The 114,413-nt window shown below is 42.5% G+C and overlaps 3 protein-coding genes across 3 annotated transcripts; 2 read left to right on the plus strand and 1 right to left on the minus strand.

Annotated features, from left to right (window-relative positions):
- The first annotated feature begins 22,754 nt into the window (after positions 1–22,754).
- npas1 (neuronal PAS domain protein 1) lies at positions 22,755–59,355 on the plus strand. The gene is made up of 12 exons (XM_034096754.2): positions 22,755–22,844; positions 31,658–31,825; positions 33,582–33,820; positions 43,037–43,104; positions 45,153–45,242; positions 52,324–52,498; positions 53,043–53,155; positions 53,503–53,699; positions 53,793–53,899; positions 54,128–54,275; positions 55,857–55,969; positions 56,074–59,355. The coding sequence occupies exons 2-12, from the start codon at positions 31,731–31,733 to the stop codon at positions 57,144–57,146; spliced, it is 2,418 nt and encodes an 805-aa protein (XP_033952645.1). The 5' UTR covers positions 22,755–22,844; positions 31,658–31,730; the 3' UTR covers positions 57,147–59,355.
- Positions 59,356–64,948: 5,593 nt separating this feature from the next.
- tmem160 (transmembrane protein 160) lies at positions 64,949–70,866 on the minus strand. Its single transcript, XM_034097259.2, has 4 exons — positions 70,436–70,866; positions 69,689–69,713; positions 67,077–67,169; positions 64,949–66,238 (listed from the first exon to the last, which is right to left on the minus strand). Exons 1-4 carry the CDS (start codon positions 70,655–70,657, stop codon positions 65,904–65,906), a joined length of 675 nt encoding a protein of 224 aa, XP_033953150.1. The 5' UTR covers positions 70,658–70,866; the 3' UTR covers positions 64,949–65,903.
- Positions 70,867–78,154: 7,288 nt separating this feature from the next.
- On the plus strand, positions 78,155–91,957 carry egln2 (egl-9 family hypoxia-inducible factor 2). The gene is made up of 6 exons (XM_034097152.2): positions 78,155–78,432; positions 78,939–80,420; positions 88,861–88,980; positions 89,298–89,434; positions 90,239–90,306; positions 90,417–91,957. Exons 2-6 carry the CDS (start codon positions 79,167–79,169, stop codon positions 90,467–90,469), a joined length of 1,632 nt encoding a protein of 543 aa, XP_033953043.1. The 5' UTR covers positions 78,155–78,432; positions 78,939–79,166; the 3' UTR covers positions 90,470–91,957.
- Positions 91,958–114,413: the final 22,456 nt, after the last annotated feature.

The raw sequence follows: 114,413 nt of genomic DNA on the forward strand, positions 1-114,413 counted from the left end.
AACTTTGCAATATAGGAAAGAGACCTTGAAAATATAGCAGAAATTACCTCAAGAGCAGGCCAAAAAATGCAAATCATCACATAAAAAAAAAGGGATTTTTAGTAACCAATTCATTATTTAAAACTCCTACACTTATAAGGTTTTACTAGATTAGATATCCATCACCTGCTACAATAGAAAACTATGACGAAGTCAATCTGGTACATTGATTTTCAAAGCTACATAAGCCCACTAACGTAGTTTCACAAGAAGTCCAATTATCTGTGCAGTTTGCAGGTGCATTTCTTTGCTAAATTATTTTCGTGGGGACAAATCATCTCAACTATCTACTAGATGCAGTATGATGGACATACTGTAGTGTACCAGGGTTGAATTATTTCTGCTAATTGGCATGCAACCTAATGTGACATTTCTAGCTGTGTATGCAATGGAGATTTACTAATTTTAAAGTTGTTTTGTGTGGTGATTTCATGGTTTTGTCAGCCTCTTACTGCTATGTGATCATATTTCTGTAATATTTCCACGCTGTATTATAAAAGTGGCTAGTTTTTTCTTCATAGGGTCAAGTGCAAACACTGCATAATGCAGAACAACTCCACGGAGATCCCAGAGTTGTGAACCCAATTTTGCAGACACCCTAATTTAAAGGACAGGCAGACAACAACATGATTCTGTGAGACTTGTTCTGCTTGTTGTGGAGATTACTTTGGAGGCAGAGGGCATTGTGCGGAGAAGATAGTCAGTTTGAACAAAATAAAGCCTTGAGCAGAACTGATCCCACTTTACGCTTTTAGGGTCAGTGGTCAAAATGGGTGTTCGGCCTCCAGGTCCCAGTGACATCGAGGCCGAACACCCGATGTGTATCTGCTGATTACATCTCCTGAAGTGGAAAAAATGCAAATAATAAATGTATGAGCAACGTGCTTGTTTTTTTGCTTGATTAATTATGCCGTTTAATTCCAGATCCACCACGCCGCTCCACCGTATAATTTCCCAGTGGTCTTGGCTGTTTCTTCTCTCACATGCGCTCTCCTTTTTTTCCTCATTGCAAAATGAATCATGGATCCAACCGTCTGTGCCCGGGGGAGAGCGGCGAGCTGGCGAACAGGCTGACCAATCATGAGCATCAGAGGCAGACACACAGACGGAGGGAGCCTTTTGTTGTGCACTGCACTCATCAAGTTAGAACACAACTACCCATTTGGCCTGAAGACAATTCAAAGATGGAGAGGAAGGAGGCAAAATAACCAACTTCATCTGTGTTTATCACTCTGTTTTCTGTCCCTTGTTACATTACATCTCCTCTTTGCTCTGCAGCTTATCCAATCAGACTGGCCAGTGTGTGTTTATCTGAGTGGGTGGCAGAGTCTCAGCACCATTCAAAATGTCGACTGGGACCATGACCGCTCCTCTATTCCCAGCCTGGCCAACCCTCTCTCAGCCTCCTGACAGTTCCAGGTTAGCCTCTCTCTCTCTCCTCTCTCCCATTGGCCCTCCTCTCCTCACTCCTCTGGCTTTGCCTCTCCAGCTCTCCCAGGGGCCCCACTGAGAATACTGCTCAGATCCAGGCCTCTGAGCCCAAAAGCCGGCCCTAATCCTCCGCATCGATCGCCCTGAGAATTTTCCTCCCTAGCACAGCAGGCCCTGCTCCCTGGCGCTCGCACTCCTCGCCTCGACCCTGAACAGCCAGCACTCAGCAACTCAGTTAGAGAGGCAGGGAAAACAGGGTCAGGAACATTTTGATGTGATGTGCGTTATTGGGTGCTTATAGCAGGTTGCACGTTGCTCCTGAGAGCACCAGCGTTGTTGCCTCTCTAAATTAATTTAGACTTGTCTGTCGATGAACATCTCTCAAACTGATCTATCTATACGATGTTTTATAGAAGTCATAAAAACGGTCTAAATACCATTGTATTCCTTCCTCTATGAGTTTGAAAGATACAGTATGTTGAAAAATCTGAAGACGCACATATCTTAAAGGATAGGCCACATTTTCATCCATCATGCTGATGAAGATGGAGTAATAGAAGTTGGTGTATGCTACACAACTCTGCTGGAAGATGAGAAAGCATCATTACTAGTACGAGTCCTCCTGGGAAAGCTCCCAACCAACAGTCTATCCTGCGTAACATACTCGTTCATAATTTATTTACATGGCAAGCTTCCCTTGGACTTTGCTGTGTGTGTTTTACTAAGTGTGGAGGTATTCGAGAGGTATTTCCCCCTCTCTCTGTCTGCTTGTGAACAAGACCAGCAATGTTTACTAACCGATTCAATATAAATGATTAAACCTCATACTTTATCAACACAATTGCTATGTGGTCAGCCCAATCATAAACAGAAACAAGGGGGGAGGGTCTGGAACATTTGGCCCCGACCACATGCCGCTCTGTGGAACATTTAGAGCATTTCTGTCAATACTGGCAGTTAAGAGCCAGTACAGATGGTAGTGTATCAATACTCTGTTTAAACAGGGCTCCGAGCCACATTTCTAAATCAGCCCCAGAGATAGTTTTGAAAAAATCTGTTTTCAGTCCTTCTTGGGTACATTTACAAATTTGGTTGACTTGTGCTTCATTGGTGTCACAAAACACTGCAGACGCATCATTTATTGACATTTGGATTTCATTCCTAGAGTTAAATTCAATACTTATACCTTTTACTCTCTCTGACCGTCTTACTCGTCCTCTCTGTACCTATCATTCATTAGCTCTTTTTCTACCTGAGCTAACCGCACACCCTTAGCGTTCACACACCCTTAGTGTTCACACACACACACACACACACACACACACACACACACACACACACACACACACACACACACACACACACACACACACACACACACACACACACACACACACACACACACACACACACACACACACGTACGTATACACGTACGCACACACACTATTTTTGCAGCTTTTCCCTCCATATCCTCTCTCCAAGCCCTCTATACTTCAGTGCGTCGCTCTTTCCTCTCATACCTCTCCTTCCCTGCCCTTTCCTCATGCCTGCTTCCTTCCTTCCCTCCCTTCCTTCCCTCCCTCTCTCTTCCCGTTTTACCCTTGCTTGCTCTCCTCTTGTCCGCTCCCTCCCTCTTTCTCTGCTCTCTCCCCTCTTTCTCTTTATTAATTTATTGGGTTGTTATTCTCCTTGCCTGGCTCTGCTAATGAAGGCAGGATGCAGATGAGGGCGAAGGTCGTCTCCGTAGCGATCGACCTCACCGCCCCGCAGTATGGCACTCTGACTGGCACAGGTCAGTGGCAGCTGTCAATCAAAACACACACACATGCACATTCACACGCACATGCACTCTTGCACCCACACACACTATCACTAGTACGTCTTAATATATGAATATATGAGCTATTACAATTAACAGTTCTTCATTAGCCATACAATTTCAGATGCTTTGAAGCACACACTTCGACTCTTATATGAGGGTTTATTTTATAACCCCCTAAAATTAAGCAGGACGTAACATGCAACCCATTATCATTATTTGTACAGATCTGTTAAATTGTGTGCAGCTTAACCAGAAAATTGTACGCTCTTCGACGTTTTCATTTTCAACAATTTTAGAGGCCTGAGGATTGATTCCTCCAGATTTCAACAACAGAAAAGAGATTAAAAAGTAAAGTTCGGAAATCATGAAGTGAATTTAGAGTGGTGTATTATGTAAACCTATTCACCCTCGGAAATAAATAGGATGGACAGAGACAGCACGCATGGTAAAAACAATATGTACTCAATATAAGTTATACAATACTACAACAACACCCCAAACTTAAGCTTCTGAAATGATAATAAAGTTGACAATCCTAAAATCTCTAAAACATTTCAACCCTTATGAAGTACAATATCTGTGTTTATTAGACTGCATTTGTTTTAACTAATCATTTGGTGACTAAAAGTATAATGTATTGATCTGTCATTTTCTCATCTTTGATCCAAAAGTGAAATATGTTTTCAACTTTTAGATGGATTTCTTTGGAGCTAATTTGCCGATCTTAGAATGCGTACATGCTCAATAAGTTTAGTAACATGGTTAACATTACAGCGGCTAAACTTGACATTGTTAGCATGCTGATTAGTTAGTTAGTATTTAGCTTTAAGCATTTCTGTGCCCAAGTACTGCTTCACTGAGGCACTAAGTATGGCTTATTTCTTCTTCATGTCTTGTTAATCATATTGTCCCGACCCCCATAATTGGAACAGCTGCACTATAGAACACCAAACATATCCAAAAGGCATCACCTTAACACACACATACACTTGCGTGCCCACAGGTTGAATGGTTATAGCAAAGTGTCTGGCCCCCTGCCCTGTTGTTCATTGGCCTTGACACGGTGGAGACCTCTGAATTACTCCTGCCTACGTCCGTATCCCAGTACTTGTGGCATTAACAACCTCTGCTCTTCATCACAGCATGTCAAGATATTGCGTATTTGTAGATGCACTCTGCATTCAGACATTCTGTATGCAAGTCAATTTTGACCATGGTTATTGTTATGAGTCTATTTGTGTGCTCAGCCATGTTCTTGAGTGTGTTCACCTGTATCTGGGCGTGACGTCTGAGAACACACACACACACACACACACACACACACACACACACACACACACACACACACACACACACACACACACACACACACACACACACACACACACACACACACACACACACACACACACACACACACACACACACACACACACACACACACACACACACACACACACACACACACACACACACACACACACACACACACACACACACACACATCTCTATTAGCGGCATAGTAGTGTTAACAGTGTTATGCCATGCGTGAACCTCCCCACCTTTCCCTCATATCTATGCAAAGCTGGGGTCCTGTCAATCAGTCACCTTGGTGACATAGAGCCCCACCTCCCCAATTAGAGCTGACAGGGCAGGATTAGGAGGGGGGCGGGCCCCCGCCGACCTGCCTACGTGTCAATCACGCGCCGGGCATCCACACGCCTGTTTACTGTCAGATCCCATCTCCGTCTGTCAGACTGCAAGGCAACCGTCGCCCTGGGAGGAAGGGAGGAGGGAGGGGGAAGGCGAAGAGGGGGGAGGAGGAGATCTGATCAGAATTAACTATGCTTCTCCCCACAGACCAGCCGTGCTTTTAATTCATGAAAGGGATGAGAGCAAAGTGGGAAGAGAGAGGGAGTGATAGAGGGAGGAGAGCATTTAAAACCCAGAGCAGGGCCTTCTTTAGAAGTTTTCAGAGTGATGTTTCTTCTCTCCCTGACAATCACTTTTCTTCTCTCGCTGACTCTCCCTCCTGTCTCTCTCTCACGGACTTCTTCCGAAGGTGTGATTCATGCCGCCTTAAAGCAGCTACAATTTATCAACAGCCTAACTCTCCCTTTTTCGCTCTGAAGTTGTTATTTGACCCTGGGTTTTTAAAGTCGCCCAAATGTATTAGTGTTTTTTGAGTTGGAGAGTTAAGGTCAATTTATTTAGTTCTGCACATGCTCATGCAAATGTGTGTCTCTGTTCTGGTACGTGTCTGGGGATGAGGGTCCTGGCTACACACCTACAGTATTGAATACATAATGTTGTTATGCTCCTTTGACTGTGTGTGCTTTAAATCCGTGTGATGTGTAGTGTGTACACAATGTTAATTTAATGTGTGTGTGTGTGTGTGTGTGTGTGTGTGTGTGTGTGTGTGTGTGTGTGTGTGTGTGTGTGTGTGTGTGTGTGTGTGTGTGTGTGTGTGTGTGTGTGTGTGTGTGTGTGTGTGTGTGTGTGTGTGTGTGTGTGTGTGTGTGTGTGTGTGTGTGTGTGTGTGTGTGTGTGTGTGTGTGTGTGTGTGTGTGTGTGTGTGTGTATTTGCGGCCCTGCGATCCCTGGTGTGTGCGGTTTTTTCTTTTTAAGGTCTCTGGTGGTGGGCTCACTTTGACCCCGATGCCCTCACTCTAATCCTTTAGCAAATGAGGGCTGTGTGGGGCTAAAGGGGGTGTTTGGGGGCCTGAGCCAAGCCATAGTTTTAGTATTCGAGGACCAGAATGAAGGTCCTGGGGTTATGAGGGATGAAGAAGAGGATAACTATTGTACTGAAAGAGAGGAGAGGGGGGGGGTATGGTCATTAGATGATGTTGTTTTTCCCTAACATGTTTGTTGTTTAGTTAGCATCATCAAACTCTACTTTACAGATTTAATGGACAATGCATCCCAAAAAGAGTTGTATATAATATTTTTTTGGTGTAGATAGCTCTTGTATGTAGCCACTTTAAACTGCTTTAACTTTTCTTTGAATGGCCAAGCCAATTACCCAAACTTTAATACCAAATACACAATGTATCTGCAAGACGCTAATAAAGTAATTCATTTTTTAACGTCATGATTACTCTAGTGCCTAAAAGTATTTTGGACATGGTTTATCTTATATAGGTTTTGATTGTTTTGTGCAATTGCAACCACATTTAATCTAAAAATTATTTAATTAAATAAATAAATCTCACGTTTATTCTATCTATAGGCAATCCTGCAGGAAATTATACTTTTAATTGGCCGTTCATGAGTTGAACTTGCCGTGATTCATCTTTGTAAAAAGCCTTAGAATTGCTGAATCAAAAAAATATATAAATGTGATATTGAAATATTATTGATTAAGTTGATGTTAACAGTCAGCTGCTCATGTAAACATCCAGCCGTTAGCATTCACTTTGAGTCGTGTTTCTGGTCCAATATTAGCTCTCATAAATCTCGATGTTAGGACTCTACAAACTCTATGTGGCTTAGTATTCGATAATACTCGAGAGAGTGGTGAGAGTTCACCAAAACAGTAGGGTTACAGGCATGCTAGAAAGAAAGTGCTGACATTTAGCATAAAGGCCAGGAGCTCTGCAGACTGTAGGGTTATCACTACACTATCAATATAACTGCTACTATTGTCATTTGATAATAGCTGATTTGAATAGACATGTTTTCAGATTTGCATTAAAAAACGCCTATAATTTTATTACTATATATTTTGCGCTGCCTTGGCGTAGGTATGAGCTCTCTGCGCCTGTAGTTATCTCTATTTCTTGCTTCGACGTCTCTTGAATATATAGATTTGCATTTTGTTAGCATGATGTGAATGTGAATCAACAAACGTACGTTTATTTTGTGTGCCGTCGTGTGCCGCATGCTTCTGACATAAATACATGTACCACGTGTCATTTCTGCTGATGGCTAAATGTTCCCAGTATGTGTTGGTACTAGGCATGTGTGTGTGTGTGTGTGTGTGTATGTGTGTGTGTGTGTGTGTGTGTGTGTGTGTGTGTGTGTGTGTGTGTGTGTGTGTGTGTGTGTGTGTGTGTGTGTGTGTGTGTGTGTGTGTGTGTGTGTGTGTGTGTGTGTGTGTGTGTGTGTGTGTGTGTGTGTGTGTGTGTGTGTGTGTGTGTGTGTGTGTGTGTGCGCATTAGAGATGCATTGCAGGGTTAGGTCTGAGACACAGCTCAGGTGTCTGTTGGTGTCTGTTGAACGACCTCGCTGCAGGGAACAGGCTATCAGGCTTAGAGGGAGGCTATCATGTTAATTACTTTACACACACCCCGACAGCCAAGCGTGCAGCACAACTGCTGAGCTCACACACACACACACACACACACACACACACACACACACACACACACACACACACACACACACACACACACACACACACACACACACACACACACACACACACACACACACACACACACACACACCTTGGCATCAACACTGTTAAGCTCACGCACATACACACAAGATCAGCCGTCTTTCTTTCATTTTGTCGTTTTTCTGTCTTCTGACTCTGTTTGAAGGCCTTGGACATCAATTCCCTTTTGCTTTAAAGAAAGATTGTTTTATATTCTAATCAATTCAAGTCCGCTCTGTGAAATTAATTGACATTCATTCAATGATTTTAAATTCCTCCGAGGCTTTTCTTTTGTTTCAGCCTGTCAGCGAGCTGCGAGTGAGATCGGACTAAATGTTTTGTCATCTCACACTCCAGGGTAAGCCTGCTCCAAAGCGAGTGAGCCTGAGGTCAGCTTAACCTCCTCTCAATCTCGTCTCTCGTCAACTTTAGTGCTTGTGAAAGGAAAGGGGAAACAATACAGATTCATAATCACATACTTGGGTGAAGCTCGTTCTTCAGCGGCAGCCTTCATATGTTTTCTCTGGAGGATTTTTCCAGAATCATGTCAGTGGTTTTGAATGGCGGGGTCCGGCGCGCTCAGGCCGGGGAACGGAGGAGTGGTATTGGCTGGGGCAGCTTGATGCCTTTAGTTAAATGATGCTGGCACGCAGAGGGATTGCTTTGGGAAGTTGTCATCCATCATGATTTTAGAACGACTCAAAGCAGCACTCTGCTTTTGGGGTTATGGTCTTGGAGCTATGATTGATGTGGATGTATGTGTTGGAGGGAGGAGTGAATAAGCGACTGTGTATATTTGTGAGCTAAAAATAAGCAAAGCTGCTGGTAGTTAAACTGTTCCTCTGGAGGAGTGTTTGTATTTCCCTCTGCTCTTGTGTATGTTTTGTTAAGGAAGTTAAATGACACTGATTAAAGTTACTTGTAATTTGATAATATTGATAAATGTAGCATTTTGTGAGTCCTACCATGTGACAAAATGTCTATACCCATCTATCTTTGAAGGAGCTCTGATTCATTGCACAACTTTTCCCCCATTTTTTTCTGTGATTACCCGTGCGTACGCCTGGATGCACCCCGGTGTGTGCCTTATTGTATTTCTTTAAGCTGAAGCATTTTGTCTGTCTTTGCCTTTCCCCCTTTTCCTTTTTTCCAGGTTCAAGTCTCACCTAAGTTAATTCTTCAATTAGCGTGATCCCGATATTCAGGAGGGAGCCCTGCAAATCGATGTCCAATTAGCAAAGCCTCCCTAGCCCAGAGAGTAGGCGGACGACTGGCGTGGTCATCTTTAGAGGACAGGAGGTTGGGGTGGGGTCTGGAGTTGAAGGTAGAGGTTTTAGAGGAGAAGAGATTAAAAAAAAAGGAAGGATATAAGCGAGATGAAAAGTGAGAAGAAAGCATTCAAGGTCCGTAAGTGGGTGGAGGTGAGGAGGGAGCACCGGGGTCTGAGGAGGTGGGGTCTAGATGTTAGATGCTCAATCAAGCTGTGTGAGGACAGTGTAATTAATCCATTGAAGATGTCTGATTGCAGATGACTTTGGGAATACCAGAGTGGTGGCTGGGCCGTGGAAAAGGGGGAGGGCAGGAACAAGATGGATGCAGGGATGCGGGGAGTGGAAAAGCGGAAGGGCAAACAGAGGGAGAGAGTGAGATTAATTGAGACAAGAGAGATACAGTACCTTTTTAAATGAGAGGAATGAGTTTCAGTGACAATGTAAGAAAAGGAAAGAACGGTGGGGGGAAAAGAAAGAATTGATCGTGTATGGATTAGGTCCAAGCATCCCTCACAGCACCGTGGGGATAAAGACCTGCCACAGATTTCACATGTATGTAAAGAAATAATCACAAGGCTTACTAATTCATCCCAGAGTTTCCCACTGCTAAAACACTCTCCTAAGAGACGAATGAGTGTCTATCCTGTTCTAATGCTAATATGCTTTTAAGGCACTATAAGCTGGCAGAGTTTTGCTTTTATTTAATGGACTATTAATTTGTTTGAATGCATTTTGTCTCGGTGGCTACACTACAGAGTTGCCTTGGCTTTAGCTCAGCTCCTGAATGGCACATGATTTACTTACCCACAGCTATTTGGAGGCTAAGCCTTCATAATCTAATTAAACTTGATAAAGCAGAGTAATCATCAGAGTATTATGGCGAGTACTCATCATACTGATATGGTAATTTAGTTCTATCCTGATTGAATGTTTTCATTAAAGTTTTTTTGCATTCATGTTTGAATGTGTTTTAAGAATCATTCACTTTGTTGCGCGTTGCGGTTGATAGCGGAGCAAATGTTCATTGTTTTCAACAAGAGAATGACAGTAAACTATGCTGGATATTCACAAGGCGCTACCTTGCACGCATACAGGTAGAAAATGCTGACAAAAGTTGAATCCTCTAAAGTGTTTTGACTTCTTTCATGGCAGAGAAAGCAGACTGGATATTGACAAGTCAAAAAACACTTTTTCCTCTCCTAAAAATATGAGTCAAATGGATGCACACACCTGCGTCAAGTCATTGCACAGTGACACTGGTTTAGTTTTTTATTTCCTATAATATTTATTTATTTTCATATTGTGTCTATGTCTGTTATACAGTACGCCTTGCATTTTAAATATTAATGTAAAGCATCTTATGGCGTCTGCTCAATACAGGTGCTGTTTCAGATCAATTTACTTAATCCAACAAATTGTATTTTAAACTAAACTATTACTATCCGATCAAAGCGGCGTTCAACTACACAGTATGTATATATAAAATCATCATATTTGGGCCTGAATTGGACAGGGTCCTTCCTCTCCTTAATGTGAATCTTAATTGAATATATTTAGCAAATACATTAGACAGTTTCTGGACTGTGCTGCTTTGGTCTGAGATTGTGCCCCCGTGGAATTTGTTTGTTTTAAATCATGCCTTAAACAGCTGCCATGGTTCGGGCTTTGGTCATGCTCTGACAGAAACTGTGCAGGTTCATGACAGGTTGGTGACGGACGGTCCTGAGTTTGCATGACTCACCAGTCCACTCCAACTACCTCGCTGTGCAGACTCTTAGGGACTTTGATTAGAAATACAATATAAGAGATTAGAGAAACAATGTCGATTTGTTGTAGGAACATCATTTTTAGGAGACCAGGCTGAAAACCAGCTTGACTTTGTGTCTGTTGGGGAGTTTCTGTCGATAATAGTCCACATGGCTAGCACCTTCAAATAAAGATAAGGTAGTACATTTTGAGAGAAAACATATTGGTTCGGCTGCGCTCTTCCATTTTCTGTCTTCTATTCATTTACAGAAGGAATTACATTAAATTATTAATGCAAAAAAAGCAACCTTTAATACATTCAATGAATAATTGAAAAAAGAACATGATACTATTTAATGGATTGCTTTTGATGTATCTGCATGCCTACAACGGTCAAGGCTTGTGTGTATTAAAATTACCATGGCAACAAAGAGGTGGTTTGCACTGAGGTGACATCCTGCAACACTGACCTGCATGCCTGCATTTACAGTGTGACGGAGAATTTAATTTTAAATTCACATGAATCCTCACAATTTGTCTACATTACATCCACCATTTTAATGGAATAATCTAATGACGTGATTACAGCAGAAATGTATTGCGAAACAGCATCTGTGCAAACGTGTTGTAGTGTTGTATGTATTTGTTGTATGTATTTACTGTATGTCTGCCATTATTGAAAGGTAAATCTGTTCCGTTACTAAGTGCGCACACACACGTGCCTGCCAAAATCATTAGAGACTACCCCGCTTCATGACTCACTTCTGGAAAACGTGGCCCATGATGGTTTCCTCAGGAGTGAACGGTATAACCGGGAATGACACATGAGGTCTTGAATGAAAATAACGTGAACGGGGAGGCGGCGGAAAAAAAAAATTAGTGGGGAGAAAGATAAACAGAAAGATGACAGTCTGAGATAGAGTGATGGGGAGACCTGGGAAGACTGCAGAGAAAATTGTCCAGAGTGTAGAAAAACAGTGACAGACAGTAGCAGAGTGGAGGGAGAAATGTAACAGACAGACTCGGGGAGAGCGGGAGAGAGAGAGACAGACAGAGGGAGAGATAGACAGTGACAGAGGGAGAGATAGACGAGCTGTGTGAGGATGCAGAGTGTGTCCCCCTCTCTCGGCTGCTGCCAGAGGCAAACAGACAGCCTCTCTGCTGGTGGAATGCTAATGCAACAAGCTGCTGCTCTCTTGTCTTCCCCCCCTTCTTACCTTTCTTCTTCTTTAACTCTCCTCTGTGCAGAAAGTTTAGAGACACAAGCACATACTTTGATAATGGAGACTTTTTTATTTTATTTTATATAATTTGCTGTTCCGCCATGCACATGCTTGTTCTACAAATTAGACACGCGGAGCATCTTTCCGAGGGTAAATAATGATCATTTAATGGGAGATTAGTTGTGAATGTGTGTGTGGAAGGGAGTCATAGGTGAGTTATTGTTTGACCTTTCCCCCGCACCTCCTCCACGTCTTATACTGACATCATGTTTGTCTGCAGCTCAGTAGCTATGGCTACCGTGGTGTCAGTGGGGGGGGGGGGGGTCGCCATGACAGGGGCCAATAGCAGGTCAGTCGGGCGACCTGTCTGTGTCGCAGTCAGGTGACCTTTGACCCCCAGCCCAAAAGAGGGTGATGATAAAATGTCTCCTGGCGATCGTCCAGACAGGTTTGCAAACTTCCATCATTTAAGACATTCACACCACATCACACGGAGAAACGCCCGCGAGGAAATACAACAGTTTTTTTTTCTTCTGATTTGCTTGCTGTGGCGACAGTCATCAGTTCTCAACTTCAGGCAGGACATAACCTTGAGTGGAGCAAGCCGGCTGAGCCTGTCTGCCCCCCCCCCCCCCCCCCTGTCTGTCTGTCTGTCTGTCTGTCTGCCCCCCCTCCCCTGTCTGTCTGCCCCCCCCCCCCTCCCTGTCTGTCTGTCTGTCTGTCTGCCCCCCTGTCTGTCTGTCTGTCTGTCTGCCCCCCCCCCCTGTCTGTCTGTCTGTCTGTCTGTCTGTCTGCATGGAGATGGCAGCTTCTGAGAAATGGCGGCACACTCTGAAGTGTGATCCATTTAGATAGTGGCAAGGTTCTCTCCGTGTGCACACACACACACGGTGCACACTTACGGTAAACACACACCGCGCAACAAACAAACATGGGTGCGCCCGCTAACACACTAACCTGTGTGCACGCGGACTCAAAGAAACAGATCTCTCTTTTCCACACACACACACACACACACACACACACACACACACACACACACACACACACACACACACACACACACACACACACACACACACACACACACACACACACACACACACACACACACACACACACACACACACACACACACACACACACACACACACACACACACACACAGAGACACACACCAGTCTCTTGACACACACTTGCTTGGTTGACAAGTCGTCTCAGATAAGCGTGAGTGACAGGTGGGGAGTGTTGACTACTAGTGTGTGTAGAACACTCCTGGAGATATCACCACTTTATGATTATTGAATTATACAGTATTTCCTTAATCAGATTTAAGTTATTTACTTAAAAAACAACTGAAATAAATTTATAGCAGATGCGGGGCAGATTCATATGTTCTCTTTCTGTTGTGTTAATCCTGTAACAGACTTTTCTTTTAAGACGCTGCCTTCCTCCGTTTCATTTTTGTTGTTAATTTCCCTGCCACCTTTTTCTATCTCTGTTCAAACATATTGCACTGCCTCCGTCATCTAGAGAGAATCTTGTCCCTTTTTTGGCAGCAGATGTATGTTCAAGCTATATTTTGAGGATTCAGGCCTTGTATACCCGCTCCCTTCCTCCACTGCCTCTCTATCCCCAGGCCTCCCCATGCTCCATTCCTCTATTTTCTTATCTACTTTCTCCTCCTACTTGCTCCTCTATGTCATTGCCAAATCTCTCCTGTCTGCTTTTCTCTGTCTTCTCCTATCCTTCCTCTCCTACCTCTCTGTTTCTTTTACACACCCTCTTCTCTCTCTATCAGTCTCTCTATTCTGTGACTGCTCTGGCTCGTCCCCCTGTGGCACACCGTGTCGTGTCCCTAATTTATTTATAATTAGTGCTCTTTGTCGGGATGCGTGGGGAATGTTAAAGTACACGCCACCTCGCTCTGGGTACAAATGGGCTGGTGTTCCTCCATCCTCTCCGCCCGCCCCAACTGCCCAGCCGACACGGCCACTGGGATGGACAGACCTTACATCGCAAACCCAAACCCTTGAAATGATAACGACTCCACGGAGAAGAAGGCTGTGCACTTCAAGAAATCTCCGTCTCATGAAGTCTATAACAAAACTACTTTTTTTAGAATGTGCACAAATCATGTTATGAATAGTGTTGTTTATTTGTTTAGAAGCGAGGGGCTGTATAACAGAAGGTTAGGCAGGTGTCTGCACTATAATCAAGATCAATGCAGTTTGATTTTTGAAAACACTTAGAGCAAAGTAAAAAATCTGTCAAAAAAAATCTATCTCCATCATCTGCACCTGCATCGTTTTCACCTGTTTAAAGAAAATAAGGTTTCAGGGCGAAAATAACTTAGTTTACACACTGACTGACACCTCCTGAGATACAGATACACATTGTCAGTGCGCTCACCTGTGCAGCGCCTGAATGCAAAACAGAATAACAAGATGGGACAACATGTAATCTGAAAGTGTAATTTATTAAACATCCTGTTGAATTTTAATGGCCATCACTTGTAAAGTTGTTTTGGGGGTTTGAGCTGCAGGAAAAAAATGGTGTTTTTCTTTCACACCACATTAATGTCAGCACTGTCTTTACACATAACGTACATGACCAGAGATGACGGCGCTGACAGGACTTGCTGAGTGTGTGTGTGTGTGTGTGTGTGTGTGTGTGTGTGTGTGTGTGTGTGTGTGTGTGTGTGTGTGTGTGTGTGTGTGTGTGTGTGTGTGTGTGTGTGTGTGTGTGTGTGTGTGTGTGTGTGTGTGTGTGTGTGTGTGTGTGTGTGTGTGTGTGTGTGTGTGTGTGTGTGTGTGTGTGTGTGTGTGATCAGCCAGGAAGAGCTTTTGTCCTTGGGCTGAGAGGGCACCTGGCTCCTCTTCCCGTCCTTGTGATCTCTCTGTTCCCTCTCTCTCGTACCGCTCTATCCCTTCTCTATCTGTCTCTTCCTCTCTTCGCTCAGCGCCGATCCCTTCATCCCCCCATCTCGCGCTCTCCCTCTCCTCTGCCCAAGGCGATGCCGTCCTGCAGGCTTTGATCAGGGGGCCAGGGAGGAGAGAGGAAGTGGGTCAGAAAGTTGTGCTGGAGACTGCAGGAGAACAAGGCTGGAATATCGAGTAGGTGAGGGAGAGGGAGAGATGGGGTAATCTAGTGAGAAAGTGATAGAGTGAGAGAGGGGGAGATAGTGGGGGTAAAGAAGAGGGAGGGAGTAGGTAAAGAGGAAGAGAGGGGGGTGAAATGGGGCTACCGTGAGAGGTAGAGGCAGGGAGGAGGAGGGGGGGGGGGGGGCTGCCTGAACCAAAAGAGTAGAAGGAGATAAAAAGAAAATGAAGAGAGCAACAGGAGGAGATAGAGGAGAAAGATGTGGGAAAGGAGAGGTGTCTTCATTTACTGAGAGGAAAAAGAAGACAACACATTTGTCTTGAACGTGATGCTCAGCATTTAAACAGCAGGTTGGAGGATAAGGCCCTGTTTTAACTAATCTACACAGTGCAGGACAGATAGTTCAGTGTGTGTGTGTGTCTGTCTGTGTGTGTGTGTGTGTGTGTGTGTGTGTGTGTGTGTGTGTGTGTGTGTGTGTGTCTGTGCGTGTGCCAGCAGTATAGCGCTCAACTGTGGCTCTTTGTTTTTTTGTTAAGATCATTAAGATGCATGGTTTATTAATATTCAGATCAAACCATTAATATTCGCAGAGTGTTTCTGCTCTCCTTGTGTCGTCAGCTCACCTGGGACTGGGGAGGGCAGAGGGGGAGAGGATGGAGGAGTGCGGTGGGGGGGATATTTGTGAGTAAAAGGGAGGGGTGGGGGCAAAAGATAGAGTAATTGAGTGGGACTTCTGGAGAAGAGGGGAGCAGAAGGTACAGTAGAGGTGGTTGAGGTCCTGTGAGGGGTCGGGTGTATTGTGATGGACAATCTGGCGGGGAGGGGGGCTGAAGGCTTGGGTGTTTGGGGGGTCCACCGCTGGGACTGTGAGGTGAGGGGTGAGGGATTTTAGGGGGAAGCAGAGGGGTTTTGGTTCTAGAGTAATTGGGCCAATGGGAGGCTAATCATAAACACACACACATTAAATAACACAAAAAACACACATTCATATGCACTTTTAAGAACACACATGTACAGATTGTTATGCACAGTTACACAAATATATATTTTTTGTGATTATATATACACTTTCTTATATGTCTACCCACATGCAAATTTGAACATTCAAAAACACTAATTGCAACACACAAAACCTTAATATCCTCCAATTTGAGCCGGCAACTAATCAACATTTTAATTTTTAGTTAATTTTCTCAATTATAATTTCAGTTCAGCAAACTGTCTCGTCTGGAATATGTCAAAAATATCATTTAAATTACATTTGAGGTAATATTTAAGTGGTAACAATCCTCCTTTGAGATGCTGTGACCAGTGACTGTAGATGACAATCTTTCTCATTTTCTGTCGATCTAATAAATTATAAACTCATTGTTTCACCTCCCCTCACATTTATATGACCACACACTCTTCATTGTTCCTGTTGGCATACATGCACACACACACACACACACACACACACACACACACACACACACACACACACACACACACACACACACACACACACACACACACACACACACACACGCACACGCACACGCACACGCACACAGCGAGCTCTCCAGCCACACATACACTCAGGCATGCACAAAAGCGGACAGCAAATTAAAGTGGTAATTACTTTTAAGCCCAGAAAGGTGAAGGATTGTATGGCAGGGAGCAATGGGTCGCTGTTGAATGGAGAATAGCGGAGCAGGCAGACAGTGTGAAAGGCAGATATGCATCTCAATGAAATATGGAGGAGCATACTCAACAAAAGGCGAAATGGCTTCTTAATGGCCACATGCCCTCAAAGAATTATTGTCTGATAGATTTGGAATATTATCTACTCCTATAGCAGTTCTCTTTAAACACCCTTTTATACTCATCATTTGCGTGAGCTGCTGAGGGGACGGTGAAAAAAACGCTGTGTTCTGCCATGCTACATTTGTATAGTCTTACATACTACACTGACAGCTAGAGTATTATGGTAAGCATTTCATTTTCGACTAACAGATGTCAGGTACAAACAAGTCATTTTAATTGTTTAATTTCAACGACATCAATAGGTAAACATGATGAATAATAGCTATTATCGTGGTTACAATTCCCTCTGATTTAAGGGTATTTTAACAGGCTATCCTTGCTTTTTCTTCCTGGTATAGGTCCAACTGAATCCTACATCTTTATATGTTGCAACTTGTTGATGTCTTGTCGAGCAAGCTCCTCCTAAGAATGCTAAACTGAGTTTGAGTCAAATTGGCTGACTACATCTCCATTTGGCCTCTGGGAAAATTAAGCAATTACTCGGTGACTTTCAAGGTCAAATCCTCTCTTAACTATTCTAGACTTTGAATAATATTGAGGAAAATTGGCCCATTTAAACTTGATGATAAGAAAACATGACGTGAGTACCCAGGTGGTAAATCATTTTCCTCAGCATTCATTTTATTGTCAGTGTTATCCAAAGAAACATTATACAAAAGACAAAGGCTATATATTAATTAATTGTTTGTTGACTTTTCTTTTTCTTTGGGTCTTATGCATGTTTAGTTTACTGCTTGTTAAAATGAAATACCAATATATGTTAATCTGTGATTTAGCTTTGTCTCTTTTGGGAAGTATTTCAGCCGAGCAACTTCATTTTTCATTCACTGCACAAACACATTGTGTGTAAGCGTTAAAGAGTGTGCCAGTGTTCACCGTGTGTACTTCCCTCTGACACAGAAAGCAGTCTGTGGTAGTTCAGATCAGTAAATCTGATCGATCCTTCACATCAAACTTGTATATCTTATTACAGCTCTCAGTATTTGTTTCAGAAAATGCTAGTCATCTACTGTATGAACAATGAAAAAAGCTTTGCATGGATGTGACATAGAAAATCTTAACGCCAATTTATAGCATATATTTAAATCTCATGGTATAATGATCTTTCCAGCGTGGGTGTCAATTAAGACTGTTTTGTTAAACTGCTACTTTCAATACAAACAATGAACATTTATGCTTGATTTGTATTCATTCTTTCAATCTCATTTACATTTTGAGCCTTCAGTCAGAGATAAACTACAGTATAACTTCCGGATATCTGTCTAATCTAGTTTATACTTCTTTTCCACTACATGTTGTAAGGATATATAGTAGTTTTTACTCTTCTACACATCCTATACATAATTCATATAATTGACAATTATAGGGCACTTTACAGTTTATTGTACATACAAAACAAGTTATTATCTTCAAATATATGATGATTGTTATGTATGGAATTACCTAACAGTATTTACAGCAGTGGAAATTAGCTATAGCTCATTCAACAACAAATACATTATTAATAATTCAAAAAAGGCTCACTTCACTTTTTAAGTGTATTTAGCTAGTACTAATTATATGCTTTTACCTGAATAAGATTTTAAAAGGTGCGCTTTAGTGTACATTTGTATTGATCCTGAAGAAAAGATAATCTGAGTGTTTCTTGTATCGCTGTTCTCTTTGAACTGTGTTTTTGAAAAGGTAGTTTTTCTGTCACTATCAAACTGACCACAGCCGATAGCATGTGTAGACAGGCGGAGGAACAAGGCCAGACATGGGTGTGACTGTCTCGCTGACTGAAACAGCCGTCACACGCTACTCCACATGTACACACACAAACACACTGACTAAGGATTCTTACTCTCATTCACCCATCAATTCAATTACATTTCTCATCTATCAGGCCGGGTAACTTCTCCAGCCTGAGGTAGTAGTTGTTTTGTTACTTCCAAGAGCACCCTGAATTGTGAAGGGAACACCTGTAATACTACTCCGCGAGGCAAGCCTCCGGTAAACTAAGTCTGTGAGGGCTCAAACACACACTATATGACACACACACTCACACAGTCAGATATTCCCTGCAAGTCTCCTTCAAGGACGCCTGGGGAAGACTTGGAGGACAAAATCACACACTCCCTCTCCCAGTGTCTCAGACGTGCTGCACTTCTAATGCAGACAGAAAGCCTCCTCCAAAGAGACTAGGCACACACCAACTCTCTCCTACGCAGACACACTCTTACACTTTAAAACACAAATACCCTGAAAAACCCTTCCACCTTCCCATCCATGTGAGGGAAGCACGACACTTTGTGTCTGTGTTTTTTTCTCTTGTTGTGGCTCCCTCCTGCTCTCAGCTGTTTCAATCTGGTGTGTGTGTGTGTGTGTGTGTGTGTGTGTGTGTGTGTGTGTGTGTGTGTGTGTGTGTGTGTGTGTGTGTGTGTGTGTGTGTGTGTGTGTGTGTGTGTGTGTGTGTGTGTGTGTGTGTGTGTGTGTGTGTGTGTGTGTGTGTGTGTGTGTGTGTGTGTGTGTGTGTGTGTGTGTGTGTGTGTGTGTGTGTGTGTGTGTGTGTGTGTGTGTGTGTGTGTGTGTGTGTGTGTGTGTAGGGGGCTCACTGGGACTCTTTGACGACCTCATTCACTCCCTTCTTCTCCCCCCCGGCCGCACCATGGCCGACATGCCCAACAATGAGGCGGGAGGGTGGGAGTCGGACAAAAACACTGAATGCGTCTTCATTTGCCTGAACTTTTCACACGTCTTTTTCCTTTTGTTGCCGGCCGCCCCTTCACTACAGTGCAGCGAGCCGCTCCGCCAGTTTCCGCTGGCAAGACAGCCAACCAAAGCAGCACTTCCCCCCCCCCCCCACCTCTCTCCCCTCCTCCCCTCCTTTCCACAATGTTAAGCCCATTTTTAGCTTGACATAATCTGAAATGGTGCTTAAGTGAATTTATGTCTACCTCACTGCATTAACTTCTGCTGTTTCCTCTTTTATGTTGCTGTTTTTTTGCAGTAGGCGCAGCGATTGGAGGGAGGAAGAGGGAGGGAGAGATTTGAAACTCAGACCACGGAGTAGACAGCCTATCAGTATTCAGTAGAGAAAGTGAGTGATGGAGGGAGAGAGACGGAGAGAGAGAGAGAGAAAAAGGAGGAGGGGTGATGTATCAATATTCTGAGTAGTGTTTGAGGGCAAGGGGAACGAACAGAGGAGAGGGGGAAGGAGGGAGGGAGATTGGTGGGAGAGAGAGTACTTGAGTGAGTCTCTGAGTGTGATTATTTGTTCACATATACGCTCGTGTGTGTGTGTGTGTGTGTGTGTGTGTGTGTGTGTGTGTGGTGTGTGTGTGTGTGTGTGTGTGTGTGTGTGTGTGTGTGTGTGTGTGTGTGTGTGTGTGTGTGTGTGTGTGTGTGTGTGTGTGTGTGTGTGTGTGTGTGTGTGTGTGTGTGTGAGCACATGTTGACTATAGGTTGTACATGCAGTACATACATACTTTATAGACTTCTTTGGAGATGGTACACAGCAGAATTCAAACGTCTATTAGCAGATTCCATGTTACATTTAGACCATTCATTTGACACTCCCACCGCCATCACTGAGAGAGGCCAAACATTTTTTAATTCTTAAGTAAGGGCAGCACCCAGAAGATTTTGCCTCCGACAGCCTCATCTCATTATCCAATGTTTTTCCTTACAATCGAAAGACAGCAGCTCATCTATTAATATCATAATATTTCTAAATGTTTTCGATATGTTTGCAACAAGCAGTGGGAGGTTCTATGGTTTCTTTAGATGAGGAGAAACCTTTGACAATATCAAATTGCTAGGCCCCAATTCCCAGCAGCATGTTTAGACTAAAATCTCAGCCTTTTACAACCGAACTAAGATGATCTTAGCCTTAAAGGTGCCCTGCGGAGTTTTCTTACAAACAATCATAAGTGAGAACACATTGTATCCCTGAAGTAAGTTCTGACAATTGTGTTGAAAATGTATTTCCTTCCTTGAAGTATTTTAAATTCTGCATTGTTTACATTTACTAGCTCAGTCGTCTTCCTTGCCTTTGTTGGGGCATTACTGCATATCTGAGAAAGTGTTACAAACAAAACAACCCATTAGTAAAAAAACCTCCAAAGCGTTTTTAGAGGTGAACATCTCTGCAGGGTGCTTTAGGGAAAAGGTGTTTCTTTCTTTATCTTGGTGTATTTGATTTAAACAGTACGTTTATTAAGTTGTTTGAGGTCCTTCACATAAATCAGATGGCAGTGATGAACGAACAAAGTGACAATCTAGTTGTTAGCAGTGTTTATAACTTGTCTTTCGTTCTTAGAAACAAAGGCAGATGTAGTGTGATTAATATAATGCATGGGTAGGACAACGCATGTTATAACTATGACCCAAGAGCCCACTAGTCACATCACATTCCCCACATGGCAGCCAAACAATTACCCTCCTCTCATAAGTATCTGTTGTGCCTTAACCTAACCAAACCTTAACATTAGTGGTGACAGAGTAGATGGGTTTAAAGGCACTGCAATTCACCGTGTTTTTATGGATGATCAATTGAACCTTAAAAAGATAACAAAACGGTTTATAAGAGTTATGACTGTTAAGTGCAGTACTAGTGACTGACTAACCTCAGACTTTGTTTGTTTTTTCAGTGGAACTGAGTATTTTTGATGAAAATGAAAGGCTACCCAAAAGGGTACAACTTTTATATTTAAAACATGTTTTTTTGTTTAAGGGTAGGATAGGGTAAGTCTCCAGGAATGTCCTTGGTGTCCTCCTTACTGACGTACGTGTATGTGTGTGTGTGTGTGTGCGTGTGTGTGTGTGTGTGTGTGTGTGTGGTGTGTGTGTGTGTGTGTGTGTGTGTGTGTGTGTGTGTGTGTGTGTTTGCACGGGACAGGAGTCACAGTTTACAATGCGTGTGGATGTGATGGAATCTCCCACTTGTTTCAGTCATCCCCTCTCTCTCTCTCTCTCTCTCTCTCTCTCTCTCTCTCTCTCTCTCTCTCTCTCTCAGTCTTTTACTCCGGCTGCTAATAAGCATTTGAAAGGCAGCTTTGACAGTGAGAAAGAAAGTGAGGGGGGGCACAGGGAGGTGGGGGTAAACGAAAGCATGAGACACAGTGAGTTAGGGAGCGAGAGCCAGAGAGAGACTGAGGCGAGGGGCTGTACAAGCATGCCTTTTATATTTACTAGTGACTGAGAGAGAGAGGGAGAGGGAGAGCGCAGCTGAAGGCAGAGACAACTGGTGTGCACGGCTTTCCCAAGAGGAAATGAAAAGAAAGAAGCTCAGCAAGGAGAGTGAATGAGTGAGCGGGAGAGAGGAGGGGTGGGGAGGGAGGGAGCATGCCGGCTGGAGAGAGAGAGCCGTAGTGAGGGGAGAGAGAGCGAGAAAGAGATTCTCACACTGGCTGTGTCTCCTAATCCGAGTCCATCTCCAAGAAGCAGCGGAGCAGAGTGTTGGTGAAGTGAGTCTGAGAGCCAGGGAGAGCTACACCAGCTAGCTCCACACACACACACACACACAACACACACCCAACACACACACACACACACACACCACACACACACACACACAACACACACACACACACACACACACACACACACACACACACACAACACCACACACACACACACACACACACACACACACACACACACACACACACACACACACACACACACACACACACACTCTCTCTCTCTCTTGCAACGGGAGTCCGAGATGTGTCCGGCTGCACGGCCACCTCCTTTGTGAAAGTGAGGGGATTGACGCTGCCCCCGTCCCAGCCCCCTTGGCTCACACACACAGTGTTTGTTTGCTGTGTTTAAGCTCGAGGTGCTGGTGGAGGTGCTGGTGTGGTGGGGGGGCACCGCCAGGGCAGAGCAGGGGCTCCGGAGGGGAGAAGAAAAAGAAGAAAAAGAAGAAGAAGAAGAAGAAGAGGAGGAGGAGGAGGAGGAGGAGGAGGAGGAGGAGGGAGACAGACAAAGTGGATCAGATCAACAGCAGCACACTGAATGCTGGAAATGCCCGTCAGGTGAGTAGATAATGGATCTAACAACTTACGGTCATCATACACATACACACATGCATGAGTGTACAGGACACACACTTTCTCACTCTCTTGCTTGGTAATCTCACACACACGCTGGACACGCGCATATGTACGCATAGTCATAAAGTTGTCATCCTTTATCTGATTTTTGCTGTCAGCTCAGCAAATCTAGTGATATTTTAAATCTCAGTGTCGATGGAACCGTGTGGAAGACCGTTCTGTTGTAACTTTGTTTGAATTTAAACCTTGAGTCGTTTTTTCCTTTTTCTCTGTGATAAGATATCAGCATGCAGCGCTGATAACTTTTTGCTGAGTCTTATAATGGACAGAATAGAAATTTTGCACAATTATTGCATTTATTCAACAAAATTGGCACAATAGTAAAAAGTCATTTTTTCTTATAAAATAAAAACAAAAAACGAGGAGCTTTGTTTTAAATGGATCAGTCCTACCTCTTTTTGTGACTTGAATGTAATAAGCATAAAAGCAAAATTGTTATAGTTAATGAACATTAATGTTTAACTTGTTTACCTAATTAGACTACATGTTGTTTTCTTCTTTAAAGAACCAGTCTTGCTTTTACACAAAGTATTAGATCCAAACATTTTAGCTGCAAATATTCCCATCTTTGCTTTTTCAGAAAGGACAAATAAATATGTTAATTTTGGCTCTTTTCTAAATGACGGCATTATTAATGACGCACCACTTTCTGATAAATGGTGTGTATTTGTGTGTGTTTGCATGTGTGGTGTAGTTTGAGATATGGAGGCAGAGTGAGAGCCTGCGTGTCCGTCTCCACCTGCAGAGGCAGAATTGGTCACAGTTTACTGGCTTGGTAACATTCGGTGCCTTCAGGGTGTTTGCAGCAGGTGGTCCAAATTGACAGAATGACTGTGACAAACACATAGTGTTCTTACTGCTTTAAAGTACATAACATCTCAACATCTCATAGGATTTCTGCTTTTCTTTTGTCTAATTTGTAGATATTGTGGTCCGGCTTGTCACTTGTGGTTCGTCAGAATAGATGAACAGTTACTTAAAAAAGGAGAAAATGTGGGTGCAAATTAAGAGGTAATTTGCAAATATGTAAATATTTTTGTTCCATATGTTTCTCGAAAATCTGTGCTATAATTATTGCTGTGTTTTGGGCACTTTCAGCAGCATCATTTGCACACACACCTGCTGAGATAGCAGGTGCTTCAGATACACCCAAACCAAATAGCTACCTGCAGTACCGACTCAGTCTTTTTTACACGTCAACCTGATTCTATTAGTAAAAAGTGTTACTGTCTATACTTTTGTGTAATTCAACAGTTTTTTAGTAATTTCATTTCTTTTTAGATCTTATTTTATTTGTATTTTATTTATCCTAAACCGTCGGCATTGCTTCAATAAAGATTGCATTCAGAAGCAACTTACATAGCAGCAGTGACACGAAAACAGGCTCCTCCCGTGTCATCAAATGTCCGTGGTACAGTTCCTACCCGGCCCACTGAGCCTCTCCATCCGTTCCAGGTCCTGCATGTGCAGCGCGCTTTGGTCGTGACCCACGGTTAGGCCTTTTTATTGGACCCAGACGTGGGTTTCTTCTTCAGCTTTTGGGGTTTAAGGAGCTGTGGTCTGTGCCAGCAGGCGGCTGTGTGACAGAGCCTGACTTGGATTACTTTTGGAAATTGAGAATGTCGGCAAAAAAGTTTCCCCGTTTGAAGGCGGCAGACAAAACCAAGTTGAATGAATTTACAGTAATAAAAGGTAGTATAAAATACTTTTATATTGCTGCCCGTCACAGATGTGCGCTGATGTGTGTTTCTGATTATGCTGTTATTTTAACATCTGGTTTTATTTACTAGTAGGTTATTTTTCTGTATCAATTGTTGCATGAGTAATGCTCCCATGAGAGTACATTAATATCAGTAATGTGTAAATGGTTGGTAGACAGAAGCAGTCACTTTTCCTCACTCATTGACAAGTTCTCAGGTCGACAAACTCCTCACATCTCCCTCCCTCCCTTCTTCTCTTCTTCTCTTGATATGTGTGTCTCTCTCTGTTGCTCTCTTGCACACACACTAAGGTGGTCAGTGTCTGGCGTATTGACAGACAGCCGCTCACACACGTCTTTCTCTGGCCGTGCGTGTGCGTGTGTGCGTGTGAGGAGTGTTGACAGACAGTGTGTGGGTCTGTGACAGAGGGTGTCAGCGCGGTGTCAGGGAGACGTGTTTAGTGTCACACTCTGCTGACCTGATCTCCGGTCGGACTGTCCACTCCGGCCCCGCTGTGGCTCCTTACATAACCCCCGCTGTCATTCACACGCCGGCCTGAAGGGATCCTCCAGGCTGCGTGCACGCACTCACACACCCACGCAGTCACTTTGTGGCGTGCACGTGATGTATAGGCATCCACACTCAGTCACTTTCCCTCTAAATCGAAAAATCAGGTGCAAGACTTCCTCACATCGACTCTTTATTCTTCTCCTCCTCTGTAATGTATGCCATGACCTAAAGCAGAAGTTACACAAATGAACAGTATGTGTGGAAATAGTCAAAGTGTCAAGCTTTGAGTATTTTTTGGAGAATAAAGTATGCGGCCAGCGTGTATCCTTGTTTTTCCCCAGTGAGCTTCAAGACACCTACACATTTTCTACAACTTTTATGAAGAGTTTGACTCTGCTCTGAACTCTGACATTTGCACCATGCTAATTAGTGTGTGTGTGTGTGTGTGTGTGTGTGTGTGTGTGTGTGTGTGTGTGTGTGTGTGGTGTGTGTGTGTGTGTGTGTGTGTGTGTGTGTGTGTGTGTGTGGTGTGTGTGTGTTGTGTGTGTGTGTGTGTGTGTGTGTGTGTGTGTGTGTGTGTGTGTGTGTGTGTGTGTGTGTGTGTGTGTGTGTGTGTGTGTGTGTGTGTGTGTGTGTGTGTGTGTGTGACCCTGTGTGCTGTGCTTTGGCCTGTGGTTATGTGGAGGTCAGTGCTGATGTGGTCTCTGCCTGCGGGAGTGGATTTACCATCCTCTGCCTTATAGAGACCTGCATCCACTTAGCTGACTCTTCTGCAGTCAGAGGGAGAAGTTTCTGCCTTCCTTTTACTCTTTTTCTTTGTTCACCACTATTTTTGGGAACACTGTATACGAGTATTATCAGTATTCTCCGTACATACCACCACATCCGAGTTCTTTTGGTGAAAGCACTCAAAAAAAGAAGCTTTTATCAGTGACTTTCCTCTAAGTCCTGTTTTAGTCACCTTTAGCCTCTGCCTTACATGGAGATCGGATATTTAACCTCAGGATAGATTGCAGTGCACTACATTTTATTTAGATTCTTAAAGTAATCTACTGTAAGATGTTTTAGTTGCTATGGTAGAAGTTGTAGCTCTTCATATTGTAGTTTAAAGTATTCCCTATTATGCTATAACTCCTACTGTTGATTCTGCATCTCTATTTTCCTTTTTGAGTCAGCGGTAAACTATATAAGATATTGGGAAATCACTTGTATTGCGTATTATTTAAATTACTTGACTGTTATTTTTAGTTTGTTTTATAGATGTGCTCCCTCCAAAAGCGACAAGAGCGGCATTTATGGTAAACAAAATATAATTGATGGGATAAAGCATGCACCCTTCTTGAAGTTATTATACTCTGTGTGCTGTCAAATCTTTTTTTACCTATTTTCAATATTGAAAGTGGAATACATCCAGTGTGGAAGAAAACCACTGGAGAGCACTCTAAGAGAAAAGGGACTTTTCCTGATAAATATTTGGGAATCTTTTCACAGATACGATCAGCGTCCTGTTTCTTAGAGCCCATGGGAAGTGGAACATTTCTTTGGTGTATATACTGTAGGCTGAGGTAGATGGTTATTATGACAGGCACGGATTGAATTCTGCATAGCTCCACACCCGTGAGGAGTGGACATCAAAGCAACGCTCACCAAAGCCCTCTGTAATAAAAGAGGAGAAGGATATTGATTACCAAGGGTGAACATTAGCAAATCTCTTTCTCCCTCCTTTTTTTCATCTATGTCTTTATCTGTCCATCATTTCTCTCCCTCTCTCACCATCAGATTTGCCTCCCTCTGCCTCAACTTATGCTCTCTCCCTCCCCCATCCGCCCTCCACCCACCCCTCTCCCCCTCTCTAATCATTTATTTATTGCTGATCTCTTTATTCTCCATTCTTACAGTTTAAGGGACGGTCCACACTGTGGCTGTCGGACGCTCCTACGCTCGCACAGGCTGTTATCATCATTCCTTTACACCCTTTGCCGAACCCTCCTCTTCCTCCTCATCACCGCGGAGATACCTGGGGGCGGGCGGGGTCACTCTGGTCCAATCTAACGCTGTATTGATTCCATTAGATAATTAATGACCCGGGCAAGGGCCAGGGAGGAGCAAAGAGGGGGTGAGGATGATGGGAGAGGTGAAGGGAGTGGAGGAGGGAGAGGGGGAGAAGGCAGGGACACCAAGGCCCTTGAGAGTTAGAGAGAACCTTGGGTTGGGAATGATCCAGAGTAGTCAAGGTCAACCGCAGCCGGCACTCCGATACGGAAGCAGAATGCCGAGCGAGTCAGAATATGGAATACTGATAGAAAGAGAGAGGGGGGGGCCGTGGGGGCCTTCATGTCCAGCAGCTGTCGATTGATCAGCGGCTGAAAAATTGTGCATTAAAAAGTCTTTTGACTTCCAAATCCTGAGGTCCAACCAGGGCCGTAATGCATGATAAGTAGTATTCAGCCCTCCAAGCAGAATACCAAACGTCATCTCCCTGGATGCATCAGACACTCATTTACAACTACTCAACAACATGAAAGGCCAAGATAGAAAACTAGCTACATCAAATATTCTGTCCGTGTTATTTCAAACCATGTTTTCTACATTTTCCATGAAATCGAACGTTCTCAGTTTGATGACATATTATTCACAGGAATAACTTACATCGCTGTTGGATTTGTTCTCCACTTTTACCTTTAGATAGAGTAAAGACTGGTGGGGGTTGGAAGGAGAGAAAGAGCTGTCTCCAAACTGTTATCAGAGGCGCTATCACTTGATTGAACACTGAAAAAGGACCTGAGTGACTGCTTTATACAGCTTTGTTGTAAGGTGGAAGCTGATGCAAGATTTTCCAGCTGCACCAAACGTTCTTAACCATCCAAATCTGCTCTCACCTAGCAATTCTTTGTGAGAAATGCTACTTGATTGTGTATTGGAGGTGTGGCCGATTGATTATTATTAGCATAGATTAAATATCAGATATCTCCTTCTCCATGAGGCATTAACAGTGCCTTAAGGCTTATTGCAAATGATGACAATATTATTCTATCACTTGAGAAGCCTATGACAGTTTCAAGTATGGGTCCCAAGCATGAAGTTAGTTTCAATTAGTGACGCGTTATAATTATCAGGAGCGAAATTATTCAAAATGATTTGGCCCAAAGGACATTATGATATTAAATACGAAACAATTCCCACTGTATTTCTTCACACTGTTAACTGAAAGACAAAGTGATATATGTTTGATATTCTTAAAATGACATTGTTAGATTTTTCTCAGATCAGTTATGCCTTAAAATGTGTCAAAATTCAGAAAAATCTTCCTTACTGAGACAAGTGTCTCACCTTCCCTCTGTTTTAAACTGAACATTGCGAAGGCCCCGCCCTGCTCTTCACCTCTGTATGATGGCAGTGTGCATATGGTCTCCAGTGGGCCATGAGAGCTCCTCTGCCTCCACATTCTCAGTCTTGGCCAGCCTCTCTATGAGCCCCAGGGGTTGGGGAGATGAGGCATAAAACAACCATGTCTCTACCTAGGGGAGCTGGTGGCATGGCACTGAGGCTATTGTCTGTCTGCGTGCTGTTTGACTTAAATGTGTTCATTTGCCTGATGCCCCTGACTCCCTACGGGGAGGGGCGGCACGCGGAGAGGAGGGGCATGCTAACGAACCTCTGACAGCTGGAGGCCCTAATTAAACGTCCCTGCTGAAAATAGAGTGAGAGCCAAGCATGCAGCCAGAGAAAATCGCACGGCAAACAGCGACTGCGAGCGCTCGCCGCAGTGCCCTCCGTTCTGTTGCTGCTGAGACCGTGCCAAGAGAGCACGGCTCTATAGGGTAGGGGTCTCAAGCACACACTCTTATACACACAACATACACCACACATATGAATATGTAGCACTGCAGTAACACATTGCAAACACCTGCGGTCACACTTGATACAGGTTGATCCCTCCAGCTGTGGGCGCTGTATATTTTTACAGAAGTGCTTTCAAAAGTCACACTTTCCTTTCTCTATACATATTTCCCACTGTGCCGTTACAGAATCAGTCGACTCAGCTCTATTGAGCGAATTGTTTCACACTGTCTAGATGACACTTCTGAAATTCAGCCTGTTGTGCTGCTAGCTAGCCGGAGCATTAGCAGTCAAAGTGGCGGGGTCCATTTGGGTGAGTGCATTAATGGGCCGCCCAACCTGCGACAAGGTTATGAGGTTGATTGAATAATTACTGTGGAGGACCCTGTCCATTACGCCCCTGTGTCTGCCCAGATAGAGGGAGACGCAGAGAGAGATGCAGAGATAGTTTGAGACCGAACGATGTAGGGAGAGATTAGATAAGCAGATAGGGTCAATTAAGAGATAACCATTAAGGTATGGAACGAGAAAAAGGCTGTGCATGTGTGTGGGTTTGTAAGGCAGTGACAATTGAAGAGTAAATTGTTTCCTGCCTTGTTTCTCCCTTTGATCTCTCCGTTGGACTATATGCAGCCTAATTTGGCTTGTAGTGCATTTATCCAGGTGAGATAGAGAAGGTGACAAAGGTGAAGTTGTTAGACAGAGGTGAGCTGCCCTCTCCTCGACCCTGTCTTCTCTTCAGCAGACTCTCTGAAAAGAGGACTGTCAATGATGCGGGCTGCAAGCTTGAGAGGAAAAGGTATAGGTTTCCTATAGTTGAGTGAAGCCTTAGTGTTAAACATAAACCTTGGACAACATATTCTGTCAATGAGAGGACCATGGGAAGAGGTTAAATGTAAGGCTGGAATATTAACTAGATTGATCATGTATCTTACTGACTTAAGTGCACAATCAATGTTTAAGTAAATCATCCGAATCCCATATAATACAACTTTAAAGAGCTACAACAACCTCTGATGTCTGGACATATATTAATCAACAACAGAGCAACCGTTTCAAAAGTCCAGAGTCTTTAATTAAGCCTCATGTAAATAATAAAATACTGGTGTTTTTTTGCCGAGAAATTATATTTATCTATGACCGATTCTTTTTTATTTAGATTTTACTTTATTCATTGCCCTGCCCCAGATTTTGTTTTATGATTAAATACTTTTCAAACTGATTTGGCTTGCAATTGTTAAAATGCTATCATGTAAAACTAAGATGGTGAACATGCTATATATTATACCTGCTAAGCATCAGCATGTTGTCATTGTGAGCATGTTTGCATTTTGCAATAAGCTGTCAGGTCTAAGCATCACTTCGTCTAACAGCCACACTGAGTTGCTAAGCAAAGCTGGAGACTCGTAGTGTAGTTTAGTGAGCATTGAGTACACTTTAAAGATCCGTTGATGCATGTTTTCTGATCAAATGTTTAATTCTGGAAAGAGATATTGGCAGGAAGATATTCATATTATAAACTCTTTGTCAGTTCCCATTGAGGCCAAACTTTTCCGCCTTAACTTCTGAAGATAATTGAATGACCCAATGTCTCCTTTCAACAACTATTCTGTCTGTGTCAAATCCCTCATTGACTCTGCTGCCTTTGAAATTGATCTAAGAAGTTTTCATGCATACATTTAATGTTTGCTGTTTTAGCTCAGATTTGTGAAATGATATCTGCCGAACCTGCGTAGCTTCTGCTGACCCCTCTTAGCCAAGGTCAGCATAGCCATGCTCAAACTCTGGACATAATCCATTTTCTACTGCCCCAGCAAAGCTCTGCTGACTTGATTGTGCTGACCCAGGCGGGCCAAAGAAAGAATGAGTTAAAGAGTGAGAGGCAACTAGAGAGAGAGAGAGGGCATCTCAGGCCCAAGGGCATGACACTGCGGTGCTCGGGGCCACGCTAGCCCTTTAAATGTCAACACAGCACAGAGGAGAGGGAGGGAGAGAAACGGGTGAGGAGCAGCGCTCTGTTTGAGAACAGGGAGGAATATTGGCAACTTCCACTACAGGAGGGTAGTGCTGGAGGCTGGCAGGAGGCGGCCGTATGTGTGGAGGAGTATTCAGTGCTTTGTCTGTGGAGATGTTTGCTTCAACTTCCACTGCAGACAGGTTTAAATCCTCTCTCAGGGATAAGAGGAGATCTGGTGACTTTCATTTTAATTGTGACCTAATAGGAGGATCATGTTTTGTCTAATGTCTATTACCGTGGGAACAGTCTCTGACCTTTATGTGGGGAAGTACAGTACCTAATTGCTCTCTCTCAACCTCACCGCCTTCTTATTTCTTTATTTTTCTCTGTCTCTGATAGATGAATTAAGAAATCATAGGATGGGTTTTCATCCACGCATTTCAATGCAAATTGTGTTCTTTCAAATGTAAAGCCCTTAATGGAAAGGAGATAACATTTCATAATGTTTTTGTTATTGAAAAAAGGCATAAGCTCACACCAAATTAAAAAAGTATTATGTCGTTAGTACATTTTGCTGGAAACATGTTTGATTATCAAAATGCCCCTTTAAACGTGTTATCATCAAAATGCCGTGTGCTGCCCTTTTACTGTTTTATGGCCATTATTAGTGATCAGTCACCAACACCTTTTCCTAACTTCTTTTTGTGTGTTTCTCCTCTGCTATCCAGGTCTGAGTCCGTCACTTCCTCAACCAATCAGAGCCTTCGATAACAGCGGCGTCGGCACTTGATTGGGAGAAGGATGGCAACCATGCCGTTTGTCAGCGAGGGGAAGTGTGTGAGTGTGGAGTGGGATTTCCTACAAGGACTACTGGCCAAGCCTCCCACCCTTCCCTGGTGAGACAGGACACACACACACACACACACACACACACACACACACACACACACACACACACACACACACTCACACTCACACTCACACTCTCACACACACACTCTCACACACACACTCACACACCCTGGCTGATACTGTATAAGCCTGCGTGCATGGCGATGAATTAATCTCCGCAAGGTGAAATCCATGCATTAACACTCTTGCTCACACTGACAGCCTGAAGAAGAATTTCAATGAAACACAATCCAGAAGACATAAGTCTGATCTCCTCAGTGCTACACATAACCTGTATTGTTGCCCACCTGCCAATCCTGTCAGTGCTGTGAATCCCCTCCCCTTAGTGGGAGATTAAGTATATTTGGCTGGAATTATTAATGGGCAGTCATTTACAGGCGGATATAAAAACTAAGCAGAATCAATGTGTGTATTGATTGTTCTCGGTGGCTGGGGTCGAGGCAGTATAATAATGAGATGTTACAGAGGGCTAGCAGCATGTGTCCACAACACACACACACACACACACACACACACACACACACACACACACACACACACACACACACACACACACACACACACACACACACACACACACACACACACACACACACACACACAGAAACACACACTGTTTTCACTTATTAGGAAATAGCAGGGAGAAACACAACAGCTGTGTCAGCTGATTAAGATATAAACATGTACACACACTATGTACATCCCTTTTCTTTGTTCTTTTTTTTCTTTCACACGCATGCACACACACACACACACACACACACACACACACACACACACACACACACACACACACACACACACACACACACACACACACACACACACACACACCACTGGTGGTCTTTCTTAGGATGAGAATCAACAACACAGACATGAGGGAGAAAGAGTGGTTCTTCTTTCTCCTCTAGATCTCATTCTCACTCTCTCTCAAATGCACACACACACACACACACACACACACACACACACACACACACACACACACACACACACACACACACACACACACACACACACACACACACACACACACACACACACACACACACACACACACACACACACACACACACACACACACACACACACACACACACACACACACACACACTTTATTCCAGCGCAGCACCGGCACAAATTGTGAAGTGGCTGTGACAACATAATTCCACCACTCAGGCCCCATTGAAGAGAGTCAATACCCAATCAGAGAGACAGGCTACCTGAGCCCCGGCCCCCCTCTGTCACTCTGCCCCTCCCTCTCCTATTGATCCCTCAATCACGGCTTCAGCTCACTAGCCCGGGACCAGATGAGAGAGAGAGGGTGAGAGCGGGGGGTTTGAGGGAGAAAGGGGTGAAGAGGGAAAAATATACAGCGAGAGATCGTGTGTGTGTTCACATATGGATTGTGTTGCAAATTGTGTTGCAAAAGGACTTTTCCCTGCCATATATAGAAGAAGGTGATCTGGCGGTAATTACCAGGCCAATCTGCAAGAGAGATTATTTCACTTGAATTGCAAGAGCCATTACTTTATACGTACTGTATTTATGAAATGAGTTTTCTGGATTGATGGTCAGGTGATTTAAACAGAGCATGAATCCATCAACAGGTGGTCAGTACTAGTTTCTCCCTCTACAGTGCTGATCCAGAGTATTTTCTCTGTCCTTCTCTTCTTTTCTCTCCACCCTTTGTTCATATATTTCTTCCATTAACACACCTTCCTCTTGTTCACCTCTCAGTCTCCAGAACTTGCGTAAAGAGAAGTCTCGCAATGCGGCTCGTTCGCGGCGGGGGAAGGAGAATTTTGAGTTCTTCGAGCTGGCCAAGATGCTGCCTCTGCCCGGGGCGATCACCAGCCAGCTGGACAAGGCCTCGGTCATCCGGCTGACCATCAGCTACCTGCACATGCGCACATTTGCCAACCAGGGAGACCCGCCCTGGATCTCTCGGATGGACGGAGACATAAACTGCAGCAAAGGTGAGCGAATGGGGAAAGTAAGACCACTGTAAAGCAATACTGCAAAGAAAACTGCATGTAATTGCATTGGAACCAAAGAAAACATGTCTTATTGAACAACTTTTTTAAAGATGGTGTTTAGAAAAATGGTGTCTGCACTTGACACTTGTTTGTTTCTTGCTTTACATTGACTTTGACTGCAGTCATGCGGCCCCTACATTGAGCTCTGTCTAAACTATATGATGAAATATATGTTAGGCGACGGGTCGTAGCTACTGCTTAGGTCACTGAGGTTATGTCCTTGTTACATTACTTGAGAATTTGAGGCTTTAGCAACCTAGGAAGTTAGCATTCTACATTTGATTGACTTGCATATAAATCAAAAATAATAAAATATATTCAGCCTTTTCTCTGGGTGAGGGAGACATGGACTTATCGCCAAAGTATTTAAAAAAAAAATGTTGCTACTGAAAATTATTTGTCAAATATTTAAACCTTTAATTGACTTTGCAAATGGCTGTAAGTAAGTAGGTAAATGAAACACAACTCTAATTGATCACTTTCAGCTCAGGTTTTACACAGTTCAGCACAGTAGTATAGGCAGAAATGTACTTTAGGGCGGGCCTGTATAAAATAGGGTGGGCCAGCTTTTTCCAGGGGGAAAAATGACTTTAAAGTGGGCCTGGCCTATAATAATAATAATATATAATAATGCCCATTGCCAAGCATCGTTGTAGAATAATGGTCGAAGACTTGACTGATGATATGAATTTATTGAAATCTCCAATATCAACGTAAGAGCTATAAAGACACAAAAATAACACATACATTTAGGCTCCATTCGTATTAGAATCACTTTAGCATACTACCAAAAGTGAACTGTAAACAGACAGCAACGCTACAAAACAGCATACAAACGAATTAGGACAAAACCTACATTTTTATATTACAGTTAATACCAACCTTGTGCCTCTTCGGGGGTGCTAAACTTAACATAAACTTTATCCTTTACTTTCTCCGTCTTTATATGTTGATTAATCTCCGCTCCTTTTCTCCATTTGGATATTCTCAATGGTTGAATACATTTTTTTATAATAATAATAAAAAAAAAAAAAATGTACACCCAAGCTTTCTCAGCTTTCTCAGCTTTTTTACCCAATTAGTAAACTGGGTGGGCCTGGGACACCCTATGGTGGCTACGCCACTGGTTCAGCCTCTAATAAAATTATAAAGCAGAGATAAATACGCTGATGTTTTTTGATAATTGACACAAACCACTGAAAGTGTCCATCACAAGCCTGTAAACATATATGTTCGTATAATCATACAAAGACTTCCCATAGGCTACTGTGGGTTTGAATTCATGTGTTGCGTGTGAGTTTGTGTGTGTTGGATAGAGGATAAACAAAGAGGGAGGAAACTATTTGTGTGATTTGTAATTACGGAAATTAACTATATAACGAGGACAGTGTAATTATACAGCCCGTCTAATTGCTACTATTACTGAGGGGAAACGATGCAGCTACAGTACAATTAGAGGTTTGTGTGTGTGTGTGTTCATGCCTGTTCTTGTCTAATTTGAGGAAATATGAGCAAAAAACATGTGGCTTGATGTACCACACAATCCTGTTAAGAATAATGGCTTGATATATATATATATATATATATATGAGTTGGGATGGTATTACCAAAACAAAAGTCCTTTTTTTAACAGACTACCCAGGTTTAAACTTGTGGTGGAGAGTTTGAAATACATGGTATTTACCAGATAGGGATTCTGTAGCGTAACATAAATTAAAAGTCAGAATATAGGCTACTTGGATTTCGACCAACATTTTTTAATCTTTCCTCTGTAAGCCATTCCAGTATGACCGCAGCTGTCGTGCACATGACCCCGAAACGGATAGGGAATTCAGCCACATTAGTTTTTATTATTCACACATTTAAAAATGTCTGAATTGAAAAGTACACATGCACTGTATTGATTTCTTTGCCAGGATCAAGTAAGGTAAATAGATTGTTTGCTTAATGCAAATATGACAAAATTTAATGTGTAGTATTAGTATACTTTAAAGGTGGGGTAGGTAATTTTGGAGAAACCAGCAGTGCGTGTATTTGAAAATACACAGCCGGAAAACAAATCTGCCACTTCCTTACAGAGCCCCTCCTCCAACACACATGAACGCACATGACCAATGAGGGCACGAGATAAGTTTGTGCACAGATGGAAGGCTGACAGGCAGGTAGGCCATCCAGTTATTTTAGCCGGGCCGGCTAAAATGATTGGTCGTGCTTTTTACAGTACTACGGCTTCCACAGATGACATTTTTTTATGGATTTTTTGTCAAAGCACTTAAGATATTCATTGCTATCGGGATGTTAAGAGCATTCCATGTAATATAACAAAAAGTGTACCTCGAGCCGGTTTCTCAAACTTACCTACCCCACCTTTAAGTACAAAGTACACAATTAGTAGTTAAAATGGACCTGAGACAAAGTAAAACAAATCTCCTTAAGCTTTTGGTTTTTACATAATTTTTTTAATATTTGGCATTTTTGAATATTCAGTGCTCCTTTCTGATTTCAGTCTTTGCTTAGCAATGATTGGGGTTTAATATCCAGCTATACATATCTGACCATTATAAGCAAGACCTCACTGTAAACCAAGAGCGTTTTTATATTGTATAACATTAACACGGTGAGCCCTGATCTTTAGCCACAGTATTTGAAAATATACATCATTAAGGGAGAATTCATTGAGATCCATCAATATTTAATTATCCATGCAGCACTGCACAATCTGGATGTTGGAGTGATATCTATGCACTATCACACGTACGGACAGCCGCGGCCTTGACTGGGCTCTGCAAGTAGTGAATTGTTTTGCCTTGGTTTTCCACGCTTTGCTTTGGCCTTGATATAAAATATCTGTTTAGTAAAGAAGGTGTGCAGGTAGCCGTGCTGTCCTGTTTGTGCTAGAAAGACAATTGTGAGTTATGCTGCTTACACTACAATGACAAACACCTCTGGTACAAATGTGAACCATAACTGTAAATATATAGATTCCTGCAGCAGCCACGAGAAGGTCAAGGAAAATTGTGAGGTACTTGAAAAACACAACACATCGCTGCTCAGCTACAATAGCTATTACCGTCTGAATTATCCTCAACATTTCTTCCACTCGAGCGAGATCTGATATCTTGAGTATTTTATGAAATGTTTGGTGATTTTTACAAGCAGGTGACACAGTCTCAGCGATGCCGAGGCTGAAAAATGCCATGCTAATTTGGACATCAGTTCGAACAAGTCTACCCAGAATGCATTGGCAGGGTTTTAAGTGTGATGCATGACTTTAATTCCGTTAGTGGAATTTGGTCAGAGATCCAGCTGAAAGAGAGAGGAGGACGGAAAGGAGGGGAAGGGACAAATGCAGAAGGAATAAGGAATAGAAAGGAGGAGAGGAAGGAGAGGGGTGTGGGGAGAGAGGGGGTGGGGTGAGTTGCATTCCTCCGCTATCCCTCTTGTCCGAGGGTTTTTGGACGGACGAGGGCCAGGAACGTGGAGGAGAGGAGAGGGATGGAGGGCAGGGGAGGGGCCGGTGTGGCTTTTGTCTGCTTCCCACGTTTCAAAGCCAGTCTTGAAAAATGAATAGACAGAGGAAAATCAATTGCATGACCTTCACAGAGAGAAAGAGAGAGAGATTGAGAGAGCAGGAGAGGGGGAAGAAGGAGGAGAGAGAGGCAGATTATGGAAGGAGGGAGCAGACGGAAAAGAAAGGCTGAAGGGAGGAAAAGTAAAATGACCCATGATATTCATTCCCTGTGTGTGTGTGTGTGTGTGTGTGTGTGTGTGTGTGTGTGTGTGTGTGTGTGTGTGTGTGTGTGTGTGTGTGTGTGTGTGTGTGTGTGTGTGTGTGTGTGTGTGTGTGTGTGTGTGTGTGTGTGTGTGTGTGTGTGTGTGTGTGTGTGTGTGTGTGTGTGTGTGTGTGTGTGTGTGTGTGTGTGTGTGTGTGTGTGTGTGTGTGTGTGTGTGCCTGTTTGCACAGCTCATGAAAGACTAAACACTTTTTATTTGAAATCATTTATATTTCAAACCTCTCTATATTGAGTATACTTTGCTTCGGGGGATAGTTTTTTTTACCCCACCTTTTTAAATGTCCCATTAAATGATTATTCCAGTGCATTTTCAACCGGATCCTTATTTTCAATTGCTTGTGATAAGATTGCACTCACTACACTAATTGCTGAGATCTACTTAAGGCAGAAACACTGATGGTGGAAAAACACAAGTGAGCGGAGGATCAGAGGGGTTTATTAGGTAATACTAATAACCCCTCGTTACGCAGCAAAGCGGTGTGCACACAGAGACGCTAAGTACAGTCGGTAATGTGAACAGTAAGTCAGTCTATGTGATGTATATTAGCCTTTCTTTGCTTTTCCAAATACGTCAGAGGTTTGTCTTGAAAGGTTGCAGTATTACATCTGTGACCACGCCCAACAGTGATGCGCTGACACGCCCTAGAGTACACTTCCACATCACTTCAGTCCTTTATATTTTTGGTTGCGTATATATCTCCCCAAAATCTATATCAACTCAACCTTTAGCAGCTGCAATAGGGCAGCTGGAGAAGCCCAAGGTACAGTACAATGACAACGCACTGCCAGCTCAAGTGTTTTACTGTCTCTCTCAGTGAGGTCAAACACACCTCTCTCCTCCCCAGCGTTGGTGACATTGACTTTCATTCCGCCTCCACTTGCTCCCTCTCTCCCTCGTCTCCTTTTCTTTCATTGCCTCTGTCTCCCTCCCCTACTCCTTCTGTCTCCCCCAACCTCTTCACGTTCTCCCTGCATCTGCCTCCCCTCTAATTCACGGCGTTTAAAGCAGCCGGGGCTTTTAAGGGAAGTTAATTGCACTCAAATTATGTTCGACCGCAAAAGGAGTGAGGGAGCAACGCAGGAGGGACAGAGAGATAGAGGAGAGATAGAGGGAAGAAGGGAGGGATGGATGTCAGAGTGAGGAGATAATTGCGCCAGAGAGGGACGCTGCGATTAGGGTCACTCTTTCGCTCTCTGTCTGTCGAACAGCCCAAACGTCACATTTGAATGGTAGTAAACAACTTGGCAGGTGATCAGGCTCTTGTTTTGAAAGGGTGAGACTACGGCCAGGAGCCACACTTGAGAGAGGAAGACGGAGAAGAAGAGAGAGAGAGGAGAATAGACGGGAAAATGAGGGGTTCATTGCATCTGTTATCTGTTTGGTTTCCATGGTAACATCCTCACCTGGTTGAAAGGTTGACACTGTGGGGGTGGAAAGGAAGACGGTGTGTGTGTGTGTGTGTGTGTGTGTGTGTGTGTGTGTGTGTGTGTGTGTGTGTGTGTGTGTGTGTGTGTGTGTGTGTGTGTGTGTGTGTGTGTGTGTGTGTGTGTGTGTGTGTGTGTGTGTGTGTGTGTGTGTGTGTGTGTGTGTGTGTGTGTGTGTGTGTGTGTGTGTGTGTGTGTGTGTGTGTGTGTGTGTGTGTGTGTGTGTGTGTGTGTGTGTGTGTGTGTGTGTGTGTGTGTGTGTGTGTGTGTGTGTGGCCATTACTCTTGGACTTAACTGGGACTAAATTATGTATTAGACAGAGGTATAATTAAAATCATTCAAATGAAATTTCTATCTTTCCTTCTCGTAAAGCGCTGGGGAGACCCTGAGAATTGACCTGCGAGTCAGACTATAATTAACGTGTCCGATCGCGCCCCGTCCCATTCTGTCTCCTATTCCCACAATGAAATTAAACCTCGCTGCAGAGTCCTGGAAGCTAATGAAAATGGGAGTGTTACAGAAAGGAGCCATCAAAGCCCTCATGTGCACACACAGGGCTGCATCCAGGCGTATACACCAGCATGTGCACATGACGTGCCTGTCAGGAAGTACAACGGACAAATGTATATTCACATAAACCATTTGAAAGAATAGTTTCAGATTAATTGTTTTCTTGTACTTGTTTGCCACAACATAGTCAGACGGGCAGTCAATTATAGCTCATTAGTCGTTGTACAAAGTACTTTTCCACTTCTCAGTACAGTAACTTTTAAGCATTTGACCCTTACAGATACACGGAAACACATTGGTGCCCCCATTTGTTTTTCACTTCATGCGCTGCTTGTTGCTTGAGAGCTTTTTGCACAATCTTATGTTTCTTGTCTCATCTTAGTTTAAGTGATAATACAGTTTTCATTGAACACAGCAATGAACTTGGTGACTATACATACAAAATGACATGCATACATTTATTGGTTTGTCAACATCCCTCTGGGTTTGTTCTGACATTGTTCAATTCATGTCGGCGAGGACAATGATAATATTCCAGAAAGGAAGGGGGTACAATTATGAAAATAAAACCCAGGTTTGAAAATCTGAAAATGTTCCTTTTAAAATAATTTGGAATGATTAGTTATTGTTTACTCACTACATGAGTTTATAATTAGACGTTCAATATTATAAAGGTGACTCCATTTATTTATGCAAGATCCTCCTCAAACACACACAGACACACACATATAGAAGTTGGGGTTCACAGCACCACTACAGAAGGATCTTTGTTCTCAGAGTGAGGTACGATCACCGCTGTGAGACTCTCTCTTCACATGTGCACACACACACACACACACACACACACACACACACACACACACACACACACACACACACACACACACACACACACACACACACACACACACACACACACACACACACACACACACACACACACACACACACACACACACACACACACACACACACACACACACACACACACACACACACACACACACACACCAGGTCCAGTGTTTTGGTTTCCTGGCTGCCCTATTGTACCCTGGCAGTCTTTAATAAATGGTCCTCTGTGTATTTGTGTGAGTGTGTAGACTCATCCGTCAGCCCTCCTGGCCTCATGTCACACCCAGCGTTTCCTTCGCCCCGTTGACACTACTCAGCACTACTGATCGCCCGCCGTCACCTTCACTCCTCGAGGGATCTGTGGCATCAAACTCACAGCCACACGCACACTCAATGTCTGTCTTCAAGGCGTGCACAAACTAACATCACAGTGTTGGTGCGTATCCCTTTTGATTCATCCTCATATGGTCAAGATGGGGGTTGCTTCCTCCAGAATCCCCAGCGCTGCAGCTCCATCGCTGCCCCACAAGGGACCCTGATAGGCAGGCAGAGAGCGAGAGAGCGCCCCATCCCCCTCCAGGCAGCGACTGGCTGGGCTGAAGGGTCCCAGCACCAGACCCCCTTTCATAGCCCTGAATGGACTAGCCTTATTTATATTCACACTCAGTCACACAGGGGGAGCCCAATCTCACAATGCCACTGTGGCTTTGTCCGACAACTCTGTATTTGTGTGTATGTGTGTGTGTGCATGTGTGTTTTCGTGTGTGTGTGAGGTTGTGTGTGTACTCGGGTATTTGTGTTGTTTAATCGGAGGGCATGTTGCCGCTGTGTAGTCTGTGCATGAGAATTCATTGCTGTGTGTATTCCTTAAGTGTGTGTGTTTGTGTGTGTGTTTTTGTGTGTCTATAGCACTAATGGAATGCCTCCCTCCTCTATTCACCGAACCCACATCACAAGCAGGCAGCTGGGAGATGTGTGTGTTTGTGTGTGTGTGTGTGTATGTGTGTGTGTGGGTTCTGACCCTCCCTCTGTGTTCAGTTGTAACCCAGAGCAGCGCTTTCATTTTCCTGTCATAACGTGTATTGATTTCCCTTATCCTCGCTGCGACACACACACACACACACACACACACACACACACACACACACACACACACACACACACACACACACACACAGATATCCAGTGATCCTTGGAGTTGCGCATACACATGCATACTTTCATGTGTCTTTGTACACACACATTTTGTGTACACACATCCATAGTTTTTCCCTGCTGAATAAAGAACATGTGTGTTCAAAAGCAGCCCTGTTAGAGTAAGATTAATTCTCACGTATGCTCCCCACTTTTGCAATCACACGCTTGCAGGTGCACACACACACCGTCACACACTCTTTTAGACATAAAACAGTAAATACGGCTGATTACTAAATTAATCTTCCACGTCACCGCAGCCCCTCGTGCTCAGGTTTGCTTGGGAGAAAGTGATCACTCTAGCCTTCCTTAGTGTTTTCTCATCTTCCCTGCCGTACCCTCTCTGCTTCTCCCGTCCCTATCTTCCCCCCCCCTCCCCTACCTATCCACCTCAACTCTATTTGTATTGTAATTGCCTTGGTAAACAGCACCACTTTGGCACTGAAGCAGCTCTGATAGCTTGTGTTTGGGATGCATTAAGAGTGGCGATGCAGACACCATGAGTGTGTGCGTGTTTGTTTGTGTGTGCGTGCGTGTGTGTATGTGCCTGGCGGTAATTGACTGGTGTGCGTCACACCCCCTCCTTATGCTGCTTTTTGACACAAACGTTTCAGTCATTTCCGTGTGCCAGACATGATTTGTTCAAGTTTTGCTTTTCATTTCACTTCAGATTTACAGACGACATAGAGATGCAATATTATTACAAAAACCCCAATAGGACACAAGTCATATTATCAGATATTGTTGTATAATTACTACTAATCCAAGCTTTAGTAAACACATTTCAGTGGACTCAATCAACATGATCTGATACCTCATCTTTGTGAATATTGAATATGTACCTTTTTCTTCTTAGAGTTTTCACCTCTTGTAGTTATTTTCCTTATCCATAAAAGTTAACAGATTGAAACAAAACAAAGACCCACATTATGAGTATGCAAACACATGAAACAAGACTCAATTTAGTTTAAGTATTTCATGATGTGATTGAATTGACGAGAGAAATAATAAACATTTGAGAGTGGCGGAGATGTCGAACAACAAAACTCCACAATGTCAGTATGTTACAGGATCCCTAAACCTATAGAACACTGCTAAAACACTCTTATACAACATTTAGCTTTACAGCATAGCAAAATTATTCCTTAGAAATTGGATATTTTGTATTCAACATGCCTCTACAGTGCAACACATGCTAGATGGAGAGATATTGTCTCAAATATATACTGAAGATAGTACAATAACATGTGCATCTGAGAGATGATAGCGACCTTTTACAACAGTCTGTTTTATAATAGCGCTTTTTTTAAACCTGTGGTATCAACGAAACATTGATGTCAGTCAGTGTCTCATGTGTGTTTGTCTACTTTCTCTCTGCAGTACGACGATCATCTCATTCTCGGGCTACTGACATGTTTGAGCTGCACCTCGGGGCGCACCTCCTGCAGGTAAGCACACACACACCTTCTTCTGTAAAGAATAATATGATATTATTTCATATCATAAAACTGTCTCCGAAAAGGTCAAACTGCCCTATTTTCAGTGATGTGATAAACCAATTGGTTTTGAAAGTAGTTGATTTAGCTTGAGAAATAGGATGATTGGACCACAAGGTTAGTTTGATTGAAAATGTACGTTGACAGCACATTGGTGTCTTAAGTGACTGCAGTGGACCACTGTGTGTCGGTGATGCGTGAGGTCACGGTTTGTACCAGCTCCAGTCTTCCTACCTCAGACTCTCAGACTTACATTTCCAGGCAAACTCCTATCACATGCTCTCACATCCACACACATGGACTCCCACACACCTCATATACGCTCAGATGCTCGGACGATAGCATTGGCTGCCGAAGAATGCCTCTCTTTGCTCTGACGGATGAATGGAGCCTGAGGGGGTTTCGGGAGCAGGAGGGCTACAGGGATGACGAAATGCAGGATGTAGAAACAAAGAGGAAGTGTGAAGAAGGTAACACTTCAGGTTGTAGTTAGAATGAAGAGGGGGGTGAGGCAGGAGAGACTGTAGCTCCAAGCAGGGAGGGAGAAAGAAAAGCTTGAAGGAATTTAATATATTATGTCTTATGTAAAGCTCTTTGAATTGCCTTGTTGCTGAGAGGTGCTATACAAATACATTTGAATCAGGACGGAGTGGGAACAGGTAGAGAGAGAGAGAAAGAAAAACAGAGGCTGAGCATTTAGAAGTAATGAGGTTGGGGTAAAACAAAGAAACATTACATATGTCTGCTCTCCTCTGGCATTTTAAAGAGGAAGGGAGGCTTAGGGAAAGGCGCTGATAGAAATCAAATTAACGCTCCAGAAAAACGGTATGATTCTTTCCTCCCAGCCGTCCTCCTGCTGTAATAGCCTGATAATTGCACTTTAGTTCTCCGACATTCAGGCGGCTAGTTTCTCCTCGCCGCGACACACGACGCCCCACACCCCGGCCACACATTTGCATACTGGATGTGTCAGTTGCATAAATTACCACTGCCACTTTAAGCACTGGGCCGCCAAAATAGCAATCATTCTTCTAGAGCAAAGTGGCCCTGGTGTGTGTCTATGTGTGTGTGTCTATGTGTGTGTGTTTGTGTGTGTGAGGAAGAGAGAGAAGCTGACTTCTGGATGCTTGTTATGACGATTAATATTATTCTCTGAAGCAGTCCTCTCTAATGGTCTGGCTGTATACCTTTCACTTCTCATTAGAATCACTGCAGGCTGTAATGACTTGGTTCTATCTCTGTCTGTGTCCGTACTGGGGGGGGGGGGGGGGGGGGTGGGTGTGTGTGTGTGTGTGTGTGTGTGTGTGTGTGTGTGTGTGTGTGTGTGTGTGTGTGATCCAGGAGGATGCTCTGGTTCTGACTTTGTTACAGTTGATTGAAACAGCTCTAGTCTATAAGCTCAGTTTCTCATGTCTCGTTGCCGTGTGTGTGTGTGTGCGTGTGTGAGAGAGTGCGTGTGTGTGAGAGAGTGCGTGTGTGTGAGAGAGTGCGTGTGTGTGTGAGAGAGTGCGTGTGTGTGAGAGAGTGCGTGTGTGTGAGAGAGTGCGTGTGTGTGAGAGAGTGCGTGTGTGTGAGAGAGTGCGTGTGTGAGAGAGTGCGTGTGTGTGAGAGAGTGCGTGTGTGAGAGTGCGTGTGTGTGAGAAAGTGCGTGTGTGAGAGAGTGCACACACATGTGGCAATTTTGTCTCTGCTGCTTTCTCTATGTTTAGTTATGAAGGCCTTTTTGACAGCTGTTGTTGTGTGTAGCTGCCGATTGCAATGGGAGTTGTTTCATGTCTGTTCACATTCATCCGTGTGTTTATGTGCGTGCGTGCGTGCGTGTGTGTGTGTGAATTGAGAAAAGAGGCCGAGGGGTGACGGGTTGTTTGTTCTCTAGCTCATTGTAATTTGTTCGATACACACTAATTGCTCTAATTTGTCTGTCTTGTTTCTGTTTGCCTTAATGTGTGTGTCCGTGTCGGTGTGTGTGATGTTTATTTATTTATTTTCTATATGCACAGTCCCTGGATGGCTTTGTGTTCGCGGTCAGTCAGGAGGGACGTTTCCTCTACATCTCAGAGACCGTTTCTATATATCTGGGACTCTCACAGGTAAGACGACCTCCTTCCACACACACACACACACACACACACACACACACACACACACACACACACACACACACACACACACACACACACACACACACACACACACACACACACACACACACACACACACACACACACACACACACACACACACACACACACACACACACACACACACACAGTTGAATAATCCTTCATATACAAGTGCATTTGCACATGTGTGCCTATCTTCTGCTTACGCTTTCATATCCCCTCCCAGGAGTGTGTGTGTTTGTGTGTGTGTGTGAATATCTTTGACTGCACTCTTCGCTCTCATCTCTGGAGTTCAACTCTCACGGGGCATTGCTACTCTCTCTCTCTTCCTCTCTCTTCCTCTCTCTTCCTCTCTCTACCGCCATGTCTCCCTCTCCAGGTGCTCACCTCTGCTGATTGCCTGTGGCCTCTTGTACTGTGAATGTTAAGTCCTGCCATTTTGCCCAGATGCATAAATAATAACAGTAATTACTGGCCCAGCAATCAAAGTGTCGCCCCAGCGCGCTGGGCCTGTCTCGGGGAACAAATCGATAGGCATCTTAAAAGCCACATTGATTGTAGGGAGGGGGAAAAACACCAAGGGGGATGGGAAGATAGATAGAGACAGCCGGAGAGAGAAAGAGAGGGGGAGGAAAGGAGGAGAGGTGTGATAAGAGAGAGTTGTTTCGAAGTAAGAAGAATCGGTACAGCATGAGAGACGGAGAGAAAGAGGGAAGTTCGTGCTACAATAACAGAAGTAACGGAGTGCTTTTTTTTAAGTGATTGAAGTTCTGCCCTTGGCGGCTTTAAAGGATACGTTTTTGTACTCTGTCTTAGTAGAATAATCACATGCTACATGCACATTGAAGGAGTTATAGGTAATTGTCATCATTTACTGGCTATAAGGTGGCCACCTCCAAACATGACTACGCTGTCAGAGATGTGGGACAACATCCACAGACCTCGCTCTGTATGAATATAATATGGGACGTGCTTCTTGCTAATGAAAAGCCAACAGGTTCTTCCTTCTGGCTGTATGTGGTTTTGTTTCAGGACACCACACAGACATGATATGACTAATTGATTAAACCAACTCAGACTGCTGCAAAGTGAAAACGTTCACCCATTGATGGCACCCTTGCAACACCAGATGGATTGTAGAGACCGTGTGGTATTCCCAGCTGTGATTGTGTTTGAAATGCTATGACACAGAGCAACAGTGTAAGGTTTGCATTGTCTTATTGTAGGGCTGAACGATATTGAAAAAACAACTTATGATTAAAAACAACTTAACTTACGATTACTTTGACTGATATTGCAAAAGCAATATGAGTTGCGATCTTAGAGGTCAGGATCATTATTGCATCATCATTCTGATTTTCAATAAAAAATATCTATGATTTGTGTGGGGATTTTTACTAAACAAAGAATTCTTAAGTCTGTAGAAAAGGATATGTAGGCTAGGACACCTCCGCAATAATTAACTTTAAATTGTATTTTAACACTCTTTTGCAATACAAAAGATGACTTCTTTCCTTTCATTTATTTTTGACAAAAAAATTTGTTTGGATGGAGTTTGCGTGGGGATGTTTTTGGTTGAAATCTCTGAACACACCCAGGATCACTGATGATAATCTCACTATTTGCCTTCATTTCCTTTTCCAAAAATGTGGGAGTTTGTTCAAAGATTAATTTACAATGTTGTTGGGTGTGGTCAGAGATGTGCTCTGTTGCCCCTTTAAGCACACCCAACAGTGATGTCACAGTGTCCTGACAAGTTTTCAGATGTTCCTGTCGCATTTTGTAGGTGATATAGCTCTGACATGCACTTTCTAAGGAGGGGTACAGCAGCGAAATGCATAGGTTCCTTATTAGAACAGGACACATCAGATAATATCACCAACGTCATTAAGGAGATGTGTATAATTACATTATGCACAACAGACTTTCTCTTCTGTTGGAGAGGCCAGAACAAGAGTGGTTTGTTTGCACATGCCATATACCTTCTTAGGTCTTCACCTTGCCAAAGACAAATACATAAATAATGCACACACACACACACACACACACACACACACACACACACACACACACACACACACACACACACACACACACACACACACACACACACACACACACACACACACACACACACACACACACACACACACACACACACACACACACACACACACACAGACACAGATTAAAACATATAAAGGCTAGAACTAAGATTGATTGTTGTAAGCCTGGAGCCAGAACCAAAAGGACAATGCAGAGAGACACTTTTGCGCGAGAAAGAAAACAAAAGAGTGGAATAGGTGTGAGAATGAGAGACATTGGTAAAGAGGAGAGAGAGAGTCTGACTGTGTAAATAGAGTTTAAATGTGCGCTAGGAATGAAATTCGCCTTGGGATTGCCTCGGTAAACAAGATAGCCGAGGCTTTGGTGGAGATGCTAATAAAACAGAGCTGTTCTTATCAGCTGAGCAGATGGCCTAACCCATCACATCTACTCAAACAGGGCCTGAGCCATCAGCATTCTAATGAAATTATTTATGATCGAAGATTACGTTCAAAACCTTGAACATACAAAGCCAAGTTTACCTTCCTGAAAAGATGAGAGTGGACAGGGATGGGGGGGGGGTTATGATGAGAAAGAGAGACGGCCAGAAAGGGCAGCTAGGAGTTGAGAAGATGATTTAGTGGGAAACATGAGAGCAAGTACACAGTGTGTTTATGGACATGAAGCAAGACAAATATTTAAATAAATAGGAAAAAGAAAAGGCGAGAGGGAAAGGACAAAAACACTCCGATATACTTTGTTGGCGAGTGGAGGCAGACTCAGGGGAGAGAGGAAGGACAGACAAACAAATGATGTTCTGAGTGAGAAAGTGTAACTGGTGGTTTGTTTTAGAGGGCATGTCGCCCCTGTGGACCTCCCCTGCCCTGCCGTCTCCTGTCCCCCCTGTCTGACCCCTCTGCCCTGGCTTACACACGGGGCTTCTCCCCTGACAGGGGGGTTGCTTAGCCGGCTTAGCCCAGGTCAGGCACCTTGACCAAGGGCACAGCCTGCCGCCCATTCCCCTGGTGCCGGCACGTATCATTTCTCTTCTCACCGGGTCTCCAGACAGGAAGCACAGGGATAAACCTGGGAATGCCACAACGCAGATCAGGGGTGGGGAGGAAGTAGAGGAGGAAAGAGATGGATGGATGCAGTTGAGGAAGAGGAGACAAAGGCTGGGGAAGATGAAGAATTGGGGGGGGATGAGAGATGGAAATGGGAGAGAAGGAAGGAAAGGGGCTGGAAGGAGAAAGAAAAGGGATAAATGGGGTAAAGAGAAGGGAGGACGGATGGTGGATTAAGGGAGGAGAGAATTGATCTGGGAATGGTTAGTATGCAGCTCCCCCTCCCCCCTCTCCCCTCCCTCCCCCCTCTCCCCCTCCCTCTCTCCTCTCCCATCAGTCAGTGAGGGCTGAGGGCTGAGAGTGTGTTGTGGACCACTGCCCGGATGCCTCATACATATTAAAGCCCCCTACTATTATTTATATCATGTCTCTCCTTCCCCTGCTTGCTGCCCTCCTCCTCCCCTTCAGCCCCACCACACTGCCATACATACGTGCACGTGCATGTCTGCGCACACACACATGCACGCACACACACACACACACACACACACACACACACACACACACACACACACACACACACACACACACACACACACACACACACGCAGGTTCACTGACGGACAACTAATCACACAAACAATGACACACAATGACACGTGGAGACACAAAAACAGACAGTCTAGTCACATACGCAGGGAAACAGAGGCGCCGTGTGCTTGCATACTCACAAACACACAAACACACACACACACACTCACACTTAGAGAGATTTGAATGATCTCGGTCTCTCCTCACGTCTTCCCTTCGCGCCACATTCTATACCTGTTTTTATGTCTGAGCCTGACTCATCCTCTCAATCGCTCCGTCTCTTTCTCATCTTCTCATTGCTGCCTGGTCTTTTTTTCGATCCCTCCCTCCTGCCTGTGATGGAGTGATTTTATACGGATAGGTCTTAAGCCCGTAAAGCCCATAAGGGCCTGTTTGTCTCTCCACCTTGTTTTCCAATACCACGGGGCCCTGGGATTGTATCTCTTTTAGATGGCTGGTCCACTGTTCTGAGAGGTAAATGTAGCCCTTGCTTAAAATACAACAAGAATTCCCTTCGCAGAGGAATCGCTATTCATAAATACAGACAGCTGGCCTACAGATAGACAGACAGTCAGACCGACAGACAGATAGGCATATCTCGATATAAATCGTAATAACAGATGTCTAATGTAAGGTTCATCTAGAGTTTCACAAACCAGACCCAGGCCATTTACATGTCAAATGTAATTGACTTGTGCATCTACGCTTCTTCTATTGATGCAACATTTAAACATTAAAGAACGAGTCAGTTTTAATGTCAGAATCAAAGGGAATGCCGCAGAAAAATACAGCACCTAATAATTACACTGCTGATGTTATATCTGCATAATTAAGAGAAGATGGATCAGAAAGACACTCATCCTGTAGATTTAAGGTCTTTCTACTTAACATATTTAATAAACCAGATTTTTTTTTAAAACATTATTGACCATTACATTTCAATGTTTTATGAAATTATAAATAATTTTCAGATACACTATATGTCAAAAGAGGGTTACAACTTTGATTTTGTCAACTGTTAATTTCGATTGATAATGCTATCTATGGTTATTACAGTAATGACTGCCAAGACTTAATGCCGTTATAATCAATATTTTACTCTAACAATGTATCAACTGCCAATATAAAAGTGGTCACTCATAGTAATGAAATCACCACTTGAATCTGCAGCTCCTCTCGGCTCTACAGAGAAGTTTCAGCTCGATGTTCTGCTGTCCAGTCCGCAACTTCCCTGTTTTCAATCACTCTCACGGCTCTCATCGTATCTTTGTTGCAGCAGAATCTATAGCTGTTTTCAATGTCAACCTCCAAAAAAAAAAACACTGCACACCACCTGCTCAGCGCCAAGCAGCATATTGAAATACTTAGCATCTACCTGGTGAACACATTGGAGCTAAGGAGACAATTAACTCCATCAGAAGTTGATAGGGACCAAAAACTGCTTAAAAGAGGGGCAATATTGGACTGAAATCACCCAGTTGGCACATCAACAATAATGTCTCTTAGATTCTGCAATGACATCAGTTATTTCAAAAATGAAGAGCAAATGAAGATCACTGTCACTGCCAGCTATTACCACAGCCTCTATCAGTGGCTAATACTTCCTACAAGTGTATGTATCATATAACAGGATGATGATGACAACAAGGAAGTGTGTATTTTACTTTGCCTTTCATTACATGTCATTTGTTAGATGCTTTTATCCAAAGTGACTTACATACATTCAGTACTGTGGACGCAACAATATGCTGACTGCAGTGGGACTTGAACTTGCTACCCCCTGATTCAAAGTCCAGTACTCTAACCACTGAGCCACAGCCGCCCTTTCAAACAAGTAAACAGATCTCTGTGTCCAGTATTTGAATTGATGAGGCTTTAAAGCGTCAGGGTGTCTTGTGGCGTACTGAAAAATACATACATTATGTTTGGAACTCTTTCCATGCCTTTCCTTTTTTCCCTCTTTAAACAAAGAAATATGTATTATTTATATTTCCGCCTAAATAGATTGAGAGCCATTTTAAAAATGAAAAATTCTGGTACTTTCTCTGTATGTTGGGATATTACTCAATATCATCAAATCAAGTATGTTGTTGTATATTTCCACATCCCTTAAGAGATAAGGCCCTGTAAGTCTAGGGAACCTTTATTCCTTGCCTTATTATCCCTTCCTCGCTGGGGTTTCTTCCATCTTTAACCCTCTCTGTTCGCTCATCGCACACCTCATTCCTTCGCTTCCCTCTTCCCGCTCCTTCCTCTCCCCCGGCTGTGATGTCCTTGAGGGGCCTGCTGAAGCTCCCATAAAGCCTGCAGTAAATGGCTCTAATCCGGTAATAAATGGCTGTGTCCTACAGACAAGGGTGTGAGGCTGCTGCAGCCACAGCTTTATCAGATGGAATGGTATTGGCACACACACGCACAGACACATACATACACACACACACACACACACACACACACACACACACACACACACACACACACACACACACACACACACACACACACACACACACACACACACACACACACACACACACACACACACACACACACACACACACACACACACACACACACACACACACACACACACACACACACACACACACACACACACACACACACACACACATTCACATATGTAATAGAAGCTGCATGCATGTGTGTAAGCATGCATCCTCTTTCTCCCTCCTTCCTGTTTCTCTCTCTCTCTCTCTCTCTCTCTCTCTCTCTCTCACACACTCATTTATACGGCTTCAGATGGAATCACACCTGCTCCAATTGTGCTGCTTTTATGGATGCCATGCAAGAGCAGCGCCATTATTACCTTTAAATGATGAGAGATGCAACGTCGATGATGCATTATGATGATAGGATCATATAGAGCTGTATGAGCTGTTGCGCTGGGATACACAGTAACTGAATGAAGGAGGGAGCAGGGAGGGACGGGGGGAATAAGAAGAATAGTAATGTGACCTTTGGAGATACTTGGAGTTCAACTGTTTTTAATCAGCAAATACAATTGATTTTTATCTCCCCTGGTTTTATTTGTGTAATACTGTAGTCACTTGGTCCTCTGAGATTTAACTTAAATGTATGGGTGTGTGTGGTGTGTGGTGTGTGTGTGTGTGTGTGTGTGTGTGTGTGTGTGTGTGTGTGTGTGTGTGTGTGTGTGTGGGTAGGGATGTCTTACAACCGCTACACTCCTTGTAGAGTTGTAACCCAGAGCAGTGCTTTCATTTTCCTGTCATAACGTGTATTGATTTTCCCTCTGTGTGTGAGTGTGTGCGTGCAGGCAGGCATTTGTGCCTTAAGCTGTAGTTCCTGATCAGCGTGTTTCTCTTCAGGTGGAGCTGACCGGCAGCAGTGTGTTCGACTACATCCATCCGGCGGACCACGTGGAGATGGCTGAGCGTCTGGGAATCAAACCGCATCTGAGGGCCGAAGCCGGCTGCCACACGGGCCCTGAGAGCGCTTCCAGCTCTGCATCCACCTCCTCCCTGGCCGGTACCCCTGAACCCGGTACTGGTCTAAATGTCAATTAATTTTTTTTAAACAATATTTTTATTGAAGTTTTCAAATATAACGGACATTACTGTGCACACATACATAAAACGGTCAGTCTCGGTGGCAGATACAGTGTACTATCAAATGAATAGGCAACAGATCCTTAATATATTTATTCATACTGGGTTTGTTCACATTTTTCCATTCTATAGATATTGCGCTCTTAGCTTGTAAAAGACACAAGTCTATAAGTGCACACTCACTCTTCTTAGAGACAAAGTCTTTTGGATAAATACCCAGGATGCACAACTTTGTCTGACAAGGGATTTTCAGTTTCGTTACCTGGTTAATCATGTTGAGTGCCTCCTTCCAAAGACTATTGACCACATGACATTCCCACACACAGTGAAAGAGTGATCCTTTAGCATCGTTACATTTAAAGCATGTGTCTCTGGGGTCTAAATGTCAATCTAAAGGGAGGAAACCTGAAAGAAATAAAGGGGAAATTCAGCGTGTATATTTTCTATATATTTAGTTGTTCTTCTGTTATCCTCACCAGCTCCGTCTAGTCCTCATTCCCCTGCTGACGAACCTCCTGACCGTGGCTTCTTCATCCGCATGAAGTCCACGCTCACTAAAAGAGGCCTGCACGTCAAGAGTTCTGGATACAAGGTGCCTCAGGAAATCATTTCTCATCATCTGAAAACCTTGTATTATGCTCTCTTCCCTATTAACCTGCTTGTTATTGGGGCGGTGAGATAACAAGGGGTGTATTGTGTTTCATAGCACAGTCAACTTGGTCGTTTGGTGTGTTTTATGGCTGTGGCCTTATTTCACACTGGACCCGGCCGCTGCACATAACAGCTGCTGTAACACCAGAGCTGCTGCATTCTTGAGCTCAGATCTGACTTTTTATTGTGTTTCATGAATGTTATATTTCCTGTTGTTGTTAATGTTTTTTTCTACGTCCTTTGATGCAACTGAGTTGTGTGAAATGAATGATGTTTTCTTTTTGTCAGGTAATCCATGTGACAGGACGAATCCGTTACCGCCCTGCACTCGTGTCGAGCTCTGGGCGCACAGTGCGTCGACCGTTGGGTTTGGTTGCACTGGCACACACACTCCCCCCCTCCTCGCTTAATGAAGTCCGCATGGAGAGCCAAATGTTTGTCTTCCGAGTGAACATGGACCTCCAGGTCACATATTGTGAGAACAGGTAAAGGATTGTTTCTGTGTTTTTGACAATAAGCTGTACTGACATATGAATACATTTGAATCAGTGTATCTATTCTGTTGCATTTATGTACAGGATCTCAGAGTATATGGATCTGACCCCAGCAGAGGTGGTGGGACACACCTGTTATCACTTCATCCATGTGGAAGACCTGGAAAGCCTCCGGCAGAGCCATGAAGACTGTAAGTGAAATGATGCATGTGCAGTAGATAAAATCCAACCCCATCCCTGCTATTCTATAGTGTTTGAACTTGGGGAGGAGAGCCTGTTGAAATGTCTTCCTGTCCTGTTGTGATAGGCGCCCTCTGCTGCCAACATCATGAACTGTCAAACCAATAACGGACTTATTTTCCCATCTCCTCTACCGTCTCCTGTTTTACATGATTTCTTTCCATCTTCTTTCCTCTCAGTGCTGAGGAAAGGCCAGGTGGTGACCAATTATTACCGTTGGCTCCAGAGGAGAGGAGGATACCTGTGGATCCAGTCCAGTGCCACCATCTCCATCAACCACAAAGCCCCGCATGAACGCAACGTCATCTGGGTCAACTACATCGTAAGGTCAGTACAACCACAGCCTGTGCTTCAGTCCTGCTGATATGAATATGATACGTTTCTGTATGCAGGCACCATGCTGTGTACAGAGATCCTTTGAAGGGATGGCTGATGAAATGCAGAGGGATTATTGGAAGAATTTCACTCACTCCAACACATGAGAAAATTGAGGATACTTAATCCAAATAGTGACATCAAAGCAAAGCACATTAACGGCTATTTGACATTTTTACATAAATATTAAAGATAACCACTTTATATTTTAAATGATGAGATGTCAAAAAGTGTAGATCTCTTTATTTAATCGATGACCATGTCCTGTTGAAAAGATTATTAAAGAAAGCAGATACTAATCATTTGAGGTTGTACAAGTTTTCACACTTCAAACTGTTATTATGGAAAATATGACTTTAATAAATGATATTAAAGAAATAAAATAAGAATTATGTATTGATATTGTAGGGTCTTAAATCATTAATAAAACTTAAGTGAAGTCATTACTCTTTCTGGAACGAGTTACGGCTGCCTGTCCCCACACTGCCAACTTTTAAATCCAGTCTTTGAACACATCTTTATTGCTTGGCTTTAAATTCACTTAAAGATTTGGTTCATTGCTTTTACTATTTTATTGTCTTTTTATATTTGAATAGAGTCTTGTTTTAGGGTTTTTATTGTGTTTTATTATACCGCACTTTTCTTAACTGTTGTTGTTTTCAAATTAACTTTATAAATAAGGATTGGATTGGACTGCAGTCTGTAAACAGCAATCTAGCATTACTTACTCACTATTCAATGTCATTACTCTAAAGACATGATCTTATTACTATTTGATTTAAAGGAAACATTTAAGGCTCTCTGCCTTTCTTTCTATTTTGTTCTAATTGCCTTGTAAATGTAGTATTGCTTTTTTATTCCACAGACACTGCAGTCACCTCGAAAAAATATGCTTTCTCTTTATTTCCCTCTTGAATACACACACGTATTCACCCAGACGCTGATGCAAATATACTCCGTAGATACATGCACACTTTGTACACACACGCACGAACACAGTGCATAACAAGAGCCGAGCAGTCAGACAAAAACAAGAGGAGTAGGCTGAATTTCAATGCTAATTGGACTGAAGCTATATAATTACAACAAATGGATGTCAGAAATGTGGGGCTGAATAGTGTTTTAGTTAATTAGAGCTGTAATTACAAGAGCTCATTAACTTCTCCAACAGCCTCCTCCTTGTCTGAGCTTAACTATGTATAGGTGGGCTGCTGAGTGGGGCATAGTGTGTGTTTCTGTGTGTGTCTTATAGGGTGGGGTCTGCATATCTATCTGTTTGCGTGACAGTGTTTGTGAATGTGTGATTAAAAGCTGTTGTTTGGAGAATTGGATGGATGTGTTAGGAGGAGGTTAGAAGGGTTTGAGGCAGTTTGGCTATTGGAGGTTGTTATTAGGCTGATTATATGTTGTTTCCATCTCTGAGTATTCACTCAAATCAGCACCACACTAACGTTTTAAGCAATAAGTGGCTTCTAAGTGGTCTACATTTTCTCCCCCCCTCTCTTTTTTCTCTCTCTCTGTTCATCCATCCAGTCGAACAGAGTTTATAGACACTCCCCTGGATATTCTGCAGCTACCAGAGAACGTACGAGCAGAGCGGCTTCGAGTTAGCTCGTCCCCCACCGACAGCTCTACGCAGGCCCGAGGTAGGACGCCGCGTACACATTAGCCCCTTCCCATGATGCTCACTGACACACACCAACACCTGCCTGTGCGTCATCTTATCATAACAATCTCCCTTCTTCCTCAGGCCCGCAGCCAGCGAAGAACGCAGTGGGGAAGAGTGACCCCGACACTAAAGGCAGAGAGAAATTCACCGCAGCTGCCATCCAATCAGAAGACAGGAGGAAGCGCCTGCTGAGGTCCGAGCCCGAGGGTCCTCCTCCCGAAACCCGCCGCAGAATGGAGGAGCTCCGTCACGCGGAGGAGAGCGTATCGGCCTCATCCGACATGGCCAGCGAAAGTGAGGGGGATGAGGAGGAAGAGACAGAGACAGAGTGGGACCACAATGACAGATTGAAACAGGAAGAGGGTGGAGGAGGTAAACAGAGTAGGGGGGGAGACGCCCCCTCTAGGGGGGACAGGGGGAGCAGGGTGCACAACGGCCGGGCTGTGATCCAGCAGCTGAAGAGCGTAGTGACCCCGTCTCCCCTGCCCGGCAACCCCGGCATCAAGACTGAACACGAAGCCCTGACCACCGGGGGGCGCTGGGGGTCCCACACACACACCACCCAACAGCAGCCCTCACATGCACACACACCCTCCAGCAGCCTCAACGGTGACAGCCCCACCACCCCGATCCCCGACTCTTCTTCCAGCAGCGATGCCCCCCCAAAAGGGTTGTTCACACCCCCGTCCCCGGCACTGTCCCCTGTCATGTCCGTGTCCTCCCCGCTGCCCCGCGAGGACAGGATTTTGTCGGGGGTGCTCAGTCGCAGCAGTGGGGGTGCAGGTTGCGCTCCTGACTTTGAGCTGCTCCAGAGACTGGCTGCAGGGGGCGCAGCGGGGAGGGTCCTCTTCCACCCCCTCGCCCTCAGCCCGCAGGGCCCTCAGAGCCTCTACGCCCCCAGCACTATCCGCTACGCTCCACCTGAGCTGCCCCCCTCCCACCACCACCACCACCACGGCGGTGGACTCAGCGATGGCCTGCAGCTGCGCTCGGACCACCACAAGGGACCCCCGACAGCCTTCTTCCCCCACCTACAGCGGTTGGCTGGCCTGCCACCCTTCAGTGGTTTTTCCCCGTCTGACAACCCCTTCTCCTCCGGCCTGCCCTTCTGTATGAATGGACTGAGGGGGGCCGCGGGCTCCGAGGAGGACTGAGACTTAGAAGGGAGGAGGTGAGAGGGGAAGATGAAAATGAAGGATGGAGCAAAGTGACAGACCAGAAAGAGAGACATTGAAAAGGGCAGGAGAGACAGAAGTGGCAGGACATTAAGCCTCTAAGGACCTTACTAATTGGACAATGAGTTGAATAACTGCGATATAAAATATGTGACAAGTCGTTGCCATCGGGAATTATTGTGTCCTCGCATTTTGGACAAGTGACAGTGACTCAGAGAAAACACGACATGGAAACTTTTGACTGGTTGTCCCTCAAGACTGTCCGTCTCTACAACAATAATGAACTCTGCTCTGTGTCTTTCTCTAGATGACTCTGTTAATGTCTGTGTCTCTTCCACTCAGAGAAGCCATATTGTACATAGAGACAAAACCATAAAGACCCTCAGCTCACATCCTCATCACTGTCCCTACAATTAACACAATTAACCCTAAAGCCAGTAGAAAGAGATGGACTGTACGAATGAAAGTGACTTTGGAATATACATTTTTATTATTGCAGTATTATACAACTCATCTGTTATGCTGAGATACAGGTGAGAGTTTGATTATTGGGTTTCTTTTAAAATAGACAAAGAAAGCCCTCTGGTGTTTTTGTATTGAGATTCAAAATGATAAGGATAAAAAAATCTCAAGTATTCATCATTCAGCCATACTTAAAGCACACTGTTGGGATAAAATATGAATAAAGTAGTCCCAGACATTCCATCATATATAAGGGAAGAAAATGCAATGCAGACAAGACGTTATTTCTGTTGTTTGTTTATAGGCCATTTGTTAACTGAGTATTCATTATAGTATATTATGTATGATGATGCGGTTGTGTTTGAAGCCATATTCTTGTTTTCATTTTTTTTTTAAAGTTTATATTGATTTTTGTTTGTTTGGAAGTGTGAAAATGGTGTCTAGACAGACAAAATAACATAGTTTTATTGGATGTACAATGTCATCCAAATACCTTTTTGTATAATTCTCTAAAAAATATATTTCTGAAAATGTTTTTAGGAGGGAAAATGGTGCTGGACACAAGTGTTTATTATCATTTAAACCTCTGTTTTTTATAAGCACTTACTGAAATTTGTTCTGGTGTGAACTCAAAGCACTTCATCACTTAACACTCCCTGTGTGGTCCTGTTAAAACAGACAACAATGCAAGAGTGGTCACTAATATCATAGCCCGACTGCACTCTAGTAGAGATAGAGAAGATAATGGTCATTTGAAAGAGGCAGAAAGATAAACAGACCTGTGGTCATTAAAAGACGACCGTTAAAGGTCGATAAAAATAACCTGAATTATTCCGATGTTGGTTTTATTTTAATTCAGTCAACTTGAAGTCAAGTTTTAAATTAAAAAGTGGAAATATAAAACACTTTAAATTTCAGATGACACTTATTGACTGGAATTCTCAGGACTGAAAATCCCAAACAAATCGAAAACAGTTTTTGTATGAAAAATGTCCTTTTTTATTTTCTTTAATGTTTTGAAATGAAGTTACACACAGTTTGGGGTTGCCTAAAGAATACTTAAAAAGCGAGAATCTTTATTCCAAAATGTAATATTTAAGATCTGAAAATGTTCGTCTTTTCAAAAAATGCTGGTTATAATACAGCTAATTGCATTATTGAAAAAAATATGACAATAATACAAGCAAAGCTAAACATACAGGAAATATCAGATTGCTCTCTAGCACTTTGGAATGAAGTCATTTGAACGGATCTACCATGTAATGAAAATGCACCTAAACTTCAATCATTGTTGAAAACCAAGTCTTCAAAATGATGCCATATGTATTTTGTTTTTCTTCCAAAATTGAGATTACGGTCGACTGTCTGATCTGAGGGCTCAGTTTATGTGGAAATTATGATCTGATGTCTGACAAAAAAGAGAAGTGCACTACACACCCATACTGTAGCTGTCACACGTAAATATGTGTGAGCGCACACATTCTCGGGTGTTTAATGATATATTGTGTGTGTATGACTGCGTGCGTGTGCGTTTGCTTGTACAAGTGTGTTTGGTTTTCTTTTGTCTTTCTTTTGCTGAGATAAATAGCTAACCCCTTGCCCATCACTGTGAATCTAACATTATTCCCCATCTTTGTGAATACTCCACCCACTCATCAAATAAAATGAACAAATGTAAAAAGAAAAACAGTGATACAGATGACGATAACAATAAAATATTCCAGTAGAGGAGCACAACTCAAGGTTTGGTTGTTTCTTTCTTGCTTCTTTTCAGCACATAACAATTCAGATATATGAATAGGCATGAAAGATACATGTTACATTGTTAAATGAGGCTTCATATTTGTTTGAAATAAATCACGTTGGACACATTTGAATGTAAACGGAGTTCTCTTCATATCAGCTGCTTAATGCATTTTACGAATCTTCAATATTTAGGCCAATCATAAATGAATGGACAGCCTTTAATTGTTTATGTAACATAAATTCAACACATAGCCAAGAATAAAAAACACAAAGAACAAAACAGTGGTAGAATAAATAATAAAGATGTTTTGTATCATTGCAGGCTTTTATGGGAAATCCTGCTTATCTCTGGAGTCGGCAAAGGGCAGTACAACACACAGTAAAATTAATGTCCTGTAATATTCAATAATATCCTTAATATATAAACTAAAGTGTGGAGCAGGTGAGAGCGACCCTTTCATGAAGCGTGACATCATTTGATTGTGTTTGCATCTACACAGACTTGAATTCTTCTGAAATGAACAAAAGCACAGCAAGTACATGTTGCTGTGTACATCATCAAGTACATCTCACTTAGGAGAAATTATGTGTGTGTGTGTGTGTGTGTGTGTGTGTGTGTGTGTGTGTGTGTGTGTGTGTGTGTGTGTGTGTGTGTGTGTGTGGGTGTGTGTGTGGGGGGGGGGGGGTGTGTGTGTGGGGGGGGGTGTGTGGGGGGGGGTGTGTGTGTACATTGGTAGTTTGCTTGTGTGTCTGTGTGTGCATCTCCAGAATTTGCAAGTGTGTGTTGTCTGAAGCAGCCCCAGGGAGGGGCTCTGACATTGAAGACGGGTTAAATCCTGTTTTACATTCAAGTGGCAGGCCCTAGTTCATTAGAGTGAGGATCATTCCTCCTCAAGACCAAAGGAAGCGCATACTAAACAAGAGCAGTTGTTGGGGAGAAAATGCCATTGTACGTGCAAAACCGTATGTACTGTATAAGTGTGTGTGTGTGTGTGTGTGTGTGTGTGTGTGTGTGTGTGTGTGTGTGTGTGTGTGTGTGTGTGTGTGTGTGTGTGTGTGTGTGTGTGTGTGTGTGTGTGTGTGTGTGTGTGTGTGTGTGTGTGTGTGTGCGTGCGTGCGTGCGTGCGTGCGTGTGCTGAAGTGCTGCTAACGGAGCTACACAACAACCTCTGGTTTCTTTATATCTTTCCTTTCTGCGGACTACAGTCTTAATGGCGTGGAGTGAACAGAGCACCTTTTGTGTCAATGTGCGTGTGTGTGTGTGTGTGTGTGTGTGTGTGTGTGTGTGTGTGTGTGTGTGTGTGTGTGTGTGTGTGTGTGTGTGTGTGTGTGTGTGTGTGTGTGTGTGTGTGTGTGTTTGTTCAGCACGCACAACTCATGGCAGCTCTCCTGACTGTCTTCTGCTCAGCCTGTCATTGAGTCACCCACATGCCCTTTCTGTCACTGACTTTGATGGCTTATCTTACCCCCTGAATTGGAGTCGTGCTCCCGGGGGAAATACCTTAGCACATGTAAATGCATTTGAAAGAGTACAAATATGGGTAGGAATAATAGAGTGAGGAATGGAGGGAGACACAGAGACAGCTTCCACCTGACATGGGCATACTGCACCTCTACCATTCCCTCTTTTCCTCCATCCTTTCCCTGCTGTTTTTGTGAATGTTTCCCAACAATGTCTTCTCCTCTCAGTCAGGAGAAGGCCAACCCATAAGTAATGCAGGTCTTAAGGCTGATGCTTTGATCCATACGCGTGGCATTTAACACCTCAGAGCAGATGAGCAAAATAAGCAGAGGTTATGGCTCCTACTTTCAGCGCTGGGAGTGTATATGTGCAGCACAGGTTGAGAGATGTATGAGCTTAGACCTGGACTTGGAGCTGTGGCTGGTGTTGTGGTTTCTATAGCTGCTCGGGGTACGGGGGTGGATGGTGTTTGTTAGTGAGGGCGCGTCTCCTGCCTCTGGGCGCCCTGCCCTTTAGACGCGCCAGGCCTCAGGAGCCTCCTGCATGCCAAGCAGACCTGTGCAGTCAGATGCAGCCAGGGAGGAGAGACGAGGAGAGGAGGGAGGGGAGGAGAAGCGAACGTGAGTAGGAGTCCAGAAAGAAAAGGACTGGAGGGCGAAAGGGTAGAAGACGATCTTAAGGAGAGAGTAAAAGAGGGAGGAGAGGGGCTCGAGGGAAGGAGGTAGGGGTGCTGGTAACACTGCAGCAGCCACCTAGACACACCTTGCATGTGAAACACAACTGCACTGAGACGCCCAGGGAATCAGCCAAGGAGAGGAAGAGAGGGTGACTCTGAGGTGAGTCTCAACAGCAACACATGTGTCGATGGCCGCCAGATATCACAGACCTTCGCCCTAACCCAGTCAGTGATTGTTATCACAGACACAGCCCCCCCATCACCAAGACTCTCACACACACACACACACACACACACACACACACACACACACACACACACACACACACACACACACACACACACACACACACACACACACACACACACACACACACACACACACACACACACACACACACACACACACACACACACACACACACACAGACACCAACCACATGCTGCTCAGCTCAGCTCACATCTCCGTACATGCTCGCACAACAGCAGCTCATTAAAGGAATTATGCATGTACAGCATGTGTGTGAACAGTTTGTACATCTTTTGACGTCCCTTGTAAGGAGAGCTTCTACTACACATTAAGGTAAGCCTTGTTTACATATTGAAAAAAATAATAAAATAAATATCGGTACAGGGAGCGGTTTTAATATGTAGCGGTAAGGTGATGCATTTAAAGATGTATTCATTTTAACTATCTAGGAAAGAGAATAATCCACATTTTCTAATGACTTATTTATTATGAGAGCGTATTTAAATATAGAGTGTGTGATCTCAAATCTCCTTGATGTCCTCAGCTAATAGTGCAGATACCGAGGTCATGTCCGCTGTACTTTATCCACAGATTTAATGTTAACTCAATAAAACCATATAAATCATTTAAATCACTTTATCACACTAAAAATGTAAACCTCTTGTAGAAGGGGCCATGCCAAAAAAGAATTCTTATAAATGTATTAAAAATAAATAACTGGAATATCATATTGACATACGTTGTTAGACCCTGTTATGACCGTTATGATGTTAGACTCCCATTCCCCTTTAAAACGTTTCTAAACATTGATTGAAGTGCACCTGTGATCAATGCTATTGATTGGACAAGGTTTGGGAACACACCTGTCTACATAAGGCCTCCCAACTGATAATGTATATCAGAGTAAAAAAACCAAGCCATGAGGTTGATGCCTGCTGAGGTCAGAGACAAGATTGTGTCGAGGCCAACCAAGTAGAAAACATTCAGGACCTCAGACTGGGCCGAAGGTCAACAGAACAATGAACTTAACACATAGACAGGACAATGCAAGAATACCTTCGACCCAACTGTGTTAATGTCCTAACGTGTTTCAAGCAGAGACTGGATGTCTAACTTCCCTGGAGAGGCCTGCGGTCCAACACTTGTCCAAAGCTTGTCACGTCATACTGAAGATGACTCATCAATTATTGCTGCTAAATTGCTTTGCTTGTACTGAGTTACCTTATGTCAATCTGATGGTTCATATTTTTTGCTAAACTTAAAGGGCCCATGTCATGCTTTTCCGGTTATTACCCGTCCCCTTGTGTGTTATGAAGGTTTTTATGCATGTGAACGGTCTGCAGTCACAAACCCTCAAAGTACACCCTGTAGGGAGTACAACTCTAACACAGTCTATGCTGCCCCAGAACGCCTCGTTGGAGATTTCTCTTTTTCCATTGTTTGCTTCCTGGGTTCTCTGACGCGTGAACACCCAAATCAACAACAAATGACCAGATTGGCCCAAATGGACCAATCCGCGGAGCACCTCACACACCAGGATCCCTTTGCTAACTAACAGGGAGGCCCATTCCCAAACCGCCCCCTACACCCTACCCCTACACACTACCCCTCCGTTTGCGCATTCACGCGGAGGGTCCGGCATATTGAGGGCTGTTCCAAACCAACGAGTGTGGAGCGGTGTGGAGGGGGAGTGGGCTATCAAGCCCTCAAACAGCGAGTCTGCATCGGTGCTGACTTGAGACCGGTGTCTCCCTGACCCGTCTCAACGCTGTGTGTGTCCGTCAGGAAACACGCTGTTTACAAGTAGTTCCAGCAAACATCCACTGATAAACTGCGATGTTAACAACCTCATGTTTTAACTGAGGATCACCTGGACTACCTATGTTGCAAATGTATTATCTTTTCAATTTACACACGGCATCTATTGCACGTCTGTCCGTCCTGGGAGAGGGATCCCTCCTCTGTTGCTCTCCCGGAGGTTTCTCCCATGTTCCCTTTAAACTGTGGGTTTTCTCTGGAAGTTTTTCCTTGTGACAGGAGGGAGCCTCGTTGAGCTGCGAGTGGCAACAGACGGAGTTCACTCCGTCACGGAGGGGTAGGGTCGAGGGAGTGGTTTGGGATTGGGCCGGAGTCCCCATTGACTTGCATAGAGCTCCCTGAACGCTGGTAATAGACCAGTTGGGATGGCGGAGAAATGCTCTCCGCAGACCCATTCTCACAGTGTTATTAAACCTTTTTCTTACTCAATATCAAGCCACACTTATTGTTTTTACTTCGGCTGTGAGTGTTTGTGTGTGCTCAGGATGAGTTTCGCTTGTTCTCGCTGTATCGCCGACCCGGAAACCTGTCCGCTCCTCGCAACGTCCCGACCAATCGGAGCACACTGGGCTCACAGGGAGGGGGGGCAGGAGCTCCAACAAGCCCTTTAGTACAGAGTGAATACACATACTATACAGAGATGCTGTATGAGAAACCAATGCGATTTTGGAAAATTGCACAATTTAAATCTATTCTAGTAGACCTCAACAATGGAAATATGATCAGTAGAAATGGCCATGACATGGGACCTTTAAAATCTTCTATATTAAATCATTTTTTCCTAAAAGCCTCTGAAAAGTTTATGAATGCAATGTTTTTTGCGCTATTTACTCTAAATGCCGCATGAGGCTCAATGCACATCGTGCGCTGAGAACGGCACCTCCAGCTAAAGACCAAGAAGCCAATTACCACCCAGGAATACTACATGGCTCAAAAGGTTAATGTGTCAGTTTCTGTTAATTTCATTAAGCACACAAATTTATTCAGGAATATGCACAATGTAAGCATAATATAAAGTTAATTCAGGGTGCACCTTAGTGGTGCAAATTCCCTGATTAATTTGGAATTAATCAAATACTAAAAAAAGGAAAATGCTTTTTGAACAGCTACTAACTTGTTGGCTCTATTGCACTTTAAACATGCTTGCTTGAAAAGGTTCTCTCATCCAGTCTGCTAATATTAGAGACTTAAAAAAAAATATATATATTATTTCAGGGAACAAATAACAAATGATGTATTTGTCTTTAACATCCCACTAATCATTTCATAACCCCTCGGATTTATCTGGTAATTTAAGGGATCATCATCAACCTGTAGGGGAGAACCCACAGGTGTAGCGTGAAAGCAAAAACACACACAGAACACACTGATTTCTTCTTGCTTTATTACTGTATGTACAGTAGGCTACACTATAATTAGTGCATACAGAAAGAAAAAGTAAACAAAATGAACCCAATTGTTGCACACCATTCAATATCTAGACCTTTAGCCAAACTTCACATCCATAACAGCAATTATAGTAATCACCAGATGGTGAAAATCAACTCAAAAGGTATAATGGTTTGTTTCCATTTAGGTATAGTACATGTATATACCAATAGTATAACTACAGGAAAAGGCTGTGGCAAAAATACCTTTTCACTAAAAGTCTTAAGTTTCTATATAGCGACAAACAAACTGACAAAAGTGCTTTTGCTCTATCAAAACACAACTGATAAACATAACTCACCTTTAAACCTCTGTAAAATAATATTGTAAGCCCTCATTGGTTTAGAAAAAAGAAAAACAGACCTGAAATATGCAGTATGACCCGTTCTTTCTAGATAACATGGCATATCAAAACCACCTTCAGTTCTTTTATGAAAACTTCAAGTATTCAGTAGACAGAGTTAATAAGGTTGAACAAGATGAGACAAGAAGCCAAAGAAATGGCTAAAATAATATTGCATACAGTGAGTGAAAACTTAACTTATATATAATGTTCTCATTGAGTCTCTGGATTGATGATGAAAAAGAAGTAGCTTTGAATATATTGGATTATAAGAAATTGTACAAAAGGCTGATTTTTATTCACCAGAAGTCAAAGTAGTCAAACAACCAAGATCTCAGCATTTTATGACCAGTTTTCTTAAAGGTCTTAAAGGATTTCTTCATCCAAACAATATTCTTTCCATCTAAATAACAATACACAAAAGTCTGTATTGATTGACTTACACAGTCAACATATGGACATGTAAGCTGTTGCATGCACACACACACACACATACAAATAAGGGGAAGCCCTGAATCATAGCAACACACACTCCCGCTCGTTCCGAATGTCTACTTGTTCGGCCCCTTGCTGTCATTGTCCTCACTGTTGTGATGTCTGCCGTTGTGGGAGCCACGGTAACCACGGTGTTCTCGCCTTTCGCGGCACTCCCGGCACTCGTCGTCATCCTCTTCGTCCTCTTCGTCCTCGTGGATGATCTCCACCTCCAGACGGCCGATGTAGAGCGATACCGCACAGAGCCAGAAGAGGGCGACGCTGACCACCGCAGCGCTCTGGAGCAGCAGCGCTGGCACAGACAGCAGCATCATCCTCCGCAGGGCCAACAGGCTGCCAAGGTACGAGGCCCCGCCAAACGACACACACACACCCCCCAGGATGAAGAAGGCTGAGGGGAAACAGATTGAAATGGTATTATTGTAAACATTCATTTTCTCACTATATAAATATAATATGGAGGCAGGCTAGATCTATACATGTTCTTCAAGTTAATAAGATAAAATAATATCTGGTCGACAAAGTGATTTGAATAAAACACAATAAGCCCTCATCTCAACTGGTGTGCTTCTTCAAGAGCAGTCATACATTTATACTAACATGATTAATGTTAACCTCAACATTTTATTTACTACCATCGATGGCAAATGTAGTTTTCATGTTTTTTCCGACAATATTTTTTATCAAACTCAATGACTTTTTTATGATTTAATAAATGTTTTGTTTAATAAAAAGTGTAAAACATAAAACTGGCCTTTCTGGTAACCATGTTATTGGTTGGTTATTATGAAGGATCTCAGCTCATTATATTTACTCATGATGACTTTAACCTATCAAAGAGATCCTGGCAAAAAAGTATTTATTTGCTGAATGAAAAATGTAATTCCAATGCAAGGTTCACTTAGAAATGTATTTATCAAGGACACAAAGAGCTAAGGGACATGGTTAAAGATGCTATAGTTTATTTAATTATTTCATGGACATTCATTGATTTTCAAGCCTTTTTTAGTTTTCTTGAATCCATTAGTTTAGAAGAATTTAGCCCTAGAGCCACTGTTTATTAACCTGTCTTCTATCTAATATATTTAAACTATTTATTTAAGGCATACATTTATGGAACTGAGGGGATTAAATAAATGTTTCAAATAAATTGAATCACAAGTTGATGTTTGTTATTGCACTAACATAGAGCCTTGGCTACAAGTGTTCTGATTCACATTCAAATGTACCATATCCTGCTTCTCGCCCCACATCGCTCTGGACAAATGCGATGACTCCGATCCCAGTCGACAGCAGACCGTTCCTGAACCACGAGAGGAATCCTGCAAAACAGAGAAAGCCAGAAAATAACAGCTGACACATTTCAGCCTGACCAGAAATCTGTCACTCTGTTTACATGCATGCAAGCATAAAATGACTGCCATAACAAATGCCTAAAACCTTAAGTACAGTGCTGATGTATGCGATTGTTTCAAAATGCACTGAAATGTACAATATGGCAATGAAATCCAACTGGAACATTGCTAGATTGAGCTACATTAAGAGAAAAGGATATAGAAATGTTTTATTTATTTTGAAACTATGAGATTTGATGTTTATATGATTGAATGAAAAGCAGTCAGTCGTTTAGAAGCCCTGCACACATTCACAGGTGTTTTCACTTTTGATGATTTAGATCTCTGCTCAGGGTTATGGGTTATATCAACAATGTCAACCTACTAATACAAATCAAGCTGACAAGTTGATTAGGTATCAAGTCAAAACTAAATGTAAGTTACCCCACCTTTTTAAACACAAAACTTGCAGTACATTTTAAATAAATACCTAACCAATAAAGACACAATGTCAATATCATACAAAGTTCCCATATATTTAAATCTCAGGGTTATAAATACAGAAAAAACACAGCTATCCAGTATCAGACTTATCCGAGGTGCTGGAGCTACGGGACATATCATACTTATTGAAACAAAACCTCCACACATACACAATTACACAAAATAGACTTTGTTCAATAAGTCAAAATCTCAATTTTAGGAATTGTTGACTAAACTCTTATCTCCCTGCTGCCTCTTCAGGGGCCTCATTTATAAAAGGGATATACGTTCAAAAAATGGCATACGCCAGTTTATACGCAATGTTTGCGATTTATAAAATACTAACTTGACGGGAAAATGTGCGGTCCTCCACGCAAACTCTAACCCATGCGTACGCACTAAGCACAAAAACGGGAGAGACGAGAAACTGTGACACCGTTGGCAGAAGGAAGAATGGAGAGACAAAATGTTACCTCTCATTTAGCATGAAGAATTCATTTGCCAATCTTAAAATGATTAAACAAACGCCTGTTTGAGACTCCTCAGTGCACACAAAAACATAACTTGGAAAAATAAAATAAATACGGATATGTTATTTAAAACCACCTCGAATATGTTGTGTTAATGTTATGAAATGTTTTCTCATAAATGATGCGGTAAGCAGGAGGACAGAATTACGTCTAAACTGACGCCGTTTTGCATTTCTATAGGTTGTAGATACGAACATGGTTTTATGTAGGCGGCCTACTATCACGTTTAATCGTGTTTTATGCCGTTTGCCAAGACTTGATAAGTCGCTCGTAAAACACAGGAGGTAGAACTAAGAACACCATATGTGGTAAATTGTACAGCTAATATAACACAACACATTAGTAGTATTTCATTTAACTGGTGGATTATGGATATATAGTTGCTGATCGAAAGCTGGAACACAAACTACCAAATATAAACAAATAATTCAGATCCAGTCATCATGGCTCCACTCCGGAGGGATTCCCCGATCATTTCTTACAGTTTCTCATCAAGGGGGTGTCTCCTGTCCCCGGTGCAAACACACTGCCTGACAGCCTGAGGAAGGCTATGTGTATTCTTTTTGTCATTAACCTTTTTCGGACCACTTATTTATTTATTTTGGTGACGATCCGACCTCCATGCTGCTACTCTGGTTCAAACTGCATCCACCAAACAATATGATTTATCTCGACCTCCCCAAAATAACCAAAATCTGACACGGTGTGAGATGTCTTTTTTAGCTGTTCTGTCGTCATTTCCTGCGATCTTCTTCATAAAGTCAGTCAAAATGAATGAATGAATGGGCGTTTCTTTGACTATTTATAGGCAAATATGGGCGTTACGTGAAGCCCGCAAAAGCTGCACCGCATTTCGAGTCGATTGTGATTTATAAAAGGGAGTAGGAAGTGCCGTACGCACTTTCCTTGCCGGTACGCAATGTTTTGTGAATCTGAAAATTTCGGAACATTTCTGTACCTATTTTTTGGATTTCTACTACGCAAGCAACCTTCCCACGTGAATCCTACGCACGGCGTTATAAATGAGGCCCCAGAGCTTTATTAAATAAACTTCTAGTTTTCCATTTCTGTGACAGACTGTTCAATCAAATAACAGCTCAATCATTCCCACGACTAAATACTGTGTAGTAATTTTTTTACTTTAGCCCCTTAAACCTTTCTGTCAGTACAACCTTTTAATTGATTTGATGTTGTTATATAATTTAATTTAAAACTACTTGTTTCACCAAATGTTCGATATCTGGCTTCACCCACGTAATGATGTCAAATGAGGTGTCTTTACCAGCTGTCAGGGAAACGCCTGCCCTATCTTCACTGACTGGGATGTGTTCAAAAAGACAGCATACTTTTTCACCCCCGGGCTAGTTGTTAATCTTATTGTACCACACCTACAGACAATTACTATATTGTCAACGATGATGTATAGCCTTAGCTTCAGGGTTAAATCTATGGTAAATTCTGGTCATTATTTCCAGCATGGATTAGGTCAGTTACCTGTCTCATGGGACTTTCGCAGCATCTGAAAAAAAGGAAACGGAACAATATTAGGACCACCGACCTCTGATTTAACCATGTCATTACAAATTGGAGAGGTGGGAGAAGTACTCAGATGTTGTACTTAAGTAGAAGTACCAGAGTATAAATACTCTGTTACAAGTAAAAGTGCTGCATAATCCAGCATTCAAAATGTTACTTAAATACAAAAGTATTTTCATCAAAATATATTTAAAGTAAAAGTAATCTTTATGCAGATTGGCCCATTTCAGAATAATATATGATATGTTGTTTGATTATAATTATGAATGTGTTTATCAAAGCTGGTAAAGGTGCAGCTAGTTTTAATGACTTTGTATGCTGCAGGGTAGATTGTGAATTTACTCCAGCTGTATATAAAGTCTTATTTAAGTGTTGATTACACATTCCACATCATTTATCCAAATCTGCAGAGTAACTAAAAGGTGTAAATGTAATGTAGTAGAGTAAATTGTAGTGGGGTAGAAGTACAGAAGTACGATGTGGAAAACAATGTAAATACTCAAGTAAAGTAATTGTATCTCAAAATGTACAGTAAATGTACTGAGTGTCCTCAGTAGTAGGCCTACTAGTGATTTGTCAAAACTATAATCTATGAAAGATTTGCAGTGAGTGCCTGAGTGGGGTACAGCTTCTCAAAACAGAATTGACATTTCACAGTTTAAGAAAAAGCACTCTGTATGTTCTCATTAGACAACATGTCCATACCAAAGCGTCGGCCTTGTCGAGGTCTGAGAGCTGGTGCTGCTCCGGGCCCCGGCTCTTCAGCCACGGCTCCTTCTCTCCGAGCCGCAGCCGGGGAGAGCCGTGCAGCCGCCGGAGGAGCGGGGCTCTGGCGGCGGGAGGCCGGGCCAGACTCCTCACCGTCCGGGCGAAGTGCGACAAGGCCGGCGGAAACTGCCTTCTCATGAACAAAGTGAGAAAAGCCATCACATCACGAATCTAAGCTGATTAAACAAATGTCATGCGAGTTGAAAGCAAAAGCATAACACGACCTTTGCGCTGTGAACTCTCACACGAACAACGACAAACCCGGAAGAGACTCCCCCATGCATACATCACGATGTCGAGAAAAGGTAAGAGGAATGAACTCAGCGCCATCATGCGACTCGACTGACGGGAAATAAACCAACCATGCTTCAGAACAGTGTCATTGTATTGACTTCAAGGCACAGTTAACTGTTCGTTTTATTGTGTTTATTGTACGTTCGTTCATATCGAATATCGAGATTTCCTCTTCAAATATAAACAACATGCACTTGTAAGTGAACGTCACACGAGGGCGTCAGAGCACAAGGCTGTGACATGCTCAGATTTATTATATATTTTATTACAAAAAGTAGAATAAAACGGGAGAAAAAAACACCAATAATTTGTTTGTAAACGTAATGTATTCAGAAAAACGCAGAGGCAAAGAAAGGATTTAAAAAAATATTTTAAATGCAATGCAGCACATATCTGATTTTGAATTGTAATCGTTATTTTTACTGTCTACCCTTAAAAAAAGCAGATCAAGAGTTGTGTTACATAACATACCAAAATATATTTTGAAGACTATTTCAATATAAAGGAAGTGTAAGAATGGCATCCTGTACAATGAAGCTGATAGTGAAAATTATGTACAGATGTGACAGTGTCAAAGTGCACCAAACATCGTAGAAGAGGAACACAAACAGGACACTCAGGAGTTTGTGATTAATGTGAAAAGGAATTCTAATAATTTAAAACATGCACAGCTATTTCCTCCTCCTTCCTTTGCAAAACACATCAGATGCACACACCTACATGTACAATAACCCTTAGCATACCCAATGAACTCTTGATGTCACGTCTGTGTCCCTGTCAGTGAGGATTATAGGACAGCCTCTCCCTGAGTGTCTTTGTCTTTTGGTCCACACAGTAAGGCTACGCCTGTAATATATGATGTGTGTGCGCGTGTTTGAACAGTGGGGTATTTTACAAACAACTCAATCTTTGATGTGATGTGCAGCTGACCCTGTGGTCGCTCTCACGCTACTGTCCCCAACACAATGGGAGAATGGGAGACTGATCTTTACACACACACACACACACACACACACACACACACACACACACACACACACACACACACACACACACACACACACACACACACACACACACACACACACACACACACACACACACACACACACACACACACACACACACACACACACACACACACACACACACACACACACACACACACACACACACACACACACACTGTCATCAGTCCTGCACTGCTGCTGTGTGACAGTGGAGGTTTAACAGCAGGGTTTGGCTACACACTGACTCGCTGAGGTTACTTCCTGAACAGAGAAAACAAATGATCACAATTATTTACAGAGTAAGACACACCTCTCTGAAGGCCAATGGATCGTAGGGTGTACAAATGAAAACCACTTCCATTCCCTGCTGTGTGGTATGATCTTTCAGTGAGCTGTGTGTGAGGTCCTGTCACCCATCCTCCATGTGAACTCTGACACTCTCTAAAGACTATGAATATTTGTTAGTTCATCTCTTTAACACTGTCACCAAGACATATCAGGCTTGAAATTACACTTCAGTGCTTTAAAAAAACACTTTTGAAGTATAAATATGCCAAATGAATGAGGTGCCCTTTACTTCTGCTGAACTACAACCAACAAAAAAATCGGTGTAGTGGTTAATGTAAAACATTTAACAAAATGATTACTGAAATATATCATATAGTGAAACAATTAATTAATGTGTGTGGCACCTTCTAGGGGAATAAAACCCCATCAAATGAGTTGGATTAGCAATATAAAGTATTACAGCCAAATTCCCCAAACATGCATTCTTTCAACCTGTGTGGTAGCAAATTGCTAGCTTGAATCAAATCCACTAACATGTGGTAGCAAATTGATTTCTCATCTAGCTTGAATCAAATTCACTGACGTGGTGTAAACAGATTGGTTTAAGGAGGCAATTGATATTTTGAAGTAAAAACAAATTAAAAGATTGCAAAAATTTAACAGAGAGATGGGGTCCAGTGTTTAAACATATGACATTACTCAGTGTTGTGTAATTAACTGGTGATAAGATTACTGAATTACACAAGCATGCTTGTTCACACACACACACACACACACACACACACACACACACACACACACACACACACACACACACACACACACACACACACACACACACACACACACACACACACACACACACACACACACACACACACACACACACACACACACACACACACACACACACACACACACACCAGTCATGTAGAAAACTTTCCAGGATGCTGTCAAGGACAAACTAAATGTGGCAGTGTATAGGTTCAACGTGTCTATTTGCACATTGTGTTTCCATCTGTTCTGCATGCTCATGTACGCAGAGGCAGTATATCTACATGACATGCATCTACAAATGATAGTTGGATCCAAAGATAAAGATATTTGAAATACCTATAGAAACTATATATAATAGATAATATGTTTTACATTATACGTTATGTGAGTGAACGCAGGAGATATTTACACTGACAGAGGTCTCCTGATGGAGACATTGCCTGTTGCATCTCAACCTTGACGAACAGATCGAAATTAGCTGCTATCTGCTGGACTTTGCATTTGTACCATATCTACATATATTACTCAGATTGTTTTGTTGATTTTATTTCTGTAGTTTAGTTTGGACATAGTGATTACATTCTGCATTGAAACAGTTTCAACAGAGCTTTTATGTTTCTCAACATTTTCAATATTGCTTATTTTGTTTTTTGCAAATCTGCCTTTTTGAGATCAACTGAATTCTTGTGGTTTCTCCATTACTTGCTTAAACCCTGTCCTTTCTATTATGTTTCGCTTTTTACAGTTTTCCCCATCCCTATTTTTAGGATCTGTCTTCCAACCTTTTACAAAAATATTTCTTCCACTCTCTGTCTCTCTCTGGTTGTCCATTCTTCTTATTTAACAAACCAAAAACATTGCAAGTGCTACAATCTATTTCTGATGTTTTTAAATGTTGAGAATCAAAGATTTAATCGAAACAGGGAAACAACGTATACATTTTTCAGAATTGTTGAATGATTTAGGCCATATTGGGATTTCAAAACAAAGAAAGCATGGTACAACCAAAGTTAAGCAAGTATTGTATAGGCCTCAACTGTCTGTTAACAAGTAAAACATTAGTAAACTTGTCTTATCCTCTCTGCTTGATTCATGCAACGCAACAGTAAAGAGGGAGGAGTAAGACAGAGATAGATATAGAGGAGGAGGAGGAGGAGGAGGAGATGTGTATACGTGCAGAACTGCACTAGTCTGTGTTACACAGCCTGGGGGATCCCAGTCAGATGTGTTAGGAGCATTGACCTTGGCAAAGTGTACACTGTTTTTCAGTCTCCGGGACAAACAAGTGTCTAATACACGTGTCAAATGTTCAGCAGACAAATGATTTATTGATATTAATTAAAGGAGGAGTGTTGCTAAAGAGTGAAGAATACAAATAGTAAACCATCCATAATGGTTTATAAGCAAAGATATAGTGTATTTATGTAAGGTTTGTCATATTGTATTACGTAAACTGTGCTTTGTAAGTTATTTTGAGGGACGACCCCATAATGTACAACCAGTACAGGATACAGGATGGAAAGCTGTCAGGGTTATTTAATGTTGCAGGTGCGTGAGTGTGTGTGTGTGTGCCTCCAAGTTTGTTTTTTCCTTTCATTATGGTACAGCTTTTGTTTTCATCTCCTGGTATGTGGGAGCCCCTGATTTATATTGAGGCGCCTTGTTTTCTCTGAAGATAACTTGTGTCCTTTACATTGTTGGAGCTTACATCGCAGGCCAATGGTTTGACGTGTTTATGCCTGAATGTGTGTGTTATATTTCCACCTATGTCTGCTGTTATCAGGCACTTATTATGTTCTGGGTGCCCACTTGTGGGGCAATGTGGAAACTTGGTACATATTCCATGCATTTGTTACTTCTAGGCTGGATTATTGTAACTCTTTATTATCAGGGAGTACCAAGAAGTCAGTCAAGTCGCTTCAACTGATTCAAAATGCTGCAGCTCGTGTACTAACCAGAGTTAGGAAAAGGGACCACATTACTCCTGTTCTGGCTGCCTTACACTGGCTCCCTATAGAACACAGGATAGAATTTTAAATTCTTCTTCTCGCCTACAAAGCCCTTAATGGGCAGGCGCCATCTTACCTTAAAGAACTCATTATACCCTACTGTCCTACTAGGGCATTGCGTTCCAAGAATGCAGGGTTGTTGGTTGTTCCTAGAGTCTCTAAAAGTACAATGGGAGCCAGAGCCTTTTCTTATCAAGCTCCACATTTGTGGAATCAGCTTCCAGTTTGTGTTTGGGCGGCAGACACCCTATCCGTTTTTAAGAGTGCGCTTAAGACCTTCCTTTTTCATAAAGCTTATAGTTAGGGCTGATTAGATTCAGCCCCTAGTTTTGCTGATATAGGCTTAGTTTGTCGGGGGACATCTTACTTCTTCCTTCTCTCTGTCTATACCTGTGTACTCTCATGTTCCGATTAACCCAGCTTCCCCAAATGTCTTTCTTTTTGGTGTCTATATACGCTGGGATCCGGAGTCATGGATGATCCTGCGGTCCTGTGTCCTGGATCGCGAGTCGTGGTCCTGGATCATCGGTCCTGGATGGATATCCTTGTGGATTCATCTTCCTATTATACACACATGCATTTCCAAACATTTGGACTACCTATGTTGCAAATGTATTATCTTTTCAATTTACACACGGCATCTATTGCACGTCTGTCCGTCCTGGGAGAGGGATCCCTCCTCTGTTGCTCTCCCTGAGGTTTCTCCCATTTTTCCCTTTAAACTGTGGGTTTTCTCCGGAAGTTTTTCCTTGTACGATGTGAGGGTCTAAGGACAGAGGGTGTCGTATTGTCATACTGATATTCTGTACACACTGTGAAGACCACTGAGACAAATGTAACATTTGTGATATTGGGCTATATAAATAAACATTGATTGATTGATATTCACCACCGTAGTTATAGCCAAACAATGAATCATGTGTTATCTCTCATTGTATTAAAACAATGGTATCAGTCTTATAGTAATATTTGACCATCTGGTTGCTTAGCAGTGGCAACACTTTGAGTGCTTGTGTTATTTCTTGTCAGTCAACTCACTTGCGTAAGCTGTATGACTTCAGAATGAACTAATTCGCCCATTGGTGGTGAGAATGTTCTATGTTTTCTTCAAGCACACTGCCTTTCCTCATTTATTTGCTCTTAATTAAAGGTCAGCCTTTGGGCATCTGTGAACTCCCTATGTAGTCACAACTTGTGTGTTTGTGTTTGCCAATTAGCAAAAAAGTGGGTGTAAGAGTGGCTACAGCAAAGGTGCGGAACTTCGAAGTCGAATAACACGAGTTGGCCAAACTCATGATCCGTTTGTTGTAGACTCTTGTGGGAGGTGTCATTACCGTAAGTAGAGTGTGTTTTTGCGTTTTTTTTGTGGTAATGCCTGGAATCGTGTGTGTATGTGGTTGCAGCTTTTGGACATTATTTGCTCTTGATAAGGGTAAAGATTTTCCCAAAAAATGACAATACAATCTTTAATCTATAAACTGCTTGAATTGCATGATGATTGCAGCCTTCATTAATGTTGCCTGTTGACGTCTTGAGGTTACTGACCAACGATTTCCTATTCCCTGAAGGCAATGTGTTGTTCTTCACATTCGTCAATTGAAATGTACCTACACTGTACAAAAAAACAACCGAGAATTATACTTTTGATCACTGACTGACAACTATCTTTTTCTTGGTGGAGTTCAATTAACCGACAGGCATGCAGGTCTGGAATACATTTAATCCCATTTTCTCTTCACCTCAACTAAAAGGAATGCAACATTTTGTTCATTTGTTTCTTGCCGAGAGTTAAAAAGAGTAACACCCCAATTTTACAGTAAATATGAAGCTAATGCTAATAAGCAGCATAAGCCTTGTTCTGTCCAAACACATTCTGCCTACCATCCCCTCTAAAGCTCACCAATTTACCAGATTTCTCTCATACTGTATATCATTTTTGTGAGGGCTATGTGCCAGTGTTCCTTTTTGTTGAAATCGGCTGAAGTAGAGCTAATTGACGATAGCTGTTAACATGTGAATGGATTGCATTATTTTTAGTTCCAGCTCTATTCTGTGAATTAAGGTGAATTATGACGTTATCATGATGAGTCTAAATGTGATCTTGTAATATTTAGTTTTTGTTTGTGGTGTGCTGTAATGCCTTATTGTGGCGGACTGCTTATGTTGAATATGATAACCTCTCAACCTGTATTTTGAGCCCTTATGTGCATTTAAATAGCCATACTTTTATGATGAGTAGTATGCCCGCAGCATTTCACATGCTGCTCTTAATGTCTATATACAGGCTGTACTACAAAGAAGTAGGACACTATAGGCAATAACAAAGCAACAGTTGTGCGTTAAAACAAAAACATAAGTGTCAATAACTTCACAGACGGGGCTGCCTTGGAAGCGGCAGATGGATGTGGCATGCCAGTGTGTCAATACACTCTGTCCCTAATCCCTCAGGGTGAGTAGCTAAATCCACAACCCTAACCCCAGGCCTGGCTTTATAAAAGCACATTACCTCACTTCCTCCTGCTAGACAAACGCAGAAGTGGACAATAATGCCAAGCAGAGTAATGAAAATGTAAGCAAAGTTTAGCAAGCCTACAGTTTATCATGGGTCAGCAACAGGAACTCAGTCAGTTCCAATACTGAAAAGGCTACTAACTATACAACAGCTGACTATCACTTTAATTAATATCCTATAGGATGGGGTATTGAGGCAATAGGAGACAATATATTTTGTGAAATGTCAGGCATTCACAGAATTATCACTAATAATTCTGGATTTACTACACTACGCTATAGATATTACAAGTTACACGGGCAGAAGAAATTAGGATTAGGTAACATACAAATCATCTAGTTGGGACTACTTAAATTGTTCACTGCATGACTTTTACTTTAGACATTACTTAATTGCTACTTTTATCAAAGCAAAGGATGTAAATAGTTGTAGGGGGACAGCATATGGATATACATTGGGTAGGATGGTAGGTACACTATGTTCACACTTGAATATATTCCATTTATTGTATTTTTTGCAGACACATGCTGGTAAGGGAGCCCTTAGCCTAAGTTCTATTAATAGAAAAAGTATACATTTTTAAAGACAAGGCTTGATGATAATATCCCAGCATTACTATAACATATATTTCTTTTATAATTAAGTGGTTTTCTGGCAGTGCAGCTGAACGTTGTATAGCAACCAGGTTGCACATGGCTTTTTGTGCATCTTAATGACAGAGAGAGAGATAGAGAGAGAGAGCGAGCGAGAGAGCGAGAGAGAGGAGGAGGAGGGGCGGAGGGTTGACAGGCTGAAAGTGGGTGCACTCTATGTACTTTTTAGGAGGTTAAGGCAACCTCGTGTGACTCCGAGCATCCCCTTCCGTCCTTCGGTTCAGTCTAAGTCAGGCCGGCGATGGTGTTCTCATCTCCCTGCATTTTATTTTTAACCGACAAGAAAATTGGATGGGACCGGCACACAGGCAAGACAATCCCGGAAATAACATGCGTACTCACAGCCTGTCACGTACGCTCACTGGATTTGCATTGCTGTAGGCTGCCGAAGGTAAGCAGTGGACTACTGCAGGGATGTTTTACAATACATGTATTCAATGTGAAATATGTTGCTTATTTTTAAGAGAGGGACATGATCACTCGGCTGCTCAATGGGTAATCAATAGCGGATAAAAACGAAGTATAGGCTTTAGTTATTTGAAGGGTGTTTCTTAGCAGCCTGATATTCTTCTAATTTTAGAAGCATGTATTTAAGAACACCTTTTGAATTGTATGACCCATTTCGTAATTAAGTCTTATTTCAGTGTAAATGTCAGTAATGTGTGAATTTGTGTTAGCCTTTATTCCTCTTCATTTCCTCTTCTTTCTAGGGAATATAACTCAGCTGCAATATCCTAACGTCATGAAGAAACATGCGATTTATTATGTTATTTTGTTTATTGTCCTACTTTAAATATTATGGCTGTATACATAGTGCAGCATATACATATAGCTTGATTAAAGCTACTTAATCTAAGTCTGCAATGTGCTACTAAAGTATAATTTCCCTCTCCACAGATATCTTGCACAGAATCAAAATGTGAATAAAACGGATACGAACAAGTTCGCAGTTCGACAGTATTAAATGAGAGTTATTGCTGAAAACAAAGAAAGGAGAAGAAGACTTGGACATGAAACTTCTGGTGGCTGTGGCAAAAATCCTCTCGGTCAGGGAAAGCAGCGGCTCAGCTGGAAAATGAAGCGAGGACGTGGGCTACGTGCGCATCCAGCTGATGACGAGGTGAAATGGAGAGTTTGGGACACACGGACCTTTTAAAAAGCTCTTCCCGCGGTTGCGTCGATGTTTCAACCTCACAAGAGAGAAGGACGACCTGCCAGCAGCTGGGCTTTGGAGAGGCGGAGATTCACCACACCTACCAGGCAGACATGGGGCTAGACGGCTCATACGCGGCTCCGGTCGGTAGTCCAACGGCGGCCGAGTTACTCGCGGGTCTGGCCTCTCAGACCGACTCCCCTGCAATCACCACCCCGACTAAGCTGTCCAAAACCGGCGTTCCGCTCTACAACGGCGGGGTGGTGTCTCCATCAGCTACGGTGGAGGGGAGCCACGCAGGCATTCTGGCTCACACACCAAACGGTTACCCAGCACATACCAAGGGGGTGGTGGGGGTAGGCAGCCCTATGCACCAACTTACCAGCAGAGCCTGTCTGGTGGAAAGCGGGGACCAGACAGACCATGAGAAGTGCCCTTTAGTGATGAGGAGGATCAATTGTGACCTGAGAGCCAGACAGGTGCAGCAACAGAAAAGGAGATGTGGGGAGAACCGGGGCATGGGGTCAGGAACTCTTAACACTCACATAATGGGTTCACCAGGCTTAGGAAGTTCTGTTGACCCGGGTTTTACCCCCTGGGACTCAGACTTTAAGCGAAGAAGGCTGGTGGATGGAAGTGTTGCTCACAATCCTTCAGAGGCCTCCAGATTGGCCCCAGTAGTCGCCCCGCTCACAGCCAACTGCAGCAACAGTTCCCATAGCAACCAAATGACTATCAATAATGTGCACTGTGCTCAATTTCCCTTTACTCCTCATAATAACCAGCACAATGGACATCAAGTGGCCTCCTCAGGCCGGCCAGATGCACCCTGCCAAACCTCCCCTGTCGTGGCTAACTGCATCCCGACCCCTGAACCTGCAGAGGGGGGCTGGTCAGCAGAGTACATAGCCCAGCAGTACATCGTCCCCTGCATGAAATACTATGGCATCTGTGTGAAGGACAACTTCCTTGGTCTTCAGCTAGGCAACAGGGTCCTGGAGGAGGTGGAAGCCCTAAACCGCAGTGGGAGATTTCGGGGCGGTCAGCTTGTGAGCCAGAAAAACATTCCCTCTAGAAGCATACGGGGCGACCAGATCGCCTGGGTGGAGGGACGAGAGCCTGGGTGCGAGGGCATCGGGACGCTGATGGCTTACATCGATGAGGCCGTCATGTACAGTGCCGCCAATGGAAAGCTGGGGGACTGTGTCATCAACGGACGCACTAAGGTGAGAAGGAGGGACGGGGTAGGGTCAGGTGAGAGGAAGTTAGGTTCAGGCAGGGTTTGTTATCTTAAAGTCAGACAAAAACACAGGCAACCAACAAGACAGTCAGCCTGATGACATAACATTTTGTGGTTGGTTGTGTCATGTCTGCTCTGCTGTCTGTTTCTTTAATGCTGACATGCAGGCAGGCCAACAGCGTCAGGTAGGATGTCAGGATGGGCCCTGCTGTGTTTCTGGCCCACGTGAGCTTGATAAGGTGGGCTGCGGGCCGAGCTTTCCCCCTAAACTGGCCGTGTGCCTAGGTCTAGATCTAGATCTTGGCCTTCATACCATTGGTACCCAGAAGGAAAAATAACACTTTATCTCTTCTGCCATCACTGCCTTTGAAGTCATTGTTGTTGTATAACCACCACTTTCACCCATGCAGCACACTGTGCTGATGTTGTAGCAGAGTTGTGGTGTTCCTTTGTGTCTAACCTCGTGGCAAAGTGAGTCGCCTGTTTTCTTTTTAATTTTCCGTGACTACACTGCATACCCCATCTTCTCTTTTCCAATGATATTTTTCAAATGCCATCCACATTCACCAAAGAACAACACTTAGAGTTTAACTTAACAACAGCCTTCACTTAAATTCCATTCATAGTAAATTCACAGATGGCCAGTCAGGCAGTTGTTTTCTCTGTCCTGCACAGAGCCATGGACATGGTGTGCTGGACAGGAAGCCCCCCGCCCCCCCCCCCTGTAGTGACGCAGTAATGGCTTATATGACACAGGTAAAGTCAGTGACCCGTTATGACTGATGCCTGTTTAATTCTCCACCCTGAATCTATTTGTACACTATACTCTCCACATTGCTTACCCTGTAACATGAAAAATTAGAATCACCTTCTCCTTCCATATTTTCTTGTGTACTCTAGAATCCAGTGTCATCGTGTCTTTTCCTATCAGTTGCTAGTAAACCATTACATGGCACTCTAGACTGTAACCAAACACGTTCTTAGTGTTCTAGCCACCCCCTTGTTCAGTCAAGATTTACAATATAACAGTTCCAGACTATTCAGATTGGAGTTGTTTGAAACACTTATCAATATTAGGTCTTAATAAATGTTGATACAGGCTTCAATAAGTCGAAACTTTTTTTAATGAAAAACAAGAAAAAGATGGTGAAATATTAGTATCTTAATGCAACACTCTAACATATCAGTTTGACATTCAAACTGTCCCATGCAGAAAGTAAATCCAGCAGGGTTGTTGATGTATGCAGTCTCAAAAGGCAAAAGGCTGGGTCTACCTCACAGCCCAGCAGCTTTTGCTCTATTAAAGAGAAACTTGCTGGTTGCTTTTTTTAACGTCATATGTGTCATATTACGTCACATAGGGGAGCAACTTTCTCTGACTCCTTCTTTGCCCAATTCACGGTAGTAGTTGGTAGTTGGTTTAAGCGGTTGTGATTTAGTGAGCTGGTATTTTTTCGGTAATTTTACATTGCATTTCACCATTTGTAATCATGGTGAGCTATTGTGTTTATGCAGGTTGCACAAACACACATACGGCTGATACTTGCATTAGTTTCTGTTATGGATCAGTATCAACAGTCCTGCCAGTAACGTTACTATATTATCAATACTACTTTAGTTATAGCCTGATATATGATAGCTAACTTTACAATGTTGTGATGTGACCGACGTTAGCTAACATTAACTGTAGCTAACGCCGGTCACTCACCAAGACAGCTGGCCAGTTCTCCACTGGTTCTCCTCACACCACAGCTCCATTTCTCTCCGATGGCCGTTATTTCTTCTAATCCTTTGTTGCTCCTGGTCTCTTGGACGCCTACTGTAGCAGGCTCATAATTATAAGGTTGTGGTCCGTCATATGCATACGAATATACATTTTCAACCTCTTCTGTGTCAAAACTAGCATTGTGAATGTGAACCCATGTTTATTCATACGTTAGACCGGCCGCTCTCCCTGATGTGACGTCACACGCGGGTGGTCTTTTTTTATGTAGAAGTAAAAATGTCTTACAAAAACGACGCCAGATGTCACTGTAATGTATATTTCTGTATATTTAAAAAAAAAATCTAGTGTATACATCATTTTCCTACACATTTATTCACTGGGGTCTTTAACCTGCAAGTTGCTCTTTAAAATATTGGCTGATGGAGCTGTTTAAGAGCAAGTCCGTAGTCTGCAGCATAATGACAGCAAACCAACAAAATGATATGAATATAATGGACTCTGCAAGCTAACATATTGTCATGTTTAAGATTTGCATTTGATATTGCAAAATACATTGGGCTTCTGCCGAGTTGCTCTCTACTGTGCAATAACAGTGTCTAAATTACCAAAATATTTAAAAGCTCTCTTTATCTCTTGACATTTCAAGCTCTAATTTCAATTCATGACTCAAGTGGACTTTTTGGTGAAATCGACAACACATCAAATCTGTTGAACTGATTCCCCTACCTGCTCAAGAAGAGGCAGCCTCATTTAACGTTATAAAACACTTGGGTGTTGCAGCTCATTCCATTTATTCTACAGTACATACTCTTTCTATTATTTGGCATGGCATGAGTTAGTGATTCCCAGGTAGGAAAATGCTAACTGTTCCCTGGCTAGATCCCGCTTTACCCTTTTGTAGATTAAAAAAAAATGTTCAATGGTGCACAGTACAAAATGTTCCAGCTGGATGTTCTTGTAATGGGGTGGTGGATTAAGCAAGGATGGACTATGCTAGGAAAGTGATAGGAAACGCAAAGAGGAGGATCAGGAAGGAGGATCCAGATAGAAGGTCACTGCGTCTCTTCCCTCCTCCTTATCCGCAAAATGTACATTATTTCTTCTTCTTTCCTTTTTATCTTTTATCCTGACCTTTCCCCTGTCCTTAACTTCACTCCATATCTCCTTAAACTCTCTTGTTTGCCTCATGGACACAATATTTCCTAGCTGTTACCTTAGTAACCGGCCCATACAGAGTAGAGCTCTGCACTGTGTATGAAAGAGATGAAGAGAGAGAGTGAGAGATAATACAGCAGTGGGTAATATCTCTGACTCCTGTTAGTCAGCAGGAGCTTCCGGTAAGACTTAGACAATGGTAGGGATAACAGTGTCATCAATGGGATGGCTATTCAGTTAAACAGGGAAGGGTGCAAATGGGAACATCTCTGCAACATCGGGATGAGACAAAAAAACTCAGTGCAAGGAACGAGCCAAATTAAGGGGGAGGGGATAGACTGGAAGTGAGAGTGGAAGGAGCGGGGGGGGATTTTGAGCAAGGAGTGGGATGATAGCGCTGAGCGAGTTATAAGGGGTAATGCAGCACAATCTTCGGCATAATGAAAACGTCTGCTGCAGCAGCGTGTCCTCAAACGCCCCTCCTAGAGTTCAGCAGTGCCACCATGCAGGCAGTTACAGATCTAGCTTTTTGGACTGATGGATAGACGGATACATTTGCCATTTAAGTATTAATTTGGTCTCTTTTCAGTCAAACCAAGACTGTCATCATCATTACCAGATAATATTGCTTCATGGTAAATGGTATCTTTCACATGATTTGTTTTTATCTGGTGTTCCCTTGCTGCAGCACCAACCAACGTACTATAGCAGAAATCATAGTGTTTTAAGATGAAATATGGTACCACCTTGTGATATCTTGTTCATTTAGAATTATGAAAGACAAGACATTTAGTATTTTCTGACATTTTACAGAGAAAATAATTCATCAATAATTGTCAGATAATCAATAAATCATTACTTGCACCACTTATAATGCACTTTAAGTTAGAATTAGTATGATTAGTATATGCAGGGTAACACCCACATAAACTATCTCTCAATCTAACACACACACACACACACACACACACACACACACACACACACACACACACACACACACACACACACACACACACACACACACACACACACACACACACACACACACACACACACACACACACACACACACACACACACACACACACACACACACACACACACACACACACACAACCACCAACATACTCAAATGTCTCCTTTCCGACATTAGAGGTGACACATGCATAATGAGAGCCATTGGGTCCACAGCAGAGTCGTAAGAGCTGAGCACATTTTCCATACTTTTTAGTTTGTTTGATGTGTTCACAAAAAACATTTGCAGCATAATATGAAGCTTCTTCTCCAAATAATGTGCAAATAAAGTAATAATAATAATAATTTTTCTCACGTATCAGTTTAAATCTATGCACATCCAACCTGTGGAGGTTACAGAAACACACACACACACACACACACACACACACACACACACACACACACACACACACACACACACACACACACACACACACACACACACACACACACACACACACACACACACACACACACACACACACACACACCTCCATACACACACACAGACACATCGTCTTCCTTTCCACCCCCACAGTGTCAACCTTTCAACCAGGTGAGGATGTTACCATGGAAACCAAACAGATAACAGATGCAATGAACCCCTAATTTTCCCGTCTATTCTCCTCTCTCTCTCTTCTTCTCCGTCTTCCTCTCTCAAGTGTGGCTCCTGGCCGTAGTCTCACCCTTTCAAAACAAGAGCCTGATCACCTGCCAAGTTGTTTACTACCATTCAAATGTGACGTTTGGGCTGTTCGACAGACAGAGAGCGAAAGAGTGACCCTAATCGCAGCGTCCCTCTCTGGCGCAATTATCTCCTCACTCTGACGAAGAATATATTACTGTAGCTCTGCTGAGATGACGTGACTCAGCATTACCTAGAGGCTGATACTTTGTAACCTTAGTGAAAAATCACCCTAACAGTAAAGAGTACATCTTCCTTCCAAATACACACACAGACCAGTTTTAACCCTGGAAGTTGAAACCAGTCCAGCGTTATAGTTTAAATTGTGAAGAGCTGGGGCACTTCTTCATTTAGCAGATGTAACTAATGTAGAGTATGAGTGTGGCACTCATTTGGATCAAAGGTTATTATGTCCTCAGAATCCATTATCCAGCCTATGGAAGCGGTGACTCAAAGAGGTGAATTTAGCTTCCAATGAGTCATGATGTAAGCCAGGAAATACAGCACGTATAAAAGATGGGAGTGACATAGCAGTTTATTATATTTCAGTTAATTTCACCCTCATCTGTTTCCTTCATTTTTCCAATCAAATCCAATTGGGTGGAAACTATTTGTAATAGCTGATCCCTATTTGCATCATAGACTGTGTCATCCAGGGTGTGGGTGCGAGAAATCGTATTTCGAAATTAAGATTACATTTACGAAGGAAGGAAATAAAGAAGAATCAAGATTGCAGTACGGCTCAACAGTTAGTGAATCAAGTGGTTTATACCCCAGTGATAGACAACATTTGTTGTGCTGAAGTGTGCTTGAGAATGACCTTGAACCACTCACAAACATGGAGTAACATACTGTAATGTGCATTTTGATAAGGGCACAACGATATCCCTATATATGGTTTTATATTAAAAAAAAAATCAATAAACACTCTTAAAACTGTATTAATGTGGACACTGGAATACCAGCTTTAGAACAGCTGGCCTGTAGCTGACCTTTCACTGTAAGATAAGGATAGATTGGAAGAGAATGTAGGTTAACTATAAAAGTTAGTATAGTATAGCAACATTTAAAAAGCTTGTCCATAGAAATCATTGTCAATCATGCTAGATATTGTGAGTAACCAAATGGTATGTACATTAAGTCCCCTATCCTTTTCTCTCTTTCAATATTTGCATGTCTTACATTAAGAGGATTTCCTTCTCTCTACTGAATGCACATGTAACGCTAGCACACATGCTATACATTATATATAGCCTCTTTGTCATTGTAATAACCTTAATTATGTCATGGCAATCCCTGGCTTCATCCAAATACAAATGGTGCCAATGGGTTTAACACAACTCGGCATAGAGATGTTTGTGTACACCCAAAAGAGCACTCAACTCAGACTGGAGATTGGATATCCACAAATGCACTGGAATTATAAGGAGAGAAAAAACGACCAACAAAACATTTTTCCAAATTCCCGCACTGTTTATGGTGATCACAGTGTACCAGCACCCCTCACTGTTTCTCCTCTACAGCCAGTACTCTGTGTTTGTTCAAGCTTATCTATCCCCTCAGCCCTCTTTCCACAATCACTCTTCTTATCAGAATTTGCGTGCAGCATTTATTTTTGTCCTTGTCCATGGCAGCATGTTCTGCCGGTCCAGCCGTCACCTTGACATCTACGCAGTCATGCCATTAGGACATTGCCTGGTTGTGGTGCCAATTACAAGTTAACTCACTGTAGATACAGATCTTGGCAGAGATGAAGGTTCTGTGTCATGCTGTGTGACTGAATCAGTTGTGTGTGTGTATGTGTGTGTGCAGCTACTGACAGAAGGTTATTAACCCTGAAGATGTATGTTAAACTGTAAATAGTAGCAATGTGTACTAATGTCCTTGGTAAGTTTAGAATACATTACATAATCCTCCTCCTTAATTATACGCCTGTCTTGTGAAATCTTTGATGTAGACTTTGTGTGTGATGATTATGCTGCAGGCAAGGGCTGAGCTGGCTGGTGTGGCATATGAACTGTTAATCATGGTTGATTACAGTTGTTAAGATTATTGCCAGTTTGATCATTACTGTGTACTTGGAAGACGCACTTCCTTGACCTGCGTGCACACCCAAAATGATCACTGTGCTCTTTATCTTGAGAGAAAATCCATCCTTGAACCCTCTTAATTTAATTTCATAAAAGCCTTATGTTCATACATGCATGCATGTGCATTCCTCTTTCACATCCCTGAGATACAAACGTACAAGACCCACTTATAACATTGCTCAACAGCTATTGGTCAACACTCTATACTGGAGGTTACCTTTACCTACTGTAAACTGTTTCTATAATATGCAAAAGAAACGCACAGAAATAAAATAATAATAATAAATGCAATCTTTAAACTCTATCATTGAAAAAACATGCCTGCTTTAATAAGCTGCTATTATGGGACAAGTCTTAATTACTCTAGATCACATTCAGTTGACATTCCTGTTTGAAATAATCATAAGAAATTCATATTTGATCATTTTCATCTTGACGCAGCAGGTCTGCTCCCGGAATAAAAGGTCTGGAGGGTAATGAGCTCTGACTGTGAGAGTTGGTCGGTAATGAGAGCTGACAATGGTCCGATTAACAGACTGAAACCCACGGCAGCCAAGCTTTCTTGGCTGTGAACGAGGAGGGAAACCATCGGAGGAAGAGAGTGTGCTCTCTGACTGAAACCCTCATACACACAGTGTTACTTATATACTGTACTATACTATATACTAACTCTATGGGTGGCACAAACAACAAAACAAAAGGTGTGTTTGTGTTAGAAATCTATTCGAGCGCTGTTTGATATCAGGGTTGAGACTCTCTTTCTGTTGTACGAGAACTGAAATGATAGCGTCAGGCGAGTTAAATCGATACTTCACCGGTGCAGAGCCCGCTAGTCATGACTGATAGTGTCACAGAACAGAGCTGAAGCAAAGCAGTGACTCCTGATATTGTAACGTTAGCGTCCCATGCAGAACAGTATAAGTCAAGCCAGTGACAGTATCTTCATAGTAGTCAGCCTGGAGAGATAAAAGAGAAGTTATTACTCGACATGCCGCCAACTATCATCACCTAGAATCTCTCTCTGCGAGCAAGAGCTGATGTCAGTCTGTGAAATAGCTAAAGACGTTTCCTCCTCCTCCTCCTCCTCCTCCTCCTCCTCCTCCTCCTCCTCCTCCTCCTCCTCCTCCTCCTCCTCCTCCTCCTCCTCCTCCTCCTCCTCCTCCTCCTCAGTAGAGCAGACAAAGCGCTTGCTAAAGCCACTGCAGTCAGTTTGGAAATTATTCACACGGCCTGCAACATGAGCTGATGATGTGTCATATTGACACAGGCTCTGCTCAATTTCACCCTGAATCAGTGCATTTACAGTCCTATGGTCCTGTAGTGGTCGTGGTCTGGAATGCTCATCGATTGAAGGGCTCTCACGAAGGTCTCTGTTCCCTCAAACTCCCCAGAGAAAGAGCGCTCGCCTGCTTCACAGCCTCCAACACACAGACGTCAAGCAGGGGAAATACCAGCGTAAGACCATTGTTTGAGCGTACACTCTATCTGCAGATAATTTGATGGGAACAGCAGCCGAACTCTGACACATGCCGGCGCTACTTCTCCCTCTCGTGACTGTGTGTTTCATAAATCACATCATTAGGAAAAGGTCCACCTGGAAAACAGTTTAGGAGTGAGCAGTGTGAGAGCCAAATGGCGAGAGAGGTTAATCAAGTCACTGCCTTCTTAACCAGCATGTTTTTCATGATGCAGTACTGTTTTTGTGTATTGTTTAAGGTGGACGCACACAGCTAACGGTCTTCTGTTTTAGGCGATGGTTGCATGTTACCCAGGGAACGGTGCGGGGTATGTCCGCCATGTTGACAACCCTAACGGTGACGGACGCTGCATCACGTGTATCTACTATCTCAACAAGGACTGGGATGTCAAGGTATAGTCATGATTGAGCTGCAGAGATTATTACATTTTAGTAATTTTGCAAGAAAAACAAGTTTAATATTTCCCGATCCAGCCTCTTAAATGTGAATATGTTCTGGTTTCTTTACTCTTACATGATATTCAATAATATATATTTCAATTGGGAAAATGTAATTGTTTTCTGATTTTTAGAGAAAACTAATTGGGAAAATATTAAACTTGTTGTTCAACTATGAAAATATAAAACATTACGGTATGCCGGAATAAATTAGGACCATCTTAAAATAATGTCAACAACTTGTGTGACTGTTTGTGTGTGCTTGTTTGTAGAAACAAGGAGGGCTGCTGCAGATCTACCCTGAAGGCAAAAATGTGGTAGCGAACATCAAACCTCTGTTTGACCGGCTGCTCATCTTCTGGTCTGACCGCAGGAACCCACATGAAGTCAAGCCAGCCTACGCCACTCGGTCAGTAAAATGATGCCAAACACAAACCCATGTGTAGTTCTGTCACTGCTGATATTGTATGGGAAGACACAGGGCGCACTAATGTATAAATCATCTTTATATATTAACAATACCATTAATACATTTTTATTTATTTTTTCAAATTAACAAAAAATGAGTTGATGAATTACTTCCTTTTGCTTTCCCTTGGTAATGGGAGGTTTGTCTTCTAATGCATTTAAATCATTTGGAAAGTGCTTCAAATAAATGATGCTGACATAATTAGACAGAAGTTAATTAAAAGCACTTGCACACGTACAGTTATTTACATACTAGCACCAAGTAGTTGTGTCCATCGGGGGAACATGATACTCTTTCACTCCTCTCTCTCCTCTCCTCTCCATCTTGCTGCTGGGGGGCGAGGTGGAGCTGAAGGCAGGAAGTATGTATTTCCTGAGGGGGTCGGTGGGAGGGGAGGGGAGGAAGGTTCGATTGCAGGACTCGTGCTGAAGAGGCACAGACACAAGAGACAGGAATAAACAAAACCGCACCACCGGAGGGGCTTACAACTGTAGAAATTAACCCTCTGCTGCCCTGGACATCTGCTGCAGTGTGCTGTTCTCGTTCATACAAGATATCGTTTTTTGTTATCTAGCTGGGTAAAAAAGACCTATCAAAGAACATCTTTTGTCCTTTTGATTTGATTTTTGCGCTTTAACTTAATCCTTGTTAATGTTCTAAAGCAGTTATATATTTTACTGACAAAATAGACAAGCTCTTGTGTTATTATTATTAAGATCTCTTTTTCCTTCATGTGTTTTACAGCTATGCCATCACAGTCTGGTACTTTGATGCAAAAGAGAGAGCTGAAGCTAAAGAGAAGTACAGATTGGGTAAGCTTCTGTCGTCCTAGCTTTTATCTGCACTGGATCACCTTGTGTTGCATTTTGTACAACTTTATATTGTATTTGACTAATATTCTCTTTCTCTCTCGCTTGTGTAGCAATAGGACAGAAAGGTGTTCAAGTGCCTGTCACCCAAAACAGCAGGACATAAATCTCAGCGTATCACTGGAGAGAAGTCTAAAAGTATTATGTGCCTTCTGAACTGCTAATGGACGTTGCAATCAAAAAGGGAGATACCGTTCAATTGTGCGTCCTCATAGCAGCTCCATGCCGGTCTACAGTGTCAGCTGTCAGACTGGCTGTGATGTGATCGGGCTGCAGAACAGGGAAATGGCAAATATGAAGCACAAAAGGAGAAGAGAAAGATGTTGATATCTCACTGAATCTTGTATAAAGCCAACAAACTGGAAGAAAAAAAAAGACTCCTTAATTTTATTTTGTTATTTTCCCTGTTTGGTTTTCTGTGATGTTTTGATAAATCAATACATTTTCTCTGCTCTAGTGTCATTTTCAAATTAAAACAAAAGATGGTGAATCAATAGGGAGAAAGGGGGGCCCTAGGAGTTGTCCCTGAATTGTTTCCCCTTGCCTGGGTTTTGTCTACTTGTCTCATGATGTTGGCAAGTGGACAACAAGAGTGTAAAAACAGAGGCACGGGAAAAAGAAAACAATCAGAAGACTCTCTTTGCCACTCATTCAGTCAGACCAGCCTAAAGCACCAACATTACAGGGATGTACTTAAAAATAGCATGAAGACAACTTTACACTGTAGTTTTACTCTATATAGCACACTCAGTAGCGTTCAAGTATTTCTGGACTTTACTCAGGCTAGGACTGAAGAATATATTGCCTCAAAATCTTAGTGCAACAAAATCACTGATGAACAGCATGAACGTTTCTTTTTTTGTAGTTGCAATGTGTGAAGCTGATTGTCTAGACTGCACCTAGACAACACAACAAGTTTTCTACGTGTGTGTGTGTGTGTGTGTGTGTGTGTGTGTGTGTGTGTGTGTGTGTGTGTGTGTGTGTGTGTGTGTGTGTGTGTGTGTGTGTGTGTGTGTGTGTGTGTGTGTGTGTGTGTGTGTGTGTGTGTGTGTGTGTGTGTGTGTGTGTGTGTGTGTGTGTACTATTACCTGTTCTTAAACAGTATGTATATGCAGTGTGGAGATCAGTATAAGCACATAGTTAAACTATACACTGTATGTGAACTGCAGGGTCAAACTACTGCCTGCTCATGTGCGGGATCGGCTGTTTGTGTGTAAAAAATGTACCTGCACATGTATGTGGCAATTTACCGTGTATTTTAGATTGGTTAAAGAGAAGGTTATTTTAAAATGCACTTTATTGTTTGAAATGCTATGGGTGAATGATAGAAAAAGTATACTTAAAAATGTAGGTTAATGCCTTTATGCTGTGGATAATACAGCCATTTTAATGCAATAGAAACTAAAATGATGAGAACAAATGGAAATTGTTTGCCGTTTTTTAAATTTTGAAGTAATTAATTAAAATATGTCTGTTTTGTACACAAAGACTTTGGTATTGATTTACTTCAAAAAATCCCATTTTTTTTTCAAATAGTGAAATGAGACCAAGTAAGCAGCAACACACACATTTTCGAAAACGAGCAAGTTTGTTCTTTAGTTACAGCAACAAGAGTTTATGGTTTTTAATAAACTGTCTGCTTTGAGAGCACACAGATACACTTGGTTGGAGGCCTGTTAAACATCATAATCAAATACCGTCATACAAGATAATCTTTTTTCTGTCTTTAAATGACATGAATTGAAACATAAATGCAGTTAAAAAAATAAAAAAATACACCATGTACATATTGTGCTCTTTATAGTTAAAGGGATGTCGCAATATTTTGGCAGTATACCTGTCATTTAAAAAATCACACATACAATTGTTGTGTACATAATCTGGTGCCTCCTAACACATTTATGTTCAATTATTTGTGTTCTCTTTTTACAGCCACACTCACTTTCTCAATCATCACAATAACATCAACGCAGACAATTCTGCACAAAGAAAAGGTCCATCAGAACACATGCACAGTCACAGAAGTTGTTCATTGGTGTATTTACATACATACATACTGAACACAAACAAACTATCCCAAAGGAGTAAATTCCCTCAGTGTAACATAGTCTGGTGGAACAGTCCCACTTTCTCCCTAAACAAAAACTCATGTATGAATGATCAATTTAACAGTCTAAGAAAATTGTAAATATAAACTGCACAGTGAACAAAATAAACACATTCTGATGCACCTTTCGATTGGCTGCTGTTTTGGCAGCACTCTTCAAACTTCCTTCTCTACTTTGCACACTCCTGGAGTATGACCGGAAATATGACCCATACAAAAACGCTTTGTCATAGTCCAAAGGGAATTCAAATGTCACCTGAGGGACTTATATGCCCCTGTTTTATGCTACGTTGTAGTTCCTATAATGTGGTCATTTGTGTGTTGGTTTATTGAAGTACAGTATAGTCAAGGTTTTACAATACTAGGTCTGAAAATATACATGAACGTTTAATACTTTTTTAATACCTTACTTTTGAAATTAAGAACATGTTTTCTGCTTTTTTTTCTTGATTGAACTAACAGGATCAAACTTCTCAAGCATCATACGAGAGCTTTGCCTACTAAAAGGTCTACAATTGGGTAAAATGTTGATGCAAATCCTGAGTTACTGTATCTTAACAAAGAACACAAACAACACCTTTCAGGGCTTAACAATTTTAGATACTCAATAGCTATGACACATTTAAATACCAAAAATCCCTTACAATGGCTGTTCCTCCATTATATTCCTCAGTCAAAAGGTTCCAGATCAACTGTGGAAACAAGTTTGATTGTGCTGAATAAACATTATAATGAATATGCGCCTGACTTCTTATAATAGTAGTGCGTTCTACTTTGTCTTTTCACATAAACAGCGAGGTCAGCATAGTAGGAAACCCTGACCTCTGTAATGCCAATGCACAGACTCACTCACAGGAGAGATGTAAGATGAGGAGACCTTGCTCTTACATTTGCTGAGATTTCTATTGGCTGAATATTGACTTCAGGCTACTTCAGTTTTAGTAGCATTAACCATATAAAACCCATCATGGTGTTTTTTATGGGTATGCATTTCACTAGAGGGTTTTCAGACAGCTACAAGGCAAAATATCTGTTGCTGATTTCCTTCATAGCCGTTTTGGTCTAATCCTTCCTGTAGTGTCATGTGCAACCAGCAGAGGTCAGAACATAACATACACAGTCTCCATGGGTGAAATACTCTTTGTGAATGGTGCTCATTGTACAGTGTATCTGAATGTAAACTATGCACGCCATGTCTCCCTCTCTATGGATGTAGGGAGTGTGTTTTCCCAGTACGAAGATTTCATCCAACTGGTAATCGTCTTAACAACTGAAATTAACAGCAATTAACATTTCATATGCCACACCGGACAGCTCAGCCCATAGCCTGCCCTACAGCATAAACATCACACATAAACAAAAACACAAAATACAACGCACACAATGTCTACATCAAAGCTTGCACAAGACAGGGAGGAGGGTTATGTTATGGAACAATTTGAGGAAAAAGAAATACAACAAATATTTTTAGAAAAGACAGAGGAGAGAAAAGTACGCAGCATTTGACCACCTCACTGTGTCTGGCCACAGCTCCCCATCACCCTGCAGAAGAGTCATGCACACAGAGGCCTGACGGTCAAACAGCTCCAACCGTTATGCTGCAAATAACTCTTCAACTGACTTCAGTTTATCCTCCCTCTCTGTTATCCTCCCTCTCTGTTATCCTCCCTCTCTGTTATCCTCCCTCTCTGTTATCCTCCCTCTACCATTTCCTCTTGCTGCGATCCATATATCCATTGTTGTTTTTTATAAATGTCTTACATGAAGCCTTTTTCTAGTGCTTACATCCTGAATTATGAGTCAACAATAAAGCAGTTTGGTGTTTATGTATATACATATAAATATATTTAGAGAACCGTGTGCAGTGTTTTGCAAAAAGTGCCAAGTTGAATTGCAAATTGGGTGCATAGATGAAAATGTGTTTACAGTTTTGGAGATTTGAGCTCAGGTGTTGCACTTTGAGTGAGAGTATAATTAGACTTTATGTGAGATTGTTGTGTGTTAGCAACTGAAACAAACTGTAAAACCATACATCTTCAGGGTTGAAAATCGACTTTTGACACACACACACACACACACACACACACACACACACACACACACACACACACACACACACACACACACACACACACACACACACACACACACACACACACACACACACACACACACACAAGATGTAGCAGGTGCAGTCACAGTATGTGCACTCATAATGGAAACATGTGCCCTATACGTTTGTTATTTTTGGCATCTTGCCTTCTCAGTCAATAAGCATGACATCACATGAGAACATATCATGAGAACATATTTTCTCCTCATTGGGGTCTCAAATGTTTTGGCACTCTAGTCACTCTGATGCAACCCTTCCAAACTGTTTCTCTTACTTGTAGACCATGACTGTAGAGCACCTGTAACGTCGCTCTCTGATTTCTAATACAATATTTGCATGACTCCTTCACCCCGCAATGTTCCTATATGTTAAAGCTTTCCTTTTTATTTGTGTGAGTCACCATTCTGTGGTAGCCTGAATTGTTCAAAACTTTTTTTTTTTTTTATTAGGTCTAGTTTCCCCAAAAAAGTTTAGTTCCCATTTTTTAAGGTTTCAATATGTCTTTATCCCTATTTTCGTATGAATTTGCAGTGTAATACACTTTGTTGCAGTCTCACAATGATGCAACCCTTCCAAACATATTACTCTTACTATAGAAAGTAGACCATGACCTAACTATTCAGTGCCTGTACCGTTGCTCTCTGACATGAAACAAGTTTTCTTTGAGTCTTTCACCCCTTATGCAACAGTTTGCCTATAAATGTTAACTCTTTCCTCTTTTTTGTCTTTTCAATAATGCTCAGCAATGGTTTATAATTGTTCTTTTGGACACTTTTCAAACAACTTCTCAGAAGGTGTGAGTTTCTAAATGACATCCTCTGAATCATCATTGTAGCCTCAATGTTTGAAACATTCATTTTAACTAGTCATGTTCCAGATACTCTAACACTATTTTCCATTAATTAAAAAAAGTTTAATTATGTATTTTCTTGTCTTTATCCCTATTTTCTTATTATTTGGCCTTGTAATACACTTTGTTTCATGTCAATAGACAAACAAGGAGGGAACCTAGCAACAAAGCTCATTCAAAACAAAACCAACCAAAGCATGAGCTATAACGCTTTTTACCAAAACTGATAGGTCAAGCTGCCACCATGCAACATTTAGAAAGGTAAATACTTCCCAACAGCAACTTCGAGTTCTACCATCTCTATGCTAGACATCAGTATTGCACTATAATGATGCAACCCTTCCAATTGTTACTCTCACTGTTAATAGTTGATCATGACCTTGATATTCAGTGCCTGTACCATCACGCTCTGATTTCTAATTTAAGTTTTGTATGACTCCTTCACCCTTTTGCAACAGTTTTACCATCCATCCATCCATCTTCTCCCGCTTATCCGTGGTCGGGTCGCGGGGGTAGCAGTTCCAGCAGAGAGCCCCAAACTTTCTTTTCCCTGGCGACATCAACCAGCTCTGACTGGGGGATCCCAAGGCGCTCCCAGGCCAGCGAAGAGATATAATCTCTCCATCTGGTCCTAGGTCTACACCTTGGTCTCTTCCCAGCTGGACGTGCCTGGAACACCTCCCTAGGGAGGCGCCCAGGTGGCATCCTTACTAGGTGCCCGAACCACCTCAACTGGCTCCTTTCGACGTGAAGGAGGAGCGGTTCAACTCCGAGTCCCTCCCTGATGACCGAACTTCTCACCTTATCCCTAAGGGAGACACCAGCCACCCTGCGGAGAAAACCCATCTCAGCCGCTTGTATCCGCGATCTCGTTCTTTCGGTCATGACCCATCCTTCATGACCATAGGTGAGGGTAGGAACGAAAATGGCCCGGTAGACAGAGAGCTTTGCCTTCTGGCTCAGCTCCCTTTTCGTCACAACGGTGCGGTAAAGCGACTGCAGTACCGCTCCCGCTGCTCCGATTCTCCGGCCCATCTCACGCTCCATTGTTCCCTCACTCGAGAACAAGACCCCGAGATACTTGAACTCCTTCACTTGGGGTAAGGACTCATTCCCTACTTGGAGTGGACAGTCCATCGGTTTCCTGCTGAGAACCATGGCCTCAGATTTGGAGGTGCTGATCCTCATCCCAGCCGCTTCACACTCGGTTGCGAACCGATCCAGTGAGTGCTGAAGGTCGCAGACCGATGAAGCCATTAGAACAACAGTTTTACTATAAATGTAAATGTTTTCTTCTTTTTGGTAACTTTCAAGATGTCATCCTTCGACTCATCACCATGTTGTGGTAGCTTGAATGTTTCAAACTTTTATTTAACAAACAAAACCAACCAAAGCATGAGCTATAATGCTATTTACCATCCACAGCATCATTTAAAAAGGTTAATAATTCCTTACCGCAACTTCTTTAGTTCCTCACTTACAAAACCAAGTTATACCATCTCTATGTTAGATAGAATTTGTGCACTCTGATGCAACCCTTCCAAACTGTTTCTCTTACTATAGATAGTAGACCATGACTGTACTATTCAGCACCTGTAACATCGCTTTCTGATTTCTAATACAATATTTGCATGACTTCTTCACCCTGATTTCCTCTTTATTTTGTGAGTCACCATTCTCTGGTAGCCTGAATGTTTCAAACCTTTCTTTTATTTGGTCTAGGCCCAAAACTATTTTCCTTCAACTTAAAGAGCCTGTGACACGGTTTTCCCCCATCATCCAAACCCATCAATTTGAGTAAATATTGTCCCCTTGAAAACCGTTACTGAACTGATTTTGGATATTTGTACTTTGATAACCATTAATCTGCCCTTCAATGTTGACCATTTTCTGGATCTTCTCGCGGATTCTTCAAGTCCCGCCAAATGATGGGTGACGTCATTGCGGGCACAGCGCTCCAGCTGCACCGTCCAGGATCCCAGCTTCTGCATGTAAACCTTTATATATATATACAGTCAGATGTAAACGCACGACGGCGCACACAGCAGCAAGCTCAGACAGCGATGACAGGTTAATGTTGAACGTGTCTGAGAGCTCATATGACGCTGAAGGATCGGTTTATGTTGTATCTGTTAGAAGTTTAGGAATGAGGTGCGTCAATATGGGCGATCATATGGTCATGTAGCCAGTGGTGGAATGGGACTACAAATCATCCCGGGACTCTCGACCGGCCCACTTCGGTACCGCTAGTAAATTGTCAACGGGGGGAGTGGGGGATGTCAGGGTGCTGTAGATAGTAAATGTAAATATGTAAATATTTGTGTCACTGCATCCTGGTAAAATATAATGTATAATGTCTGTGTCTTTGACATTAGCGCTGCTAGCCACCTGTGCCCTGTACTACGAAGCCAGTTCAACAGACCCTGGATATGTTTGAGTAACAAACAAACTAACAACAACAAACTAACAAACGAGATCTCGCTAAGCGGTCCTACGACGCTGGTTATCAACTCGGTAAATCAAGCCAGGGTTTCTCTCTCCAGCTGAGAGCGCGTTCACGTCTAAGACACGAGTGGATCTGACTTTAATTACATTTGTCTCGAGTGTTTCGTCAACATGTGTTAAATAATACTTCTGCATACAGTCTGTGACACTGAGTGTTGCACGGCCAGATGAGGCTGGAGAAGCTGACTCAGATAAGGAAATATATGATATATTATGATATTATATGATCGATGATCTGATTGATGATGTAATATGAATGATAAGTGCGACACGTCGGCGTCTTCTCTGCATACGGCAGTTTAAACTGTATTTTCTTTATCCTGTAATATGACTTGAGAGATTTAAACTCCGCACACTGAGTTTATCTCTTTTCTATAGACGCCGGAGGCGGGCAGCGTCAGGTAAAAGAAGTTATTTAGCCTTCTCAAACCTGAGCCTCACGCGCCGCCTATGGGGGATGTGCTAGTTACTTATCCGACCGGCCCACTTCGGTACCGGCCCATCGGGATTCGTCCCGATGGCCAGTCCGCCACTGCACCCAGCCCACGTAAATTGTCAACGGGGGGAGCCTCGCTGCGGGGAAACGGTGGACCTAGTGTCCCGATCGGAGTGGGAATAATAATAATCCGTGCATTTTATCCATTCATTTCCCCAACATTGTGGTAAAAAAAACACACGTTTAATCCATGTTGTTGGTGTACTACAACTACAAAAAGCATCGGTTTGTTTTCTCATCAGGAAATGCAGACCGGCTCAAACAAACGATTTTTAATCATCATCCTCACTCATCATTTAATGTATCATATGTTCGCCGAATTGACATGAAAGCACTAATAAATGTAGTTTCATCCACTTGAGTTTACAACCACAAAAATAATCGATTTGTTTTTATATCACATCCGACGGGAGGAAATTCAGCAGCTCTCACTCCCGATTTTTAATCCTAATGTAATCATCATCTTCACCACGATCATGTATGTTTATGTCGCCGAATTGACATGAAAGCACTGACAAATATGAATATACTGTAGTCAACTTCATTAAAACGTTATTAACGTGCCTAATCTCAGTAATTCACCATTTCTACGCATAACAACACACTTTGTCCGTGTTTGGCTCTCGAAGCGTTCCCGCATTGACGTCACTTCCGGCTTCCCCCAAAACTTCAAAATGAGTCAAGGAATTTCCCCGCGATGTTCAAAATTATTGATATTTAACGGAACGGTATCGCTTTTTCTTTTTTAAACTGACGGTTCGAGATTACTAGTAGCCCAATATTTCAATGCACAACAGTTGTTGGGATGCTGTCACAGGCTCTTTAAGGTTTGAATATGTATTTTATAATAACTTTTGGGTCACGACCCACCAGTTGAGAACCACTGGACTAGAGCATGTGTCTGTGTGCATGTGTGTAGTGAGATCTGAATAGGTAGTTTATGTTATGTCTTATACTGGGTGTGTATATACAGATACATTTGCGTATGCGTGTGTGTCTTTGTGTGTGAGCGTAGAATGACAGACATAGTTAAGGATGGTTGGCTGGTCAGACTTCATGCATGGATGTGGATGTGTCTCTGTGTCCCAGGGGAGCAACGCAGGGTGGCTGTTCTCACGGGATGGGGTGTGTCTGAGCATCTATCCCAGGGGCATGTCCAACACAGGGGAAGGCTTAGGGCAGGGGTTCCCAACCTTTATTGTGCCAAGGACCGGCAGATACATTAAAAAAAAAAATCGGACCGGTTGTCAATTTTAACTGATTTTAATATTTACTCACCAGCAGGTAGCAACAGAGACTAATTGTATGTAACAGTCTGAACAAATACTAGAACAATATGCATCCAAAACATATTAACGTTTACAAAATAACCGGTGTCGTTTTTTGGTTTTTCGGAAAAACCGACATTATTCAGTTTTTAAACCAAAACGGAAAAACAGATAAATCAACGTTTTGGTTTTGTTTGTATGATTTACGGATAATCCAGTGATGGGAAAACGAGGAGAAGGTGCATTATGAAGGGTGTGTGTGTGTGTGTGTGTGTGTGTGTGTGTGTGTGTGTGTGTGTGTGTGTGTGTGTGTGTGTGTGTGTGTGTGTGTGTGTGTGTGTGTGTGTGTGACACTGGCATTTGTTTTCAAAAGAAATTATGATAGTGACGTTCGTTCCGGTGCACGTCCGACAGCATTTAGCACTACATCGAGATTAAGATTAAACTAATTTATTTTTGGGAACACCCGCATATAGGCTACCTATGGAGTTGCCAGATGTGTGTAAATTACTGTTCATGGTCATTTGAAAACAAATGCCGGTGTCGGACAGACACAAACACAGAGCTGAGCAGAGCACACACATCATGCGCCTAGTAATGATGTGTAATCGGGCAGTTTGATGTGTGTAGAGGTGTGTGTGGTTAACACGTAGCAGCCTGCAGTCACTCGCTGTTCTGATGAAGGTAAACACAGCGAAGGCGGTGCGTAAAAAGGCACAGCTCTCGGCGCGCTGGTGCTGCACTTCTCAGAGGCGGAGTTACACGTCCCGCTGCCTCCTGCAGCCATTTCATGAAGTGAAGGAGGTTTTCCTTCTATAAAACAGCTGCGGGCAGCAGATACCGTGAGAGTCTCGGACATGAATTCATAGATCAAGGCAGACTGGTTTACAATCCTGTTTTGCCAATCCGGTGCTTAAACAAAGGCAAGGCAAGTTTATTTATATAGCACTTTTAAACACAAGGCAATTGAAAGTGCTTTACAAAAAAATTAAAGACATTAAGAAAATGGCATTTAAAATAAGTCATTAAAAAGAAAAGCTAATGTGGCAGTAGCTGCAGAGGGGAGGATAGGTGACTGTATTTGTTAAAGTTGGTTTGATTACACCATTCACAATTCCGACAACGCCACCTTGGGAGTTTCACCCAAGGAAATATTAACACTTCTTTTAGTTATAGAGAGGACACATAGGTTTGAATACTAATGGAGCAGGAGACGTGGTTTCAAGTTATCAAAAATATACAATTTTATTTGGCACAAGTCACTAGTTAAAATGCAGTTAAAAAAACAGTCGCACAGGGCTGTAGCACAAAGGGGAAACATTAATTAGGGGCTGAGGCTTACCAGTGGGGGGGATAGGGTCGACGAGTGAGTGGAAGGATCCCCAAACAAACCAAACTTAAATCACCCCAGTCATACGTGCAGGAAATCAAATCCCGGGGGAGCACATCACACACAAAAGGAGAGAGGAAAACCACCACCTTGGACACCAGCACCACCACCTTCAGCTCTCAGTAACTAAGTAGGGAAACAAGAGGGAAACACAGTTAATGGGGCTAAATAAGTAAATCAAAGTAATAAACAAACACAATATCAAATATGTTCTCATAAGCAGATAACTTGTGTAAACATTTAAGATTAAAACAAATCAAAAGAGAAAGGGTTCAGTTAAATAAAATAAACAATTAACTAGAATAAAATAAATAAACTAATTTAAATCAAGTTGGCCAAAGTAAGGACAAGTTATAGAGGTAGTTAGCCCCAGAGTTCAGTGACTTCGAGTGTCGGCCCAAGCAAGGCAGCAGGAAGGCGTGCAGTCAAAGCAGCACTTTAACTGGTGAGCGAGCCTCCGCAGTAGGCGACGCAAAGCTGGCCAGAAGCAGCAATCAGAAGCCACAATGTGGTAACGGTAGCCCAAACATCTAGGCAGGATCAACAGCAGTTGTGACGTTACTGCCGATAAACATACTTTCTCCGGTGAAGCAAAACAGCAGATGTCCCTTAACCATTGGATTGGCCCTAGGTTTATGAATAAATACAAATACAGCATTAATATCAATAAAAGTAATGAGGTGGATTGACCAAATAGATTGCTGTACAGCGCACATACCGATCAGGCTTTCCTATCGATAACGCAGAGAGGGGAGAGCTTCATGCTTTTTATTGCTGCGTTGACAGGCTGCACCCGGAGGATCCTCCACTAGTGCCCCTTTCACACCAGCGCCTTTTCAGCTCCGGCTCGGAGCTAGAGCCTGAGCATCTGGAAAAGCGCTATAATAAATGTAAGGAATTATTATTATTAAAAGCGCCGGGTTTTCCTGTTCACACCGCAGCGGCGCCGGCTCTTAGCTCCGGAATCCGCTTCATTTCCAGCTCCAAAAAATTGTCGGTCCAGAGGCAAGAGCTTTGGAGCTAAGAGGCGACGTCGCTTACGTCTCTCTTACGTCGAGGCGTGCAGGAAACTAAACCCACCTCCCCTGAACATGGGTCATGTTATGCCTGCCTACAAGCAGTAGTGCCTATAAACACACTTTATAAAGTCAGGCAACACTAACAAGGCTTCGTGTGATTCTGTTTATTTGTACCTTACTTTGACCATCCGTTCACTGTTATCGATCATTGTGGAGAGAGGCAGACGTGTTGTTTTGTATTATTGCAGCTATCGGATGCAAGTAGTCAGTTTAGCTTCGGTTGCTATGCTAACATCACCCGTTTTATACCAGAGAAACTTTCATAACAGCGTTGTGATACCAAACAGCGTCAATTCAGACTGACACACATTCACTTAGGCTAAGGGGAACTGGGGATATGCATCAGCTGCTTGTGTGAGTCGGACAGTGAATACTTTAGAGCGGCTGCTGCAGTGTGAGCTAACCGGGAGCTAACGGGAGAATAAACTCCCGTGGAAGAGCAGCCAATACTGCAGCGGTCGGTAAATGCTGCAGAAACACATGAATAAACAATGAACCACGGCACTCTGGAGCAAAGTATAAGGTTGGAGAAGTCGTTATTCAATTTATTCTGGCTTCGTGTGATTAAAAGCAACACGATCATCGACCCGACGCAGTTGTTGTGAGCTGCCGTTGGGGAGCAAATCAGCAATGTAAACGGTGACGTCATGACGCAGCAAGGGCAGCTCTGGGGCGCCAGTGGGCGGTGTGAACAGAGCGGGAGCTGAAAAGGGAAACCGGAGCTGAACCAGAAAAGCTCCCGCTCGGAGCTAGAAACTGAAAAGCGCTGGTGTGAAAGCCGCATAGGTGAGGCAAAGCAGGGCTAAGTATCAATACGCTGGTAAATTGCAGAACCTTTCCTGAAGCAAGCAATGCTACTGATAGTGATGTTATGTATTGCGCCGAGGCTTCGGAGCGTGTGTCGAGTAATCCCCGAAGCTTCTTGTGAAGCATGTACCGAGGCTTGTATCGTTTTGGGCCAGTGACGTCACCGATGACAAACGAAGCCTCGCTGCCTGTCGATACCACGTGACTGCTTCAGGAAGCGATTCAGATCGGTTGAACCGTTGAACCACAACGCTCATAATACCCATGGATGTATACTAAGAACCATATTACCCCTCCTGTACCCGGGCCCGGTGACCCGATGGAATTAAGAGAGCTCAGACCCTCACTCATATAGAGGTCGGAATATGTCATAAGTAGGCTATAAATAGATACAAGCATAAATAAATGTAGGAATAAAAACATCAATAAATACAGGAATACATATATATATACAGTGTTTTCAAGGAGATTCAGCGTGTGTGCTGTAGCTAAGCCTGAAAGCAGTTTACTCATGACCGTAGGGTCCCTGGTTCAACGACTGAACAATACGTATTTTTTGTTGTTTATAAAAGCTACAGCTAAATGAGATAATGTAGTTAATAAACGTATTCTTTGATATGGTTTAGCCTTTCTCAGGCTACAACATGGTTAAGTTTACGAATATTATTAAGGAATACAAATCCCTCTTTGCAATGTTTACCAGCCTCCTTAGGCTTTTCAATCACAATCATTAAACTGTAATAAATACAATATTGTTAACATGAAAATATGATTTAATGTTCGTTGTTTAGAGTTATTCTAAGGCTTTACTCATTGGGAACTCGGTATGAGATAGAGCACACTGTTGAGATGTCCAATCTGCCTGTTTTACACACTTTGACCAACAGGGGGGTTTGTGTTCAAATGAAGCCCATGATGAAGCCTCATGAGATGAACCCTTTTGCGAACCAATTGGCTGGAAAGCTTCAAAGCTTCATAAGGCTTCATCTCGCCATCACTAGCTACTGCAACATACCTGCACCGGTGGCGGAAGCGAACCCGGCAAACACGCAAGTGGGTGGGTCTGTGTACCAACAAACAAGAGACAGCCAGCTAGAAACCTCTGCCCTTTTATAGGGTGCCCCCTGGTGGTGACACGCTCACAAGAGCCACACGAGGAGAATGCTTTACAAGGGATTAGGACTCTCATCCTGCTACACTAATAAAATAAACATATAGCTCTACACCCCTGGCCGACATGCCCTTAAAATGAAGTCCGAGTTTGAAATATATCTGAAATAATGTACGCACTGCACCGGTAACTTTCTCGTGCGAACGAGAGGCTGAGACCTATAGGCTCTGCGCGCCACAACTTGTAAACCAGTTCAGTTGTGGACAATTAACCTTGTTCTCAGCAGATGGAGAAACATGCGAAGAGGAAGGAGAAGGTTTAGGCTTGTTTGTATTTGCAGGGTAAACATGGGTGTAATTTATTATTAGAAATACTGTATTTTTCTATTTAGTGTGTCATTGCCTTTCCAGTGCATGCACAATATCAGGTCCCTGCGCCATCTAATTGTAACAGGACCCAATCTTACCGTTACTAATTACATCTGTGTACACCCTGCACAACTGATCGGGGACTTGTTTGAGTCATTTGAGTTGATAATGGTTGCAGGCTCCCAAATATAAGAATTAGCTGCTGTCTTGCATAACTCAACTATGGAATTTGGTGGCCACATTGTTATGATTCTGTTTAGTTGTATTTTTGTTGTGTGCTTTTGTGTGCTATTTCCTGTCTCACCCCTCTCTTCTCTGTTTTCCTCTGCAGGGCTGGTGTGTGACAGGGAGTTGGCTGGCTCCTCCCAGTAGCAGACGAGGCACACCTGTTTCCACTCACCTCTTTACCTGTAGATATAAAAGCCCGGTCCTCATGCCACTTCCCTGCCAGATAATTCCTCTGTGTTTCGACCCTCCGGTGTGTCTCGCTGCTCTCCTCGTTGTTTGGATTATTGTTTGGATTTTTGCCAGCCAACTTCCTGACTCCACTGCCGTATTTTTTGTTCTCTGCTTGAATAAAGCTTTTTGTTTATCGACCATCTCTCTCCAGTCTTTTGCTTTGGGGTCCAAAATCCTATAGGCCGTAACACACATTCCTTTACCCATCATATATTGTAAAAACCTTTGTGATCCTTTATCTTTTATATTTAATTTGTGCTTTAGTTAATGACAAAATAGGATCAGTCTCAGTTGTACCTTGTGTTTAGGGCTAAGAGCAAATCTGATCATGCTTGTTGGCTTAATTAAGACAATGCACATGGTAAACATTACACCTGCTTAACATCAGCATAAAAGCATCCGAGTTCATGACATAGCTGCATTAAATTCCTACTGCATCATCTTATGGTTAGACGCCGTTTTCTGTAAGGCACACACAATAGAAGAATTAGGCACAAAGTAACCGGGACATAAGAATAAGATCATGTGACTACCTGCACAGTGGCTAATTAATATATATAATACAAAGAAGCATTTTCATGCCAGCTCTACAGATCAGATCAGAGGGAGCAGCAGCAGTTTATTTAACCAACATGGCAGCCCTGTGCTTTATCCTATCCACTACTGCAGTTAACAGCGAGGGCCAGCAGGCATTATCGGCTACAGTGAGGGGATTATGTTGCCATGTGGGTGTAGAGGCAGGGGAGAGAGGTAGTCAAATGGGGGAGGAACAGCGGTAAATCTGCAGATTGAGGGAGAAGAGTTTAAGAGATTTTTTTTCTCTTGCGCATGCTGTAGTCTCTATTAAAGCAAAATCCCAGTGAAAACAAGCACAGGGTGAATCCAGCTTTCATTTCATTACTGGACAAATGATAACTACTGTTTGAGTTCCATATCGGCATAAATACCTCCAACTGCCATGGGTTTTCATTAAGAGCAGAATCCTTCAATAGCGCTGACTACTGAAATGATATTAAACTGACTCAGCCGTCGCCATCAGGGTATTGGTGTACAGCCTTCCACTCTCAATATTGAAGGACTAAGATGCTGGTGAGATTTATGAGAAAGGTATCTGCGGATGTACTGAGGAATTATGAAGGTAATAAGCAAGAATGAGAAAAGATTCCCATTATTAAGGATTCAGGGGCAAGAAGAGAGGAGATAATCACGTATAAAACCTCACTGACCCCGACCCTGGCTTACCCCATACAATGCAATATAAGAGACAATGTATTGAAAACACCTAGAGGACCCTGTTGTTATGGCAACATGTAACCTCTTCTCTGCAACCAGTAGCTTTTCTTAGAGGTTCTTATTTCATCATCATTGCCATGATAGCACTGACATTTTAACCTGAGGGTCAACTACTTCCTTCTTTGCTCTCCACCTTGCTGCTGAAGAAATGGTTAGTCACCAGTTTCATAAATAGTCACTGTATTCCAATGAGCCTATTTTGTCACAGCATTGGTAGCACTTATAGGTAGATGGTAGGTCTTATGTATGTGTTTACAGTCCTTTATTTAGGCCAATACATTTGTGAATGCCAGGAGAAGGACAATAGCCCACCAAACAAGGCAGCAGTTACCCTTTTAACAGAAAGAGTAAATAACGTGCTTGCACCTTTAACTCTCATTTAGATCTCGAGTACACTTTTGAGTAACCTTTACTCTGGGCAGGACCAGTATTAGCCAGCTTCTTCTCATGTACACAGAGCTATGCATATAAACATTACGTGCTCATACACTGACAGTACACATTTTGTTAATTTATATCTGTATGTACAAACAATTGACTCATGGTTATATCTTTTTCATATTACAAAAAAAACAACTTTTGATTTAGTTCAAACAAATAAGCTTAAATAAAAGAGGAAAGTAGTGAACGGTAACCAAGTACTTTTTCTGAAGTACTGTACTTGAATGTTTCATTTTCCTGTTACTACATACGTAAACACCACTGCAATGCATAGGCAAATATTAAATACATACATCTCTAGAGTGTCGATTTAAGATTAATAATGCAGATCACAATCAACATACATTTGATTTGGTTAGATTAAACGTTATTTATCCCTTGTTGAAATCCACAAGTAAAACAATTATCTCTACCCTTACCAGGTGCAACATTAAGGTGATAAATAAATTAATGCATCAATCGATTTATTTTCTAATGTGATATTATTCCAGGATTGGTCGTTGTGCAGAATAATAATTTGTAACTTGCTAATACTTGTATGTATACTATGGTATTAGTATTTATTTATGTAAAATATCTTAGTACTTTGTTCTCTGCATGACGAATAGTTAACTTTAATCTGCACACAAGTGTTCAATGCATTTTGGAGGGGGAGGGGTGGGGGGTGCTCCATAAAACCCTTTAGCCTTTTGACTAAACTGCACTCACTGAACCTGTTTATTCACACTACAGTTACACCTCACTCCTTCTGGGAGGTTTTTTTCTAGAAGCCATATCCCATGTCATATCAGCAAAAGAGAGTTGGCAGGTTCAATGGAAACAAATTAACTGAATCTAATGGGCAAACCTCTTAAATTGTAAATTGCGCTCAATTAATGCATATTGAAATCAGCTTCATTTTTTTGTAGTTTAATCTTAAATGGTTATTACAAAAATCCAAACAACTAGTAAAACCCTAACATCTTTAAACCGCCTCCAGTCCTTTTGGAATAATCTTCTTCACAAATGGAGGTAGTCCTTTTTTAAATGGGTGAACCATTGGGACACTGTGTAGTGCCGAGATATATGGAGTCAGAGGCGGTGCAAGGAAGGTGCAAGAATAGTTATTTAGGCTGCGGCCCCACGAGGACGAAAACGGCTAAACGCATAGGATTAACGCAAACGCAATCGCAAACGGCTTCCGTCCACATGCAATAATTATCCGGATAGTGTCTGCCCACACGAGACCGCTCCGTTTAGCTCCAACCGCTGGAGAAGCTGCAGTACATATGCAGGAGCCTCTACGTGGCGCTGTAACTTCCTCCACAAAAGCAGCGAAGAAGCATGGTTGTCATGGTTGCCCTTCTGTTTATTCTCCGCGGTGGGGGCCGAGGGAACCGGGCAGAGTTTTTCGCCAGTCAGCGTGTATTAAAGTTGAAATCTTCCGGACAAAATTATAAAAGTGCCGGTCAAAGGTCTTCTTTGTTATTTATTGAGCTTTAAAACAAATGAATAACGACTCTATATAATATAATGATAAAATACACGGAGCCTCTCTTTTTCCTCCTTCTCTTTGGACAGCGTCAGTGTCTGTCTCATGCAGCAGCTGATCCAGTAATGAGTGACCCGGCCGACAGTAAAAAATAAACATATTTATAACTAGTTTAGGGAGTTTGAGAGGTAATTAAAATAGCTAAGGGCGATGATCTGACTTGAAGTGTGTGTTTTGCTGCAGCGGGAGGAGCTGTAGGTGGGCAGAGCTGCGTGTCTCCGTCCTGTCAGATTAGACTTCACTCGCGAGAGAAAGATAAACAATCTGAATTCAGGATGCAGTTTACTTTGACGTGGGGGTGAGCAGCAGAGGTGGGGAGAGGCGGGGCTATTGCCTCATCATTATTGCTGTAGATGTTGCACAAACAACTGTAGCATGGTCAATAGCGTCCGGAGCACGATAGCAACTCTGCGATCCGCCATTGTTGTTGTTGTTGGTGGCGAAACACTTCAGCACTGGCGCGGGGTAAGCGGAGGTGAGCAGAAGAGGTGGGGAGAGGCGGGGCTATTGCGCAATCACTATCAGTGATCTGAAAATGTCCGTATAGGGCGCACACACGGAGCTGTTTGACCCCCCAGAGAGTGGCGTATGCATTTCTATCCACCTTGGGACCCGTTGTCGTTTCCTCAGTCGTTTAGTGCCATATTCGGTCGTCCTCGTGTGGCCGAACGGTCTATATGACACTAAACAGTAACGCAAACGACCGAATTCGTCCTCGTGGGGCCGCAGCCTTATTCACAAGCTGCAAAGGACATGTTGTCGGGTCGCAGCCCGGGTCGACAAGAGAGAGAACCAAGAGGGCACACCTATTTATAGGTAACCCATAACATGTCCGTGTGGGAACAATAACCGCAACTGTAGTTCCAAGTATGAATTATGTCCCAGTGGTTAAATAGGTGGTCACCACAACTGCTTGATTAGGGAAGAAGACCCTCGTCTTTCCCCCACGACATGTATCAAATATTTTGGTTTCCTTCTAGTGGCCCCCAATTTTATGAGAAACCTAAAACAGGACCAGTAGAGGACAAACAATCCTGTGTTCTGCAACCTGTATACACACAAAAACTATTCATGACTATCTTGACCATGTGCACTCTGCACATGAAGAGAGCCGGTCTCTTTTTGAACACTTTTTGCAACTAACAGTGACTCAGCAATATAGGATCGTAACCATTGTAGTCATCGCAAATGGCAAAAACAAGCTAACGGGGGCACAATCCCGCATTATACTTTTACAACCTTAAAAGTCTCAGAAGAACCAATGTGTTTTATGAGAGTTTCTCGACATTTAAGACTTAAAAGAAGCAAGAACAATCATGCTCTTTTCTTCTTCTTCTTTAGATCCAGTTCTTATCTACACAAAGAAAGCCAGTGAATGAGAACAGAGTGGGTGGTGAAAAACATGAGACGGAGAGAGGGTGGACTGGAAAAGAATAAATTCTGAGCTCCTCCATGGCATACAGTATCGTATGACTGCGAGGAAAGAAGTGGGTAAGGGGGAGGCGTCGCGAGATGGGCGTGGAGATCTCAGCAAATCAGAGCCCTCACTGACTCTGTCTGCCTTTTTCTTGCTCAGGCCTGAATGTTCCCTGCACATGTCCCAGGGAAGATTATGTTCTTCTGGCCCCCTAAATCTAATCTTGCAGAAGTCAAACCCTCACCTTCTACAGCGCAAACATAAGATAAACATTCAAATAGGTGAGAAAGAAAGCTAACAATGTAATTCAAATTCTCGAGTATTTTAAGTACAAGTGGAATCTTCAATGTTTAAGTGTCGTTACAATACGACTGCCACCACCAAATGCCATGAGAGGTGTTTCAGGGCGGGACAGTTATGCCACATACTGGCCCAATTTAAACAAATAAATTCAGTGAGTAAATAGTTTTATGACACTAACAAAGTGCTTGCATATTTGTCTTCTCTGTTTCAAAAGAATGTCCATTCATTAGCCCGAAGGCGGACAAATGAAAATACACGAGCTAGAAAATTGATGCAATGTTTCTTGTCGCCTTTCTTGTGTTACCTTAAGATACATGTGAGGAATATTAAACATATTTTGCATCTCACCTCTTGGTCTGACCTTTAGTGTGACAGCATTGAAGGAGAAGGGTTTGACTTAGAGGGAGGGGACCTGTGAATCATTTAATTTCCGTTTTACTGGAAATGATGAGTGCTGAAATTGCTGAATTTCCGTTAGAATAAAAAATAACAACATGTGTTGATGCCTTGTTACAGGAACTAGCAGTGCAGATAACTACTCAGTTAAGCAATAATGGAAACAAAAGCCAGCAGATTAATTTCCTCTCTGTGTGTTATTGATTGACCTCAGCCTAATGCAGGTCATTAATTCAAGTGCACACAGCAACACATACAACAGCACATGTACAGATGCACACAATGTTGTAATGACATGCAGTGCACATGAGCTGCATGTATTGTTAATTGTTCTCCTTAAACAGCTGTACAGAGTGAATGTTAATGGCCAGCTGTTTTTCGTGGCAGTCGCAGGGTGTGTTTTGACCAGCCTTTACAAAACACACACCTCCACCAGGGAACTCACTGCACCTATAACAGATAGACAGGGAGGGAGCCACCAGGAATATCAAATGACTTACAGTGCAGAGAGGCAGGGGAAAGGAAGACCTATTTCCATATTCCACTGGTCCTTTATATGCATGAGAAGGATACAAGACTGGCAAAGGGGAGGAGGATTTTCTGTGGATGTAATTCCTTAATTCAAATGTTAATGTGAATTATCAAAGCAGTTAAGCAATGTTAGCGGCTAAACAATACCACATTTAAAAGACAATAATGATTAACTACCATTGGCTAGACACGTTTAAAAGACATTACCCAAGGGCAAAAAACATGTTGTCAGCATTTCACAGTAAGCAAGACCTCCAGCAAAAACAAGCCAAAGGAAAATGGTGCTGTGGTGGAAGGGGAGAGGGAGGAGCAGTCCAGGGTTAAACATTTAACGCTAGCAGAAAAACAGCTCTCCAACATATGGTGCGGTTTAAACACGTTTCTCCTAAAGATGCCTTGTTGCGGATGTACACAGCGTGTGGATAATTTACCCAAAGTGTTTGTGAATGGGGGAGGGTCGTGTGAGTAGGAAAGTATGTCGGTTGTGGGGATGATAAAAAAAGATGTACAGCTATATGAGGCTTTGCACATAATTTGTTCTATAAGAATACACAACTTCAGTCATGTATCTTCTCAATCATCCAGCATTTCTTAATTGAAACCCAACATATTTAGGCTTTCCTTCCTATCTAACAGAGATTTGTATCAGGCATTGTCAAGCACAACTGAAATTGGTGTAGCTTTTAATGCAGAGTGTGGATCTTTTGTCTGCGTCTGGCTTTACAACCAATTTATCACCTGCCTTTTTGCCAGGTGGGTTAAAAAAACTTCACTGGGGTTTTGACAGAGCTTTTACGAAAGGTTGTTTATGTCCAAATCTTCGATACACAATTTAAGACACATTGCTCCTGTTCAACAGACTGAAGGCTTGGGTCTAATTTAACAATCTTGCTAATGGGCATTGGTTTCAAACCTAAAAGCGTTTATGAAAGTTCAAATAAAGTGAACGATAAGCAGTAGGAATTTTTATTTATGTGAAATTACACTTTCTTAACAAAGGCTATGTCACTAGGATATAGGTGTGCAGGATTTTGTGGGGGCGAACTGTACTTAATGATCCTAGATTTAAAAAGTCAGAAATTCATTTATAAAAGAACTGAACATTATTTAAAAAGAAAAGTTCCTTTAGAGAAGTAGTACGCCTGCTTATGAAAAGTCGGCTGTAACAGACACAGGAGGAAGGTTGTAGGCAGTGCATGTGAGGTGAGTCTGATTACAAAGTGTAAATCCGTGAATAATTTCGGAGGCCCCTCCTGATCACACAAGGCTCTACAAGACCAGACAGGGTTTAGGGGCCTTCCTATCACTTCTGGACTACAGCGATGGGGCTGAATCTAGACTTGCTGTGTTTTCATGACTCAGCACATTCCTTGCCTAACATGTGGTTATTCTTATGAATATATCTTTTCTTTTGAGGGATTCTTACAAAATACAATGTCCCTTGGAGGTGAGCTTAGTGAAAGCTTTTCTGCATTGCACCTGGGTCATGCTACATGACAACAGTAGAATTCCATTACTTTATGGCACATTAAGATGTAGTGTTATGTTTCCTTTCTGTCTCCACCTTCCTAATTTCTTTATTGGCTCTCATGATACCTGAGACTGCTGTATTTTGTTGTCCAACATGTCCTTTTGTCCTTGTCCTGGTTTCCGAGGTCACATGATGCTTGTGCCATGTGACTTTATTCAGCAAGCAGGTACATCACCAAACACTCAGGCAGTGTATATATAGACACAGACAGGCAGTGTATACATAGACAGGAATATTTAGAAATATACTACAGACACATAATGGCATTAGTTTGAACATATCTTGGATTTAAGTTTATTTTCTGTATCGTTTTGTCTTTGTTCTTGTTGTAAGCAATCTGCATTTGGAGGAAAACTCAATTTTTGAGATGTTAAATAACAGCAGAAAATCATCTTGTCAGGTATGCGGTTTGTGCAGATTGTGTGTGCAGTGTGTGTTTGTATAGATGGGGCCAACTCTCGGCTCGGCCTGCGGGTTTAGCTATTGAAGTTGTCCTTTCTCACAGAGTAACGCTCTATTTCACAGAATCACAGTGATCCTCCAATCATCTCACAGTCAGGGAGAACAAAGAACAGGCTTGAGATAACAAACCAAGCAATAGGAGAGGACGGCTTCCTATCAGCCTGAGTTCTGGTCCTGTGGGTTTTATTTGGTGTTAAAGGTGTTTTTCCCACAAATGTCTACCAGTGGGACACTGTTTTAGAAGGGATTGGATTGTTGTTTGAGTGTAAGCTAACCCTAGTCTTTATTGGACCCCAACACATGCATTTGAAGCTATCAGACTGTAGTCCTCAGTATTTCAGACAATGAGAGTCTGTCTCTGCTACAGTTTGACACAAAACGTGCCAAAAAACTGTAGGGTGGCAGCCAGAAAACAATGATTTGAGAATTTGAAACCAGTTTTTTGCTGTTTCCATCCCAAACCCTCCCTCTCACTTTCATTCTTACATTTTGCCTGCACTTGTTCCTGAAATATCTCTGAAGAAATGGAGAAGGATGCAGTGTATTTCCTTGCATTCCAGTGATTGGTTAAGTCATAGTGCAGTTGAAATTGTGCAATGTAACCTGTGATTCTCAATTATCATTACTTGTCATTAAAACATATCCATTGATTAAATTGCTTATTGTTATGGTGATGTGTTGTGGTTCCACATGCCTCACCCTTTGATGTAAATACTATAACAATAATGATATTCTTTGTTGAATTGGTTTCTGGGAAGAGAAAAAATAAACACTCAAAGGAGGGAGGTCTCATCAAAGTCCAGTGGCAGTCTCCACAGCTGTGCAGGCAAAGCTTCTCGGTTGATGTACGTCACTAACACACAATTCTGTGTCACTTTTTCAATACATTTTCCTCATGTTCATTTATTTTTTGATTTTCATTCAGCTCAATTATTTGCATATTTATGCTTAAGGAAATGTGCATGCAGTGATGCTTTCCCTGCACCAAGCAAGACCTAGTTTCTTGCTATTTTCAGGTAGCTATTTTCAGTGTATTCACATCAATCAATAAACTATTGCTGCCTAGTCTTTCATGTATAAACTCTATTTAAACATGAAAATGCTGCTATATGCCAAACTTTACTTTTTTCTGCAAAGTCTACACCATAGTTATTATTTTCTAGTTATTAGGCCCTGAATACCGCGCTGTTCTAGATGAAGGTAAAGACAACATAAAACATACATGATAATTGGCTAAAAGTAATGGGGGGGGGGGCAATATAACATTACCTTGAAATGTGACAACTTAAAAGTAATTTTGTTTGTGTCATGCACATTCACATTTTCTCCTGGACTTTAATACAGCTGAATTATTTGAAACATGATTTGAAATTGTATTGCAAAGAATTATCTTTGACTTTGACTAGCTCTGGCGCAAAAAGGTAAAATACAAGATGGTTAATCATCCAATCAGACAAGGTCATCACAGATAAAGGATATTTTACTAAGAACAATAAATCACATTGCCAACACTCTACCAACCTCTTCCTATTTAAATTGCTGTTTCAGCCTAAAGCATTTGATGAAACTGTGAAATACCGTTCTTTCATTAT

Source organism: Pseudochaenichthys georgianus, chromosome 13 (assembly GCF_902827115.2).
Source record: "Pseudochaenichthys georgianus chromosome 13, fPseGeo1.2, whole genome shotgun sequence".
Classification (NCBI taxonomy): Eukaryota; Metazoa; Chordata; class Actinopteri; order Perciformes; family Channichthyidae; genus Pseudochaenichthys; species Pseudochaenichthys georgianus.

Coding starts and splice junctions, on each gene's coding strand:
- npas1 (XM_034096754.2), top strand. CDS start 31,731: ATGGCAACCATGCCGTTTGTCAGCGAGGGGAAGTGTGTGAGTGTGGAG. Junction 31,826..33,581: donor AAGCCTCCCACCCTTCCCTG/GTGAGACAGGAC, acceptor TTCACCTCTCAG/TCTCCAGAACTTGCGTAAAG. Junction 52,499..53,042: donor GGCCGGTACCCCTGAACCCG/GTACTGGTCTAA, acceptor TATCCTCACCAG/CTCCGTCTAGTCCTCATTCC.
- tmem160 (XM_034097259.2), bottom strand. CDS start 70,657: ATGGCTTTTCTCACTTTGTTCATGAGAAGGCAGTTTCCGCCGGCCTTG. Junction 67,170..69,688: donor GCGAAAGTCCCATGAGACAG/GTAACTGACCTA, acceptor TCTGTTTTGCAG/GATTCCTCTCGTGGTTCAGG. Junction 66,239..67,076: donor GGGGCGAGAAGCAGGATATG/GTACATTTGAAT, acceptor GTTTCCCCTCAG/CCTTCTTCATCCTGGGGGGT.
- egln2 (XM_034097152.2), top strand. CDS start 79,167: ATGGAGAGTTTGGGACACACGGACCTTTTAAAAAGCTCTTCCCGCGGT. Junction 80,421..88,860: donor TCATCAACGGACGCACTAAG/GTGAGAAGGAGG, acceptor CTTCTGTTTTAG/GCGATGGTTGCATGTTACCC. Junction 88,981..89,297: donor ACAAGGACTGGGATGTCAAG/GTATAGTCATGA, acceptor GCTTGTTTGTAG/AAACAAGGAGGGCTGCTGCA.